The 144,179-nt window shown below is 39.5% G+C and overlaps 1 protein-coding gene and 1 long non-coding RNA gene across 3 annotated transcripts; one reads left to right on the top strand and one right to left on the bottom strand.

The window, feature by feature from the left end:
• Nucleotides 1-50,222: 50,222 nt before the first annotated feature.
• On the bottom strand, nt 50,223-58,087 carry LOC133276487 (uncharacterized). Of its 2 annotated transcripts, XR_009745888.1 has the most exons (5): nt 57,975-58,087; nt 56,812-56,978; nt 55,170-56,107; nt 51,102-51,391; nt 50,223-50,985 (listed from the first exon to the last, which is right to left on the bottom strand). It is a non-coding gene; the product is annotated as an uncharacterized LOC133276487 (long non-coding RNA). The 2 variants fall into 2 exon arrangements; XR_009745887.1 differs by lacking the exons at nt 56,812-56,978; nt 57,975-58,087 and having other exon boundaries at nt 55,170-56,140.
• A 5,078-nt stretch (nt 58,088-63,165) lies between these two features.
• LOC133276492 (guanine nucleotide-binding protein G(i) subunit alpha-1) lies at nt 63,166-97,030 on the top strand. Its single transcript, XM_061467342.1, has 9 exons — nt 63,166-63,378; nt 84,038-84,080; nt 84,161-84,302; nt 88,642-88,799; nt 90,503-90,631; nt 93,966-94,095; nt 95,313-95,466; nt 96,366-96,580; nt 96,683-97,030. Exons 1-8 carry the CDS (start codon nt 63,261-63,263, stop codon nt 96,554-96,556), a joined length of 1,065 nt encoding a protein of 354 aa, XP_061323326.1. The 5' UTR covers nt 63,166-63,260; the 3' UTR covers nt 96,557-96,580; nt 96,683-97,030.
• Nucleotides 97,031-144,179: the final 47,149 nt, after the last annotated feature.

The following is a 144,179-nucleotide window of genomic DNA, read 5'->3' as shown; positions in this document are numbered from 1 at the left end:
AAGTCTCTGTCTAACCTGGCCTTGAACACTGCCAGCGATGGAGCATTCACAACTTCCCTGGGCAGCCTATTCCAGCGCCTCACCACTCTCTCAATAAAGAATTTCTTCCAGTAGAACCTTCTAACATTTATATTTCTTCCAGTGAAAATATTCATGTTAATGTAGAGGTTTTCTTTTCCAATTGCCCATGAAGTCTTACACCTGGTCCTTCTAGGTGTGTTGTTAACTATGTTCTCTTTGTTCAGGTTAGCTTCCTAGGGCTTGGCAAAAAATGAGGCACTCAGCTTTAAACAAGGAAGAAATTATTTACAGACAAATTCTGCTTTACTGTCAAAGGTGAACAGAGAAACAATGATTCCGATGACCTGGAATACCTGCTGCGTGCAGTTTAGCAACAGAAGTACAAGCGAAACTTACCCTTTTGTTCATTCAAGTAATTCACTGCGCCTGCTTTATTCACCAGCAGTTTAAGAATGCAGAGTAGTTGTCACTTGTTTTTCCTCGGTGGACTCAGCTGATGAAACAAAAGCAACTAAAGCGATTGGTTGTATGCAATTTGGGCTGCATCGCCTTTCAACTACCGTGCTAATGTGTTTACAGAAAAAGAAGGCAGAGGGAAGAGATCTATTTTTAACACAGTTTCTGCTCTCTAAAAGCTTTTGATACAAGTCTAAGGAACGTGTCTGGGTCTGTTTCCGTTTTACGTTTCCTGCGACCTTGTGGAAGTCTGACAAGTGGCTCCTTTCCCTACAGGGACAGAAGTGCTCCTGCAGAAGGCAGGTACCCATTGCGCCCTTCCAGCTTCCTCAGCGGAGGAGCTGGACCCTATTAAAACACCTCCACCTACTGGGGAAAGGATGACTTAACTGGTGACGACGGAAAACTGGGGTCCCAGAATTAAAGCAATCGTCCTTGCCTGGGGATGTGCTGATTCAAAGCAATGATTTCCTTTCATCACATCCCAGCAGCATCTCATCTTCCCACACATGGCTCTGATCAGTCTGCTGCCTACTCACCTTGAACTTCGTGTCCCTTTTTTTCTCTCCCTTAGCTGTGGCACATTTTTCTCACCGTCACAGCTAAAAGCATTTATGCTGCTTTCCAGGGATTTAATCTCTCATCACCCAGAAGGCTCCCCATCCTCTTCAGAGCTAAACTGATCTCTGAAATACTCATGCTTTGATCACAGGTGGGTGTCTGAGGAGTTCCCCATTAGTTCTGCAGTCGTCTAAGTGTGTCTATACACTGGCCTTTGGGCTGTAAATCTCTCTGGGCAAGCATCTAGCATTTCTTTGTGAAATGTAGGTATAAAGCACCAGGTTGTTTCTCGATCACAAGCACATATCCGTTCTAGCATCACTGTCACTCATATCTCACAGTTTTCTCTGACTGGGGTGGCAAGTGAGTAGAGCTGCAGCTGCCTGTCTTGGATAACTTATCAACTAAAGCATGGATATTGAAGATCTTATTTACTCTGATGAATGAGGCCTTGTCCCCCTCTGTATCATTTAGAAAGTACAGCTGCCCCTGTTACTCATCATGTGTAATTACTTAGTGACTAAAATCAGAAAACAAACCCTACATTTTTGTGTATGTACATATATAAATAACTCTTCCACAGTCAAAAATTCTAAGCTTTTGTCCAGTTTATTGCTCTATAAAAATTTCTTGCCCTTGTTAGAAGATATAGTGAGCCCTTAATAAATAATCTTTATTTTTCTTTTTACTTCTAAGGAATGATTTCCAAACAGCAGTGACACTGTAGCAACATTTTCATCCCATATTAAGCCCACCAGCCAGGCACTAAAAAGGACTCCAAGACTTCATTTAGCCACTCCAGAAAATATTGAAGTTCAGAGGATTGCATAAATGAGTAAGAATTAATTACACAAGGAAGGGAAAAAAGTTTGGATCTCCAATGCAGGCTTCATACAACTGAAGAAAGCCCAAAGAAGATAAAGCAGCTCATGGAAAAACTGCTACCAAGAACATCTCCTCCTCATGCTCCAAAACCCCACTGCTGTCAAGGACACTGGATTGTTTATCTAATTCACGCTGCTTGCTTTCTTCAATGGCTATTGAAGCCAGGCAAGCATTTCTGAAGCCAAATATCTGATGAGACTGTCATGAGCAAGAATAACATCTGAGCTGTGTAAAGCTAAAGAATCAGTAAAGAATCTGCACCCTAAGGAAAGTTTGTTATTGCGGCTTGTGCACAGCTGGAAAACCTCATCCCTCTACTAGCTAAAACAATTTAATTAGCCCTAATTTGAGCTGCTCTGTTATTACACTGGCTCCTGACAAAACCATTTCACAGCATTTTCCCCTCAGTGTTTACTTTAGTGCATTACTGCTAGGAGGAGTATTTTCAGAGCATTTGGGGTCAGCTGCCTGTTCCTCCTCTCCAGCCGTTGAGGAATGCTGAGTAAGTTGTTCTTACCTGTTGAATTCATATTATTGCCTCCAGGTTCCAGCAGTTACTGTGTAAACTAACAGATCCCACTTAGGCAACTCAGGCTTCTATTTTACACAGGGCATTGGATCTAATGAGGCAGCAAAACACAGCTGCCAAAATGTAATTTTCATTTAAAAAAAGTATCTACCATCAGAAGCTTGAGGAAATTGGTGGGGCTGGGGAAGAACCACCAGGCTTTTCATCTCCAGGGCACTGGGGCTGCTTGTATCACTACACAGTTGCTCCCTTGTAACGTTGGTCCAACACTCACTGCAAGAGATGGTCAGACCAAAATCACTGCTAATGACAGCCTCAGCACACAGAATAAAGAATCTGCCTGTCTGCCAAAATGCTCAGCCCACGAGTTTAGAGTTCAAACTGATTAGGAAGGAGCTGAGAAGAGACTTGGATAAAATCACCCTGTGGATATAGAGGGGCTTTTAATTTCCAAATATTGGTCATTTAACTCCTTTTACTTAGCGTCTGGTTATTTTCATATTCAAAAGCTTGGAAATGCTCATTAATGTCAGTTTGAACTGCACTTTAGTAATATACACAATCAAGCCACAAGACTGCTTTGAGCTTCCCTATCCTTTCTTCCTGTCAAAGCTATAATACTGAATAAGAAACAGTTTAATATATTTTAAAGAAACCATAATTTCTCAGAAGCAACCCCCTTTAATGCTATATTTGCTTTTGAGTGAAGGGAAAATAACAGATGAAATCCACTCAAAAAATCATTATTTTGGTAAAAGCTATTTCAGCCTCTGAGGTTCACAAACCGCATTTGTAAGTTGAGCCACTCACAGCTCAGCCATATGGAAGCAGAACAGCTCTATGGGTCCTTCCTGTGGTTTTATTAAGACTTTTGTAGTCTTGAGCATACACAGAGACTGAATGTGAATTTAGATCACAGTCTTTATCCAGCTGTTTGCCCTGGGAGGCTGAAAGATGCATATGCCCCATTTTAGGAAATGTGCAATAGCTCAAACCCTAAATGGGTTTGAGGTATTGCTTTGGACTGTTCCTCTTCAAATCTTATTTAAATGATAACCAGTTCCAAATAACCAGGCAGAGGAAAAGGCAACAATCTCCTCCCTGCTCTCCCTGGATGTGCAGGAACTGTGACGCACTGTGCTGTGCTGCTTTATCTCTGATCACACCTTTTGTACCAATGGTCATTGTGAACATGTCCCTGAAAGCCTTTACCTTTACCCTCACAAATCCTTTCTGGACCTGTGGCTCAAACTTCTCTTTGCTGCATGGAGTACCACAAGAAAAGCAGAGGAGAGTCTCTTTCCTGACACAGATGCTCCTTCATTCTCTCCTGTGCTTCCCAGTGGGAAGTCCATTTGCAGTCCAAATTCTCCCTTCCTTAGAGACACTCCACTACCTTTAATCTTTACCAAATGATCACCCCCACACCATGCAAGATGTTCTTGCTGGTTTTGTGTTGGCAGTGGGGAGACAACCAAAGAGTAGCCAACCAGGCACACAGTTGGAAATCCATAGTCAAATGATGCTTGATTCCCTAGGAAATCTCTCAGCAATTCTATGAACCAGCAAGATGAGTTTATTGTAATCTAGTACTTGAAACCATGTGGCTGAGATGCTTCTGAAACCATCTAAGGGTAAATTTAGCATCTCCCATGGAATAATGTTCAAAATACACTGCACCTATTGATATTCTTAACAAAGCCATAACAAGGCAGCGAATGGCCTGCTTTGTTCAGGTTAGTTGTCTGTAAAGTGCTTTGGTATTTTGATAGGAAATGCAATGCACTGGACCTAAAAGAGTAGGTGTGATCTGATTTAGCAGAGCACATAAATCACTTTTGACAGTATAAGTTCACACCACAATAATACTATAGAAAAAGGGACTTTTGCTTTTAAAAGTTGAGATTAAAGATGAGGTGAGCGATTAATAAAGGTTATAGCTCCAAATGGCCTGAAATCACTGTCAAGCGCTCAATATATAGCCACCCACGGCAATTTATTTATGGGGCAGCTGGCGTTGCCTAAATTTGGGCCTTGGATGTCGGCTTAACTGCATGCTTAAGTCTTTCCTAGCATCCAGCTACTGACATTTTCAACTGCGTTCTTCCAATACAGGAATGGACAGACTTCTTCCTCATGTATATTTACTATAAAGGTCAGAGTAAATAGGCACAGCATGATGTCTTTCAATAGCCTTTTTGCAAAGATAAGGGAACATGGCATAGATCATCTCTTTCTCCCTGTAACCTTGGCAAGAAGGTAGTCAAGAAACATTATTCGAACATTACCAACTCCCAGAGTCTGGAAACTAGAATTAAGGCTGGACACAGTCCTGAGCCTTCAATCCTTGAATGCATCCAGTATCCAAGGACTCTACTTTCCTGGATGCTTACATTCTTCATTGATCTAGACCCCATATTTTCATTAAACTGCTAGTTAAAGTTTTCTTCTTATTGACGAATGTTAGCAGATATTGGTCGACAAGAGCATTGTGTTGATTTGTGACAACTTTTTTTCAATATCTAGTGCATGTGTTAAAAAAACTGAGATTAATGTTGTTTTTTCTGCAGAGCAGGAGAAAAGGAGTAAGAATTATTAAAACCATTTATTTCCAAAGGTCTGCAATGGAAACTAAAACTGGTCAGTGCCATATTTCAGAAACCTTGATGGGTTATATTCTTCTAAAGTTCCATTCTGAAACATAATTGCTGACAAACATTATTACTTTCCTGCATTGTGTAAGATGGCTATTTCTGCTATTCTACTCAGTCTGGCAGTCTTTCGCTGATTGGGACCTGCAACCTGTTGGTTTGGGGATTGAATTTATTATGATGCTGCTTCTTTGTTGTTAGGGCATATTGTCAATACTGAAGCTCACAAAGGCACCAGTGATCACCCATGTTTTGACAGCTTGTCTATAATTCTGGTGTTATGATCAAAAGGGTTGTAGTAGGACTTATAACTTGCGTCAGGTGAACAGAGAGATTGACCTTATTGAGAGTAAGGTGAAAAAAAATTCAGTTAACTTTTATTGCTAGGAAGTAAGCTGAAGACAATAGATTGTTTGGCAAAAGCACTCTAAAAAGGGTAAAGTGAATAGATCTTCTGAAATGCACAGTCAACAGATTATTACTGAGAGAAATAGTTGGTCATTAGATATTGCCATTTCCCACCTGATCACTTTCAAAGCAAAGTGAAAATTAAATCTTCAGAGATTTATCAAATATTTCATCTTAACTGTTCTGTCTGTCTTCCACCACCACTATCACATCCCACAGGTCTTTCAGGAATACACACAGAAAAGCTTTATTAAAAAATGATCCATGGTTTGTTCTTGTATATTAATATTTAAGACAATTTCAGCTGGCACTGAAGGGCTACTAGGCCCAGTGTATAGATCACCAGCAGTTAGAAAAATCTCACAGAAACTAGAGGATTCATAGGAGCAAGGTGTAGGAATATGTGAAAATCTTTTATATGTACATGATTTTGCACTATATTTGCATCCACATCTGCCATATAAGCCTTTGCGTACCTCAGGGTGGAAAACTTTGATTTTTACAAAAGATGAACTTTGAGCCAGTTTGGAGCAAGCACTCTTCCATGGTGGGCATCATGGGAAGATTTGAGTTTAGGCTAATCAAGGCACCAGAATGCCTAACTTGACCCCTTACAAGCACTTATTTGCTTTCATTGCCTTCATAGAGCATGGCTTTTCAAAACACATTTAATTAAGATGTCTAAGTAGCCTGAGTAGACAGTAAAACACATTATGCCCCAACACAATTCCTTGGAATATTAAAGCAATTTAATTGCAGTTCACCCAACCCTTGTAAAAATTGGCTAAAAATAATCTTGCTTTCACTAGTAAGGGAATCATGGAGGTTTTTTGTGTCTGGCTGAGGGTTTTTTTTTGTGGTTCATAGTGTGTGAAACTTAAGGTCTCATTCTATGTCAGTAAAGTGCTTGCAAGGCATAATAATTAATCAAACAGAAATCACATAAAGGGAAATTAAATAACACACAAACAGAACTGATATCTCAGGGCAGCACTATTAAGGGACTGTTTTTCACATGAGAGAAAAGCCATATGAAAGGAAAACGCCTGAGGCCACATAAAAGGAAAATTGCTTGATCCAGCTGGACCAGGCAAGGTAATTTCAGTGGAGACGGGAATGCACTGATGGCAATGTCCAAGACACCAAGAAAACCTTATTTGGAAAGTTGTGTAATGTTTGGGTCAGATTAACTTGAGGCAAAAAAAAATCATTAATATTGGGAAAAGTGAAGCAAAACACTGCTAAGGAGATCAGAATCTGTCTTGCAAAAGCAGGCTTAAGGGCAATTCCTTATTAATCTTAGAGGAAAAAATAAAGGCCTGAGTGCAGCACGATTTTGCTCTGTAAATACTCTAGGAACAAATAGAAAAGGGAAGAAGAAGGATTTAAGCTATAAAACAAAGCCAACCCTCTTGGAAAATCAGTGCAGATGGGGTCTGGTACTCCACATTGTGTCCTCCAGCTGAAAAAAGTAATCAGACCAAATATTTCTGACAGCAGCATTGCCTAATCATGCTGCATTCAGGAGAAAGCCAGGCAGGCACATTGCCAGGGCCACTTCAGTGTTCCTGGGAAGGGAACCAAACTGCATGCAGACAGCACACCCAACAGATTGCTCTCTGCACCCATTTTCTTCCAGAAAGCCTGCTTTCTGCAAAATGTTACAAGCCTTAATGTTTGTAAGCAGGCTTATTGCTTTAAAATATGATACATAAATTGAGTGGTTTATTGCTTCAGAAGAACATTGGAAGTTTTGTCAGCAATTTACAGTGGAGGAGATAGAAGAGGAAATCCACCGATCAGTGGCAAACTTCTTTTTTTAAGATGATAGGCTGAAATCAGTAATCTCAATTTATGCTGAAAATTTATGGGGGTCTGACAGACTCAATAAAAGCTTACTAAGCCAACAACTACTATCATGCACGGCTCCCTGCAATACGTGGATTAGCTCTCGTTGGCTTTGGAATACTCCACTGTGTGTAGAAACCTGCTGCTTTTGTAGAACTAAAATTATATGAGCTATCAGACCTTCCTCCATAATTATACTTCAGATTATTGTACTGAAAGAGAAATCATAGAGAGGCAGCTAGCTAAGCATTCAGAATAGTACTTTTATATACAATTATAACTACGAGTTGTCATCCAGTACAAAACATATAGTATCTCTGTGACATGTAAGGCAAGGCAAAGAGTATAAAAATACTTTGCAAAGTTGCACAAGAAAAAATTTCCAGACTTCTGGTAGAAGTATACCCTATTTGTTATTTTTCACACTAAAGCATCTCCAAGTCTGTCAGTAGAGGTGTTTGTGAATCCCAAAAGTTACATGAAGCTGAGCATAAGCCATCATTCACTCAAATATCAGATCTGCAAATCCTACAATAGTAATCTATTGTCATTGCTTAAAAAATGTGATTTGTCCAACAGAAATTCAAAGGAAATTGAAGAAAAAAATCTCTTCTTATTCTGATGGCCATTCGCAGACCATGGTCTCCAGTGTAGATGATTGGCTCAAGAAAAACTGGTCTGTTTGCTGCAGAAGCCCTTTCTTTCCATTTGTGTCTCCAGAGCAAAAGGGCTGCGTTAGTGCGAGGCCAGCACAACCCCATCATCTGTGCAGGAGTGGGAGCTGCAAGTTCCCACTTCTTCTTCCCTTTCCCCCCGCTCCACAACCATGGTGTGAAAGGACCAAATCTGTGTACACCACATTGCACTGGAACAGAGCAATACCTAGTTTAATATGTGTAGTTAACAGAAATAGCTTCTTTAATGAAATGCAATTTCCTTGATTCTTTGTGTGAACCAGAACACAGATGAATTGGATTAGGTGCTGTCCATTAGCCCGTTACATCTGATATGTCATTTTACATGGCCAAGGGATTCCCTGTAGCAAAGCCTTGATAATCCCAGCCATCCATGTGCCAAATTCTATGCTGTGTGATGCTGGGTTGCCCTATGACAGTTGGGACATTGTCAGGCCGTGCATCCTTTGTCCTCCTGCTGGCACTCTGGAAGTATCGATGGGTTTTAGTTTCGTGAGGGTTATTCCACTTAGTCTTTTGAAGACAGAACACTGTTTTCTCTTGAAGGAAGCACAAAAACATATTGCTGAATGGCTCTTAACCCTGACTAGAGCAGCAGAAAGAAAGCCAAAGGGTTTCATTGCTGTGCTTACCACAGGCAAGCTGATGGGCAGTCCCTCTGAGCCCTTACCCTCTTGTATCTCCACAAGTTTAGGTCACTTAAATTCTCTCCTTTCTCATGCACCTCCTGAGACTGAAATGAGTTTACTGTCCTGATGTTTTCTGTCCTTGATGTTTATTTTAGTCTCTCTGATTTGCATCCACAGATTGTGTAATCTCTTTGAATTTTGTGTACTTTTAAGTAACTTCATCATGAACTTAGGGTGCTGAAGACTGACCTCTGAAAACCACAGAAGTATATTCAGAAATAGGATCACATTTCATAAGCTTAGGAGAGGCACTTTGCTTGTGAGTCTTTAAAAGGAACATACCACCAGCAAAAGTAAAGTATGACTCTGAATGTTCTGGAACAGGAATGTGTTAGAAATCATACTGCAGAAAGGAAACCGTTTACGTGAAAGCACAATCTTTGATCCTGCTTATGCAGGAGGTTTCTGGAAAATGGAAATGCAGGAAACCTTGCAGTTGAAAAAATATGTGAGATCGATGCCATATTTCAGATGAAGAGGGAATCGATAATTTAATCATTCTTTCATCCTTGGCTGAATTTCCTCTCTACCTATAATAACACTAATGCTGATCTACTATACGAGGCAGTAGAACAGACTTTAGCAGTAGGAGGACTATGCAATCAAGTCCCAGGAGTGATGCGTGTCTCAGTTCTGGTTCTTTAACCTGTCAATACTACATATGATCAAAACCAGATCCACCTTACTCCAGAGTCTTCAAGATACGAGTTTCCTACACTTGCTGGAATAAATGCAATTTTATCATCTGTATCCATTGCTGAATCTCTCCGTATCATTATAGCTGCAGAAAGAAAACTTTTAGATGTAGATCTTTTGGTCTAAAGGAAATGTAAAACCAGAAACTATGATACATTCCTCCCCTCTGAATTATTTGTGAACATAAATTACTTAAAATATAAGCCTTGTGAAGACTTTGATAACTCTCATTTCCCTTGTCTTTTTGCATCTAGTGAAACTAGGGGCAGTTGGCCAGAGGGCTTGTCACTGCTCAGGGACAGGCTGGGTATCAGTCTGCGGATGGTGAGCAATTGCACTATGCATCACTTGGAGTTCTTGGATTTTATTCCTCTCTCTTTTTTCTTTCAGTAAAACTACAATTATTATTATTTATTATTATTGTTGTTGCTGTTATTATTACTTTACTTTGATTATTAAACTGTTCTTATCTCAACCCTGAGATTTACCTTTTTCAGATTCTCTTCCCCATCCCACTAGAAGGGAGCGGGGTGAGCAAGCTGCTGCATGGTACTTCACTGCCAGCTGGGGTTAGACCACAGTGGTGGTCTGCAATCAAAAAACATCAGAACCATTTATTTAGAGGAAAAGTGATGTTTAGGCCCTCTGCTGCATAGGTCTAAAACATATCTATAAAAAGTATTTTTTTCTATTTCAATCGTTGTTATAATCTATTGGGGAAATATGGATCTCCACCAAAAGACTTCTACTATAACTTCAGTCTGTTAAAGTCACCAAAACATACACCTGCGACAGGGGCAGTTGTTCCTGTGCTTGACTATTAAGCAACAGAAAGAAGACTTTGCAATATGGCCTTTTTTTTTTATGGAGGAGAAGGCTAGTCCCTTTGTGTGATGTATGGTCACAGAAATTGGTAAAGTATTGTAAATCTGTGGAAGCATCACTCAAGAATGATTTCTAGTCTTTTTTTTTTTTTTTTTTCCTGTAGTAAGTGTTAGAATCACCAGAGATTCAAAGGCACTCATCAGCCATCTCTAACATCACTTAATTTACATGAAAATCTGGCTGTTCACACAGGTATATTGGGATAAGAGTGATTAATGCTAGTAAGCTGGGCAGGTAATTTAATTAGCTGGTAAGAATTCTGTCTTGGAATGCCTCATTAATTTGTTTTGAGCAGCTATCTCCGAAGTGTATCTGTTAACACTACAAAAGGGTATATTCAAATGTGACACACATGCAGACAGTTACACCTAGAAAACTGCTTTCAGTAACTCGACTGGAGCTGGAAAAATGCTTTTATTTAAGTCCTTGAGAGTCCTGTGTGTTTAGCATCTTCAAGATGCAACAATTCAGCAGACAGCAAGAGACGAGCAGTATGTGAGGGGTTACCACTGAGCAGGAGTGTAGGATGGAGCCTTGGATGTGCTACAAGAGACACACAAAGAGCTCCTGCCTCTAAAATCATTCCTGAAAAGAAATTCAGCACAGGGATGCCAGAAAGACCCTACTGCAGACAGCAAGTGTGCTGACAGGTAGAGAGAAAAGGACACATTTTTCTTCATAGTTTGAGACTCCCAGAAGAGGTCAGCAAAGGGCCAGAGGACCCTTTCCTCAGACCTCATCTATTCCCTGCATCAAAAGAAAACTACTTCTCTGTGCCGTAGCTTCATCACATAGACAGGTATTGAGGTGACAGGGTCACCCAGCTGACAGCTCACTCTTACTCTGTTTTCTTCCCTGCCTTCTGTGTAACTGTAACAGCCAGAAACTATTATGCTGTTTCATCCCTTGGAGGAACAAAAGGCGTCACAAAAAAGTGAGGAAAAAGCTCTATATGCTGCTTTAAGTGAGCTAAGCTTCTTCTGAAAGGAAAATAAACACATTCTGATCTGACAAACCATCTTTAACAGATCAAGGGATGTATAGATTTAGGCTGTGTCAAAGTTGTTAGGCAGATCGCTGCTGCAGTGTAAAGCAGTGCTCCCTCCAGCCTACACATTAGTTTCCCTTTCTGGGGGAGCTATGTGATTGGAGAAGGGTGACATCTGCATTGGGTATGACTGGATATGTCTGTGTGCCAGAAGGCTCATGTAGGTATCACGGTCAAGCTGTCATTTCAAGGAGTAATTCAGACAGCTTCAGAAAGGTGTCATGAGATACTGCAGCCCCACTTGAGCAGCTAGCGGGGTCCTGAGGCTGTCCTGCTCGCTCCCTCAGCATCACCAGGGACAGCTTGGCCTGGGCACATGGTTGGGTGGTTGTACTCTCTCCTGCACAGCAGGAACCTGCTCCACAAGAGATGTGGATAGGCTGGAGAGGGTCCAGAGAAGGGCAACAGAGATGATCGAAGAACTGGGAAGCCTGCCATGTGAAGAAAGGATGAGAGAATTGGGTTTGTTCAGCCCAGAGAAAAGAAGCTCAGGGGAGACCTTACCACACCACGTTCCAGTATTAAAAGGGTGGCTGCAAAGAAGATGGAGAATCTTTTTTACAAGGAGTTACATGAAAAAGACAAGGGGTGATGAGTACAAGTTGCTTGGGAAGATTCCAGCTGAACACAAAAGAAAAAGTTTTCACAATGAGAACAATCAGTCACTGGAATAATCTCCCCAGGGAAGTGATGGATTCCCCAGCACAGGGCACTTTTAAGATTCGGCTAGACAGTGTACTGGGCCATCTAGTCTAGGTCCTGCTTTTCCAAGCAAGATTGGACCTTACTTGGATGGTCCTTAGGTCCCTTCCAACCTGGTATTCTATGATTCTGTGATTCTCTTAAGCTCTTCCATGAGCCACAGACAAGTTCAGGAGGCAGCTAAGCTCCACCTAATCCTGTGAAGAGTCTGCTCTGCCATATCAGGGAATGTCTACTGGGACAAAAGAAAGCAATTATAATGGCCTGGCATTAAAAATCTGATCTAACGGTGGGTTTCCATTAATTAAGGAACTAAATCAGCAGAAACAGAGCTAGGTTTGATCATCTCAGCCTGAGGGTTTCAATTATGTGATTACTGTGATTCCTACAAATGTATCATTACATATGACTTATCTCTTCTGTAGCTGGCAGGTGTTCTCCCACTAGGCTACCCTTCAGACCCAATGTCCAGAATTGGGAAAAATTCTATTAACTGAAGAAATTTGCCTCTGGCACCAAGCTTCACATATTCAATAGGCACCAGCAGAACACTGGTTCTGGAAATCAAGACACCTTCCACTTTATAGAGGGTCAGTTAGAAACACTTCTGGATGATTAAGGAAATGCTTTACTCTGTCCTGACCTGGACCTTTGACAGATACTCCAGTAGAGGACTTCCCAGTCATAGACCCTCCAGAGAGCACCCATCAGCACTACCATTACACACAGCCAGGCAGACAGCCCAGACTGCCCAGACTCACAGCAGTAGCAGTATCGAAGATGAAACTGAAATACTCTCTCTATTCTCCTGTTACAGCAACTGGTGTTGCAGTAGTAAAAGATGGTACTCATAGGAATAGTTGGAAAACCCAATTCAGACCAGCCTTGCTCTCAAGTGGAAACACAGCACAGATGCCTGATGTCATGGCAAGGAGGATGGATGAGGTGCTAGCACTGATACTGGGCACTGGGAATAAGGGTAGGTACTTCTTTCTGAGAAGTATAAAACGGGATGCCCGAAATGACAGCAACCATGGACAAATATGGCTCCAGCAAGTATACATTTCATGGCAGAGCTCCCCTCTCGATTGCCTCGGGCTGCTACATATGCTGCTAAACAGGATAATTTGGCTGTCTCACCTTTACAGGAGCACATATAATAGAGTTATTGCAAAGGCAGGTGTGCCATATAATAACTATTTTATCTGACAGGTTAATGCAGTCAAAACCATCAGCTCCTCCACCACACACCTATTCAGGAAGCAATGGATCCCACTGATGTTTATCTTTACTAATGCAGCCACAGTACAAGTAACATAAACTAATTCACAACACTGAAGCTAGATACACCTTTGTGACTTCTCCATCTCCTTAGGTTTTGAGCAAAAGTTATTGGTGCTGTGAAAAATGTTGATTTAAAGTCATGCTGACAATTTCTCACTATGTCCTGTCTCAGGAAGCCAAGCCTCCAAGGAAGCTCCAAGGGTCTGTGCTATGGCCCTTTATGACATACATATTTTTATCTATAAGACAAGAGTCATAGTCTAATCTAAGTCTGTGGAATCAAAAATACTCAGAAAAAAAATAAAGCATTGAAAAGATAATATTTAATGAGTCAAGAAAGTGTCTGTGACCTTCTGGAATAATTTATGAAGTCCAACACACAGGTTAAGCTCTCTGAGAAGGTCCAACTACTGGAAAAATACTGAGGTCCTTAGAACTGGCTTCTCTTTTAACTCCTTTCCATCACAATGGCTTCATCAGCTTCAGATGCCCAGCACTGCCAGGCTTAGCTCTGCCCTAGGCAGGTGAATAGCTCTGCTCACAAAATGGGTTATTACTATTTGAAGCCAGTTTTCTTTTCCTCTCCCTCCAAGCAATGATAGGCAGAAAATAAAATCTTGTGGAGTAAAGTTAACGATGCTGGAATTCAGGTAAACAGAGAAGCACTATATCTTGCATGCAAGGAGAAAATGTACTTTCCTTTTAAAACAAATTGGAATAAAACTAACTAGAAAGCAGGAAGCATGTTACAATTCAGTCCCAAATAAGCCCGTATCTATGACTGGGATCTGCAATAGTGGCTGCTGCAGCGTGGTCCATGTGTCAGGACCTGGGATATGACTGGTGCTCAAAGGCCGGACTGGGAGGTGTCCTCCCACAGACGATGCAGGCAGAGAGCTGCCATGGCAGGCACCATCACCCTGATGTCCCCACTGCTCCATTCATAGTGCAGTGATCAGCTGGGAAAGGACAGAGTGAGGCCAAGCTGGTGTTGGCAGGGTCAGGCTCTGGGCAGGGACCCAGAGCCAGGCTATGACTGACCCTCTGGTAGGCTGCAGTGCCATGTCAGGCTCTCTGTGCTCCAGCACTGGAGTTTTTGGGGCCCTGATGGGTGTTTTGCCATCTCTCTTTTCCATTCCTCAGCACTTTTTCCCTATGGGAGAAAAGGGAAAAACAGGGAAGGAATTATGCCTTCTGAGTTCTTTTAAACCTCTTGAAATTATTTAAGTTTAGTGACTTGCTGCACATAAAATTGTATTCATACATGCACTTCAGTCCTAAGTGCTTGTGATAGGTGGCTTTTAAACTGCAACAAAAGCAGTCATGTACTTAAACCAGGGAACAATAAAAAACCAGCAGAAAACTACTATAGATTACTTAGAAAAGGGATATGGGTGCAGAGGGTAGGGGTCTATACACCCAAGCAGTCAGGCACCTGCCCATTGATAAATAAACCCATAGTCTGCTCAGTTAAGCAAACAATGTGTGCCACAATTTTCATTCTGGCAAGAAATCTCTAAAATCATCTATGAACAGGAGACCTGGAACTGAGACTGAAACAGTGCAGATACTCAAGGGAAGGAGAGATGGGTCTCAACGCCTGGAGTGAGACAACTCATCTGTAGCATTAACCACAAAGGAGGCTGTGGCCAGCAGGGCTTTTGAACAGAGATCTGTATATCTCAGGACCAGGTTACGACACGCTTCTTCAGTACTCTGCAACTGGTACTGCATGCTTCAGATAACTGCAATAAATGTTTGTTGAGTGTTTCCTCCCAATACCCTGACTTTCCTCACCAGTTCTCAAGAAGGGGTCTGAATTCTCCTGTGCTGCATTTTACACCTCGGTAAAGTGATACACCCTGGTAAAACTGAGGGGGGGATCACAGTCTGGTGACACTTTCAGAGTCAATTTTGCTGTAAACAGTGTCTTGAGGGCTAACAGGATTTAAGTCGTATTCATAAATTGCACAATGTGAAAGGGTTCCTCAGCAGCTCAAGGACAACTCTCAGCCCTGACTCTTCTCATCATACCTGCAACTACATCTGTACACCTTCATGGCTCTCAACAGGTTTCCAGAAGCACACAACTGTCACCAATCCAGGTGATAAAAACTGATAGCAGGTCTGCTATCAGTGCATCTCGGAGAAAACAGGCAAGGATAGTTCATCTTAGCCATGATGGTTCTGTAGTAGATATGAAAATCAAAAAGCACTGAAAAATAACTTCCATCTGGGATCTTCAAAGGATCCTAAGGCGGTTAGGTGCTTGTATCTCATTTCAATTCAACAGCAGGTTCAAGCTACTTTGAAGATCCTAGCCTTAATCATGGAGGTACTGCTGTGAAAACTCTGAGAGTTCAGTGATGTTAGTAAAGGATCCATTTTATCACAGCCTTTTTTCAGTGCAATGACAGTGATTAATAATAATGAGCTAATAATTAAACTTGTATTTATAGAAAACACAAAGACAAAACTGATGACAAGGGAAATGGTGCTACGAACTGACCCTTCTCACTTCAAAGAACGTTAAGGGTGCAGCAGACATTGCACTCGTTCCAGGTTAAATATCTAATTACAGATTTCTGTTCATCCTGAAAGCTGTAATGAGAAGATGGCACATCTAAGAAGTGAGAATGCTGAGCAGCTACCCTTCATGAGGGTTTCTATAGGAAAGAGTTTAATTCCTAGGAATGGAGGACGTGCCATCTCTGCTTTTCCTGGGAGTCTTTCAGGGCTTGCTCTTTACTGGAGGACAGAGAATCATTTTGTAAAAGACTCCAGCAAGACATAGAGAGACTACATAGTGTGAGCAACTTCTACCTATCGCTTCTGCAAGATGAGGTAGATCCTCCCACCACCCTGTAATATACAAGGCCATGTAGTGATAGGACAAGGGGGAATGGCTTTAAACTGGAAGAAGGCAGATTTAAATTAGATATTAGGAAGTAGTTCTTCACTGTGAGGGTGGTGAGACACTGTAAAATGTTGTTCAGAGCAGATGCGGCTGCCTCATCCTTGGTAGTGTTCAAGGCCAGGTTGGAAGGGGCTTGGAGCAACCTGGTCTAGTGGAAGGTGTCCCTGCCTGTGACAGGGGCATTGGAACTGGATGAGCTTTAGGGTCCCTTCCCACACAAACCATTCCATGATTCTATAATCCCCACATACCCATACCTATTGTAAGGGAAAACATCTTGGGAGAATGGAGCAAGTGCCACAGTGCTGGTCAGTGCTCTGGGCAGGAGGCCTGAAGAGGACACGCAGCTCAGCTTCACATAAGGAAAGAAACAGAACCAATACTGACAGATTTCTTCACTGACAGGGTAACTATTGTGGGAAGGAATTCAAACTCCAGCATTAGGGAAAGCTGCTGCATGCAGCTCTGGATCAAGGGTGACATGATGCTCCTGTCCTTCCACAGGGCAGGGTACAGTTAGGAATTTGTGTATGTCTCCTGTCTTTCTCTGGAGTCAGAGGTGAGAAAGGCTGGGTTTGTTTGAGCCCCCTGAGGCCTTTTAGAGCCACATGTACTTCTCCTTTTCCACCACATGCCATCAGCAGCAGGAAGGTCAGCTCTGGGGTGACTGAAGGGCTGTGCCAGCTCAGATGGTGCACCCAAACCTACCACATTGCTTTTCTTTCTGACACCGCCTGGCTGAGCCTTCCTGGCATGCAGCTGCAGACTTTCAGCACAATGATGGTGCTGGCCAGGACTGTCCTCTCCAGCTCCTCCCCTCCCATTGCAGGCACGGCCCCATGTACCAGAGAGGGCACAGTTGTCCATCAACATTCAAAGCTATGACAAAGAAGGAGTAAATGACTCATGGCATGTCCTGAAAAGGCATCGTGACATAGACATGTGATGGATGTCTATGCGTGGCTGAGATGTTCCTTGCTGAGTGACAACAATCTCCTGTTGATCAGACAGTGCCAGGCAGATACAGAGATTTTTCTTGTATATGATGGTGCAGGATAAGTAACATGAGGATCTTTCCCAGTGGCAGATGCTCTGGAGCAGTGTCAGAGAAGGAAGCAGAGCCATGTCAGCCTGCGAAGCAGCAGCAGTTATTATATAAGTAGCTCACAGAAATAAACAGATTCATGCAGACACAGAGGGACTTACTGATGGCCAGACCTGTGCTAACAGCTACTAAGAGAAATGAGATATGGGGAAAAAGAAGTGAAGTAATCCATAGCATGAGGCATTACTGGTAATCAGGAATCATTAAGAGTTAGGGGGAGCTAAGTTTTGCAGCAGCAGATAGCCTCTGCTGAAGTACCCCCTCTCTGTCCAGCAATGGTGTCACCCATGGAAGCTGGATAAGGTCTCTGCTAGTTCTACTTTCCCATCATTCAGCTGGAGAATGCATAGGAATAAACCCAGTGACATCCTTGAAATTCCTCTTTCTGGCCTTGTGTCTTTGCATGTCTGTTGATCAAAATACAAGTGCAGAGTGTAGATGTTCCACAGATTCATTCTGTGTGCGTTGACATAAACTGCTGCCAAACGTCGGGATGTCTGAAGCAGTAGTGTGTTTCTATCTGAATTCATGAATCATGCTGGGATTGCTGGGCAGCCTACTCCATCTAGAGAGTAAAAAAACCACAGATCTGATAAGCTTTGTATTACTTCCATAAAACTTGAGCCAGGCCCTGGGGGTGTTTTCTTATGTTAGTGTACTTAAGATTAATAAACCCAGATGTGGTATACAGTACAGAGATTTGGGGGGCAAATCCTATGTTTGCAGGAAAAGAGAAATGAAATAAATATTTTGTGAAATAAATATTTTATTAAAGAAATAAAGTATATAAATTCGTAATTTATACCTCACAGGACTAATGTATCTTAACATTAATGCTGGAATGACTCTGAGGCCTCCAACATTTCATTTCCCTTGCCGTTGAGCAACATGATTAATTTAAATAGACAAAGAAGCAAGTGGTAAATCACAATTCCTTTGAAGCTTAGAGTTATGTCTGCTGAATCAGTATGAAGTTGGTCCTGAATTTCAATTAACTCTTTGAGAAACCACTGCTTCATGGAGACCTTCTGTAGTTACCGATGTGAATGACTGGAATTCCAGAGGTGATGAAGACCTTTTAGTTAATTGATTTTGAGTCTCCAGCTAGACAGGCCATGCAAAAAGAAAAAAAGGAGAACACAGCCCTGGAAGTGTTGAAAAGTAGCATATTCTTCAAGGCTTTCTGGTGTTATTTTTAAAAAGAAAGCAATGAATAAGAATGTTTGTTCTCAGAGCTCTTTTGAGGAACAGCTTCTGTAGTTGAAACAAATGTGTTAGTAGCTAAAAGCAAAATCAATGACCTCAGTAGCATCCTCTAGATGTAATCCTAAAACACTGTTGACCTGTGGCTTTTTATTTGCAGATTCTCAATTATATGAAGACAATCTCTTCCTTATTCTGCCATCAGTATAATGAAACAAAGCCATTTGCAACCTCTTTTCTATAGTGGATTTGGATTGTTGTTTGTTGTTTTTCTTTTTTATCATTTGGGAGACAATCTATGGTTATGAATGATAGTGCTGAAGGAGCACCAGAACATATTTTACAGCGTGGCAAAAGCACTTATGTCGTTTTATGAAATCAAGCATGGACAACAGCTATGTTCATGTTCTCTGTAGGGTATCCAAGTTTTACTGTTTCTGTATACCCTGGCAGTGTGCTCAAGCATTTACTAATATACTATAGCATACACTGTTAATATTTTTATGGCACCTTCTCCCTCTTTTTTATTTCCATGTCTTCCTAAAGTAAACGGTGAAAGAATTTCAGCAGAGCTTGAAGTACAAATCTTCACAAGTTATCCTTCGAATAGCTGGGATAAAGTTACTTGGGATGCAGATAACTTGGACTTTCAAAAATTGGTTACTACATTCTCAAATCTGGCATATATACAGCAAATCTTGTGTATGTATGTGAGAGAGGGACTGTCACAAATCAGTAATTTCAAGCAAGAAGCATCCTTGGGAATATTATTCACCAAGTCAGAATAGACTGATTACTCCTCCTGTGCTTTGATGTACTGTTTTACATGGGGTTGCTGAAATCACCAAATAAATTAGTACTGTGTGTTGGCAGAACTACTTATTTGGACTCTACCAATAATCACCTGTAGAGCCCTTAGAATTTCCTTATTCTGAGCCTTACCATGCTTCTTTATACAGCTAGCATAGTATCTTCCCTTCTCAAAAGACTAACAACTGCTAACACGGATGGCTGTGAGGACTTGATCAGGTAGCCCACATGCAGACCCCATAAGGTATCCTATCCGCAGGACACATACATCTTGAGTATTCTCATACCCAAGGCTGTCCCCTGTGGTATTAGACATATACATTTGAGCAACTGAACAGAGTCCTTGATGTCAGCTTCAGGATAAGCTGAATTGCTTTCCATATTCCACTGGATAGACCAGATTGCTACTGCCCTGCTCACATGTGGGCAGCTTCAAGTATCTGTTCAGTGCCACATGTCCAAATCTAGAGCTGGATTCCTCTTGCACCTTCACTTGCTTTTGTGTGCACCACCTCCCTGGCTAGTTCTAGACTTTTTTCCTCTTGCTGACTACTCTCCTTCTAGCCTTTTGTATTTTGCAGAAGAGAACCTGTTATATTGAAACTGGAACATAAGAACTTACAAATTCTGTTTTGACCAAGCAGTCCCTTTATGAAAAAGTGTCATCAGACTTTCTCCAACAGTTTTAGTGGAAAGCATAAAACACTGTTACAATCCCTTGCCTTGTCAGCCAGTCAATAGTAACTTGCTTATTAAAGATAGAAGCTGAAACTATTAACAATGTGGCATAAAAATAAAATTTGGGGTATTTTTTGAGACAACGCTACGGTTTGATTTATTTTCTAATTCATTTTAATAAACTCGTTATCTTAGTCCTCATTGAAGTGACTAAAATTTTTATCAGAACAGTTTCTCAAGATCAGTGATAAATAATGTTATTAGATTCAATATTCCAGCCTCGTGTGCTTTTCACACAGAAATTCAGAAAAGCCGGTAAGACACGGCTATTTAATAACACTGTGCTAAAGCCATAAACACTATATTTGTAAAGTTGACATGTAATTAAAAAAGGACGAAAAGCTATCTTTTAACAAAAGAAGATTCCAACCAGACTCAATAAGTGCTTAGTTTGGGCTTTTTGTACCAGAAAACTGTGAAAAAATAATAACCTAAAAAAAAAGAATTTGTTGTTTTGATGAAATGTGAAAATGATTGATAATTATTTCTTTGAATCATAGACTTATAGAATGGTTTGGGTTGGAAAGGACCTTAAGATCATCCAGTTCCAACCCCCCTGCCATGGGCAGGTACTCCTCACCTATGTGTCCTTTCTTTCTCCCCCACATCTATCTCCATCTCTCAGGGGGCAGTGAAGATGGTCAATAGAGGAGAGAAGAATACGAGAAAGAAGAATACCCCAAACCACTTCCAAAAGGTAATGTTTCCAAACCTAAAATTTGTAAATTACTTAGCAGAAATTAAGTGTCTTCTAAGCCTACAAATGCAAATTATTTATGTGTGAGTTTCTACTTCAATATTCTGTGTTCCAGCTTATACTTGCTTGGTTATCAGTTAATTACTGGACCATTAAGTACCTCTTACCATGTCCAGATTCATTCTTTTATTGCATAATCTATTAAATAACTTGAGAAAGTACAGATGATGCAAATTAATTTTATTATCATAACACTACCAATTCAGTAAGAAAAGAGCATGAGGAAATATGAAGCGTAACTTCCAGTTCCTTACCAGTCTTCCTGCCCCATTTCCCTCCTGGGTTCACAAAGCACAGCCTGATGTCCCCATCTGTTTCTAACTAAGTATTTCAGGATCTGACTTTTATGGAAGCTTTTTGCTACAAGGCTAGAAACTGCCTTAAAGCTGTGACTCAAACCAGACTTGTGCTGCTCTCCCAAAAATTCCAGGAAGGAAAATTCCACCACTATCAACATATTAAATGTGTTAGCAAGGACTGGTCCACTGACCTTGGTAAGACCTATGAGCATCTATCTGGCCATGTAGTCATGACAATTTTTTACAACACGTGAATCCAAGCACTGCAAAAGGCAGAATTAAAGGCAGGAGGTGAACACTCCTCATTCCTTCTCCAAAACAAGTTGCTACCACAGTGCCCACAGACCCAGCAGACTTTAGCAAGGCTCAGACAGAAGCGCACAAAGACATCAGTTCTTGGTAGTTCTGTCACAATCAGAGCAATGGAAAATTCATCAAGGAGAAGGATGGAAACAGTAATCCATAAGCTATGTAATGTTCCTCAAGTCTTACAAACCTCATTAATATATTTCAGATAATATGGAGTGGTTTGAATTTATATATGATTTGATTTCTTGTGATTTGCCTTGGAATTATAAATTTTCAGCTTTCTTTGAAAGTCTTTTCCTCAATACTAGCTGTATGCCTATAGTTATTATTTGCCTTATTTGTTTAATTGAGTATAACTACAATGCAGTTTCAGACTGTTTATCAGGGCAGTTGGAAGCTGCACAGCCTTCCAGTGTGTATAGATCCTTCCCAGATTTCGTTTTACCATTTTCATAGGCAAAGGCCACTTTGCTGCCTATTTGGCTGGGCGTCTCCATAAAAACCTCCCTCAACCTGCTGGCAATGTTCTTCCTAATGCACCCCAGGATACCATTGGCCTTCTTGGCCACAAGGGCACATTGCTGGCTCAGGGACAACTTGTTGTCCACCAGGACCCCGGGTCATTCTCTGCAGGTCAGTCCCCAGCCTGTCCTGGTTCATGGGGTTGTTGCTTTCCAGGGGCAGGACCTTGCACTTGCCTTTGAACTTCATTAGTTTCCTCTCTGCCCATCTCTTATCCTTCTATCCTGTCTAGATCCTTCTGAATGTCAGCACAGCACTCTGGGGTACCAGCCACTCCTCCCAGTTCTGTATGATGAGCAGACTTGCTGAAGAAGCACCCTGTCCCTGTCCCAAATCAATGACAAATGAGTTGAACAAGAATGGACCCAGGACTGACTGCTGGGGAGCACCACTAGTTACAGACATACACTTAGACTCTGTGCCACTGATCACAACCCACTGAGCTCTGCCATTCAGCCAGTTCTCAATCCACCTTAGTCTTAATTCTTTGCCTCTGAAAATAGATGCAGACCTGTGCTATTTTCCTACTAAAACCCCCAAACAAGCAAACAAAAAACCCAGAAGAAAAAACCTCTGAAAAATAGAAAACCTTGAAAATTGAAAGCAATTTTATTGACATAATTTTCACTCATTTTGACTAGCTCTAGTTACAAGACAGTATAGTTCATAGCAGGACCTGACTGAAGTTCACATTTAGCTATTCATTTATTTCAATGCTATTTAAGTAGATTACCTGACCTAGATAAACTATATGGGTTCATTGCATAACATAGGTATGATGAAAGAACAGGTTTATGAGAATACTTTTCATTAATAAAACAAATGATTAAAAGGGACAGAGCTGAGAAATATAATGTTCCAAAGAGCATAGAAAAAGAAAAAATAGGAAAAAAGACCTATTCAAGTAGATGGCAACAGGTCACATATTAAAACTTCAAAGAGCTGGCCACAAGGGAAATTAAGAGAAACCTTTCAGAGAGCATATGATTAAGATGTGGATAGAAGCACTGCAGTCAGCAGTGGAAGCTGTGCTCCTGCTTCTCATTTGACTTATATTAGCCTCATTCCAACAGCAGTAGGTCATCATCAGACAAAAATGGAACTTTGACTGCAGTGGACTCCTCTTAATCTGAGAAGTTAAGGGGACTTGGATACAAAGTGTAAGCTCCCATTTGTATTGCACAGTGCCTTAGAGCCAACATAACTCTTAGAATGTGAATTTCAACTGCTACTGTTGGTTTCCCTGTTTTCCTGCTCAAGGGGGAAGGTTTCCATCCATTGTGATCGCTGCAGGTTCTGCCCCTAGGTACCTCCTCCAGCCTCCCATGAATGATTGCAGGGTAGGGGAATACAGAATTTATATAGTCAATAGCAAAGAAGAGCTGGAGAAAACCCGTGGAAGAGAATAAATGGCTTCCCACAGAAAAATCCTCAGAAAGCTCAAGGCAACAGAAGGAAAAGTCTACACTTCTGCCCTTGCAGGATGACATTTATCCGAGGAAGGACAAATCCAGTGGCAGCACTGGTCATTTTGCTCAGTCTCTCTTTAACATTTAAAAGCTTTTCATTGTATGGTTTTTGATACCCTTGCATCAGATCCAGTCAATCTTGAGGGCCAATCATGCCTTGGCTTCAGGTTCATGGTTCCCTGAAGAACATCACCTTGGCCCACCAAAACCAAAAACCCAATGAACTTGAAATGAAAAATCTCCAAATATTTATATTTACCCTCATATTCAAATATTAAACTTTTTCAAGTCCTTTGAACTCCCGAATACACCAATCAAGGGAGGCACCTAATAATAAACTCCATAAATAAAAAAACAATAATAAATTTCTCTAAAGTAATGGAGAAGGCAGTTTTATTTGCTGCTTCGAGTTGGCTATGATTCTGTCAAATTTCGGGCATCTGTTTATTTTATTTTCTTCTCCTTTATCCTCCTTCCTTCCAATCTCCCTGGCTGCAGCCAAGTCACTGGTGCTAATTTCAGCATCTCCCTGTACTGATGTTGGCATTAATTTTTTCAGCAGGTTTTTTTTTAATGGCGTTCATCAGAAACGTGCAATCTTTGAATCATAGCCCACTTAACATTAGAGCGATAACTTGTCTGAGTAAAGCTCTGCAAGGCAGAGCCTCTTACTTTTGCATTAGCGAGCACTTCAGTTTCATTTCGACAGAGATGGGCAGTGGGAAAGCAGGCCTCATTCACCTTTTAGCTGACTGCATTTTTAACTTCCATATGCATTAGACAGGGAAAGGTTTGCTTCAAAACACTTCTAAGAATAGAGAGAGTGAACTGCTGAAGTCAATTACATCAGGTTATTCAACATGTTGTAAGGGACTGACAGTGACTCATTTTTAAGCACAGTACTCTCACATTCTTTGGCTATCACACTGCTGACCAAAGCAGTACCTTTTCCAAAGGAATGTAGCAACAAATACAGCAGGTGATTATAGACAACCCTTCGACCTATGATAGGTACATTTTTCTCCCTTCTACTTTCTTAGAAGGCTTAGGAATTCATAGACTGTGGGACAAATTTTCCTCCCAATATACTGATATAAATCAGAGGAACTCCATTTTAACCCATCGATTTTCTGTGAGTCTGCATAAGTGGAACATCACAAGGTCTGCACCTTTTTCATCCTTTCTATTTTGCAGCTCAGAATTTTCAACAAAAATTAGTAAGGAGCAGCTAATATTACTTTATTATATTGTATTTAACATACACTATTCCACAAATTTCTTTCCATAAATCCTTCAGCACACTTCAGCAGGAATTTAAATAAATACAAATACATAAAAAGCAAGTTCTATAGACTAACTGAGAAAGAAATATTTTAAGCTCAGAAGACATACAGTGCTATCTACTGGCAACAACAGGAAGTCTTAATACACAGTAGCCCATAGCCACACATAGCTTAAAATACAGGAACTTTTTCTATTTGTTGCTCCTTTTTAATAGAGAATAGCAGCAGGGCACAATCAGTGCCCCATCAGTGTTTCTGATGCCACCCCACAACAGTCAGTGTCTGCAGCGTGGAAGTAGGTTCTGCATTTTAATTATTTTTGACAATTCTTCTGTGAAAAGTGATTGCAGAATTTTGAAGGCTGAAATATTTTCATCAAACATAAAAAAACCCTAAAAAGTTAATATAGATTTAACAAGTTTCATTAGAAACAAATAATCTTGAGACAAACTAACCCAAAAGGTCTAAAACAACTCTATTGTACATTTTCCAAAACTTGTTAAAACAACATGTAAACCTGTAAAATCAACTCAGTCAAATTTTGTAAAACCATAACTCAACAAAATATTTTCCAGTATTTCCAAATTTTCATATTTTGCAATGGCTTCTGATGACAAGTTTTGAGAACACTTAGCAGACTGACTTGTAAAAGGATATTTTAAGTTGCTTTCAGGACCCAAAAATGGCTAAAGAAACATTTCATTTCCTAATTCAGCCAGAAGTCTAAGGAACAATGTTTATTTCCAGCTGTCTAGCAACTGGTATGTTGTTTTGTTATTCTCTGCTTTATCAGAGGGGATGCTTGCCAGCAGGAACAGCAGAAAAGACCCTGAGTTTGTATTCCAACCTATTCATCTTGCTGCTGTAATGAGAAGCAATATTATCTGATGCCCATGGCTGCAGACATCAGCTGAAGGTGTTGTGGAGTTAATCTCCGCAGTGTTTCTTAAAGAAGCTCTCAGGATCTAAAAACTCCTGGTGCTTGATGAGTAGTTTTGTCAGTTCTCAAAATTCATTTTGTTACATGGTTTATGCAAGATTAATCCTTGATGTTGTAACCCGCAGAAAACAATCCTTATGCTAAGAGCTAGGTTAAATGAATTTAGACATCTTTTTATACATGGTTCTGAAAGGAAGCTGTGTCTGTAGGGAGCTAATTAAGGGAGGGTCACCAGGCGGTAACTCTTATTTCCCTTTATAGCCAACAGAAAGAAATTTATGCTCTCCAGACGGAAGGCAGAGGAAGAAATTTGTTTGGCTTATTTCAAGTAACTGCTCTGGGCTGAGATGGAACACAGCCAGGAGTGTCCATTTCTTAGCATTGGTCAGAGAGGGACCAGGCCAGCTTTGCTTAAAGATGAGGTTTGCCTAAAGGAAACATGCTGAGGACCTCAAGGCTAAGATAAGTGATCATTCATGGTTCAGACCTCAGATGCTGAGCAGAGACATCCCCTTATGGGTGGGATGCCCATCCAGATAGTACTGGAGCCCTACAGCCAGGTAATACAAAAAGCTGAGTGCAGCTAGAGACACAAGAGAGATGCTGTTTAGTCGACAAGCCTGATTCAGTGATTCTCTCTTCAGAATTTGAACATGGAAAAGTACAAGCCAAGCTTGAGCTCACTGGGTATCATTTATGCAATGTACCGTTCGTGTAATGGAACTGCATATTATCAAAGGAATGATGCAGTTTATCAAGTTTGTAGGCTGGAAATGCCATAAATGAAATACCACAGCTTAAAAGAAGTACAAAGATATGTTTTTAAGCTACTTTTCCTCTTTTTTATCCTTGCAGGAGCCATTTGCAAATTAAATTATCAAGATTTCAAAGAACAAAATGCAGTAATAACACAGAAAAATAGGTGCAAAGCAAATCAAATGGATGTAAGAATTTCTTAAATCTGAATCCTTGTTTTACAAATCAACAGAGGATTAGACGTTGACTACTCAATGCGACAAAAATGGCAGAAGAAACAGGATGTGTTCGTAACCATAACACAAATGATCATAGATTAATTTTGTGAGCGCATAGTACAGAGAAATCAAAGCACCACTATTAACATTAGAGTCCTGTAGAGATGTATACTTCAGATGTCTATAAATTAGCTGTATATTCTAAATTAGTTCCTGATTATTAGTCTTTAGTCAGTGGAGGGGGATAGGCACCTTCAAAGATGAGCAGCATTATTCGATACCTTTTGTTAACACTTTCTGGAACTGCTTGTCTCCTGCCCTTGGCAGCCTTTCCTGAACTACTGGCAATTTTCTCTGCCCCGCCACTTCCTTTCCCCTCTCCCAGCTTATGTTTTTGAGCCATATGAGAGACTGCCAGGGTCTGTCAAAAAGAGAGGCTAATTTTAACCTGAATACCTTCTGTAAACCAGATCACTGGAGCCAGTCTGTGACAGAATTACAGAAGGGAAAGCACAGAGGTAGGAAGGAGTGACCAGTTTCAGGATAACAAATCAGACCTGAATGCTCAACCAATATTCCAGAAAAGTGGAAGTTTCTGGTGACTACAGGGGATTTAACTGAAATTTTCAATGATTCCCTATTTCAAGATTTTTAGAACAAGCATACTGTTTTATTCATGTCCATTTACGATGCCTGTCTTCCACTATGGGGTTCCTGGTTGAGAAACTCCAGTCATACTTGGCATATGTTAGGCTGATGGCTTGGAGAGCTATCTGGAGGGGTTTGCTTATCACACTGAAGTGCTCAGCAGCGCATACAGAACAGTGAAAATAAACAACAACATCCAATCTTTGGCAAATCAGTTTCAGTGCATGTACAGTGGATTTATTCAGTGTCAGCCTACATTCGTATCTTTATTTTACAAAGTTCTCAACAGCTAATCCCAAATGCACCTCTAACCCTTCAAGTAACACAACATTTTTCAGGGTTTTGAAGGCAAGGATCACACATACCTTAAAGATCTCACAAACTTATCTGTCTTAAATTTAACAGTTCTGGGCTTTGGGGTTTCATTTGGGGTTTATGGAGTCCTAAATTTAATCTGGAGTGGTTTTGTTTTGGATTGGTTTTGGTTTTGTTGTTGGGTTTATTTCACAGAAAATACTCCTATAAACATCCACCTTGTTATCTCGATTGTAGTTAAAAGGATTTAAGATCAGTAGTCTCTACATACGCAAACAAGCTGACGGGTAGGATTTTGCCTGGTCTACAATATGCCATTGCAATTCCATGCTTCTGAGTCAGCTGTGACATTCTGCACCTGATCCCGAGGCAGAACTTCATACAGGCTGTCAATGTTTGCACTGCTGAACAAATATTCTAAGATACTTGAAATCCCCAAATCTCATCTGTGCATTCCAATGCAGTGTATACACAGTAATTATGTCAACACTGCTGTATCTGGAACAAACAGCAAGGAGAGAGCCTTCATTCAGCAGGGTAGCAATATGGGTCCACAAGCATCAAAATTATCCAGAGATGCAATATGGTGTTGAGGGCTACAGGGCAGTGCCAGGATGCCATGAAGCCTGAGGACATTTTCAGGCTTTTTAGTGCCACAGTGGTGTGTAGAGCTGAATTGCCTGGTCAATCTGCCCATTTTCTTGACAGCAACCCAGATCTGAGATAATGGCAGATAGCAGAAAGAAAGAAATGAGGGGGCAAGGGCAAAGTTGGGGTCCAAATAAATCTCGTCAACTCTCAATTCAAATACTCAGACTACTCTGGGGAAGCTGCTTTCATGTTCTGGTGCAGCTGCCTTGTATTTTATTTGGAAGTAGACTCCTCTTGCAAATCACACAGAGCAATGCTCTATTCTGGCATCTGTTTGACAAGTTCTGAGACAGTTTACCAGCAATAGCTGGTGAGGGCTGTGTGCAGCTGAGGACAGAAGGCAAAAAGAGACACTTCTGCCATTTTTTGAGGGCACTTTGAGAGTCCTTTTCCTTTAAGGATTCAGACAATGTGAAACAGAAATATATGTTGTCTAGCCCCAGGGCTGGACAGATAGCTACAGAGTGCCAGGCAAGAGTGATTCACTGGCCCCTTTCCTCCCTTGCTTTGAATGAGGGGTCCCCAGTTTCTGTCTTCCTTTTATTCTGCAGTCCCATGTTCAAGCATACCCATGTTTATATGCCTCTCCAAGTAAACATTTACAGCTGTCACTAAAGCACAACAGGAAAGAAAAATATGCTGCTTCCAAATATGACTATTGCTGAACTAAACACACAAAAGAGGGTAAGTCTGATACTTTATGGCTCAGACTCAAAGTAATTCTCATAAATACAAAGAGTGTTAAAAGCTTACTGGATGTTTCCTGTCTTAGCATGATTCTCTGTTGAGACAACTCTTCCACAGCACCCATTTTTGGCATGAAAAACTTATTTATGCTGATTTGTGCCCTTATTTTAAGCAGAGTTCTTCTTTAAGAGCTTTTCATCAATGAAAATAATGCCTCCTTAACACTTTTAACTTCTAAATACCCGTGTAATCTATAAAACCACTGCTTAGTGCATGGGCTCAATTTGGCAAAAAGAAAAAGAAAACTTACTTTTACTCATGTATTGTACTACAGGGAAAGGAGTATTTTGAGTGATCAAGGTCCTTCAGTGTGGGACATCCATGAAACTCTCTTGAGATGAGTGGTTTTCCAAGACATGCACATGAGTTTAACATAATTGTTATATACATATTATATGTTTACTTATAAATAGTTCACTATTTATAGTAAGATTTGCACTCTGCAATTAAGGAGGAATTCAGTTGAACTTTCAGACTTCCCTTTTTTGTGAAGGTTTTCTTGACCCATGCTGCAACTCATTCCTATAGCCAGAGGGGCCTGGGATTTCTTCTGGGTTTTTGTTGGTTTGTTATTGGTTTGGGGTTTTTTTCCTCCCCTTTTTTTTTTCCCCAGCAACCTCATTTAAAAGAAAAAAACACACAAAACCCCAAAAACAAAAACCCCAAACCCAAAAGATGCTAAAAGATTGCAAAGTGTTTCAGAAATCCCCAGCTTCTGCTCTGGTGACTTTTTTTCCTCCATGACTCAACATACCTACAAAACCTTCTTATTCTTGTTTGGCTGTGGGATTTCAAAGCTATGGGGATTGAATGAGTAAGGAAAGTAATGCCACATAAGCTAATAGTTCTGCATTTATATACAAGAATTTAGACAAATGTTAGTAAATACACATTTCTTCTAAGCTAGCATTTCTATTAAATTGTCTGTTAGTTTATTAGGAGCAGGGTGAGCTTAAAAGCATGGAGTTGTGGAAAGTTTTTAAATATATAACATGCATAGTGATCCTGGCTTACTTCATCACCTATATGGCCATCATCTAGGTCAGACAGAGCTCAGAGGCCTTGTAACAAGCGTAGCTGCAGGGGTCGGCTCATTTCTCTCTGATATAGACAAGCAGGAGACGGTGTGAGGGCTTAAAGACATGTACCTGATACAGGTGCCTACTTGAATAGTGGCGGATGAGATTTGGGATTTCTCTCTTCTGGAAGGTTGGGTTTAGTGTACAATAACAAAGACTGACACGATTATAGCTAAATCTTGGGAGTTGTGCTTTCTCATTCAAAAAGAACTCCTAGATCCCAAATATTTTCTTGTCTATTTATAGTGATCCTATGCTGCCTCTAGTAATTGTAGAGAGAATCAGGAACTGCAAAAGTGATGTTTGCAAAAGCATGGTGCAGAAGATGAATGAACAGGACATATAATGTCTAATATGTCCAACTTTGTCACAGACTGAGACTTACAGTGCCCAAATCAACTCTTGGTCTTCTGAATGCTTTTGCTAATGCAGCATAATCCAGTCTTTCTTACTATTCTCTGCTGCTCAGCATTTTAAGTTGGCTTTTCATAGAGCTTGCATATTAAGAATTCATAGGCAATTCTACTCATGAAAAATCATTCGTTTTAAAGCACAGAGGACAAAGGCAACTTCCTCCAAGGTTCCTGGCTGTTAGAAAGATGGCCATTAAATCAATCCTGCTGTAAAACTGCTTTTTAAATTAAAACCAATTCTTTAAAACTACCGTTCTCACTAGAATTGTGTTTGATGGCTGAGGGCTAAAATAAGAAAAAAGAAGGATAATCAGAGCTTAGGAAGGACTGAAGTACAGAGTGATGACATTTGGAAGATATAAAGGGTGCTCAGTGATAGAAACTAATAAGCAGGCCTAAGCATCTCTTTTACCTTCCTATTTTATTGCAAGTGCAGACACCCATATGAATTAGACATCACCATGCCATAAAGCTGAGAGAGCTGAGATATGGGAAGTCTAAGCATGATCTGTGTCCGAGTGAGCTGCCCAGCTGGAGGGTGCAGACACCAGGGTAGCTCTTGGAGAATGGAGGGTGGCGAGGAGCAGGATGTGATACACGGGTACAATGGATCTATGAGGGAAGCTATAATTTACCACCAACTAGCTCTGCAGTCCCTCGCCTAAAATAAGAGGACATTATTATTGCTGAGCTTTGGGGGTATGGTAGCTCTTTAAAGTTAAATTTTACTCACATTGCTAAATGTTGAATTGCCACTGGGGTCCTGCTAGCAGGTAATGAGGAGAAAATTGCTCCTGAAGCAAGCACAGTCCTTTCTGCCCTGAAGAGAAGGTGATTTTTTCCATCTTGCGTGTATAGGCTTCTTTACAACCAGGCAGGTTGTTTTTCTCACTGATCCTTTCTCTCCCCACACAAGAACTTCTCATCTCCTCCATCCAGACAGGTTTGAGATAGGCACAGTTGGTTACTGCTCTGCTGAAGATCACGGAGCACTAATTTTGTTTCATTTCAGATCAACAGATGATCTATGCGTGAGAGAAAGTGGCCAGCACTGAATTTTGTTCCCCATCACTGTGTTCTTTTTGTGCGCTTGCAAAGCGGGCAAGTAAGATGCGCGTCTTGGATTATTTATAGATGTCATATAACAGAGACATTGATAAACTTTTCACCTCTTTCTTGGTAGACAGCACCATTCTATACTTTTACACAACTCAGGCAGTTTCCTAATGATGAATATAATTATTAATTAATTGTGAAATATGTGTGTAGGTTTACATAGGCAGAGGTTTACTATGGAAAAATTAGGGACTTTATTCACCCGTTATTGCTAACTGGATCAACATGTGTTTTTGCATGAAGCAATGAGGCTATAGATGCAACACCCTTTTTTTGTTTGCACCTTATATCTGTCATATCCCCAATATAACAATATGAAATCAGTATTTTACAGAAGCATGTGCATTTTGTTCTCTGCTAAGACACCCTTGTTGGTTTGCTAACTTTTTGCCATATTGTTTCCTAAACTGACAACCTACAAAGATAAATGTTCATTTCATAACTTGGAATTAATATCAAATATTCTGTGTAAATACTGAACAACAGGAGAAAGAAAAAAAAAAAAAGCTGTTTGCATATTTCAGAACAGAACATAGAAGAAAATTATAATAATAATGCAAAAGAAGAAGTATAATTTTTCATTCAAGGCTGTATAATCAATTGGCATTTTGTAGCTAAGATTTCATTCCATTTGTGTAGACAATGAATGTTTGTGAAGTTTTCACTAGACTTAACAATGTGGCCATTTTAACAGCAGAGGTAATTACAGAAAAGAGTTGAAATACTGAGAAGAAATACTGTTGTAAAAAATCCCACTCACTACCGTAGTTAACGGGAAGTCAAGACACTATTAAATGGCACTGCAGAGGTGTTGTGAAATCATAGAATTAATTTGTAGCAAATTATTCCCACTGGAAACCATATTTTAAGACAGAAAATGTGAAATGTTAAGTGAGGAGGAGTTCAGGATTTCTTTGAGAACTACTTTGCATTGCATGCAACCTGAGGTTCAAGATGAATTAAAGATGTGACCTGCAAGAGAAATACTTAATTTCTCTTTTGAGCAGAGTTAACCAGGGCAGATAATTTTTCCTAGATACTTGAAGGAACAGATATTTCAGCAATAGAAAGGTCATTTCTTATGAGAAGGTAATTTCTTATGAAAAGTCCTTTTTCTCTGCTTTGTGAGCTCAAAATTGAGACAGCGCTCTACAAACAAACCACTAGAAAAGTCTATAGGTATACAGAGATATACAGACTTTTCCAGTCTAGGGATAGCTGAAATAAATACTATCTCTGTCTATAAGATTCACAAGTAAAAAAGAATTATTAAGACACACTATTGATGCAAGATGAATGTGGTGAACTAAGATCAAAGGATTTCTATGATTCTATTTCTATGTAACTGTTTTTCCAAGCTTCAGTGTTTAGAATCACAGAATCATAGAATTGTTAGGGTTGGAAAGGACCTTAAGATCATCTAGTTCCAACCCCCCTGCCATGGGCAGGGACACCTTACGCTAAATCATATCACCCAAGGCCTCGTCCAACCTGGCCTTGAACACTGCCAGGGTTGGAGCATTCACAACCTCCCTGGGAAACCCATTACAGTGCCTCACCACCTTAACATGAAAGAATTTCCTTCTTATATCCAACCTAAACTTCCCCTGTTTAAGTTTGAACCCGTTACCCCTCGTCCTGTCACTACAGTCTCTAATGAAGAGTCCCTCTCCAGCATCCCTATAGGCCCCCTTCAGATACTGGAAGGCTGCTATGAGGTCTCCACACAGCCTTCTCTTCTCCAGGATGCACAGCCCCAACTTTCTCAGCCTGTCTTCATATGGGAGGTGCTCCAGTTCCCTGATCATCCTCGTGGCCTCCTCTGGACATGTTCCAACAGTTTCATGTCCTTTTTATGTTGAGGACACCAGAACTGCACACAATACTCCAGGTGAGGTCTCACGAGAGCAGAGTAGAGGGGCAGGATCACCTCCTTTGACCTGCTGGTCATGCTCCTTTTGATGCAGCCCAGGATATGGTTGGCTTTCTGGGCTGCAAGCACACACTGAAGCCAGCTCATGTTCATTTTCTCATCAACCAACACCCCCAAGTCCTTCTCCACAGGGCAGCTCTGAATCTCTTCTCTGCCCAACCTGTAGCTGTGCCTGGGATTGCTCCCACCCAGCTGTAGGACCTTGCACTTGGCATGGTTAAACCTCATGAGGTTGGCATCAGCCCACCTCACAAGCGTGTCAAGGTCCCTCTGGATGGCATTCCTTCCCTCCAGGGTATCAACTGAACCACACAGCTTGGTGTCATCGGCAAACTTGCTGAGGGCGCACTCAATCCCACTGTCCTTGTCAGCGACGAAGATGTTAAACAAGACCGGTCCCAACACTGATCCCTGAGGGACACCACTTGTTACTGGTCTCCAGACAGACATTGAGCCATTGACCACAACTCTTTGTGTGCGGCCATCCAGCCAGTTCTTTATCCACCGAGTGGTCCATCCATCAAATTGATGTCTCTCCAATTTAGAGATAAGGATGTTGTGTGGGACAGTGTCGAACGCTTTGCACAAGTCCAGGTAGATGACATCAACTGCTCTACCCCTGTCCATCAGTTCTGTAGCCCCATCATAGAAGGCCACCAAATTGGTCAGGCAGGATTTCCCCTTAGTGAAGCCATGCTGGCTGTCACCAAGCACCTTGTTGTTTTTCATGTGCCTTAGCATGCCTTCCAGGAGAATCTGCTCCAAGATTTTGCCAGGCACAGAGGTGAGACTGACTGGTCTGTAATTCCCTGGGTCATCCATTTTCCCCTTCTTGAAAATGGGGGTTATATTTCCCTTTTTCCAGTCATCGGGAACTTCACCTGACTGCCATGATTTCTCAAATATGATGGCCAGCGGCTTCGCAACTTCATTCACCAGCTCCTTCAGGACTTGTGGATGGATCTCATCAGGACCCATGGACTTGTGCACGTTCAGATTCTTAAGATGGTCTCGAACCAGATCCTCTCCTATAGTGGGCCCAAGGTCTTCATTCTCACGGTCCCTGCATCTGCCTTCCCAGACTTGGGTGGTTTGGTCAGAGCCTTTGCCAGTGAAGACCAAGCCAAAGAAGTCATTCAGAACCTCAGCCTCCTCCGAATCCTGTGTAGCCAGTTCTTGCAACAGCTTCCAGAGAGGGTCCTCATTCTCCCTAGTCTGTTTTTTATTTGCTATGTACTTGTAGAATCCCTTCCTGTTATCTTTAATACCTCTAGCTAAGTTTAATTCTAACTGAGCCTTAGCTTTCCTAACCTGGTCCCTAGCTTCTCGGACAACATCCCTGTACTCTTCCCATGCCACCTGTCCTTGCTTCCACTTATTATAAGCCTCTTTTTTCAATTGAATTTTCCTCAGCAGCTCCTTATCCATCCAAGGACGTCTCCTGGCCCTCCTGCTGCACTTCCTTCTGGTTGGGATGCAACACTCCTGAGCTTGCAGCAGTTGATCCTTGAATATCAACCAACAGTCTTGGGCCCCCCTTCCCTCTAGGGCTGTATCCCATGGAACCTTCTGAAGCAGGTTCCTGAAAAGGCCAAAGTCTGCTCTTTTGAAGTCCAGGGCAGTGAGCTTGCTGAAGGTTCTTCTCACTGTCCTGAGGATCTCAAATTCGAGCATCTCATGATCGCTGCATCCAAGGCTGCCCTGGAGCGTCACATTTCCAACGAGCCCTTCCCTGTTGGTGAGCACAAGGTCAAGCATGGCACCTCTCCTTGTCGGCTCCTCTATTACTTGCAGAAGGAAGTTGTCTTCCACACAATCAAGGAACCTCCTGGATTGCTTGTGCCAGGCCGTACCGTCCTTCCAACAGATATCAGGGTGGTTGAAATCACCCATGAGAACAAGAGCCTGAGAGAGTGAGGCTTTTCCTATCTGTCTATGGAGTGCTTCATCCGCAGGTTTGATCAAATTTGGATAATGCAAAATTATCTGAAGTCTGAAATTATAATAATTGTATATTTACAAGAAACTTCTACTGAAGTTATATTCCAAATATAAGCATCTAATTTCAGCAATGAAATAGACTGCTTGTATGGTTAACAGGTAGTCAGGAGTGACAACATGGCTCCAGGCATGGGGGCCCAGGTAGTGTTTCCTTGGTCTTGTGTGAAGGAGCAGATGGTTCTTCAAATCAATACCTAGTAGTGTAACTAGCATCATTCACAGGGATTTGGCTTTTAAAAACAAAGGATCCTTTCTGAGGATTGAGGACTGCTAGGGAGAGATGGGATCCATATGACAACATAGGGCAAGAGACTGTTTGACAATGGGCTGGCCAACCTGGTGAGGTGAGCTTTAAACTTGAAACTGTGGGGGACGGAAATAACAGCCTATGGTTAAGGGAGGTAGCTGTGAACAGGGTGGAAAGCAAAGGGCAAAGGGTGGTTAGGAAAAAGAGACAATAAAGAATCAATAAAATGGATAAAGACGAGGTTAAATGAGAGGCTTCCTGAGGTCTCTTCCCACCTGAATTATCCTATGATCCTACAGTTTGTTGAAAACTTGGTGGACAGATGGATCATTAAAGTCAGCTCAGAAACGTCTCGGTTCACTCAGCCAAACCAAATACCATCTGTTTACTGAAGAGGTGAAGCTGATGGAAATAAGGGTCATGGTTTCAGGTTTCTGTACCATGACAATCTGATTCAAATGCACAGTAAAACTCACTGCTCTACTAGTGTATGATTTGACATACATATGAGGAAGAAACCATTGTTTGACAGTTTACAGGTGTGATGAAAGAATTCATTTGAAGAAATTTATAAAAATATTGAAGATATTTGAAGAAGTAACCTCCTTATTGGGAATTTCTACAGATCCACATTAATCTCACCAAAGTTAAAAAGTCAATGAAATAAACAAGTATTTTTGTATGAGTTCTGCTGTTAATAAAGTCAAGTCGAACTTTGACTGTATTTATAAATGCAATTCTTTAATTTTGGAGAGAAAAGAGAGATAAGAAAGGTTGAACAATAAATCCTCTTTAGGATTATTTGTCATCATGAGTTAAAATAGTTCTCTGAGGATATTTTTGTTGTTTTACTTCAAAATGTATTCAGGAAGTTGATAAAATTTGGTGTAGCCTGTCAATTCACATCCAGAAGAAAACTATGTTTTCTTGCCCTGTGAATTTTATCTTAGCCTTTAGGAGGATGCTTTGCCACTATAGACGGATTTTTATAGGAGGTGACAATCAGTCACTTGCTTTCATTTGGAAACCTAGGCAGTCTGCCTGTAAAGGAACACACACAACAGTGCCATGCTGTGAATGAATAACCAGTCAAACAAAAATGAGGATAGAATATTTGTGTGTAGTTCCATCCTCACTTAACACACCACCCCCATCACTTCTGAGTCTGCCTTTGTTAAGGGTGCCCTTAGCTCCTCCACAGCTGATTTAGTGCAACCCTGCTCTGGTTGAGGCTGTCGCAACCTCAGTATTGTGCTGTGGTCTTTGCACAGTACTCTCTGACTTCTCATCAGTTGCCAGTGACTGGGAAAACTTAGAAACAGGACATTTTTTTGAGAAGAAGTGTCTATAATTGCCTTATAGACAAGTGTCCTGAGTGGCTTTCCTCTCTAGATGGGCCTTTTTTCATAGCCAGCACCAGTGTTCTTAGTAAGGTATAATTTTGCCAGTAATACTTAGCAAGCCCTCTCCAGTACGACATGAGCCATTATAATAAGAGAAAAGATCACTGGAGTTCTGGCATATATTTCAGAGGTTTAAATGAAATGTCTGGCAAACTATTCAGGAAATGGATTCCTTCCATGCAACCCCCCTCAAGGAGAAAACATCAAAACAGAATTACACAGACTAAAACAATACACCTTTTTTTTTTTCTTGGTTTCATTCTCTGGCTTATGGACAAAACACAGCTGCTTCTGAGATGTTAAACAAAAGACAGCTTTGTTATAACTAAATATAACCCAGATGGGATTGTCTCCATGCACAAAATCCTGCAGTGAGTTTGCAAGGCCTGCTTAATACTGCTGCTGTTCCAGAAGGGTTTATCACTGTATGGGGGCTGTAGAGCAGCCCCCTATCTCCATCAAAATTATGTGCAACACAACAATGTACCAATGCACCTACAGCCTTGTTCCTACAGTCCAAGGAGTCTAAAAAGCTGCGGGTGGTAGGAGAGATTCTTCTTGGCTGTGTTACAGCTGGAAGTCCTCTATCTACTCTGAAAATCAGACCAGAGTGAAACTTTGGAAGATGCCTTGTAATTAAAACATTCAACAGGGCTAAAAGACAAATTATTTTGATCATTAGCAAAATAACACAGATCCTGAATGTTAAGAAACTTTCCAAACCAGGCAATACTTGAAATAAATAGAGTTGGCTGTTTCACCCCGACAAACTCTATTTACACTGGAAAATTACTGTATGCCTTCTAGAAAAAACTGCCTGGACAACATACAGCTCACAGGACAGTAGAGACACCAGCTTGGGAAGGAAACGCATACAGACCATAAACAGAGCCCACCACTAGGTGGCAAAATGGTGTTTTCAATGAAGTAACACGGGGCTCCGCGTTCACAGACGCTGTTTTTAGAAGCCCCACTTGCCAAAACAGAGATGATTTGAAATAAATAGTGCACTGTAATGTTAAAGCGTGTTTCCATTTGCTGAAAAACCACCGTCGGACTGTAGCCTTGCTTCACACTATTACAGATAGGATTTCTCCTGCTGCATAGCCCGTCTTCAGCAGAAGTCAGTGGTCAATATGTGCTCATTTGCATGCCCAGTTTCCAGTTTTATTTCCATCTGACATGACAAGTTTGATGAGACAGCAAATCACAGCCATAGGCTTGCAGACTAAAAAACCTTATATTTTGTTTTGTCTTGCACAGTATAAAACAGGAACCATTCTGACCTCAGTAACATAATGCAAGTATGAATCAGGTGAGATGGACAGAAGTCAGATTACGTACATAGGCAGAGCCCAGGAGACATTTTAAAGATGCTTTGAAGCAAAATATAAAAAGATGTTGGTACTACCAGATAGATAACACAGATTTCCTCTTCAAACAGGGGTGGGATGCTTTGAGCTGCTGAAGCATACAGCACTCCACAGAAACAGGCCCGCAACATGCAAACAGCGCACGCTGTACACTGCAGGAAAGGGATAAAAGAACTGCAGTTAATACCTAATCTGAAACTCAAATGAAAAAAGGCATTGTGGGACATCTTTGAATACTGTTAAGCCCACAGCACTTACCACTGCTTATTACTCTTCCCTCTTGGCTTTTAGTTGCTGTGACAATGGAATAACCTCTCTGCAGCCTGTTGTCCAGACAACACTAATGCGTTCCCCACCTAGTCCTTTACAGTGTGCCCTATCCGCATTTACCTGTTTTCTTCTTTTCAGCCTGTATTGGTCTTTATCTGAATTTGCCCTTATAAACCTGCCTTAGCTGCAGAGCACCTCACTTTCTAAAGAAATGCCAGGATTTAATAGCCCTATAGACTGACTAAAACTGTCAGAACAGAGCCCAAGCACAGCTTTCTTTGCCTCTGAGCCTTTTTTCATTCCCCAATAAGCTGACACCCTGCCTAAGTGATTTCCTTTTTGCTGTGCCCTGTCAAATGAACACTGTGTGCTCAAACAAGAAAATAAAATTAAGAGTATGCTTTAAGTATGCTGTGGTCCCAATGAGCATCTCACAAGAAACACCCTTAACTCTACAGAAGCAGCCTTCCCAGTGGCTTCCTATTGCACTGTGCCCATACACCCAGGGTCACATCCCACAGGCAATTCATGAAGTTGTGAAATCACGTTGCTAATGGATAGACAAGTGTAAATGCTGAAAATCAGGAATATGAAATCATGGTGAACTGGCTGGTTCAAATTCATTATTTAAAGGTTATAATTTGCAAATGCTCACCAAGATATCATAATTATATTGTTGGCTGACATATGTGCCTTTGGTTTATAGTATGAATCTCTTGTAATGAGCTTTCTAATTAATATTTGATCCCATAAGTATAGCCTTCAGGGGGAAATTAACTTTCTATTTACAGTAGAATACAGTTGCTGTTTTGGAGTGGGGCCCATATACTGGACTAAGGCTGTATGTTTTGTTATTGACCAGCAGGTATGATACACTGTCCCCATTTTAATCTGAGGTAAAGCCTTATTCACAGACCCTTTTGAACAAAACATTAATGAATCCAAAGGTAACACTCAACAATTTATTTCTGGTTTGGTGCTCGTTTGTTTCTTTTTCTTATACTTCTGAATTTGGTTCCAAATCTTAAATACACATTTATACAGAAGAGAAGCAAGACCCATATTTGGTCTTCTTGTGAGGAAAAATAAGAGGACAGAATACAGAGGAGTGACATTCAGTTTTTGATTTGATAAATACACATCATTTCCACAGAAATACAAGCAATGTTATGGAGTCCATAGTTCAAATTCAGTATAAATCCAAAATTATTTGCAAGAAGACCAAGAGAGTCTACATCATTGTGGCATGGTAGGTAATTTATTTGCAGTCTATCTGTCACACTTGCCAGTATATTTCTGAAACAAACTGTAAAACAACCCAAACATTGATAAACCTTAACTAGCCCCCATGAGGCTGTGTCCCAGGAACAGAGGAACTGATGTTATTTATGGAGTACACACATTACAGAAAATCAAGAGAATGAGGGTGCAATAGACTGCACTGACAGATGCAGAGCTAAATCAGTCAATATTATTGCACATAACTAGGATTAAAAGTCACATTTGTAGTCCAGTACGAAGCCCTCTTAACTAGGACATGCTAAAGGAGAGTCTATTCTCCCTTGAATGGGCATACTGAATAAAAGATTATTTTTTTAAATGCTTAGAATATAAAAATGTGAATTAAACAAAATATTGACCTTCCTTATGACTTATCCTGACATTTTTTCTATTTCTTCTAATGCCAGTCAGGCTGTATCTTTATAAAGGCTGGAGACTGAAGATGTGGGGTTTACTCTTACTTATCAGCTGACCTCTTGGCGCCAGAACATGAATATTGCACTGAAGTCATAACAGGAAACAGTGGCTGTTTGAGCACATCACTGTCTGATATAATGCATCATGCTTATCACTAGGTGATTTCTGTAGGAGCTGTCTGAGGTTTAGCCCTCTGTCAGAGCAGGTCTGCAGAACCCAGGGATGGTTTAACTGCCAGTGGCTACTGGAGCATCAGAAGTGACAAGATTCCAACTCCTGCTAAAACTGCAGCTGCCAGGCTCAGATTAGCCGTAAGCAGCTTCAGCAAACCAATTAGTGCAGAGCTGGTCAGGGAGAGTAAGAATGAATCCTGAAGTCAAAAATCCAGTAAGCAGCTGAGCTGAGACCCAGGAATAACTAGTCCCAGCCACCTAAAAGCTTCCCCTTAGGCTGTATAGCACTTGTGTATGCCATAATGTGTCACATTTCAGCACAATAGTGGACAACTTCTAACAGCACATCAGCTAGTACAGACCTTCCATGCTGTCTGAAAGCGATTCTTACTCTGAATTATCGCAACAAATCATTTTAATGGATATATGCGTTTTTAACTAAATGCATATAGCTAATGTAATGCTGCATGTGAAGACAAAACATTGTTCCTTAGTGCTTTATTAAACAGTTGAATGCTTTCAAAAATTGAAATGTCAGACCTTGTGATATTACACCATTTCACAGTTATTCTGGAGTAAGCATTCCAACAGGAGTTAGTATTTGTTCCCTTAAGTCAGATTTACGCAGCAAGGTCACACACAGAACCTTTTCTCATCATGTCAGTTTACTGTAAACGCAACACACCCTACAGGCCACACCTTGTCCGCATAGCTTTTGTGAAGGTTTTTGGGCTGCAGCCTATACAACGCAATGCTTGGATTCCTCATGCCTGTAACTGAAGGGGACCATTATCAAAAGAATAAATGTTAACTCCGATAGCTGGGAGGAAAACCAGCAGAAGCATTTGATCTATTCACACACTTCCGTACTAATTAGGACTGCTCTGAGCAAATGAGTTTTTTTATAGAACTTCCAAACATATAGAACATACCAAATGTTTATAGAGAAAGTCGATGACCTGTAAGTATAATGCATGAGAAAGGAAAGTCTAGCAGTCTTGAACTTTCCATTGTACTGTTGGTAGTGTTCCAGATTAGATGCGTCTCTCACCTTTCATACAAACACATAAATCTGATAGAAGCTTTAAGACATCCACAGCTGATACATCAGGCAGCTTGAATTTATTTCTATAGTTTGCTTGTGGAGTTGATATTCCCTAAAATCACAGGCCTATGTGCTCACATGCATCCATACAAAACCCCTAAGTCTGATCCCTGGCCACCCTGCAGCTGCAGTCTGTACATTGCCACAATTATGGTGCAGGCCTGATGAGTTCACAGAGCCTTATCTGGGGAGTCTCAGGATTAAATCACACCTTCTGCTCTGAGCCCTGGCAGCTGATACCATTCTTACAGCTGAAAACACGGGACTGAGTGCATATTGCATTGAGTACGTATATGATTGAGTATGCAGCTGTATGAATAGTTTTCATGCTATTTCATATGAGCAGTGAGATTTTCTATCCCTTTCAAGAGCTCCTTTTCCTCCCTGTGGGGCCACAAGCTTGAATGATGCAGCCACAATGAAATAAGATTATGTTCTTAGTTTAAAAACTGTATCTAGATGTGTTTGATGTAAGCACTTAGTTCACAGAAGAGACACAACATTTTCTAGATTGTAAAGCTGAAACATTTCTTTGGGCACACTGTCAAGATCATCTATTTGAACTAGTGTCAGCCACTGTTAGAAGCTACACAATATGCCATTTGTTTCCATTTGATAGTTTACTGTGTACTATAAATAAGAATGCACAAAAGAAGAAAAGATGCAATTGTGTTTCATCTTGGACAGTTAAATGGAGAGAATTATTTGTGCTTTCAGATTTCTCTTTACACTTTTTATATTATGGAATTATTTTTCTCAAAGCTTCCCATCAAAATACATAGCTTTATAACCACAGTTGGCATAAATCAGTATTGATGTACTTGGACCAGTGGAATTCTGTTTATTTGTACAGTTGATAATTTGCTCACAGAGTTACTGTGCCTAGACATTGGTATCCATAACTCAACAGCATTAAAATACTTTAGAACACTATCAGTGCCCAAAAATAAAACTACAAAATACTGTGACATTAGTTAATTTTGGGGATTGGGGTGTCAGTGAAAACACAAGAATTTCAACACACGAGGTAATGTCTCCACTTGGGGTATAGAATGGCATTTTGTAACAAAGCTTCTTTACACTACAAACTCATTTACAATACTTTACTACAATGATAAGCAGATCTATAGGTTTACTACTTCTATTGTTTTACCTGTTAGCTTCTATGCAGTCTCATAGTTCAGCTCCCCTCAATGAAGTACTTTACTTTTTCAATCAGTTTCCCTGTCACTCACATTTGGTGGGATTCCTGTCTCCACACGCTAATCATCTGAAAAGTGGTGTAATCTAGGCTAGTCATATAGGTGGCTTTTGTAATCAGTATAGAGGGGCCCATAAATCAGTGACTCATCTAATCCCTTAGTGGTTGAATACAATAGGAGACAAATTATCTTTCAGAAGTTTTGCTTTCCCATTGCTTATATGGAGGTAACACCGACTAGATAAATTGCTTAGATTAGATATCTAATATCTAGATGGCTGGGAGCACAGTTTGGAAGCTGATCTACCTTGAAGTACTGTTAACCTGTGGCCAGCCCCGTGCTGCATTCTCTGGACACCTACTATACCAAGAACAGGTCAAGTAACAGGGCATGTGCTGCTGCAACATCTGGCGGCAACCCAGGAGTAGAGGTCTGAGAGCAGGAAGTGTAGGCTGAGATCAACGGGTGGCAGTCAGAGAATGGTGGTAGTCAGAAGAATCAGAGAACAGCCAGAAAACTACTGCACATCAGGGTTCACTGAACTCTGCACATCAAGCTTTTATTATCCTATGAGAATGTGAGGAGTTCATATATTTCTCTACATACATTGTACAATGCATGTTCACATCTGCTATGCGATAACATGTCATAAAAGAAACTTTGAGTAATGTTGGTCCTCTTGATACTATATGCATTAAAATGAAGATGTATTAGCAGTAATAGTCCAGGTTTCTCAGTTATGATCTCTCATATTCCTTTCTTCACAACCCAGCACACCCACTTGCTCTCTTCCACCAATTATGACAGCAATTAAAGTGAATAGCTCATGAGTTTCTCTGGCAAATAGTATTTGTTGGATCTAGTCATGTCAACATACTCCTGCCCTCAGCAGTCACTATTTTCTTTGTAACGGGTTATTGTATCTACAATAGGAGGAGAAAAAATTAATGTATGTCAATTTCCAACTGCTGCAGTTCACTGCCAGGCACATTTGATTAGGAGGATACTAGGTGACAACAGGGAGAAGAATGAGCTGAACCCAATTTTCTAATGATAGCTCTGTCAGCTGTATTTGCAAATTATTGAAAGATTTGTATCTCTTTACAGAAGAATAATGAGGAACTTAAATGAACTTAGAGAACTCAGGCTATATGCTAATATAAAGGACATTTTGTTGCAAATAACACCAAAAATTAACAGTTATCATGCCAGTTAGTTACCATTTGGATGAATAACTGAAACAGAAGAGGTTGAATTTGAGGCTCTAGTAAAAAAATCTCAACAACCCTTCAGCCTTTCCATCCTCCTCTTCCTCCCCGTCCCTACCAAAAAGACCCTCCCCTTTTTTTTCCATGATGTGACACATGGTCAGTGACAGAATCAGAACCAGGTTGTGAATCTGAGCAAAGGCAGCATAAACCCACACAAGTTAATGATTAAAAACCATCTGATTACAAAGGGAAAAGTCACTAAAGGAAAAGTATTTATGATTTGGCTCTGCAATGAAAGATGTGAAGCCACACCTGGTACACAGAAAGACTACAGGAAGGTAACAACTGCAGTCAGTTTTCCTTTCCCACCATTAAAATACTTCTGTTGATCAACAGTAAATAATATACCATGGGCCAGAGCTACACATGGAACAGAGACACAGTAACGAAAAACAGATTATACTTTTGTTATATTTGGTTCTAATTGACAGGAGAACAATGACAGGCATTTCTCCAGTATTTCATAACTTGCTGAGAAGCAGAACTAATGAGTTTTTCTGGAATCAATAACAGCAGTCAACAGCACTGAGTCCTTTTGGGCATGGTTTTCACACTAACCATGGTAACAGTGTTAAGTGTTTCCATTAATGTAACTCTATGTCACTTACCATACTATGAATTATTTAATGACTTTTCTCAGACATATAATTGCTTTTTAAAATCAGCAGGTGATTTGTAAGATTGTTTGATTCTATTCCTCAGAGCTGGCTTGTCATACCAGCCCAGCTTTGTACTGATGTTAAGAGCACAGGAAGAAATGAACTGGCTAAATGGAGAGGGTAAGTGCTCACACAATGCCCAGACTGGAAACCTAGAGGGATTTCTTAGTAATCTGGTGCTCACAGAGTGCCATAATATAAATGCCCAGTTCAAAGCCAGAGAAACAGCAGCAGGGTTTAGTAACAGGTCCTATGATTGTCTGTTAGCTTCTCATTTTGACTAGTACATAATTTCGTGATGTATTTCTTTATCAATTCCATGGCTTTATCAGCTTTTAGTGACAGTATTTGATTTCTACATAAGTTTCAAAGTTTCAATATAAAATCAGAAGTGTTTTGTCAGACTTGGTTGTCATCCCTCATTCTTTCTTTTCACCTGTACCTGTTTATTTATTGAATTTATTCCACCTACCCTCCAGCTATTAGCTATATATTGTCTCCATAGCAATCCCTCTCTTCAGCACAGAAGCAAAAGAAGAGGCTTGGTAATTGTGGCTTTACATGCAAGGTGTCATTTGAATGCTTTCAGGAGTGCAAACAGCAGGAGATATGGCAATTCTGACACTCTTGGATAGCATCACTGTGTGCATTATTTTTTCTATATTCATGTTTCATCAACCGTTTGCAAATTTTCATTTAACTTTACTTACTTTAACATAGGCTTTGCTCACATTTTATAATCATTAACAATATGAACTTATTACTGGCTGCTTTCCTCATACAATTTTACATTTACACTGAAGATCTTAAGAGGCCTTTACAAATCATGCTTCCCATTATGTAGGGGGAAATCACTTTGTTAAAATCCCAAGATTACAGGTGATTAGGATACTTTCTCCCACAAGCCATTGCCATGTCTTTTCTATCAGTTTGGCTCCTTTTACAACAGACCAGTATTGTTAATATCAAGAAATTTCACTTTTCAGAGCCAACAACAGTTAGTATATACATAGAATCACAGAATCATAGAACAATTAGGGTTGGAAAGGACCTTAAGATCATCTAGTTCCAAATCCCCTGCCATGGGCAGGGACACCTCACACTAGACCATGTCACCCAAGGCTCTGTCCAACCTGGCCTTGAACACTGCCAGGGATGGAGCATTTACAGCTTCCCTGGGCAACCCATTCCAGTGTCTCACCACCCTCACAGTAAAGAATTTCCTCCTTATATCCAATCTAAACTTCCCCTGTTTAAGCTTTAACCCATTTTCCGCTGTCCTATCACTACAGTCCCTGATGAAGAGTCCCTCTCCAGCATCCCTGTAGGCCCCCTTCAGATACTGGAAGGCTGCTATGAGGTCTTTTTTATTTTGCATTATTATCTACAGAATTAATTAAGTGTGGATGATTCTGGGTAGGCAGACATAAAATTGATAGGAAAAGTGGTTATATAAATGTAACTACCCTTAAACTAATAAATGCAACTATTTTTTTTTCTTTTTTCCTTTTAATATGGAAAAAAGCAAGCTATGTCCCGCAAAAGGTCAGTGAAGTATAATGTTTTCCTAGTAAAAAAAGACACCCAGGAAATTTAGGTGGAGGTTTATGACTCAAAGTGAATTTCAGGCAGCATTGTGATACCTAGAATCATAGAATCACATTATGGTCTGGGTTGAAAAGGACCTTAAGATCATCCAGTTCCAACCCCACTGCCATGGTCAGGGACATCTCACACTAGACCATGTCACCCAAGGCTCTGTCCAACCTGGCCTTGAACACTGCCAGGGATGGAGCATTCACAGCTTCCTTGGGCAACCCATTCCAGTGCCTCACCACCCTTACAGTAAAGAACTTCCTCCTGATATCTAACCTGAACTTAATCCTGTTTAAGTTTAAACCCATTACCCCTTGTCCTACCGCTACAGTCCCTGATGAAGAGCCCCTCACTGGCATCCTTTTGAAAAACACAGCAAAGGGTATCGTGTTATTAAATACTATATTTCTCAAGGCTAAACACTGTATTTCTCAAAGGAGGTTCATTCACCCAAACTAAATGAAAAGGTTTAAATATTTGTAAGCTTGCACTTCTGCTTTCCCTTGAGGTGAATAATGCCCACTATCAGATACCCTGTGCAGCAAGGGCATTATTTGAAGTTCACTGCAATTCTTTAAATATTTGTTATAAATTCAGTGGGATCAAGATAAGGGTCTAAATAAGATATCTACATACTTTATGTTGGAAAGTACTAGAGTTTGGAGGAAACCTTATTTTTCTCTAAATATCTTTCAGTTTATTCTCATGCAAGTTCCACCCAATTTTATGAGATTTTGGCATAGTATAGTTGGAAAGGTCTTTATTAATCAATAAGTATACTAAATAAGATTAAAGATTAATCTGTCAGGCTTTTGACTATGTGTTGCCAGCCAGGGCTTGAGTGTTCTGTCGCTTCTTTATATGTTTTGGCAATGAACTGATTCAATACTACTTTCACAATGAACACATTTCCTACTATCATGGACCTGTCATTCCACAATTCTCACTGATATACAGAGATGATGTACTGGTTCAAGTACTAACGTTCCACAAAAGATGTAGGTCTACTTATTTATGTTCTTTAATAGTAAGGAAGGCTGCATGAAAGAGTTAAAGCTTAAATCCCTGCATATTTATTGTGTTGGGAGATGCAAGTATTTTGGGATAATTCCCTACCTAGTTAGCCTTTAGAAAAAAAGCTCTGTCAAAACACAGATTCAGATTCAGTCATTTGAATACTTGATCCATAGATTGACAGCATGCATTATGGCAAAAAGAAATAGTAACCAGAACTAGCTAGCCTCGAAGCAGAAAAGACCACATGACATGTAATAGAGGCCTCTTTTTTATGATTTATCATAAAAATCCTGCTTCTTGATAAAATTCACCACTGTAATTCAGTTTATACATATTAAAAGCAGGAACCTAAGGGTAGATATCAAAATATTATTTTCAACACAACTTATAATTCACTTCACTACTATAAAGCATTTTAGTGGATAGAAGAAGGCTTTAGGAGGGAAAAAATATCAAGAGTCAGTAATGAAATATTGTCTTTAGCAACACAAAATCAAGATACCGATATCTGCAACACCAGTTTCTGTAAACAACCCATTATTAGACTCACTTACAAAAAAGTTTCTTCGTTGATGTATTTTTATGTGATTGTCCATTACAGCATTTTGGAATACATACTGGGGAGCATTAGGGCCAGCTACTCTCAAAGAAGGGATAACACAAAAAGATAATTAATTTGAAATTATATTATAATTCCTTTGTTGTAATTAATATTCTTGGTCTCATCCAGGAAGTAAAAGAGAGAATGTAAGGGGAGACCATGATTTATTGCTTAATATCAGTAGATTTCTCCTCAAGCTACAGTGAAAAAATTATTGGGGAGATAGCAAAGAAGCTTGTGCTTTAGCTCCCTGCAGCTAACTGATATTAGGCTTTATATATATATATATTTATATATATAACACATATATTTATATGTATTATATACAATATATATATATATAAAGCTTTTAGGTGCAATTTTTTTTCTAAATAGAAAGATACATAGATCTATAAAGCCTTTGGCTTTCACAGTATAAATTAAGTACACTGAAATGCCACAATTCCCTTGGAGAGGGTCTTTTTATGAGAGCATGTAGTGACAGGACAAGGGGGAATGGCTTTAAATTGAAAGAGGGTAGATTTAGATTAGACATTAGCAAGAAATCCTTTACTATGAGGGTGGTGAGGCCCTCGAACAGGTTTGCCCAGAGAAGTTGTGGCTGCCCCATCCCTGGCAGTGTTCAAGGCCAGCCTGAATGGGGCTTGAAGCAACATGGTCTAGTGGAAGGTGTCCCTGCCCACGGCAGGGGGCTGGAACTGGACGAGCTTTAGGGTCCCTTCAACCCAAACCATGCCATGATTCTATGATTCTATGAATTCCATTTAGTTTAAGACCTTACTCCCACTGGGAGAAGAGAAAATTCACACTACTTCAATGCGGTGTTTACTGATGCAAGTGTATTTTTTTGCAGAAAAGCAGAGGTGGCAGGACACTAGTAGTAGTAAGCTATATTATTTGGATTTGTGAATTCTGGAATTCAGTTGTGTAACTAAATTAGTCTATAGCTATTTTAGAGGTATAGATATTTTAGAGGCATAGCTATTTTAGAGGCACAGTAAACTATTTCTAAATAAAAACACATGCATTTCATATGGATATAGCATATACGATCACTAATCTGTAGATTTATAAACCATTTACAATATATCACAGATGGTTTTGCAAATAGGCGTGTCAAAGCTTGAAGACCTCCCAGATTCCTTATTTCAGCCTTTTCCAGTCTTTCCATTAGCATTTAGTTTTTGGACTACAAATAAATATTTATAAATTTAAATATTATCAATTACAAATTGATCAGCATACTGAAAATTGAGGCTTTTTTGTCTGTTTTTTTGTGTTGTTTTTTTTCTCCTTTTGGTTTCAAATCTGTTAAATGTGATTCACATTTTGCACAATGCTGAACATTTCTGTGTTGGCTGATCATGATCCATCTGCATTATGTAACTGTCAAAAGCCTGTCTTGGCCTTGGATCATGTTGAAAGCAACTATTGTACAGAGGGTCATTTGCCATTTTTATGTAATTGTCCAGAGAATGTCCTAGTTCACATTTAAATGACTCCGTGATACAAAATTTCTCCCAGCATTCAGTCAGGGTTTTGTCTTGCTCTGAATAGATCCTATTAAAAAACGGAAATGTATGAATAGAGAGATACCCCACTGCCTGCTTCAACCCACTAAAAGCTATAACATGCTTGTGAATAAACAATATATATACATATATTAAGAGGAAGTCAAAATGAAAAGGTTTGGTCTGAAAAATAACATTTAGGTTCAGACAGGTTAGGCTGGTGGGGACAAGTCAATAGTGCAACACCTGTTCCTGAGAATACTGCCATCATACCTTTATTGTTCCTCATCCCTGAAATCTAGGTTGTTTGCTCTTCTATTACAGCCTTAAATGGGGCATAGCAAGCTACGAATGTTCATTATTTCTTGTACTGTAGACAGGACAGAGGGTGTCCAGGTCATACAGACACTTTCAAACTGAGCTGGGGAGCTGTTTCTGCATTTTAGGTGATGCACTGCAGTACACCTGGCCTTATAGTCCTCCTTGAAGCATGGCCTTATAGTCCTCCTTGAAGCATAAAATGTTCCTCCTAGCTCCAAAATTGCCAGCCCCCAACCACTGCACAGTGCGGGCATTCCCAATGTAAAATCAGCTCACTATTAGTGCTGGTCACAGTGTCCTTTGTTTCTGTAATCTCCACGGTCAAGTTACACATTCACATCACATGTTAACCCATGATGCTGTAACTGGAAAGCACTATTTGTTCTCTTCCCAGCTCTCGCTGCCATATTTATCAATTACACATACTATCTTGTTTAGATATCAGACGAGAGACTGAAGAGTCAAACTACTCTGCACAATAATAAAACTACACCAGTGATTTTTTGATCTTCTCTTTTCTGTCAGTCACCAAGATCTGAAACCTTTGTGAGTCAAAATTCAGCACCCAGATCCAGTAAAAGGCTTGGTAAACCTGGTGGACAGACCTGGACTGCATACTTTTGTGCCCACAATTCTTGTTTTCAATGGCTTTTAGGTATTTTTTAATTGGTAACATAAATCAGGCTTTGAACTGTTAACTGTAAAGTCTAGCAGCCATTAGGATAGCAAGGAACTAAAAAGGAGTTCAAAGGAACATGAAAGATGCCAAGTATCTCCATCAGGTTTCATAATGAACTAAAAGGTTACTTTTATTCAAATTATGTAATTCTGTGTCAAAGTTACCCATGTCAAGTCACACAGCTTTAGTTTAACGAAGGGACAATCACACCGTTTAGAGAATCAGCTTTGGTTGTTGATCTTCCGCAAGATCACATTGAGGCAATCTGTAATCTCTAATTAGAAGAGATTTGCTATAATTCATTCCTAAATTATTTTATCATTGGTATACTAACATTAATGAAATGTAAAAAAGGATTGTCAAGTTTGATTCTCCATCTATCACTGACCTTTTAATTATGTACTTGTCATTGGAGATAGTCAGCTGTCTCCTCAGTGCTTTGCCTGGCATAAGGTGACTGCTCTGAATCCATGCCTTCATCTTGGTAAAAGACAGATATGCAGCACCTTCTGAAGAGACTGTCCAAGCTGCTGCAAGATGCAGTGCAGCCAGGTTCTTCTGTTGCCGCTCATGTTCCTGCTCCTTTTTATTAGAGAAATCTCCCTGGGCATTTTTATGATGAGTTATACATTGACTGTGGATTTTCAACTTCTCTTTATTGGTGCATCTACACTAGCTCTGTAAGTAGCATTTCAATATTGGTCTCATTAAAACTTCAAGAAGAGATAAAATTGCCTTTTCATACACTTATTCTTTGTTTAGCTATATAAACATCTTTTTTTCTTTTTCCCCCTAAGGGCCCAGCATTACGATGATTCTAGGTTACTCTGTATAACTATCTAGCCTCACCATTACTTAATGTTTTGTTGGCCTGTGAGTCATGTGCAAGATTTATCAGATATGATAGGATAATTAATTCAATGTGATCAAGCACATTGTTGAACAGAACAGAAGTGAGCCCTATTTTCTGCAGAACCCTTCCACAAATCACATCCATTGGTGGAAAATCTGGACATAATATTTACATAAATGTCACAAATGACATATACATATCTATATAAAGATACAGAATTTTATATATATTTTTAAAATCTGCCAGCTCACTTCTCTTAAATCCCCCTAAGGTCTGAATCATGGATAAAGCATATTGCCACATTTTCAATCTGAACCTCATGGAATACTTAATTAAAAATCTTACAGGTTTACATAAAAAAAAAAAAAAATTCATTTTTGGAAAATAAAATTCAGTAAAATATTGATTTTAATTTATTTTATTCTTACCTTGAAATTCATAAGGAAGTTAATTGTGTATCTGTTTTCTGTTATTCTGATGCAGCATGACCAGGCTACAACAGGGTATATCTTGGCAGCAGTATTACAGTGTTATTATCACAAAACTTTTTAAAAAATATTTTTTAAATATCATCTTACTGTTACTGTTTAATAGATAATGCAGTAACACCAGATCTGTTTTTGTAGGAAGAAACTCACTGTAGAAACCTCCTGTTTATACATGAATTAAATATACATCTAAATATCTCCGGAAATTAAAAAGCACAATATAGCCCAGACTTACAACAACTTTGCCTAGCAAAACCAAGGGCTGTCATGCGACTTACTCCTACTTTGCTATAACGCATAAAGGAAGCGTAGATCAATGTGAGAGAGGTCTTACTTAAGATGAAAGAAACCTACCAGATGGGTCAGTTTAGAACTTGGGAGAATGTTGTAAGGTTTTGGGGGGATTTCTTGCTTGTGTTTTGGTTGGGTATTTTTGGTTGTTGTTTCATTTTTGTAAAAAAGCAGTCTTGTTTTGCTCACTATCAATTAGGTTTCTGTCTAACAGTTCAGCCTAAGAGGCTAACTGCCCACTGCTTGCAGGTCTGCCCTGAAACCAGAGCCTCAGGCTGCAGCCCAGCCTAGTTGCCTCCCTGGATAACTGCTGTGACCCTCAGGAAGTGGAAATCCGTGAAATGCAGCTCTTCATTGGCACAGTAATTCTTACCCATCTGCAAAGTAGCTGATAACTCTACTGGCAAGTTTCAGTGCACCCTGAAGCCTCTGAGCTTCCTAGTAGTAATCAGAATGGTGAGCAGGTACCTGACCACATTCCACCTTCATTGGCATGCCCACGGGGAGTGCAGCTCTTTAGCCACACCATAAACCACACTATCATAGAATCATAGAATTGTTAGGGTTGGAAAGGACCTTAAGATCATCTAGTTCCAACCCCCTGACATGGGCAGGGACACCTCACACTAAACCATGTCACCCAAGGCCTCGTCCAACCTGGTCATGAACACTGCCAGGAATGGAGCATTCACAACCTCCCTGGGCAACCTATTCCAGTGCCTCACCACCCTCACAGGAAAGAAGTTCCTCCTTATATCCAATCTAAACTTCCCCTGTTTAAGTTTTAACCCGTTACCCCTTGTCCTGTCACTACAGTCCCTAGTGAAGAGTCCATCCCCAGCATCCCTATAGGCCCCCTTCAGATACTGGAAGGCTGCTATGAGGCCTCCACACAGCCTTCTCTTCTCCAGGATGAACAGCCCCAACTTTCTCAGCCTGTCTTCATATGGGAGGTGCTCCAGTCCCCTGATCATCCTCGTGGCCCTCTTCTGGACTTGTTCCAACAGTTCCATGTCCTTTTTATGTTGAGGACACCAGAACTGCACACAATACTCCAGGTGAGGTCTCACGAGAGCAGAGTAGAAGGGCAGGATCACCTCCTTCGACCTGCTGGTCACGCTCCTTTTGATGCAGCCCAGGATACGGTTGGCTTTCTGGGCTGCGAGCACACACTGAAGCCAGCTCATGTTCATTTTCTCATCAACCAACACCCCCAAGTCCTTCTTCGCAGGGATGCTCTGAATCTCTTCTCTGCCCAACCTGTAGCTGTGCCTGGGATTGCTCCCACCCAGGTGTCAGACCTTGCACTTGCCATGGTTAAACCTCATGAGGTTGGCATCAGCCCACCTCACAAGCGTGTCAAGGTCCCTCTGGATGGCATTCCTTCCCTCCAGTGTATCAACCGAACCACACAGCTTGGTGTCATCGGCAAACTTGCTGAGGGCGCACTCAATCTCGCTGTCCACGTCACCCACAAACATGTGGAACAAGACCAGTCCCAACTCCGATCCCTGAGGGACACCACTCATTACTGGTCTCCAGCCAGACATTGAGCCATTGACCACAACTCTTTGTGTGCGGCCATCCAGCCAGTTCTTTATCCACCGAGTGGTCCATCCATCAAATTGATGTCACTCCAGTTTAGAGACAAGGATGTCGTGTCACAATGTTGAACATTTTACACAAGTCCAGGTAGATGACATCCACTGCTCTACCCCTGTCCATCAGTTCTGTAGCCCCATCATAGAAGGCCACCAAATTGGTCAGGCAGGACTTCCCCTTAGTGAAGCCGTGCTGGTTGTCACCAAGCACCTTGTTTTTCACGTGCCTTAGCATGTCTTCCAGGAGAATCTGCTCCAAGATTTTGCCAGGCACAGAGGTGAGACTGACTGGTCTGTAATTCCCCAGGTCATCCATTTTCCCCTTCTTGAAAATGGGGGTTATATTTCCCTTTTTCTTCAAGGCTTTCTGTCTTGCAGATAATGACACATTCTGTGTGTGTGCACCATACCCTCTTGTACCTCTATCTGTGATCAGCTCCTGACAACTGCAACTGTACTGCATTGCTGTGCTCCAGCTAGAGCAAGGTGCTTGGCTGGACATCACAGCTTGCCTCTGGTATCTCTGACCCTAGCTGGAGTACTTTGCTTTCTCTGGAGTGTCCTACATCTTTTTCTGATGATAATTCTTGTTTGCAACTTGGTCCTGCTAATTTAGGGCATAGCTGGATCTCTGCCTCCCCTGTATGTAACTGCATTTTCAGCTTTTTTAACCAGCGAAGTACCTTGTGGACCACTTAGTACTGCTGAGGCAGGTCAGGAGGCCCTGACCTTGGAGTGAGTTTCTGTTAAAGGTCTAATCATTAAGGCAATGGTCCTTCCTTACAGAGCATTAGCATTCTGCAGTAACAGACTGTACTCAGCCTTTCCTGTTTAAATTCCTGATAGCTTTTTCTCATCTAAACACATTTCCTGTTTTTGTTCCCTTAGACAGCTTTATCCATACATAGTTTCCTTAATCTCAGTTCCTCAAAATTTGGCAGCAAAGGTTCACAACTCAGTTTTATAGTTCTGCCTCAGTTAAGGAAACGCCTGCATCTTCCAAATGCCTCTCATGAGAAAAGCTGAAAACAGCATCTACTTTCTTGGGAATAAAGCCTAGGTATACTAGCCAAAACTCAACATGACGGAATAAACTGCGTAGAGTACTTTGCCAGATTATTCAAGCAGGTGATCTTGTGACAGCAAGGAAGAATTATTTTGGCATATTGGAGAGAAGAACAAATTATACTGTTCAGCAAGGCTTTTATTTCTAGATCTTTTACCCCCTTCTTCAACACTGTGTAATCCAAAGTTACAACTGAGTCTTGCAGATAGTGATGACAGCATTCTTCTTTCCTTACAATGGATCTAGGATTTGGCATTAATAATGTTGACAGTATTTATCTAATACATATTATTTCTATTGCTAACTAGAACATTTTAAAGACAAAATAGTACTAAAAATATTTTTGTGTTGTTTTACAAATAGATTTTATGCCTATTTTAACACTGCATTTTTTAGAAAAAAAAATATTTTATTCTGTTACACAATTGATTCTACAAACTTTATTCAGAGAAAAATAATGTCAGAATCCTCCTCAGGTACATGTGATTTCTTTTTTTATGTGTGAGACTTAAACAGATCAAGAGCATATGCCAGGGCAAAATTTCTTAGCTTTCAAAGGGAAGATTATATTCAAAGTATAATTTATAATACCAGGCACCATTAGACATAGTGTATTATTCATCTAAACACCATAATGTTATTCAATTCACAATGAAAACTGAAAATTAATAACTTGCCACCATTGATTTTCTGTAGTTTGCACCGATACTGAGGAAAGTGAACCAGTCTACTTGAAAAAAAAAACATCAGCCCATTACTACTACAAGCTTTAAGGATACTGAACATGTAGACAAACAACAGAATGATTAACACCACCCAAGCAACTTGGACTAATTTAAGTAAAAGTGAAGCAAATGCCAAGGCAAACAAAAGCGCATTGGAATATAACCAGATATGTGCTGGGTTCACTTGTTCCTATTTGGAAGGTGAAGAATTATAAACTGCTGTTTCCTGAAGTAAAACTATCTGTTTTTCTCTGAGTAATTATTCATTTCATATAAACCAACAAAATACAACCCATGTTGCCGCTGCATTCAGCGAATATCCTGCATATTTATCCACATCTCTGTGATGCCAGGAAGTGTTCTGCTTTTTCTAGTCGATTGAAGGGGAAAGTAGTGAGAAAATTAGTCAATAGACACACAAAATTTGGAAACAGAAATTAACTTAGATGTTACTATTTCAAGGCTTAAACTACGAGTATTTTTACCTTCCTCCCAAGTAATTTAGTATCAGGCTTTAGACAAAAAGGTTATAATGACTTTTCTAACTTACCCAATAAAATCAAAGTTTTTGCACCCCAGTGTGTCACCATGATCTGTCTAACTTTGTAAGAATTTTGACAGATGCTGAGCACGCTGGCTGTAGATCAGGAATGCACTTAAACACATGTATAACTTGAAGCACTTCAGCAGTTCCAAAAGAGAAATTCTGGCTGTACTGAGGTACAGTAAGGGCAAAGTAATAGCAATTGTAGCATTTCCAGTGACTTTGGTCTATCCAGAATTTGAACCATGAACTATGTGGCTTCTAATAAGCTGCTTAAATCTAAGGTTTGTTGGTCTATTTAGGTCAGCTGGTGTAGATAAGAAAAAAACCCACAATCTTCAGGGCACACAAGCCCTTCCTCAGAAGCAACAGAATTTGAAGCTAAGGACAAGCTAAGAGTAAAAGCAAGCACAGATGTTTAGTGTACCTCTGGACTGAATCTGGACCTTGTGTAGCTGAGAATGAACAGGAACACTGAAGATTCAGCATACATGTAAACATAAAATCATGGCAAAGGCCTTCCTTCAAACCTGCTTCATGTTGCTGCTCCATAGCAATCACTGACAGGATTTAGGCAGCTTTATACAGGCAGCTTCAAGACTTTGTTTCTTCTCTGTCTTTTGTAATCAAGAAAATCCTACAGAGTCATAGCAATAAGAGTCCCAAGGTCTGGTATTAAGACTTTTTGCCATCATGCCTGGTGAAGAGAAGGAAAAACCCACTTTGATATGTATTTCAAAGTTATTTTACTTGGTATTTATTGATGAGTACTCACAGTTATTCAACATTCTAAAAGGGAAAGACTACTGCCATGACCATAAACTGTTTGCAAGAATAAAAGGATCATGTATTAAAAAAATATTTTTCATTTACATGTAAATATCATGTACTTTTCATTTGCAAGAAAAAAACCTGTTTATTGGATAACATGGTCATAATCTGATCCATAAAACCAATAGACTTTGACAGCAATTTATTTTAAATTTGCAATTACTGAAAAAATCTCCAACTCTCCATAAGCAATCAGTCCTATTCTTTGTTGATAAGCTTTGTCAGCAAAATGGTTACTGTATTTGTAGTATATTTATAACTAGGAATGAAAAACCACTTGTATTAATACATTATAGAATCTATCACAGTAAGTAATGTTCATATGTGATTTTTAAACGCAGTAAAAGAAAACAGACTATTTGAGGTACCTATTCATAAAAGTTGCCTTTCAGAGTATGTGTGAGACATCTAAAAGTTGTAGTATTTCATTACAGTTACTTTGTGTTCATGTGAGAGGAAATGGTACATTCCCGCAGTAATTTTCATGAATGTCTCAATATAACATCATTGGTAGCTGTTTAAATCACTGTACTTCTACAGATCTTGAATAAAGATGTCTAGCTTAAATGCATTTTTAAAAAGACACCAACTTATGATGACCAAGCATCATAAGATTAAACATTATACTGATGGGCATTTTTGCATATACACTGATGTTTACTTCCTATAATTTGAAATTGAAACAGTCACTACATAAAGATTTAATAAAGCTTTACACAAGTAGAATGATACCTCAATTTGTAAGTTTTGCTGATTTAACAGCTGCACATGAATATATATATTTATGTATATCTAATTATTACTCATATGCAATAACACCTACAAACACACTTAGTGGTTTACAGTGCTGTTTTGTACTTACTGTGAAATAATTTCAACTTCTCCATACTTACAAAGGAACAAAGAACAATATAACTGCACAGACAACATACCAAAGAGGTGCGTATTTCATAATATTACATTTGCCTGTTTTTTCGTGGTTTATTTTATGTATAATTCATTTCTGCTATAGGTATTCTAATTCATTTGCAGCTCAGGGTTAGAACAGACAGTAGATTATGTATTTTCTTTGCTGTAACTATTGAGAATTAAATTTAACAAGATAATTTTCAAAAACATGCAGACCTCACAAAAAGAAATCTGCCTTCAAGAACATTTGCTCTATCATATTTTAGGAGATGACTTATCTACAGTGTTTAGAACACTGAAATCATCAACAGACTCATACAACTTGTTAGAAACCTGATCTTTTGGAAAGGTTAATACAGTATGAATTAAATGTCAAATTCCCCTCTGCCCCCTTGCTGAGCCTTCTCCTAGCAAAATACACGCAGTCCACTTTCAAGGACCTCTGAATTACACTGTATGGGTACACAAAGCTGATTCTCCTCCCATATTAGTGTAATTAGCACTGCCTTCATTAACATTAACAGAATCCTCACTGTGTATTTCAGGGCAGCACTGGGCACTAGGTCATGCATGGCACTCACTGGCTTATACGGCATGTGTCTCCCTCCCAACAGCCCCATCCTCGCACAATATACACCTCAGAATCCCCCAAAGCACTGACAATAGTTACTTAAATCCATGTTAACAAGCACTATAGGTGCTGGTGTGGTGAATTTCTATTTGCTTTGATGTCTACTTACTGGTTTTTTCATTTGTTTAAATTTCAGATAGTGTAACAGAGATTCCTGCGGTTGGTAATAATCTACATATGGTGCCCATGGGACCACAACACAGATGGGAAGCCCCTAGTCTATCTGGAAAAGAAATGGGGGTTGCTAGAACTGTAAAAAAGTCAAGAAGCTGGCTAAAGGCGGAACAGCAATATATAAATAATTTAAAAAGTGAAGCAGTGGTATGGAAGAAGGTACCTTGCATTGAATCCTGGGAGCATTTTGTTTTCTTAGCACAATAAATGAATTAGATAAAATTTTACCTTAGTTTAGGCATTGAGCTATAATTATGTATATAGTTATGTGCTTTATTCAGAAAGTACTTTACCTTGGTCTATTTACTTTTCCAAAGATACATAGAAATTAAAATTCCTGCCCACTTTCCTTTCTTTCATAACGATTACACTCAATTTCTCATACATGATTTTGCATACTGTGTCTCGTTAAAAATGAGAGCAAAAAAGTGGCTGAATCAGATAATTTAAATTAATATCTGAAAACCAGCAAAATAGAAGGCTGGAGGGTGGCTATTATGCCCACAAACCACTATATGTTCCACATCAAACATGAGAATTCTATCTATTAAGCACATGCAGTAATAACTAAACATAACCTAAGAGAAAATTGAGCCCAAGAGCAGGTGATGGGGAGCCAAAAGGAGGTCATACCAAACAACATCTATTTTTTGTTAAAACAAGCAAACAAAATCTCTTAAAACAATCCTCTCTCAGGACTGAAGAGGCAAAAAACTCGCACAGCTTCTGAGCAATCTCCCAACTTGTTGGATAAGTGAAAATTATACAGTTCTAACTATAGGGATGAAATACGCAATTTCATATAACCACACTGCTGTGAAGCAAGTCTAATCAATGGGTTAGAGCAAACACATTTCTGACATTTTGGAATAAAACTAATAGATGGTGTACTGCCCAAATGCAGATTATATTTAACTACAGCTTCTTTTCTATGTAGTAGAATATTTTAATTTGTAAGAAAATACATTAAGGCATCATGTAAAGATCTTTACTAGCTCCGGATAGAGATTCAGGTCTCCCCTGCTCTACAACTAAACATCATATAAGAGAGTACCTGTAAAGCACAGCACAGACAATGTTTCTTCTGAGTATTAAAAGTTCAGACAATGTTTCTTCTGAGTATTAAAAGCTTCCTGGCTACACTAGTTAGTGCAATCATTCTTCAACCATATCGGGCACTGTTTTCCATGTTCCTGAGAGCTTCCATTGTTATGAAGTGACTCTAGAATACAATAATTTATCCCCTGGGCTGTTATTCTAGAAGTAGAACGAAACAACTCACATCACTGAATATGGTTGAAAATACCTTTTATTATTTCAAAGAAGACAGAATAAGGAAAGAATATTGGAAAAGCCCATGTAACCTGAAATAACTATTTCTTCTACACCTTTAAAATTAAGATATCAACAGAAATTGGCTGCAAATTTCAACACAAGGAACGTGCATGTCAGAAAAAATATATGCAAGCAGATCTTCAGGAGTAACCCTGGTTTTGGTAATGTCATCCATGTACAAACAGATACACCTTATCCATGTGTTTGTAATAGCAAAAAGGTAGCAGAAAAGTCCCTAATTAAGGAAAGAAAAAAAAAAAAAGGACTAAAACCAGAATGAAATCTGTATTTCAGACTAGCTAAATGTGTCAAAAAGCAGACAGTAGACAGATAAAAGGAGCTCCAGCCTACTTCACCCTTTACACTTCAGGCATAGTGACAGTGTTAAAAGGGTAAGAGGGCAGAGATAGAACCGTAGCAGACACTCCTAGTCAGAGGTATGAAAACGTGTGTGCCAGGCGCGTGATTAAGTGAAACAAAATCCATGCAAAGTTGGGGTATCCTAGTGTCTTCATCTTCATAACATCTACATCTCTCATTATCACATTTCTGTCGACTACAATCTCTGCTTACTGCTTTCTTATCCCTTAATCGGCACCCTTTCACTTGCCAATATTCAAATGTTATTTTTATCCTTTATTTCCAAGCCAGAAAACTATCCCTAAGCTTATTTATTTTCCTCTTGCTTAACTCCATTCAGCAGCAGTCAAAATTACTACCTCTCACATTGTCACAGAAGATGCCAGGAGCCCTAAAACAAGACTAAGCTCCCATATGTGAGCTAAACTGTTTTTTAAAAACTCTTATCCTATGGTACCAGTCTGCACAAGAGAACAGAAAGTGGAGCATGTACATGAACCACCCAGGTAGGCAAACGGCTGGTGGCAGAGAAGTAAGTCTCAGATGCCCAGCCATTCTCCAAAGCAGCAGCACAATGAAGATGGCCAAATAAAATCACAGAATCACAGAATGGTTTGGAATGCAACGGAGCTTAAAGCTCATCCAGTTCCAACCCCTGCCATGGGAGGCAGGGATACCTTCCACTAGACCAGGTTACCGCAAGCCCCGTCCAACCTGGCCTTGAACACTGCCAGGGATGGGGCAGCCACAGCTTCTCTGTACCAGTGCCTCACCACCCTCACACTAAAGATGTCTCAGAGGTCTGATTAAGTTCTAAAAGTTAATGTTGTTCAGGGTTTCTTTAAGAAAGAATTTTATACCATACTTTGCTAGAGTACATGATTACCAACCAGAAAATGTTAAAAAACTGTTGAAGTCAGTTTAATTGAGCGTTATCTACTTCATTTTACATCATTTCTTATGGTTTATTCACCATTAGCAAAGATCCCTGTGAAGAAGAAAATCCAACACATCCAATAAAAAAATGAATTTGATACACTTTTCCATCAAGTATTATACAAGAAAACTTTTTATTTACCAACTGTAGCAATATCTGAGTCTGACCTAAAGTCTTTGTACTCTAATGCTAAATCATCTCCTGTACTATAAAATTCTGCTTTTTTTTGAGCACATTCTGGGGGCAGAAACCCTTGATACCCTACAGAATCAAAACATCCGAAGGACTCACTGGGGAAGATTAACCTCAGTTTAACAGGTCTGCCTTGTGTAGACTGTTGTGTCTTTGAGATGTTTTGACTGAGACTTTGCTGAGATTCATGGCATTTTATCTCACTTTATCTCATGTACAGGCTGTTTTATCTATGATATTCTGTGAAATGTACTTTGTTTCAAGCTGGCTGCGCTCACAAGTCGAGCCAGGGGTCATGCAGTAGCTCAGCTGACCTGGCCTTGGGCAGGAGGTTGGACTGGATGATCTCAGGTACAAGGCAACAAGATCTTTCTTTTCTACTCCAAACACCTCAGTATATGCATGCTGGGGAAAGAGCTGGGAGCGCTGCATGTTCTTAGGGGCTTGATACTAAAGAACACTACAGTGAAGCAACAAAACAAGCCCTGGATCTGATGTGGACGTGCAGGACTACACTCGAGCTCTGTGCAAGTAAAGAGGCACATGAAAAGGAAGTTAATGGAATAGTTCTGGGCCGGGGTTGGGATCGTTTCCCTTGGCTCTCTTTCCATGGGGGAACACGCAGTTGACCGGCGAGCATCAACAGCAGCAAACCCTGCGCTGCCCTAGCCCCGTCCCGCTCCTAAGGGGACGATTCCCTTACAAGGCACCCAACGCCGGTGGGGGCCGGACTCTCAGCCCCTCTCGCAGGGTAGAAGGGCCCCACGCCGAGACCACACAGCAGGGACTACGGCCGAGCAGAACGCTTTCTCAGCCACCTCCCGCTCCCCGCCACGCCTCAGGCGGCCTCACCCCCTGGAACCGCCCCTGCGGGCGGTGGTACAGCCCTGCCCGGCGCTCCCCCGCCCCACCGGCCAATGGAACCGCCCACCCACAAACGTTTAAATTCGAGCCCTCAGTGGTTTTCCCCGCCGCCGGCAGGTGAGCTGGGCTTTCGGTGGCACCGCCTGATGGGAGGAAAGCTGTCTTCCCCACCCGGGGCCCGTTTTAAACACCGTTCCCGTTTTGTTCCCGTTGCTCTCACCCCGTCTCCACCCCCCCCTCTTTCCCCCCCCCCCCCCCCCCACAACGGCCCGCCGATGCCGTGCGCACGCGCGGTCCGCGCCGCCCCGCCCTTCCCGCTGTGCGCGCTCTCGCCCCCGCCCGCCCCGCCTCAACCCCGCTCCGCGCCGCCGTGTGGGCGGTGCGCGCCGCCGATCGCCTCCGTCGGGGCGGGGGCGGTGCCGCGGGAGCTGCAGCCTCCTCTCGGCCCGCGGCGGCCCCGGTCTGTGCGTCGGTTCCGCTGTTGCTCCCGCTCCGCTTATCCCGGGGCGGGTTTCAGGCTAAGCCTCCCGCTCCCCTGCGCTCGCTTGTGAGTGCGGTAAACTCGGTGTCTGGTGTTTCCGCCGCCGTTGCGTTTCAGGTGAGGGAGGGAGGGAAGCAGAAAGAGCTCGTAGGCACTCACTCCCCACCTCCTCCCTTCAGCGCCTCTCCGGCGGTTCCGCGCGCGAAGCCCCACCGCTTCGTCGTTTCTCTTTTCCCAGCTAAATAAAGCCAGCCCTCTCGCCAGCATGGGCTGCACGTTGAGCGCCGAGGACAAGGCGGCGGTGGAGAGGAGCAAGATGATCGACAGGAACCTGCGAGAGGATGGCGAGAAGGCGGCCAGGGAGGTCAAGCTGCTCCTCTTAGGTAAGGGCTGGCGGGAGCCGATGGTCCCATGAAGTAACCCCATAGCCCTGAGGTGAGGTGTTCCCTCCTCCGTGCGCCGCCCTGCCTGAGGTGACGCCGGGCAGGTGCCCGCCGAACTGGGGCGCCGTTGAGGCGGCACAGCGGGGGGCTGCAGGGCGGCTGGGCGGGCGGTGGGATGGTCGCCCCTGGTAACGCCTCAGTGGGCTTTGTGCTCGTGGCCCCTCAGAGGTTCGTTCCCGGGGTAAGGAGGGGGACACAGCGGCCGTAGACGAAGATGGGCGCCTCGGCTTCTTCCCGGGTTAGAGACAGGGCCCGCTGGGGAAACGGGGCGGTGTCGTTTGCCCCGGGGCCCTTGTTGAAAGCGGGCCCTGGCTTCCATCTGAAGGGGATAACATCTGAAACTTGTGACGTGGGTTCTGCGTGCCTCGGCTCAGAGGAAGGAGATAACTAGGAGGATGTTCGCTGTTAATGTTTCTTGTAGACCTGAACGTCTAAACTGTTGCTGCAAGAATAAAGTGCGGAAAGAATCAAAGGAGCACACAGCAAAGCACCGTTTAACTTCTGGTGGTGTTTTATTTTTGTGGAAGTTGTTTGGGGAGTATAACCTAGATGGGGTTCCAGATCTGTGACCCACAAATTACATGACCTACATAATATGCTGTCATGTATTGCCGAGTTTTGCTAACAAGTACTTGAAGCTGACTCTCTTGTATATTTTAAGGGATATGCTTGGTTTTAAAGATAAGTAAAATTAGATGATTTTAAAAATGCCTATACAAGAGAAAAGAGGTTTAATTATAAATACGTTTGTGCAGAACTAAAAATACTGTACAACTTTCAGACAGCTGAATGCTGAAAGATTTGTATTGTATTGATGATGTAGGGAATTTTGCAGTATATCCCATATAGCTAAACCAGACTGGATCCTCTTAATCCTGAGTTAAGGAGCTTTTGAGTTGCAGCTTTCCTCGTGCAGCCCTTCCTCTCCCAGAGCTACAGTTTCAGTCAAACCTCGACGGTAATTATGCTAGATTACTCATCTGGTGTGCTTTGTTCACTGCAGACGTTGTAATAGACCTCTTAAATAACTTCTTTCTGTTGTGAAATTCTAAAATAGCTCCAAAAAGGAACAGGAAAGTGAAGCTTTTTCATGTATAGATGAAGAGATGAAACAAACTACTATGGGAAAAAGGAATGTTTTAAAATGTGTTTATGGATTGTAAAATTTGCTTGTGAGGGGAACGATTAGAGCTTTTTTTAATTGGTTTGTTTTCCAGAAAGTGATAGGCTTCTGGTTGATGCTGTGCCTAGTCCTTTATGCCTCTGGAATCCTCAGATTGCTGGATGGAAAGATTATCCTGTGTGGGTTCAATAATAGTACTGCAGAAGATGTTATTGACTTTTTCAAAGGTGTCAGAGTAATGCTTTATATGTCTTTTGACAAGGCATTTAAAATGATTTTTCAGTCTGTTTTTTGCTGTGGAAGTTCTAGTACATGTAGTTTGGTAGTCATCTTCGTATCTCTTAATCATGTTCTGGGGATATGGATAAAGTTGCCATCTGTAGAAAGATACTTTAAATTTTAGAATTAATTTTGTCACCATTTTCAGCTGTTTAATGCTGTTACATCTAAAGCCCTGTGTTATGAGCTTCTATTTTTAAGTTTTATAAATTGTTTATAATGCAGAACAGCTTTTGAGAAACGTATGTTTTTCTGCTGGAATTTCATAAAATCTTAGTATATGGAACAAATGCTCAGATATATGTGTTTTCTCATAGTGATCTAAGCAGTAGTTCAGTTGGTTTAGTATTTCCCTTTCCCCCAGTAAAAGGAGGTTTGAAAACTAGCAGGCTAACTTCTTTAGGATGAGTGTTTGAATCATCATTTAAACAAAAATTACCTACATGTTTACTGATCTTCGAGGTTTTGTATATACACCTATGGATGTATTTGTGTATTTCGCATGTCTTGGAGTGAAAGTTTTTCAGTTACTTTTCCTTGTAACTGTGTCAGATGTCTTAAATGTTATGTGAATGCCTTATCTTATGGCAAAACTATTTAAAGTTACTTCCACTAGAGTCACTGTCTTCTCACTGTTCACTTTCCCAATTGCTTGTTCAGCCCATATGTCATAGTTTATCATTTACTTGGTTGTACTCTTACATCTATGTATGGGCTTGTTCTGTCAAAAAGATACTGAAATGAAAGGAAAAGTGCAAACTGTGGGCTGCTGCCAGGAAAATACAGTGTGTGAGAGACATCTAAAATACCTTACTATGTAGATAAAGAGCATATCGCTGTGTACCTATTAACCCAATAGGATGGATTTATTCCAGCTTCCATAAAAATTATATCTTTATGTAGTAATTAGAGAATCCTGCTGAAGCTTGAGCTAGAATGCTCAATTAAGGGAATATGTTTTTATAAAATCAGCCTATTTCTAGCCTTAAAATGTAATTTCTTGCATTATATGTTTTCCTGAAGGTTTTTCTAAAACAGGAAATTGCACTGATTTAATTAAGAGATAGATGTGACATTACTGTACCTACACTACGACTTTGTGAGCAATATCACTGATCCATGTTAGATATATATTTTGTTGTTCTCCTCCTAGAAAGAAGCAGACATATTTAAGCTGAGCAAAGTAGTATTGGCCTGGAATATCTAACTTTCAACGTATTTGTGAATTGGTGTATCATTTTGCACAAATTTGCAGGCCATAGAATAAAAATACTGGATTCTGAACGAGATCCATGTACAGCAGTATTTTAAACTTGTAATCCTACGCACTTCAATGTGCTATCCCAGTAGCAGGAGAAACCTTTACTGGAAAATTTCTGAGCACCGTCCTCATTGTTAGAAGTAGACTGAATTTGAGCATGTAGTTTGTAAGGCAAATTCAAAATGTTTGTTTATACATAGAAATTGTTTTTTTAAAATCATTAAATAGATAGGCTTCTGTCATTCAAAATTATATCACTGTGTGACAAAGAAATACTTAAATGTCATGGGAACTCAAAAAACACATACAGCATTAAAAATGTAACATACAAAAGTACTTTTCCTTAGCGCTTTAACGTTTTTGTCAAGTTGACAGTTCTTAAACTTCTGTTTCCTGGTTGAAGTATTATTTTGTTTTATAGTGGTTTTGCCATTGCAGTTTCTTATAGGTATACTCGTATACTTAGTGTGATTTTTAGAAAAGCAGTGTTATTTTGGCTGGCTTCCAAGTAGAGAAAGAGTAGACCTAAGTTGTTTTTCTCTTCCGTGGTTCCTCATCTTAATTTTAGTGTAGAACAAATAAGAATTCCAGTGATGCTTGCAGAAGGAATGTAATTCTATTCATGTTGGGAGATGGTGGTTCTGTGCGACTGATCTGTGTGCTGCATTAATATACATGTGACCCAGATCAGGTGTGGATTTACAAGTACGTTTCTATTAAATTAGCTAAAGCACATAAGATGGAATTTATGCCAATTGCAGGAAAACAGGCAGTACCTCATTTAGTAGAAAGCCCTCTGGTATGAGGTTAGCTCATCAGGCTTTCTGAATACATTCAAACTGGCAGCATGAGTTTATAGGCTTAGCACTTTGTCTTGTGGATTATCACATTCTTCACCTAATACCAAGAACCTGAACACTGAATTTCCTGTATCTTGAATCGAAAAGGCAATAGATGTGTCTTAAATGTTCTAAAGTGGATCCTGGGATCCAGCAGGTCACAGACTGTATATTTGTCAGCCGTTAGTTATCTGTCTTCTTTCTGAATAATCATGTTTGTAGATTGAAGTTCAATGGATACCTTTGTACTTAGGAGCAACAGAGCCATTTTTCACTTCCTGAGTAGATCCTTGTGATTCATACTGAAACGTCTTGTTGATCTTAAAGATACCTGTTTTTTAACTTAAGACATAGTACTGCTCTTTGTCTTTTTCATTGCAGTTCTTTCTATTCCTTAAGTCTGTAACTAAAACAGTTCTATTCCGCTGTTCCTCTAAATCTTCACGTTGCAGGAGTCTTTTTCTGGCTGCTTTTCTTTTGTTACAGACCTGCATCTTTGTCTGCTCAATCAACTGACTCCCACTGGATATTCATCTTTTCAACAGTGTGATCCTTGCAGTCCTTGGCAGTACCCGTCTTGCTCCAGACCTGACCACACATTAGATACGCTGTTTGTACCATTTCTCGTCTTACCTTTCCTCCAGAGTATTCTCTTCATACTTGCAGACAAAAAAAAAAAGACTTTCGAAGTCTAAACTTATCAAAGCTCTCAAAAAAAAGCCTTATTTTCACAAACAAACATTGCACATTTTCAGAGCTGTTGACCTCATCTTTAGACCTGCCTAGTCTAAAACATTTCTGGCAGAATTTCCTCTCACCTTCACAGGCAACTATCTACAGATGTTTACCAAGTTCACCTCTTCTTTAAAAGCTGTTTTGTGGTACCTAAAAGAAGTGTCTAATAGTTTTGTCTGTTGGTTTTGTTTTGTTTCAGTTTTTTTTTTTTTCCCTTGTTTGTCTGTTGCTTAGATTTAGCAGGAATTCTGCACTAGGAGCTCTCTTGCATTTTAATATGGTACAATTGGTCTCTGACAATCAGGATGTTATTTATGTGGACTTTTATGTCTGACTTTGTAGTTAAGGCAATGAAATCCTCAAGTCTTTGTACTAAGTATAACAATAATTTCAAAGTCAAAATCGTTAGATTCCCATAGTGTAATAATCCCCCTTGCTTTTGTGAAAGGAAACTTATGGATGTACAGAAAACACAGCGATTCAGCTATGGCTGTTTGTATAATTGCAGTTTAGGTTCTTTATGCTTGTCTTTTTCCATTTCAATGTTGGTATAATTTACAACATCATAATAGTGGTTTGTAATGTGTGCATAGATTTTTTTCACTACAATATAAATTATCTTTAGTGATTTCAGGTCATCTGTTGCATTATTTTAAATCTTAATTTTGGAAGAATTTTTCATAAAAACATCGTTTATGATTGTATAATGTTTTTAATTCTTAAACATCCTTAGGGAAAAATTCACTGAAGTGATCGTTGTTTTAGAAAGGGTTAAGGAAAAACTGTATGTTTTGTACTATGTTGTGATATCAGTAGTGGTGATTGCTTTTTTTGTCTCTTGATTAAAAGGTGTAGTTACAGATGTATAAAAATTACCTTTTGCATCAGGCATTAAGGTTTTTTAAAATACATTTTAAGAGTTAGAAAACATTTTAAGTTCTAAAAAAAATATTTTCCTTCAAGTTGTCGTTTAAAAACCATGTAGTATTTCCATTGGCCCCGATATAAGAGACCAAAAATGTTCTGGTAAGATACTTTTGGTAAGCCATTCGCTCCCAGTATCAGTGGTGCTCAAGACTACATGTAGGTTCTATAATACACTGACTCAATTAGTTTCTTCCTACTTTTTTTCTGGTGGTACAATTTGTTGTCATCATTGTTCTGATAAGTCAGTTTACTTCAGTCCTATAGATTCCGCAATGACTGCGTATTTAAGCTAACCTACTTTTGAGAAATTACTTTTAGCTCATATCAGAAGCAGTTCCTTGTGTGTCTCTTTTGGCACAACTTGAACTTGGGCTTTGTGCTAGAAAGAGTTACGACTCTGCTGGTATCATACCACATCACCAAAGTGAATTGTTCTTTTGCTGCCACATTTTAGTTGTTTTGGCCCTCTGGGAATAGTCAGCACATGCTACAGCCTCGCTAAATATTTTGAAACCAAGCCATGATCCAACTTCAGAGGGCATGAAATTCTGAAGTCAGTTTTGCTACTGAGCTTGGTGTGCATCTACAGTGTTTCCTGTAATATGCTATCCTGGCAAATGTCAAAATAGAAAACTGGAAGTAGAAAAGAGGTATTTAAGGTGTTCTGTGTGAAGTTTTTCTGCCGTGGAAATGCTGAAATAAAGATCTAAAATGATTTGATGATTAGCTGGTAAAAGATTATTTTTTCTTCTCCCCAGATGTGTATATATAGGACAACTTGTATTGATGAAAAGCTTGCTATTTTAAGGTTGAATCTTAGTCATTGTCCAGCTCTACCTGAGGTCAGCTATTCTATTTATTGCCTTTGTCTGTGCAGTGTCCTGCTGTTACCTCCGGCTTTGTGTAAATTACTGTTTTGTTATTCTGTAAGTGGAAAAGTTAGTTGGCTTCACCTGAGAGATCCTGTATCCAAAAAGTTTTTAAGTTGGTAATATACAGAGCAGTTGAAAGAATCAGAACTTTGAACTTTTGAGAGCTAGAAGTTTTGAGTGGAAAATTTTCAGGAAAATGCAGGTTTTGAAATGGCTCAACTTAGTGATGTTTCTGAGTGGGAGAATAATTAAGATATTGAAATGTTAGATGATTAAGACAAAAATAATCTCTTGTTGCTGAGACAATTTGGAATGTAAGAAAAGTTTTTAACTCATTTCTTCTTACACTAAAATTTTGCTCTTCTTGCCCATTAAGTAGGAACAGACAAGGCAAAATTAGTTTTTTAACAAAAATTCAGAGTGGAAAATGAAGGAATGATTATGATGTTATAGTCTAATTATCCATGATTGTGACTGCTCATAACCCTTTGACATTATAGCTGTAAGAAGTGTTAGAGTTGGGGATTTGGAAGGTGCTTCCCATCATCCTGGCTTTGCCACTGGAATTTGTAAAGCTGTGGAGCCAGCTTCAAAATCTCTGGAATTGTCTAGAGATTGTGTATGAAACAGGAGGTAAAGTATCATTTATCTCTTCATGGTATCCCAGCAAAATGGCCTAAAAATCACCTAATTTCACAGATACCCATATTCATTATTCTGTGATTTGGGAGTATGTTACCTGTTCAGGTCAGCTTTTGACTTTCTGTTTCACTTTGGTTTAAATGATGGCTAGCCCCTTTCTTGAAAAGACATATTTTTGCGTAACTGTTAAAATTTTCTTTTGATAGAATTCTTTCAGGATCTCAGCTGATGGGGGTAGCTGGCATAGAACATTTAAGAATCAATTTGCTAAAATAAATTGCTTTCCTCTTCTGGCTTTCATAATTGAAGCTCTGAATAAGACTTATTTCCTGTATGTTTCAGTATGAACTTAATCAAGTAGCAATGCTGAACATAGCTCTATATATGGGAGCTATGTCTTTGTATTTAGAGATGCATGTAAACGGTAGTATTACGTGTAACTATGTAAATATTGAAATTAAAAATGCTTTCCATAAAGCTACTTATTTAAAGGAATCAACACCATATATAACTGGTGCTTCAGTATATAAATTCTTACCTCATTACTTTTCCATGCATGCTTTTTAGAAATGGAGTACTGCCTTTGAAGTGTGTAATATACTTAGCAAAGGTACCTGATTAAATCTTTAGTGAAATATAACAGTATCTAGGCAACCAGAGTGGACAGGAAGTCTTTTACAATCATTGCTCTAAGCAGATTGCTTTTAAAGAAGAAATCGATGTACTGTAATGAAAATTTCTGTTGAAGCTGTGAAGTACGTTTGTAATTCTATGATCATCTAGAATGTAATATGTTCTATTTCTTGGAATTAAAGTACTGTGGGAATCAAATGGCTACCTGTATCCCATCTTTCTTTGCGAAGTTGGGAAAATAATTTCCTGCATGCAGTATGTGTTGGGTTTTTTTGCATGGATGAAGCTGTTGTAGTTGTTTGGCTTATAATACAAATTGTTACCCATCACAATTGTGGGAGTTCTGAGTCTCTGGGCTTTTTTTAATAGTTTCCAGTAAAACTCAAAAGGGTCTTGCCTCCTTTCTAAATCCACATTGGAATGCTGGAAATAAGCAGTACATGTCTAATGAGCAGCTAAGCCATTCTAGAAGCCTTGTGTTGTTGGCTGAATGGTTTTGCCCTCTTTCTGGCACTTCTAAATGCCTAATTCAGTTTTCTGCTGGTTGAATAGTTAAATTGGCTGTCCTGTTTGGAGTAATTTGCTGCTAGAGTAGTAATTTTAACTGGTATGTCATAAAAGTTTGTTAAGGACCTGAATGAAAGCATGAGGAGGAGCAGAAATACGTTTGCCTTATGCAAATGGAATACTGGAAGTGAATAGCAATGGCTGCAGATTATGAGTCTTTGTTTCTGCATTTCAGTGTCACAGTTTACTGCTGAATTAGATTACTCTTAATGTGAAATTGTTTACTTGCAAGGTCCAGTTGGTAGACATGTCAAACTCTGTTCAAAACCCATTTATTTAAAAATATGATTGCTTGAATAGAAGATAGTGCCAATCTTTCTCAAGGAGTGTGTTGATTAGGGCATCAGCAAATGGAGGTAGGAATTCGGTTTTGTTCCAAGACCCAGGGAGTCTCAGACCTGTGTTTCCTTATGCTAGTGTAATTTACAGGTTGTAAGACTAGGAAGAATCCTTTTTTACCTAGTCCTTTTGTGAATGAGAGGTGATAGTGGACAAGAAGCATAACTGCCAGCCTGGTGTCCAGACAGAGGAGAATGGAGATACTAGGCTCCAGTTGAAACAGTAAAGTTGTACTAATACTGCAAACAGAACACAGTATGAATGTAGTATTGGAATGCAATTTTTAGAAATTGCTATGACTGGAGAGAAATGTCTTGCAATAACAAAATTGGGAGTAAACAAGAGTATAGATTTTATTTAATGAAGTGCTATTTTGAATGCTTTATGTTTTCTGAATCTACCAATGATGTACTGTAGAAATGTGAACTGAAGATAAGCTGCTAAGTCTCATTAGTGTTGCATGTATTCTTGATGGATTAAATATTTCTTGAAATGCTTCGAAAGTGGATTTCAGCTGTGTGCAGATTCAGTTACTGATCCTTAATAAATCTGGTAAACTCTGTGCAAAACCATTATGTGCTTTCTAAAGCTCTTAAAGACATTGGCAGGGATTCCTTCCAATACGCTTTACTGCCTTGGTGTTTGCTAGCAAAAGCTGTTGTTTAATTCCTAGATGAGAGCCTACTTAGGTTATTTTCTCTGCCTGCCGTCTTGGAACATAGGACCTTTTAGGGTTAGATTGAATTGGGGTTTGACAACAAACTTGTCTGAGGCCAAGCAAACAGGTGTTTATGTAGGTTTCTCTCTTATTACTTGCTTTTGGGCTTTTTTTAGTGAAACTGCCTGGTTGGATGTGTTGAAGTTTTTATATATGTCAAAGCTTTCTCGGTTTGAGAACAATTAAATATAAAGTCTGTTTAAACAACAGCAACAAAGAAAAGGCAGATTTCTGTTTTAGTGCTGTTAACTATAAATAATACTCTACTTGTGGGTAGCCTTGTGTGGAAAATGTATCTAACAAAATGATATGATTGAGTATATACGTATCTGAACCAGGAAAGCAGATTCATGAGTTAAGAGTTCTGAAAATGTTTGCTTTTGAAAGGATCAGTTTTGTTAGCTAGGTTTTTATTTCACGTATTAGTCTATGTCACTTTGTAAGTCCTTACAATTTTTTGGTGGAGGTGGAGACTTCTGTAGTGAATTTAAGTTAAAACCAGTATGCTTATTCTCCTTATTTTTGTGGATTTTAGTCCTCAAGCTACAAGATGAAATACACTGAGTTAGTTGTGGGTGAAGACTGAGAATTTGTGAACCAAAGCTTATTGCCTTACTTTTGCAGTAATGGGCTCACCTTTAGTATAACTGCATTTGCCTTCATTTAAACGTTGATGGTACCCATTCGTCTTATTTGTGAATAATGCCTTGGTGTTACATGGCAAGTAGAGCTTTGAATAAAATTATTTGGGATCTACACGAGATCTTTTTCCTGCTTTGACAGGATGTGTGCACTTTACTGTCTGATTTTACCAACTTTTTGGACAGTTACATAGTAATATGAGGTAGCAGGGGCAGTCAGATCTGTCATAATAGTAGATGATACAACAGTACTGTTGTTCTGAATTACAAGTGGAGCCTGAGATGAAAATATGGTGTGAATTCTCCGTTCTTTTGTTGCATCTCCCCACCTGCATGAAGTATGCCTCTTGAGCATTGTTTGAGTTTTTAGTGAAGTATCTTTGTGATTGTCTGCTTAGTAATAGAAGTTCTTTCTGGCTTCTCAGTCCCTGAACCTGCCATCTTTGCACATCATATTTATAGCTCAGTGAACAGTAAAAGCTCATGAAGGCTAACAACACTGTCAAGAAAAATGTCAGGGCACTGTAAATTTCTTGAGGTTTACTGGATGTGTATTTAGAGATCTGGATGAGGCATGCTGTACCCTGTTGGCAGAAATTGACAGTAACTTGTCTTGGTAAACTTTGCAAGAGCAAAGGAGATGCTTCTTACTGTTGGAGCGCTTGGCATTTATGTTGTGTAGTGTGGTCACATAAAATATCCACTCAAACTCATGTATGAAAGAAGATAACCACTCTTTTTTTAAGTAGCAAATTTAAATCTTATTTTAATTTTGAAGAAAACATCAGTTAGTTGCTTTTAATGACACTGACAAGTTTCTGGACTTGGAATTTTGAGGAGATTCACATATCTTTTAGAGTATGGTAGTGTGGAGGCTGGTCTTTGAGACATTTAAGTAATCAGCTGCTAATCTTACAAGCTGCTGTCAGCATTGACATGTTTGGTAAATCTAGAGCCACAAATATTTTAGCTACTGGTGGTATAGCATATAGTTACCAGGCAGCCAGCATGACTACTATGTGGTTTTCATTTCTAAATACACATCCATTCCCTTAATTTATGGCATAAGAAATAAATTTATATCCAAAGTTTCAAGTCTCGGCTTGTCATGGTCTTGCTGGGTTTGGCACTTTGCATAAATGAAACTATGTCTGCATCTTAATTTAAGGAAATGCTTCAGGTTTTAAAGTACAGTGGCACTGTCCCATTGTAAGGGAATGATACTGGTTTTTTTGAGAGGTCTTCTTTTTCAACAGATAAATGTTTTTAAAGTAGATTGAATTCCAAGGTACCAAATTTCATTCTGAATGTTTCACAGTTTCTGGGGGATTGTACTTTTGCTCTTCATAGTGAGATACTGAGTCCATAGCATGGTTATGGTGTAAGTGGTTCACGTAATGATAAAAAGGTCCTACTACATAGCAGTAGTTGTACAAACAGTAATTTCAAACAATTGCAGAATATATAGAGAAGAACAGTTTTGATGAGTTGTAATTTGTATTCAAAAGCTGCAGGCAGTGAAGTGTTTTGCACATAAAATTGCACATGGCAAAATTAGGTGTCTGCTTATCACATGCATCAAATTCTAAGCAAAAAGATTTAAAAAAAAAAGTTTATGACTTTTGTCATAAAAAGATACTAGGCACTAATAGGATATTTAAAATAGCTGGAAACTTAATTCATACTTAAAAAGAAGTGAATAAAAGTTACCTTAAACCTAAGTTACCTTAAGTTCTGCAAAGTAGAGCATGTGCTCTGCTTGTTTCACCATAAACTTTGTTTTTAGAATTCATTGAATTCAGAGCTTATACTGAATATAAACCGACACTTTGTTTCAGTACTAAACTAATTAATACAGTTGTTATCCCTTGCTTATGTGTTTAATATAGTAATGACTTGGATATCTAAAAAACTCAAAGCAGTTTGTTGGATGTGTAGACCTGAACAAATACACAGGACACTAACATTAGTTAATAAGCAATTGCTCCTGTGAGGTAATGTTTAATGTTAACAATTTTATTTAATGATTTATATATAATTATTTTGTTATGTGCTATTGATTTCAAACATGTACTAAGAGCAATACTGAAGACCTAGGAAATAAATAACTTTTTGTAATTAATTCTTGATTTGATAGGGAACTTTCAAAAGGGACAGCAGCTTACAAGTTTAAATGGTGCTTCTCCTGGAGAACTAAGTCAGTGTGCAGCAACTGAAATCTTGAGAATTAGCCCAGATCTTTTATCTGTGTCATTGTCATAATTTTAGAATCTGTCACTCCTATGGTTTCAACCAGTGATGTAATCTGGGATTCACACTTTGTTACTGCATGAGATATTTTCTTCCACCTTAGTGTTCAGACAGCTTTCTTTTTAACTCATTCAAAGTTTCCAGGTCTATTCTAATTCCAGTAGTTATGGACTAATGTCCAAGACTAATGACACCTTCTAAGAATTGAGTACTGTCAACCTTTGGTTAACTGTATGAAAACGGTTGGGAGGGGGAAAAGGAACATGAACTTTGTCAGTGGCAGCAGCTGCCCTAGAATTAGAATACAGGATGATGGTTGACAAGTACTGTAACTTCTGGGTGGCTTCAAAAAGGGAGAGTGGGAACACAAGACAAAAACTAATTTGCAGGGTAGAGCAGTGTAGGTGCTGGTGTCAGGGAATGTTTTGTTTAGTGGCCAGCCTGTCTAGTGGATGTGTAGCAACAAGTTTTCAATGTGGGTTTCTTGTACTAGTATTGATGTATTTTGAGTATAGTAACAACGATTAGCAGCTTGAATTCTGATTTGTCTCATGTCTGCTAATGTGTCATGAGGTGTTAAATTTAAGAGATTATACTTCCAAACTGTATGCTTGCCATGTGCTTTTGTAAAAGATTACTGGCCCCATGGCAGAAACAGTAAAAATCATGGGATATTTAGCTTGTGCTGTGACCAGCAGCAGCTGAAGGAACAGGCACCATTCATCCCTTGCCTTCAACTGGGAAATACTAACATCTGACAGAAGACTGGATAGGACTGTTGTGAGGAAAGGCCTTTACAGTAGATGAAGCCAACAATTTACAAATCTGTGTTTTAAGTTTTGCATGTGTCTTTGTATGTTAATTTGGTGTAAGTCTCCTATTTAACAGTCTGAAAAGCTGACAAACATCCATTGAAAGTTTTATATTAGTTACTCTTGTCCACACTTGAACTCTCTGCTGACAGCATACAAGACTACTCTTAGTGGGTTCTGTCCTTTGTCTGAGTTGGTCATTCAAAGTCAGAGCCTGTTCGAGGGGTTTGTTTTTGTTGGTTTTGTTTGTGGTGGTTGTTTTTTTTTTCTTCCCAGAAATTTAGTCTACAATTTTTTTGTTGTGTTTCATGGAGTGTATTTGTGCTATTGGGAATTGCAGTACTTGACAGTTGGTTTCACCTAAAGGGGGAATCCTGTGAACTTGGAAGTGTGCATTGCATTTTATGTTGGTATTTGATTAGCTTCTTCAGCAAGTAGGTAGTAAATCCTTCACAAGTTAGAAATATTGCTATTAGGATCTCAGCGTTTACAAACACCAGCTTCTGTGCTTGGGTGCGGAAAACATTTGTTCTAGAAATTTGTAGTTCTGGAATGCTTGCTATGTAGGCAGTGTGTGGGATAAAAATCATGAGATGCTATGAGGAGGTTAAAGTAACTTTTTTGCTGACCTGTTTAATTAAATTGCAAAATACTTATTCTTTGTAAACACAGACCTCTCTATTTGGAAAGTAGAAGGATATAGACTCTGTCCAAAATGATGTTTGTTACAATTTCACAGTAGTGAGTCATAGGATCATAGAATCGTTTAGGTTGGAACAGACCCTTAAGATGGAGTCCAACTGAGTCTATCTTTTTAGTACTTTTTAGTAAGATCTTGTGTAACTGGCTAAATAGCAGCTTTGAAAATCAAATACTGCTTTACCTGTTTCTTAAAATTTATTGGAGCTTTGCTAGCTCAACTCAGTTCCTTCAGAGTACTATATGTGAAATTGATCTGTTAAATGGTCTTTTGGTTATTTGAACATGAAGATGCTTAGATTTTTCTATTTCCAAAGGTGAAAGTTGGCTTTGAAATTAAAAGTTATAATACAGATGTAGTCCTACTATTTAGCTGAGCTTCAAATCAACTGTGCCATGGATGGTGCAGCAGGGTTAGTCATAGGCCTGGGTTTATATGCTAGGTATAAAAGCACCAGTACTAGCTGTGGAACTATTGACAGGTGAGGGCAGATCTTGATTACTAAACTTTGAGGCAGAAGACCTTCAGATTATAGTAGAATTTTTGGGGAAAACACGGTTCTGCTGCTTGCTGTGTTAAATTGTCTGAAGTTGCACATGCTTTGCTTCCACACTTCACCAGTCTGCCTAATGAAGCATAAGAATCTACCTGCTTTCTGGCAAGGAGATGTAATAAGAGTGTGAGACTTAGCCGAAGTTACGTTACTACTGAACTGTGTGAATAAAAGTTTTAAATTGGATTTTCATAGGATGCGTTGCTTCTTTTTTTTTTTTCCTTTGAGGAGTGTGAAAAGGGCACAAAATGTGCAAGAAATGAAAACACCCATCACTTATTAAAACTTTCTTTTGTCAGTGATCCCCAGACAGTTAGCTTAGCCTGTCGTTTAAAACTAAGCAAACAAAAAATAACCACCATTCTTTAAAATTCAGATCTGACACACTGCTATTTTTCTAGTCTGAGCAGAACTGTAGTCTTTTTATTAATATTTATGCTAGACATAAATAGTAACTGAGCCAATAAGACTGTTCAAATGACTGGCAGTAGTGAAGCTGAAATAAAGTATCACACTTGAGTAGTAGGCAATAAATAGCATCCTTTACTAGATGATTGAGGAATATATAATCAAGTCTGTCTAAATTTGGGTGGGGTTTGGTTGTGACAGTACAGATAGCTCTGGCATTTTATATGCAGCTGTCACATGAAATCTTGATACTGGTGTTCCTGTTTAAAACTTTCTAAAACAGAATTAGTTCTCATTTTGCTCCATGGACAACTTACTCATGCTGAGATAAAGGAGGAAGTTTTACAAGTGCATCCATCAGATAACCTGGCTGTGTTCTGCATTTAGGAGTGCAAAAAGGGTGAATCTCCTTTTAGAATGGGACAGTAAGGTGTAATTTTCTTACTAAAGCAAAGATTGTTGGGCAAGCTGCAGGCTTTTTATCATGCAGTTGAAGAAAAAAACCAACCTGAGCATGCTGTTTCTATTTTCCATTAAATAAAATAGGGGAGTGCACCTTCCAGGAACTCACTGTTGATGTTAGGTACTCCGTAAAAATTACTTAGGTTTTTTTCTTACTTATTATGTGTTTGTGGTTATATTACTGAAATGGCTTTCGTGAGAGTTCTAGGTATTTGTTACATGTGAATTCTAATGACATAGAGAAACACACCTGACTCCAGAAAAACAGCAGAAAGATTATTACAAATAATTAAATTTTGATACTGTGACTAGCCCTGATGCTGACATGCTTGGTTAGCCAAATACGGCAAATTTTTAGCAGAAAGAGCACTTCATGAGGTTATATGAATCAAATGATGTAATATTTCTTAAAGATTTCTGTCAAATGCAGGGGTATATACTTTCTGCAAATTGTTTGAATAAAAATATTAACCCAAAGCAAATTACAGTAATTTCATTAATAAAGCTAATCTTTAAACTTTTGCCACCTGTTTATGCTTAAGTCCATAATTACGTTTTTACAGATTATGTCTTAGCTGGGTTTACAGATGCTTCTGGTGTCACAATAACAAATGACTTTTGTACTGATGTCTTTGTTTTCTATTTATAATAATATATTGATACTGAGCTCTGATGGCAGCTCAGAGTCTGAGAACTATTGCTACTTTTTGAAGAAACTTGCAGGTTTATAAAAAGTCTTTTACTTGGACATTAGCTAAAGATGGCATAAAGCAATCTTTGTTGACAGGCCTGCTTTATTTCTTAGCTAGTTAACTCTGCAGCATGCTAGCTCCTGTTGCTGCTGACACTCATTCTGCTGTGTGTTGGAGTAAGGAAAGTAGTCATCATTAGAAGTGTCATCACATCACAGTAGCAGTATTGGGGAGGAGGTGAGACAACTATTGGCAGCTGGTTTCGAATTTGCTTGAGCCTGTCATGAAGATACATGTTTGGTTTGAAGACTATCCCAAAGACATTGCTTTACAATAGACAAATTATAGAAATAATCTGCTATACTGGTATGAAATAGTATTTTAAGTTGGAAGGAACCTTTAGAGGGAATCTAGCTCGACCCTTGGCTCAAAGCCAGGCTAACATCAGAATAGATAAGGTTGCTCAGAGCCTTGTGCAATTAAATCTTGAAGATCTCCAAGGCTGTATTTCTGCTTCCTCTGTGTGCAGTTGGTTCTAGTGCTTAGCCTCTTCCATGCAGATAGGTCCCCTCTTATATCTTTGTGAAACTGCTTGTGCTGCAGCTTCTTGATCGCCTTGCTTCTTTTTGTTGTGTACCTCTGAGATTTTGCTTCTGTCTTCAGCTGTTTTAAGTGGGTTTTATGGGGAGGACAGCAATTGGACACATACCCCACCTCACCAGCACACAGCCCCACCCCACGCACCAGTAGTCTTTCCAGGATTACATAGCCCAGTTCTGTGTAGTTTTTCTATGTATGCCTTGTGCACCAGCTCCCTAATCAACTAAGACATCTTCTACTGGTTTTTGTATAGTTTTATCAATTCCTCATTTACTGGATGCTTGAGGAGGGGGAAACAGTACCCGGAACTCGGATACAGCATCATGAATGCTAACTGCTGGGGAATAGCAGCTTCTTTTGACTTGCTGACTGCAGCATTGCAGTTGGCCAGGGTTTATTCAGACTAAACAACCCAACAACCCATAGAGCTACTTGGTTACTCTCCTTTCCCTAAGGATAAGGAGAAAACAGAAGGAAGCAAAAAGACCTATGAATCAAGATAATGACTGTTCAGCCTGGAGAAGAGAAGGCTGTGTGGAGACCTCGTAGCAGCCTTCCAGTATCTGAAGGGGGCCTATAGGGATGCTGGGGAGGGACTCTTCATTAGGGACTGTAGTGATAGGACAAGGGGTAACGGGTTCAAACTTAAATGGGGGAAGTTTAGATTGGATATAAGGAGGAACTTCTTTCCTGTTGGGGTGGTGAGGCACTGGAATAGGTTGCCCAGGGAGGTTGTGAATGCTCCATCTCTGGCAGTGTTCAAGGCCAGGTTGGATAGAGCCTTGGGTGACATGGTCTAGTGTGAGGTGTCCCTGCCCATGTCAGGGGGTTGGAACTAGATGATCTTAAGGTCCTTTCCAACCCTAACTATTCTATGATTCTATAATAGGAAAAGCAAAAGCTCACACAGGCAAGCAAAGAGAAGAATTAATTCCTTCCTTCTTGATGGGAGGCACGTGTTTGGCCACCTCCTGAAAAGCAGGGCCTTGACATGTATGCAATGCATCACAGAATCATTTAAGTTAGAAAAGACCTTTAAGATCATAAAGTCCAGTTGTTAGCCCAGGACTGCCAAGTCCACTGCTAAACCATGTCTGGGAGCATGACATTTACATGCCTTTAAATACATCCAGGGATGGTGACTTAATTGCTTCCCTGAGAAGCATGTTCAAGTGCTTGCAGTGAAGAAATTTTTCCTAATGTTCAATCTAAACCTTCCATGGCACAACTTGAGGCCATTTCCTCTTGTCCTGTCACTTGTTACTTGGGAGAAGAGACACCCACCTCACTACAGCCTCCTTTCAGGTAGTTGTAGAGAGTGATAAGGTCTTCCCTCAGCCTCCTTTTCTCCAGTTCCCTCAGCCACTCCCCATAAGACTTGGGTGCTCTAGTGCTTTAGACTCTTCATAATCACCCTTCCAAAAGTTATACCAAATATCAAAACCAGAAATGTCCCCTTTCCTCCTTTCCATGAACTTTTACTGCGGACCATGGCATGATATGGTATGGAATTTCACTTCGGTCAGCTTGGGTCAGTTGTCTTATCCTCTTGTCAACCTGCAGCCTTCTCACTAGGGGTGGGGACAGGGTGGAAAAGAGATAAAGCCTTGATAATGTGCATGCACTTTTCAGCAGTAGTAACAGCGCTAGTATCTTGCTAACACTGGTTTAGCCGCAGATCCAAAGTACTGAACCATATGGGTTGCTGTGAAGAAAGTTAACTTCGTCCTAGTGCACCAGCCCTGTATGTGGTTGACCTTCATTGCCACAAGGGCTAACTACTCACTGTTCAGGTTGTTGATCCCCACAGCTGTTTTCTGCAAAGTTGTTTCCTAACTTAACCCCAAGTGTGTATTGTTGCATGGGTTATTCTGTGCCACTTGCACAACAAACTCACATTTGTTTCTGTTCACTGTCATCAGATTTCTGTCAGTTCAGGCCTCTAGGTTCTTGAGGACTCTCTCGATAGCACCTTTATTCTCCAACATTGGAGACCAGTGTTGGAGACCACTTCCTGGCCTCTCAGGCTGATGTCACCTTCAGACCTGATGTGGGTGCATGCCATCCTGGCTTTCAGAACATTGATGAAGATTGGGCAGAGCATTCAACACTGTCCCGCATGACATCCTCATCTCTAAATTGGAGAGACATCAATTTGATATATGGACCACTGAGTTGTGGTCAATGGCTCAATGTCCAGCTGGAGACCAGTAACGAGTGGTGTCCCTCAGGGATCGGTGTTGGGACCGGTCTTGTTCAACATCTTTGTTGGTGACATGGACAGTGGGATTGAGTGCGCCCTCAGCAAGTTTGCCGATGACACCAAGCTGTGTGGTTCGGTTGATACGCTGGAGGGAAGGAATGCAATCCAGAGGGACCTTGACACGCTTGTGAGGTGGGCTGATGTGAACCTCATGAGGTTTAACCATGCCAAGTGCAAGGTCTGACACCTGGGTGGGAGCAATCTCAGGCACAGCTACAGGTTGGGCAGAGAAGAGATTCAGAGCTGCACTGTGGAGAAGCACTTGGGGGTGTTGGTTGATGAGAAACTTAACATGAGCTGGCTTCAGTGTGCACTCACAGCCCAGAAAGCCAACCGTATCCTGGGCTGCATCAAAAGGAGCGTGACCAGCAGGTCGAAGGAGGTGATCCTGCCCCTCTACTCTGCTCTCGTGAGACCTCACTTGGAGTATTGTGTGCAGTTCTGGTGTCCTCAAGATAAAAAGGACATGGAACTGTTGGAACAAGTCCAGAGGAGGCCACGAGGATGATCAGGGGACTGGAGCACCTCTTGTATAAAGATAGGCTGAGAAAGTTGGGGCTGTTCATCCTGGAGAAGAGAAAGAGAAGGCTGCGTTGGAGACCTCGTAGCAGCCTTCCAGTATCTGAAGGGGCCTCTAAGAGTGCTGGGGAGGGACTTTTCATTAGGGACTGTAGTGATAGGACAAGGGGTAGCAGGTTCAAACTTAAATGGGGGAAGTTTAGATTGGATATAAGGAGGAAGTTCTTTACTGTATGGGTGGTGAGGCACTGGAATGGGTTGCCCAGGGAGGTTGTGAATGCTCCATTCCTGGCTGTGTTCAAGGCCAGGTTGGACCGAGCCTTGGGTGACATGGTTTAGTGTGAGGTGTCCCTGCCCATGGCAGGGGGGTTGGAACTAGATGATCTTAAGGTCCTTTCCAACCCTAACTATTCTGTCTTAAGCTCTAATATCCCAGTGTAGTCTCCTGAAGGTTGCCTCATTTGAGTTGCTTCCAGGTAAGTTTTAAACTGTTGACCACAAGCCTTTAAATCTGGCAGATTTTCAGACACCCTGAAGTTGATATTTATCAAATTTGGTGCTAGAATGCTGTGGGAGGTGGCATTGAAAGCCTTATTAGAGTCAAAGTAAATCACATCCACTGGTGTCCTCCATCCCCCAAACCAGCTGTTTCCTCACAAAAAGTTACCAAGTTAGGTGCAATTTGCACTTCATAAAGCCATCCTGGCAATTCTCAATCGTGTACCTGGAAATTGCTTCCAAGAGTATTTGCTGAATACTTAGTCTGAGGATTGGGGTGAGGCTGACTCTCTCGTAATGCTTCAGATTCCCCTTCTTGCCCCGTTTTTGAAGATGAATAAATATGGCCTTTATCAGCGGGTTCCTGTGGTCACAGTGGCCTCTGAATAAGAGATTTTTATTTGATTTTATTGCGATTGGTGATACTTTTACATTGGAAACACCATAGACTTCTCACTTCTGCAAAACCATGTTGAGAACGAGGAAATGTAGGAGGGAGGATACAGCACAAGTCACACACAAACTGGGAGTGTGCTGTTTAAAGGGATTAGATCATACCTCTTAAGAGTTGAAAGGTTCTTTCAGAGAAAGAAGCAGAGGTAAGTCTAGGTAAAGTAAACTAAGGTGGTTGAGGCAGCAAAAATGGCAGTTTTGTCATATGTGCTCTTATACATGCTAATTTTTTTTGTAAGCTTCATATTTTAACGTAGTTTGCCTTTTTTATCACTTTTCTAAAGCATTGAAGATGGTATTAGCACATTTGGCAAACCCCTTGCAATCTGTTCCAACAAAAAGGAGCTGGTTTATTCTTGCAAGGACCAAAAGATTGTCACAAGGACTAGAACCGTGGAGAGTTTGAAGCTGCTCATTTGCAATACTGAAGACCATTAATGCAATTTGAAGTACTTATAAAGGAGGTTTTTTGGTGAGGTGTTGATTTAAAAGGTTCTTTGAGGAATTGAGCTTTAAACTCCTTTGAAGTTGAACAGTTGATATCTGTTTGCATTAGAAACACCTGGCAGACTGTGTAAAGAATATGTTCATGTCTGTAAAAAGGCAAGCAAAAACTTTTTAGAACTGAATGATTTGTTCTTAGAGTGTCTTAATTTTGACTTGACACATTTTGATATTAAAAATTCATTTTTAGCAAATGTACTTTTAATTATTGACGTTTTTTATATTGGTTATGTATTTTAAGTATAGAGACTAAATGTATTTTCAAAGATCACTAAAAGTCTAGTCAATTTTCACACATTTACTTTTCAGGAGCTGGTGAATCAGGAAAAAGCACAATTGTCAAACAAATGAAGTAAGTATGGTGAAATACTATTCTAGAGAAATATTTTGTTTATTTGAATAGAGAATTTATGTTTTTTTCTCCCTTCATAGGATTATCCATGAAGCTGGTTATTCAGAAGAAGAATGTAAACAGTACAAAGCTGTTGTCTACAGTAACACCATTCAGTCCATTATTGCTATCATTAGAGCAATGGGGAGGTTGAAGATAGACTTTGGTGATCCAGGCAGGGCTGTAAGTATTGAAGTACGCACACAGATACACAGCTGAAATATCCATTCATTTTCAATTTTTGTCTCTTAGTGTTTCCCAAAAAAAATCTCAAGATATCCAAAAATCTTTATAGGCTAAAAAGTTTCATTGAAAACTAAATGTCATTGGCCTTTACATGTCAAGGTGACCTACACAGCAGTCAACACTGGGCTCATTCACAACAGCTGTTTGTTTAGATACAATTCTCCAAATTCTACCTAAATTTGGAGAACTGAGTCTTAGGGAGGTTTTGAAAAACATTAAACTATGCGCTTAGGTCTCTTTACTTGTATGGACTTGTGGCCTATTATGTTCTGTAAGTATTTCAGTTAGACATCTTCATGTTGCTTTAAAACAGCTTAAATAGGTAGGTATCTACCTGCTGTCTGCATTTCTCTATTAGGTGATAGGCACAGCAATGCCTGAAACATTTTCAGCCTCTGAGCTTAATCCTGTTTCATACTAATCTCCGGTGTGGAGGACTGTATTTTACACGGGCATAACTCTGCTGCTGGTATCCCAGTTTTTTATATCATGTTAAGGATTGATGCTTTCCCCCAAGGAATAGACCTTTTCTAAGCTTTTCTGCTCCTTCTCCATCTTATTTCATCTAATGTTCCACGCACAAGCCTCTGAGTCTGTTTGCCATTCCAGCTATTAAGGCAGTCTGTATAATTGATTCTTTTAAGGCTTACTCTTTCTCCAGTCCTAACCCTATAATTTTACTTGTGGTGACCCTGATTACGTCCATGTCTGGTGGGGAGGTTAGATGCTCTGAATCTCTTTAAAATGCTGAGCTTAAGTGGTTTTGCATATCCTCTGGTTGCAGGAATACACTCTGTGCCACAGTGCTGAAATTCATCATCAAAGCTATTAGTCTGAATTGCACTGAAACTTAGTTCAGGATGTGTATTTTCATTTTCTCTGCATAGAAATTAATGTTGGAATATGGAATGCTCACTTTCTGAAGTGGGAACTAGCCTAGCACTATAATACTAGTGTATATCTTCAGTGACTTTGTGAAATGCATTATGTATGGTTGTTAAAAGAAGACAAACATTCGTAAGTTTACGTAAAGTGGGTCATAAAATTGTATATGAAGTCTAAATTTAATCTAATTCTACGTGACACCTCTTCAGTTGTAAACACTAATAGAAGCTTTGTTTTCATTGGCTATCCGTCTGTACATTATTCTCGTGTTTGCTGGTGTCGTTCCTTAAGACTAAAGTTTTCTAGGGCAGCAGCAGTATCTTATTGCATGTTACGTCAGTATTTGTGCAATGAAGTCCTCTCGGGAGTCTGGCAGTTAATGTTGGAAAGAGGCAGATGGTAGACTTACGTTGCTAAATACATAGAAAGAGAAAACGGTGTTAGCAGATAAAATGACGAACAAGAAGATTTTGAGGGCTATTTTATGCATGATATCAATTTGAAGTCATCTTGAGTTTCTCAACTTCAGAGAGCTATGTAAATGATGAGGCAAACTTGTCAGGGCTAATCTTAAAATAGCTGTCCATCCGTTTGCACTTAGGCAGGGCTTGGTGGTCCAAATTCTTTTTTCAGAGCAACACTGCTGTGGAGCATCAATTGTAGTGTCAGAAATGGAAAAAGGAATTCAGAGCATGAGTTACACATCAGTCTTGCTTAAAAAAAAAAAGTATGTATACTCCTTGATTATTATAATGTAGCTGTTTAAATGTTATTTTGTTACAATTTTATCCTTTTTATTTTGAGGAAAAAGAAACGAACCAGAAAAACAAACTCAGAATTGCAATTCCTGATGAAAACCATTACATTCAGACTTCTTTCCGTACATTTCTGAGGGTTTTATTCTAAATGGGCTGAGTTTGTTTGGAAAGTCATACACTCTTAATTCTGTCATAAGACTGAAGGTAAAGCAGTGAGTTTAACGTTTTCTTTTTTAAAGCTCTTGAATCAAGAGAGCACAGATTACACCAGCAGCTTCAGTAATGGTCCATCTCAAGATTGGTACATTTTCTTTTGTCCTACAGGATGTTTCAGTACTGAAGTAGAAACTCTGTTTTGAGAGACAATTAGTGAATGTACTTGAAAGGAATAAAGACTATTTTCTGAATGTGAAATTTGCTGTAATGAGCTAGAGATGGTTAAATTAGTTTCTTTATGTAATCTTATTTATGAAATCTGGTATAAAAATGATGATATGCAGGGAGAAAGCTACCCCATTCCAGTATAATTAAAAGAAAGTATCTAGCATTCATTAATAATGAAAATAGGACTTGGATCAGTGCATATGAACTTGTGTCTTGTAGTACTGTTCATACTTAGGGGTAATAGAGACCACTTTGTATGTTAATATTTGGGCTGAAATTGGTTTTCTTGATCCACCACCACCCTTCACCTCCCTCACCTCGTCCCATTTGAGAGCTGTTTGAAACAGAGTAAATTTGGAGTGTTTGAAAAGTCAGACCATGTTAGGTATAAAATGGTGTAATCATTCATGACAAAATTGACTTAGAAAACTAAGCTGTTTCCATCATGTATCTTAATATATTGGCTCTTCTTCAAGATCTGCTGCCTTCTGTGAGTTTTAGGTCCTTGGTATTTGCATCCACAAACAGTACTCAGAAGCAGAATTGTCATTCAGGTTTCTTTTGTGCAGGCATATTGCTCACGTGACATTCTGTGAGATCTGACTATCCAGCCCTTTGATCTTTACTGCTCTGGGCTTTTTTTATATAATTATTAGTGCAACCCATTGAATTTTCAGTTGTCCACAATTTGTCCTGTGCATGTACAGTAACTAGTATTCTGTTAATTTGTTTGACAAATGCTTGGTTTTAGATTTGTAACTACTCTAGCTTTCAAAAGACTTTCAGCTATATCATAGAATGATATATATCAGATATCTGATATATGTATATGTATATCATATGTATAACTACATATGTATATGTATATATAAAAATCTCTTCAAGTTTGCCTTGAGTTGACTGACTGTATGTAAGCTTTTTGTTTTCAGGCTGTGAATATCAGTGTTACTGAATCCATTTGTAAACAATTTCGCTCTCCTGATCTTTGATTATTTAAGTTTACAGCAGATGGTATCTTTAGAACAATCACTACTTCCTGTGCTTAGCCTGAAATATTTGGTTTGGTTTTCCCCACCAGACTATTGTTTGAACAGCAAAGGTGACAGAACTGGATTTTTCTACAAATTTGCCTCTGTATTTTTCACTTACTGTTTATGAGAATAACCTGACATGTTGCTTTCTAAAATCCTCCTCTTTACTGAAATACTTTCAGTTCCTGGCTGATGTGCCCAAGTCTCTTTTCTCCTTACCGCTTTCCAGTGTCATGTGTTCTCGTAATCATTGGACAAACAGTATGTGCTGTGGGAGTAGTTACAAGCCACAGATACGCTGATTTTTCTGGCTGACATACCTTGACATTAGGTCATGTAGAACTAATAACCAAGGTCAGGTAGCTATCCACAATAGAGTGCTAATGTGTATGGCTCACTTTCCCCTACCATGTGCTATCTTCTTTTTTCCAGTGCCTTACAGAGCTAACATTTTAAAGTTTCCTTCCTCACTCAGAATTGGATGAAGGTAGCCAACCGGTCAAATTCTGTTAAAGGAAACTGATTAATTGACATCCTGTACTCCATTAGCCTCACTCTCAAAGGCAGCCCTTATATGTAGTCTTCAAATCCAGCATTTGCTCTTTCAAAAATCTTAACGTTTCCTTGGTATTGCATTACTGAGAAAACTGCATCTTTGTAGAACAATTACAGTAATGGATATTTGTAACTGATTTATCTAGAAAGGTTTTAAAAAGTAATTTTCTGTTTCCTGATGCAAGATTTGTTAAAAAAAATGGTCATTTGTTACTTTTAGACAAAGTCGGTTTTTGAAACTTAAGTGAATAATGTGTTTTCTTCAGTCAATCAGTATACATCTGCATTACTGAATGTTCTAGTGTGCATTGTAACCGTTCTGTTCAGTTTGTGATATTTGGTAAGCAAATAAGGTTACTTTAGACTTAAGCACAAAATGTTACTACTTCTGTTTATAAAAGCTTAATTCCAGTTATAAACAGATCAGAAGCTTTATCAGCTAATGAGAAATTAAATTTATTGTCTTTCTGTTGAAAAATGTGGGAATTAATACCCTATGTAGAGCACTAAACCCAATTGTTTTCCTTCAAGTTTTTTTTGTTTGGTTACATTCACATTTACCAGGTTAAGAGAATAATTAATGTGCTGAATGTATTTCTTAAGTGATAATACTTGTTATATTTCTCAGTGTTTGTGTCTCCACTTTCTGTTTACATCCTAAAGGATGATGCTCGTCAACTCTTTGTGTTAGCTGGAGCAGCAGAAGAAGGATTTATGACTTCAGAGCTTGCTGGAGTCATCAAGAGACTGTGGAAAGATAGTGGAGTTCAAGCTTGCTTTAACAGGTCTAGAGAATACCAGCTTAATGACTCTGCTGCTTAGTAAGTACTGTGTGACAGACAAAATTCTCCTCATCTTGTAAGTAGTAGCTAAAGGAAGTGTCATCTTTTGAGGAGTTCTGCTCCCATATAAATAGAAAGCTTAGAAGTATCTGCAGAAGTATACTGTCTGCTTAGGTCAAAATGTTCCAAGTAAGCTTCAAGATTGGAAAGGAAGAGATGCGGTATAATTATCAATGAGTCATGACCTGATCAGTTTCATCTTCTTGAGGAAGACAGAAATAACTTTCAGAGCATTTTTATTACAAAAACATGACTCAAATACTTGTTTGGTATCTGAACATGTCCAGGAAACTAGATTGCATGATGTGATTCTGTATTAGTGAGGATACTACTGTCATGTTCATAGTAGTTTCTTCTGTGGTTCAACATTGCTGCATTTTCTTTATTAATTAACAGTCTGTTAGAAGCGTGTTGAGCAGAAGCAACAATCAGGATATCTTCTATGCTAGGGTACTTCACTGAAAAAGTAAAATATTAAGGAATCAGTGGTGTGAGAAATAGGATGTGATGGCAGCAAGTAATGGTAAGTCAGTGAAGGAAAAGAGTCCAGTGGAAGAGTGGTAACAGGGTAAATAACAGTGTAGCAGTGATACTGGTCTCATAGGGCAATTTTTCAAAGCCTTAGCATTCTAAATTAATTTGTAGTGTTTGAAATTGATTTTCACTTTCCTTAAAGTAAGGTTCTTTAGAATAATGTAAACAACCAATGTGTAGGTAACTGAGAAGACTATAACATAATAAACACGCTGGATGAATAGGAATGTTATCAAATTGTATTGAAATAATACTGATACTTTCAGCATGATTGTTACTTGTTTGCTGAAGTGCTTCTAAGGGTACAGAGGGTAGATGTCAACAAGCTGAGCTCATGATGACAGATCTCTTAGGAGATACCACTTGCACAAACTTTCTTTAATATGTATCACTTTTGTCTTAGTAACCTCCTTGGTTCTGTTTTGTTGTTTTAGATAACTCTGCCTCCAATTTCATAAGACTGTTCTTCCAGCCATACAATTGTATTCTTAAAATTGCAAACTTCTGGTTACAGTCTGAGAACATCATAATGCCTTCCCTGATTTACTATGGAAAAAGCACAATAAGATTTGTATGGCTTTTAGAAATGTTGGGCTGCTTTGCAGGAATTTTGGTAATGAAATTAAAATGAAATAAAAAGTGTGCAATTATAAATTATTCATAGAAAGTTAAAGTATTAAGCATTTTCTTAAACACATTAATTCTGGCTAAAATACAGAGTTACTATTTTCATACCTATTATCAAGTCCAGGGTAATTTTGAGCTTTGGTTACTCAAAATAACTTGTAGATCAGTATGTTGCAAAAATGAAGGTGTTCTTCCAGTGAGTGCAAATAACATTGGTGCAAGTGGAACTGTGTTAGGATTTCAAAAGGAACCATTTTAGGATTTCAAAAGAAGAATTCTTTGTAGTGGAGTCAGTTGGATATGTTTTCTTCTGGAATGAAATATCTTTTTTGTCTCTAAAGCTAATTTCAAAAAACCTTGGAAAATTCAGGGCAAGTATGTGTCGTGTTTTTTGCCTTATCTCAGAGAAAGCTATTTTATAAAGTAAGTCAAGCACAATATAATGAATGGACCTAGATCTTCTTTGTAATTATGTTGCTATTTTATGAATGACTGAAAGCAGTATTTATTTTTACCTTCAGTTACTTGAATGACTTGGACAGGATAGCACAAACCAGCTACATTCCAACCCAACAGGATGTTCTCAGGACTAGAGTGAAAACTACAGGAATAGTGGAAACTCACTTTACATTCAAAGATCTTCATTTTAAGTATGTAAATCATGCTGCATGTTCATCTGTCTGTTATGGTTTTCTGTAAAGTACAATGATGTTGTTAGACAAATTTATTAAATTACAACTTGGACACCCCCCATCCTTTTTTTCCCTATGAAAAAATTCTACATGCTTGGCTGAATTTTCTGAAGGGATGTGCAGAATTATTGGAACTCTTGTAATAACTCAGAAATAACTATGCAGATATTAAATAATGAATGCTTTGGGTGTATTGGAAGCTTTTTGTAAAGATATTTTATATGTAAATAAATCTCAAAATGCTCAATTTTCTGCCATGTTAAATAGTTGTTCATTTATCAGATTGGTCCCTTTAAATTCAGTTGGAGAGTTGGAGGCTTATGAATATTTGCTGGTGTTGTATGAAAGAGCAAACACATTTTCCTGGAGAACTTAATTAAAATGTGTTGTACTTTAGTACCTTATTTAGTAATTCAGTATGACTTATGTCTCCTGTTTTGTGGGATCGACAAAATAATGTTAAAAATCTGAACATTTTATGCCCAAAGACATTCATGATAAAAGCATAGGATAGTTTAAATGCAATAATACCCTACCTCTTCCTGATCAGGAAGTATGGAAGAAAATTCAGTAAAACTCACATTGCGTCTGCGTTTAAATTGTGCAGAGACTGTTGTCATGTCTAGTCAGTATATTTGTTTGGTATCTTAATGGAAAGTATTTTTTTTATGTAAATGCATAGCGAGTACTGTAACGTGGATGCTTCAGGGTCATCTGGACTGTAGAAATATATTTTGCTTCCTTGTTTTAGGGTTTAAGTATACAAAATTCATATTAATCCTTAAAATAATAGCTGTTAAATGGGAATGAACCTCTTGCAAACCTGAGAGTAGTTCTTGGCCAACCCTCAAGGGAGGTCTTCAGTATTCTGAGGAGCTATCAATTTTCTCACTAACTTAACTAACATTTCTTGTTCAGACCCTATTGTAGATGAGTTTAAATTCTTTTACACTCAGTGATTGTATGCAGGTGGCTACTTCCAGCCCGTACTGATTTTTTTTTTTTGGCTCTTAAAAAGATCATATCATTAGAGTCCTATAAAGTCTATTACAAGGACCACATGATTACACTTCTATAAAATGTGTAAACTAAAGACAGGTCTTTGGAAGTATTTGGCTCTCATGTAAAACACCTGAACAGTAGGTGCTTAAATTTTAGGTGCTTTAGGAGATAGTGATAACGTAGAGTTATTGGAAGGGCTTGACGTATATTCTTGCATAACATTGAAAAGAACTTTTAAGATGAACTAAAGGCATAAAAGGCTTGATTATACCAATATGAGGGCACATAAGCGACTAGCTGTGCAATATTGTGTACTTGAGTTGTTTTTCATTATCTTTTCTTTCCTGTTTTGCTGTGTGCATTTAGATTCTTTGACGTTGAGCCTCATTTCTACCTTCTCTGTGAAGCACTTAGCCCAGCTTTGATTATTGATTCAATCTCAAATGCAAATTGCAAGTCATCTTCATTATGTTTTATATAGACTATTTCAGAAGTTGAGTCTGATTATTTACTTCTTTTGCCTTCAAAGAACACCTTATTTTGTAGAAATGTTCTTCTGATAACCTAATGAATTCAGGTCTTAATACAAAATTATAAAACATTAGGGTTAGAATTGCTCGAAGTAACAACTAAGATTTAAGGTATTATTAAGGTATACGAGTACAAAATGCCTTCCTATGGATACAGCCATCACTAATATTTGAGAACTAATTAGGAGTAGGTGGCTGACTTGCGTGTATATAGGCTGATATCCAGACAGAGATTTCCCTTCAAAGATGTCTCTGAAGGTAAGGGACACTTCTGAGGAATCCTTTTTTCATTTCTGAATTCTAACAGGAGTCATCTTCAAAGTGTTTTTAAGGTGGCATTATTCCATTGTAGAACATTAATTGGACAATGATATTGTCACTTGCACAATAGCATACACAAGTAGAAGACCTCGTTTGAGGTTATGATGTTTCTGATAATTTTTTATAGGAAGGCAAAGGGTCTTTACTGTGTTTTTTTTGAAATAAGTGTTGCACCTCAGAACACTTGAAGATTTCTAAAAATAACAACTGTAATTGAACCTCTTCAAGTGCAATTTACCTAGTCATGTTGAACACTGACTTAACATTGGGAGTTGTTTTTTTTTTATCTGCCTGCCCCCACACAGTCTTACAGTCCAGGGTAAACAGGAAAGGGGGGTAACAAAAATACAGGTCAGATTTAACAACTGTGTGATCTGTGATGCTTTCCAGATATATATAATATTTTTGTAAACACCCTGATTCAAAAAAATATATGTCAAAGTCTTTCGCTAGGATGAGGATTGGAACAAACAACTTGTATGATCTTAAGAAAAGAATTGAAAGCAACCATAAGAAATATCTGGTGTGCTTTTGGCCTGTATCCCATTTTGTATGGGTACTGGAACGATGTTTGTTGCTTAAATAGGTTTAAAGAAGCATAACTCAGCGGTTGTGGCAACACTTGCTTTTGAAAATACATGGTGCTAATGAAAAGACCTTGCATAAGGCTTTCAGTTTGCTCAATTACAGATAAACCATTCAGAAAGGTTTTCTTTCCTGCTAAGCTAAGAATTTAAAAGAAACAAGTTTCACACACAGAGCTCAGTTTCCCCACCCCCTTAACTGCATTTTAGAGGGAAAATAATTATTCTTATTATGTGATGCTTGTTTTGTCTTTTAAGAGAACTTTGAAAATATGTGTCTCTTAAAAAAGTCCTATATAAAATGGACGATTGAAAAAATTAAAATTAGATTTCATATATTTACATTCAGAATACTAGAATAACAATGTTAATTGTATCGAGCTTCCTTAGTATTGCACTATTTCCAACTGTCGGACACCATGCTGCTTGTAAAGAATCTTACACTGTTGGTCAGTACCTTTTAACTCAATATTTTAAAGTTTTTAACTCATTCGGGCTAAAGGCTGAATAACACTTTCATCTAGTTTATGTTTAGTAAAGCTAACTGCGTTTTTACTTTTTATAGATTACAATCAATTATTAAATACAATATCGTAAATAAGTAGTTTTGTTTAGCTTTCATCTCACCCTTTCTCATATTTTATAAAATGTTGTACAGGAATGCTTTTTAAGGCTTTATATAGATTTTTTTTTTCATACTGAGACATTAAATGGTGATAAACGTTGCAAGTGTTTTAATGCCTTTTTAGAAATTGTGATCACGTGTACAGCTGATAATTTCAGATTTTATTGGTTAACATTCAGAAAGTTAGAAATTCTAAAGTCCATTCTCTGCTTTGCACTTCTGTTTTGCAGAATGTTTGATGTTGGAGGCCAGAGATCAGAGCGGAAGAAGTGGATTCATTGTTTTGAGGGTGTTACAGCAATTATTTTTTGTGTGGCATTAAGTGATTACGACTTGGTCTTGGCTGAAGACGAGGAAATGGCAAGTACTGTAATGTTGAAGAATGTTCTTGGATAAACCTTAGTTCTTTCAAACTAAATAAGTTTTTGAAAGGAAAGCTAGAAATCTTCTAGAGTTTTACTGCTGTGTAAGATGTATGGGGTTTGTGTGAAAGGTCTCAGAGAAATGGTGATAAAATTCATGCTTTCAGGTTTCAAAGTCCTTCTTCATATTCTCAGAAGGAATACTGAGACAATATTCTTTCCAGTCACACTCTTTCTTGTTTTAAAGGATGCATAAATTCAGGAGGATAGGTTATCAGTAGTATATGTTTTAGTCTCTTTATGGATGTTGGAAGTATCTAATAAGAAATTGCTCAACTTCTGTGTTTGTACTTTGTGTTTTGTTTTCCTTTGCTCAGTCTTCAAAACCTGAAGGTTTTGTTTCTTTCTAAATGTGTTTCTCTGATTTATTTCCTTAGTTGCAGAAATTTTTCTTTACCTTCTCCCTTTTAACTCCCTCTGTTCCTTTACCCTCTTTCAAGGTGTGACTCCTCCATATCAGTATGCACAGAGTGGTCTAAAGTGATGCTTAATCGTAGTGTGTGAATCATTGACAGATTTCTGTGCTCATCCTCAAGTTCTGAAACTTCTTACAGAATATATTTTGGGGAGGAAAGAGGAAGGAAAAAACCCTTCAAGTCAAATGTAGTCAAAGAAAGTCATAGCTAGGACCTTGCTACTTAATAACTGGATCTTGGCCAAAGAACTTACACGTTGGTCTGTTTTTGTGCAGTTAAAAAATTATGCTAAGAGATAAAAAACATGCTCACTTGATTCTCTAGTCCTGTAGAACCATTTTTTTTCTTTTTTTTTCTTATGCTGGAATCTCTGCTAGGTGCAGAATTTAATTTTCAGTATCCAGAACATCTAATCGGTGCAGGACAATTCAGGTAACTCAGCAACTCTTGTAGAATATCTATACTGGAAAATGTCAAAACACACCAAAAATTCCTAAGATATTGAACAGCTTAAACCTGGAAAAGAGAAGAAAGAAAGAAGATTGACTAAACCCTGCCTGTGGAAGTGTTCTTTGTAGTGATCTTGGCTTCTTGGTGTTTCCCTGTGGTAAAATGTGATTCTGTAGGCTAGAAACGTAGTTCTGTAACTTACTTGGCTCATTTGTATCTATTCAGTAATGTGTATCCTGATCTTACTACTGAAGTCTGAAATACAGCGAGGTGTTTTTTCCAATTACAGAATCGGATGCACGAAAGCATGAAATTGTTTGACAGTATCTGCAACAATAAGTGGTTCACAGACACTTCTATTATTCTCTTCCTGAACAAGAAAGATCTTTTTGAAGAAAAAATCAAAAGGAGTCCTCTCACTATTTGCTACCCTGAATATGCAGGTATTAGAGGGGGGGTGCAGGAGTCAAGTAATTTTGGCTAAAATGCCTCTGTTTTGATGCACAAATCAGGGGGAGCTTGATAACTCTAAACTTTAGGTATCAAAAATACTTTAATTAAGAAGGGGGAGGTTGTTTTTATGATCACAAATAAAATGGTGCTAAGTCAGAGGCATATTTTCAACTGAGTGAAATAATGCTGGTCCACTGAAAGCACTTACATGAAACTGCTGCAACTCTTCAGCTTAATTTATTTAGTCCATTCTTTTTTCTGATGTCCTCCTATTTATGTACTTGGATGTAATTTTTTTTTTGCTAGCAGGAATCCCTTAGGATACATGAGAGTGTATTTCAACAGGGAGTGTACATGTATGTTAGAAGGAGGTAGCTTGTTCAGGAAATACATAGCAAAAGAAAAGAGGATTATTTCATGCAACAAGTCTTAGGTTTTTTATGTATCATTTCCTTGTAACTTCAGACTATTCCATGGTACTGAAAATAGCAGATTGGAGGTAAAAATTAGGGGGAATGCATATGCATTTTTGCAAAAAAACCCAAAGCTTTTAAAAACATAAAAATCAAATAGCAAGTAACTTGAATGAAGGAAACAAAATATCCTAATCTAGGGAGCAGTGATGGGTCATTAATGATTTGTTTGTCTTCTGCTGAAGTAAATGGAAAGGCTCTTTCTGCAGCTGGAATTGTCTCCTTAGTTTTTATTCTTAAAAATGTTTCCGAAAGGTTTCCTTCATAATTTATTTGTGGTATCTTAAAGCAATGGCTGTGGAACTATTCCCTTTCAGGTTTAGGTTAACTATTTCCAAAGAACCATTTCCTTCAAAGATACACTGTGCATCTTGTTCTTTCTCAGTTTGCTTACTGAGCAATTTTTATCCTTCTAGGGTCAAACACTTACGAAGAAGCAGCTGCTTACATTCAGTGTCAGTTTGAAGATCTTAACAAGAGAAAAGACACGAAGGAAATCTACACTCACTTCACATGTGCCACAGACACAAAAAATGTGCAGTTTGTTTTCGATGCTGTAACCGATGTCATTATTAAAAATAACCTTAAAGACTGTGGCCTCTTCTGAGAGCAGACAGAAGATTGCTAAATGGTAAATTACATTTCTGGAAGCAGGACTTAAGCATTTGGAATATGCCCATGCTGTTGTAATACCTGCATAGATATACTTAATTCTCTTTCATTTTATTTCTAGGTTTGGAGAACGACTTCGCACAATTCTAATCTGATTCTTTTCAAGGCGAAAGAAATGAAAAATGCATTGTGCTGAATGATAGATCAGTACTGTACTTGCCTGTTTTAACAGCTTTATTTATGTTTGTCTTGTAAATTTAAGTAATTAGTTAACACTGAGATGTCAGTTGATTGTATGTATACTTATAATTGTAGTAATGTATTTGTATAAACATTGAATGGAATATTTTAGTAACTTGATGTCCTCTAAACTTTCCATGTTTTATGAAGATACTCTTAGGGGAGACAGACCTTTTTGCCTTTGGATTATTTAAACATCTTGTAAAATTAAATTTTCTTTTCATCTTAAGGGTGCATGCTGCCTTATTCTTTACTTTTGTTGGTAATACTGTATATGGCGTTAGCTTTTTTGATATTTAAACAGCCTCATACACCTGCTCAGACTTAAAGAAACATAACCAATAAAACTTATGTTTGCCTTAAGTTTCAGGGGGAAAAAAATCTTTTTATAAATTTAAGATAAATGCAAGGATTATTTTTTAAATTTAAATGAAATCCATAGTTTATGAAATCTGGACATTTTCAGTCTTTGCAGTACAAATATGGCAACACTGAAATTGAATTTTAAGGTTCCACTGTCATTGAAGCTGTTGGAAATGCAAAAAGAAAGTTGTTAAAACCATTCATATCAATAAAGTTTGAAACTGTGGTCTTTACTCAGTGACATGAATGGCAAAATTACTTTTTTACATAGTTAACAAAGGCTGGACTTCAGAGTAATGCTTTTTTTATGCTTAGCTTAAAAGTCACATCATGTTCTCCTTAAACATTTTGCTATTTTCTGGTAATAAACTAGTTTGATAATTTAATAACCATAGAAATATCAGATTCTCCTACAAGACATGGCACAGTGGCATCACAGATTAAAGCTATATCCTGTTCCGTATAGAAAGAATCATCAGTATTTTGAATAGGGTGTTTTATTGACTTGCAAGTGCTGTTTAATTTCTTTAATTATAATTAAAGTCTCACAGTTTCTTTAATAAGCTAAAATGTATGATTTTCTTCTGATTTTGCTTTCATTATGTGTTCTGCTATCTTAGGTACATATCATCCATTGCCTTATGGGTAGTGCCAAAACTGATTTTTTTTATACAAGTTTTAAAATGAATAAGCTCCTGTTTGTAAATAAGTTCATGGATGGTTGTCTTAAATGTATGTCATCTAGACAGTACAAATGTACCAAACTTGGAAATATGGTTTTCTATAATTGTTAAAATATTTCAGGCAGCTACAGTACACCATAGGCTCTTTGAGAAGTAAATTAAGTCTTTCAACTTCTTGCTATTTTTCTATATTTAACATTTATGTTCTTAATGTTCAGCCAAACTATTTAAGTCATTGTTCTGTTATTTAATTTTTGATTGTGTGTTTCATTTAGGCCTCAGCTTGAGTAAAACTTATCTGCACTTCTCATTCTTTAATGCTTTCTTTGTTAGGTACAGAATTGCTAAATATGTTTCAAATGAAAGATTAGAAAGGAGATAACTTATTACTGGAGTTTGTTAAATATATTCATGCATTATGAGCTCTTTCACCAGTTATGGTAAACAATCTGTATATCCTGAGCTGCTTTTAGTTGTGCTTTACGATTCTGGATACATAACTGATTTTAAATCTCATTGAACTACTTTGTGGAAATTGTATTTACACCTACGTTCAAGTTGGTTTTTGTACTAAATGTAAAACTAGAATTGGGATTAATCAAATAAATCTAAATTTTGTGCCTTGCTTGAAAGAAATGTTTTTCATTAAATATGCTGGTGGAAATCTTTTTTCATCCATCCTGTGGAGGTAACTAGGTAGGAAAAAAGAGAAGATAAGTCCAGAGTAAATTCAAAAACTATGCAGGAAACAGTGAAAATGAGCATAAATTTTTGATTAATTCCTAAATATTTTCCCTTGAGCATTGTTCCTCACACCTTCAACTGGAGAATATTTTAAATTTCATACATGGTGTTTTCTGAAGTATTTACCTCTTAACACAGAACAAAATTGTGAAATACTTTAGCTTGCTAGTCCAGGCAAATAAATAAGCTTGTGTTTTTTGACTTGAGCAGACAGTAGATATGTTTCTTTATAGATGCAGAGATTGGGGTTATTGAGCAGTTCTATTTTGGTAATAATTTGCTTGGACTAAGGCATAATTTAGATTATTTTTTAAAGTGCAGTCAATGGGCTGAGCTCCAAATGGGATAGTATAATGCTATACCATTCTTGGTCTCATTCCCTTCTGGATTTTAGGAAGTGAAAGAGTTGAGCCTGCAGTGTGGAAATAGAGGCCTGTAGTAGAACTGTGTTTCTGTAGTGCAGTGCCTCACTTCTGAAAGTAATTTCAGAGCAGCTGTTACAAAAGAAAGATGTATATATGCAAGAATGTACTGAGCTGAATGTGCTGTTTGACTTTGTTTTTAATTGCAATGGAACAAGAGTGTAAGACCAAATGCGTTGGCAGCTTCACAGAATTAGCTGTTACCAGCTACCCTTCTTTATTCTCCCTCCTTTTCTGTCTGTCCACTGATAGAGAAGTTTGGGAAGTGGTGTTGTCATTGAGCTTTCTCACTCTCAGGTTATATTGTTGTATAGGCATCCAAGGAATGGGTGCTTTGAATCCTGTGGAATATGCTGATCTTTAATTAGTTTTGCAAATAAAGAGCATACAGATGTGTCTATATAATGTTATTATAGTAATGTAAGAATATGCAGGCTTATAATAAATAAGTGTACTTAAAACTTCATGTGTTTATATTGACAAGCATGAAGAAAAATCTAGGAAACCAGGAACTTGAGCAGGTAAAGCTTTTCAGTTACGTAGCTTATAGTTCAAGCGATTCAGTCGTATCAGAAGTCCTTACAGTATGACACAGAGAACATCTCAAATACCTCTTGCAAATAAGTGTCCTCGTTTCTACAAAATACTTTGGCACCGTACAGTACAAATGGCTGAGAGGGAAACGCATTTCAAATAGGTATCAGAATACTTGCAGGAGGATTTGGGCACTTGTTAAAGTAGTGGTTATCTCAACTAAACCAAATTAATAATTTATCAGTTTGCACAAAAACTCAACGGTGTAATAATTTACCTCAGGAACCCAGATGTCTTAGTGTGACAAAAATATGCTGAGGTATAGTCACAAATTCTTAACTCCTCTTCCAATAAATAGTGTGATAACCCCCCCATGCAATCTCTTCTAAAAACCCTGTGAAACTAAGGCATCTTGAGAATTGTATAGTTTTGATTGAAAATGCTTGTCCAGTATTTGGAGATGCATTTGTCCTGTTGGTCATGACTTTTTTTTCTTAGTTTAAAACAATGATGCAGCTATTCCTGTTTTGATTATGTAAATTAGAAGCTTAAAATACTTTGTTCTAGTAATAAAAGTTAGACAATTTTTCAATGAGAACAATATTAACCTTCACTTGGTGTCAATTGCTAAAACTTACATTTTCTTAATAAGAATTATTGGTGTATTTATTAAATAAAAATCAGAAGTCATCAGTTCCATAATTTAGACTGTAAAGCTGGACACCAAGAAACAGAAAAAGCATATCCAAATTACAGTCAGTGGCTTATTGTAGCAGTGTTACTTGAACACATGTCCAGGATGTGTTGTTTTTTTTTCCTGTGTATTACACTTTAAGATACCTGTAAGTCAGCAAGGATAGTTCATCACATCTAGTTTTTGTTGATGATCTTTTTGCTATTTTTAATTGTTAACAAAAAATACAGGTTTAATCCTTCATACTTCCGGAAATGTTATTGTAGAAAAGGTAATTTATTAGGTGCTGCACATGGAGATGAGTGCATGTGATCAAATTCTGAAGTTGCTTATAGATTCTGCCAGTATCTTTCATAGCCAAGTTACGTTGGCTTGGCTTACAAGTTGTTAGTTTGCCTTGGTTTTCTGCTTGTAAATTAATTCCTTATACAGTTCTTGGTCTTTGTCCTTCTATGTAAGGGATGGAAAGAAGTCATAAACTGTATCACCTACTGAGGCAAAAAGAACATTTTCAAGACATTTGTAGTCACTCAGGCATACGAGACTGATGTTCTGGGAAGGCTTTAAAGAAAATACTCTGAACTTCACAGCTGTGTCCAACATTTGAAGAAGCAGCTTTAGGAGAGTCACATGACATAGAGTTGTGTTTTGGCAGATTCTTGTATGTTTCTGTGTTTTGGAGCTCTGACTGTGAGGAGATACAGTGAGGTACGTGCAGTTGCTTAGCCCTTTACCCCTTTCTTTCCCAGGTGAGGCTGTTAGGTGTCAGTGTATTATAGGCCCAGGCAGCCTGAACTTACAAATGCTTAAGGCAAAGGGTTGTGAGCTATTCAGCAAAAAGAAACATGCAAAATGCCTCCAGCTTCCAGAGAGAGTGAGACTCCCCAGAGAGATGGAGAGGGAGAGAGGTGGCTGCTTTTCTGATGTCTGTTAATTTTGTGTTTGAATGCTCTGAGGGCTTAATACAGTTTTACAAGGAGAGATTATGTATTTGGATGCTTCTGGGAGAAAGTTGTTGGTATATTGTTCACTTAACCTCGAAACCTCTTGTCCTTTCCAGATTCTCAGCCTTTGAAGATCTGTATTCCTCTAGTTGCTGTGCCTGAAAGACTAAAATGCTGATGCAGCTGCAGAGTAATAGTTTCCTTGTCTTGAATGAGCTTTCTCTTCAAAACTAGAATTTTTAGTATTGTAGTGTCTCAAAGATGATCTAAAATTTAAATCCTGAGGCTGTTAAATAAGTTTTATAGTGCTTTAAATATTAAAAGAGCAGAAATATGGACAAGCTATTTCATTTCACTTAATTTTTTTTTCTCCCTGGTAGATCTGTGAAAGGAAAATTAATAGAGCAGACTGCTCTTTGTGAGCCTTCCTGAGACAGCACTGCAGGGGCTGTGTGCAGTGCTGTAAGAGAGGCAGAATGAAGCATTTCTATATTCTGTGGAATTGCACCAAAGAACTGATAGCACTTCCTGATAGCTCTAGTGTTTTAATGTGGTACATTAACAGTTGACATCCTTGACAGAGAGAAAAGAAATATTAAAATCGTATCAATGATACAGAGCCCTAAACTACCAGAGTACAAGTGTCAAGGTCCTTTGAGGCCAACCTGTGGTGACTGCTGTAGAAGGGCTCTTTAGATAAACTGACTTTCATTGACAGCTTTAAAAGGAGTTAGCTGTTTCGTCACTTTCAAAAGGATTTCAGAAAGCAGTGAGCAGTTCTCTTAGAAATGGGGTAATTTTCCTCACTTTAATGTTCAGCATTTTAAGTTAAAACAGTTTGTGAAGTGATCACCTATCAGCTGGCATGTGGTAATGGGTATGTTTTCTTAGCCTTTGACAAGTGTAGTGTAGTTCAGTTCATTTAAAACACAATGAAACTTGTACATTTAGAAGTAAGGATCACGGGGCCAATGAGGAAATAAAATTGCATGTTAGGTAGCCCAGGCTTGTATTCTCTTGATAACACACACATAATCATGGTATGCCAGTATTTCAGGAACTTGTTTATGAAGCAGATCTAAGCCAGGTTTTGGAGGTAACACTTCTCATTGTCATACTATGGACAGAACTGAGGGGTTGGTGACCACCCATGTTTTCCATAGTCCAGTTGAAAGGCTATTTAGCTGGCACCTGGGACATAAAGGTTCAAACTTGATCTGCTTTTTTAAATAGATGTGGCCTGCGCAAATCTGAGGGAAGTGCCCTGACGAATCAGTTAGTAAACACTCTGAAATGGTTATTTCTACCTCGGCTTGTTACACTGACTTCATTTTACATAATGCTCATTTCTGCAAGGGCTAGAATCTTTCTATCACAGTTTCCGATCCTAATAATTCATTCTTTTGCGTGTTTGTATTTTGTATGAAGTTCAGTAGAAGATCTACAAGAAATCTGGAGAGCGACTTTTTGACAAGGACATGTAGTGACAGACAAGGGGGAATGGCTTTAAACTGATGGAGATTTCAATTAGCTATTAGGAAAAAAATCTTCACTGTGAAGATGGTGAGACACTGGCACATGTTGCCTAGAGAAGTCGTGGCTGCCCCATCCCTAGCAGTGTTCAAGGCCAGGTTGGAGGGGGCTTGAAGCTACCTGGTCTAGCAGAAGGTGTCCCTGCACATGGGCAGGGGGAACTAGATGATCTTTAAGATTCCTTCCAACCCAAACCATGCTATAATCTCAGTTAAACCTTCACTTAGGTCCTTGCTCTGAACCAAAGCAGGTGCTGAACTCATTTGCCTGTATCCTGAGGGAGTACCCCTACTGTGTTCTGTGAGACTATAGCTGTGTCCCTCCTCTTTACCTTTGAATGGTAACAAATTCATCTTTTCAGATCTCTTTTCCAGATACCATCTTATTTACAACAGTTACAATGTCCAATTCAATTTGAAATTAACTTGTCAATTATTTTCTGAGCTGCCAGCAAACAGGAAAAGCTTGCAGCTCACTTAAGCCTGATCTAGCCAGCTTTTAGCTGTTTGAGCTGGATGGATGCGGCCTGGTGAGACTTTTAGGTACAATGCGTGGGATTTCTTAGTCTGTCCATTCATTCTTGCAGTTCTTTTCACCATCAGTTTCCATTTCTCCTTGTGAATCTTGATTTGCAAAGCTATTTATAAGTGAAAAGGGTTTAAAAGTGGAAAACTTTTTTTTTGTATTGTTTTCCTTTTGGTAGGATGAATGGGGAAGGAATACAAAATGAGTGTTTTACTAAAAAATATCAGTTTGAATAATCTCAACAAGCTTCAAAATTTTTCATTCTCAAAGCTTAACTGTTACTTGGGAGATTTGCAGATTAGTAAACAATACAGTTTTAAAATAAAAATGCAGATTGAAAGGCAGAAAAATATATTATCATAGGCTGAAATACCAAGCCCTCTTTTTGTCTGCATGCTGCCTGTGGTCAAACTAGAATAAGTAATTGATGACTTCCATTAAGTCGTGATGTTATTAGACAATGGAAAGACAGGCATATAATATTGTATTCATTCTGGAAGAATTCGGGTAGCATACTGAGGAAATGCCTTCAATGAAACAGGACTGTCGGGGTTTAACTGGACAGCAGAACACTTTACATTTCTGAGTGAATGCATGCAGCTTTCTTGTGAGGTGTTGGTCCCTTTTCTGATCTGATTTTGACCAAAGACTGCTACTAAAGCATTTCTAAGCCTCATTGCCAACCAGAATTCTGCTCTAGAGCCGTTAGTTTTTGATTCAGAAAGAGATTCTTAAGTCAGTTGTTGTCTTTGCCTTAATTCTCCTCAGAGGACTTTCATGTTCCTAGGTAGGCAATGGCCCAAGAGGTACAAGCTGCACTTTTAATGCATATCTTTCTTATAAGATGTATTCTGGAAGGCAAAATAGTGGAGTTAAAGTATCTATACAAGCTTCTATGCTTTAAACACAGCAAACTGAAGTTTATAGCATTCCATTATACCAAAATAAGGTACTTTGTTAGCCGTTGTATCAGCACAGCACTTCACTTGTATTCGAAGTAGGCGCCCAATGGTGCTGCATTCTGCCTCTGCGCTTGATTCTGTTAGAGATCGCAAAAGAAGTATGGTGAGAAGCTACCATCACTTACCTTCCTATATCTTTAAAATCTGTTGTTTTTATTGCTGTCAAACAACACAGAGGGCATGCCATGGAGCATGATAATCATGAAGCAGTGTAATCAAAATATATTTTGAGTCAGAAAGATGAATTGGCTTCTAATGTCTAAGACTGTAGATAATGGAGGAGTAAGAGCCAAATGACAGAACTTAATACTTTTGTGGGGTATGTGAATAGTTTTGCTCAATGATCTTGGCTTTAGATCTCAGCTGGCTGCTACTCGTTGGAGGCTCTTCAGCTCAAGAGGCAGGTGGTTAGTTTTGTGGGAGTTTGGAATGCTTTGAAAAAATTTCATACTCTCTTCGTTGCAAAATGTCCCATCATAACTGCCTCTTCAAGAGCTGTCTTTTGCAGTATATGGAAAATGCCTCAACCATCCTTCTACAGTTCTGTTTTCATTGCCCTGTTGTGAGCTTAAATATTACATTGATTGAATTTAGAGGGTTTGGGGTTTTAATTATTATTCTCTATTGTTGCTTTCTTTTTCTGTTTTCTGTAGCACTACAGCTGTGCTGAAGATACTGAGAATGAAACAACACAGGTACTACAGTCTTGCTGGTACAATGATCATTGTGGACCACAATGATTAAATGTCTCTGACAGTTTAGAAATGTTGTGCATGTTTTCTTTTTCTGTTCTGAGACTCCACGTGAAGGTTTGAGTGTGTTTTTCAAATTATTTTTTAGTGTATGCTGCCTGAAATCTGCATGTAGGCTAACTTGGGCCATTAGCTCATGAAACAGACTTTGATAAAAGTTGAGTAGTTTAATGAAGCTGTGAGCCCCTGTGCCTTTCTACTTACTTACAGGGTTTTTTTTCCCTCTAGTTATTTATCTATGGCTGCAATAAATGCACTTTCCAAGTAATGTGTTGATTTAAGAGGAATTTTATTAGCAGAGGGAGGTAGCAGGAAAGGCAGTGATCCTGGGGAAGAGGAAGCAGCTGGGGTTGCCGGTGGCTGCAGGATTTGTTAGAGCTCAAAAATAAGACTTTTAACGTCTCTGTTGTGAATGCTATTTTTAATGTTCTGGAGAGGAAGCAGATGGAAAGAGACTCAGATATGCACAACATGGAAAGATAAAGAATAAGCCCGTTTAAAGCAATACCTAATCTTTATGGGTGGATCTCTCTTCTGTAACGGTCTCCATATGGACATACATGCAGCCTCTGGCTGTTTTCCATACGGCCTCTGAACTCTGCGCTTTGTGTATGATCAAAGGAAGTTTTGACATGTGTTTCTGAGCACTTGCTGTGTTGTAGCTTTAAGTGCTTTGTTTACAACTATCAACTATATCATGTGTCTTTATTGGGGTTGGTACTTCTTAAAGTGCAGGTCTCAGTCACTGTTACCCTGCTTATGAAAAAAAGAGGGCTCCCGATGCTGCTGTTTTAATGGTGGTAGTCACAGCTGGTCTGTCTGATCCAAGGCAGTGGAGTGCCAAGTATGAAACCGTGCTGAATTAGAGATGAAGCAGTGATGGTACAAGAGGATTTGGAGGACTCTAAACCAGACTTCCTAAATATTTCCCATTTACAGTGAGCAAACTCCTTCTGAACTGAAAGTTGCCTCATTTCTTAGACAAATTGCCCACTGTAACCAAGAATGCAAAATCCTTTTGGATTTGTTTCCATAGATGACTATTTGAAGTGAACTAGCTGGAATAACATTTCATGGAAATAAGACATGAGTAGGGTTCAGTTCCCCACAGTTAACTGAGATAAGATACATAAGAAGTTGTTCCACAAAGTGAATTGCAGCTGAAGGAGTCTGCAGCATGTGCAGATGACATCATGATTTACCAGTTGGATAGGATTGTACTGCAGTAAATAAGATTGAGAGATTAGCCTGGTCTTGAGAGGGATACGAATCCTCTTTAGAAAAAAATCTGCAACCATCAGAACACGTTGCCACACTTCATCCATGAGAAAACACCATCAGAGGTAGGGAGTTTCTCTCAAGGCACTAACAAAACCCACTGGTTCTAGAGTGCAACAGTAAAATGTACCAGGCAGTGCTGCTCATTGCTGCCAACACAGATGGGAGTTTTGTGTTCAGCATTGTCTGTCTCATACAACTGAATTCTGCTCCCGCTAAGGTTAGAGGATGATCAGCTAGCAATGCAGGCTTACCTGAGATGGCCACAAAGCCCCATGCAGGCTAGCAAGTGAGGTGAACGATCACCTCCTAACATGGCAGTACTTTCACATCAGTGGTCTGATGCACAGTGGTTTAGTGGTGTCCAGTGGGCATTTAAGATGGCCTCTGTTTGATCAATGAATTGGACCCAAATGTTTTCAGAAACAGTAGCATCATACAATACTTAGCAGCAAGACTTACTGTATTACTACTGTGTTTTAATGAGTCTAAATGCTCCCACTTTAAATATACTTTTATTCTGAATTCAGTTGCTTTTTACTTATATGTGAGTATATAAACAATATGATGTACAGTACAGGCTAGGATGGTTCTTGTACCTGTAAAACACTCTGCACATTGTAATGTGCTGTCTTGTGTTTAAGATATTTTCTGTAAGAATAAACTGGAAGTTCTTTTTCACTGATGGAAATTACATGGGATATTACTCTTACTGAAAACAAAGGCCAAAAGTGACTTCAGTAGAATCTCTCAAAACCCATTTCCTGGCATACCTAATTCATTACACTAAATTTCTTGCTCTTAAGTTGAATGTGAAGTCTGTGCAGAGCAAGTGAATATGAGATAATCATATTCAGCTTTACTCTTCAGGATGTCTCTCAAACTGCGCCATTATCCCTCAGCCATTTCTGAGATCTGGTTCTCTGGGCTGCAGTGATGTAAAACAGACAATTTATTTACTATGTAATTATCCATCTGGCCTGGAAAAGCACTGAGCTTCTCTTTAAAGCCATAGGTTAAAAAGTAGTCTTTTCCACAGTTTTCCACAGAGACACAGTAAACCACTACTTTAAAAATTAGGTGTACAACCTTTTTCTTGGAAAATGTATATTTATGTCCTTTCAGAAAGCATGTTTAGCTGAACCTTATCTTAGTCTGTTTTATCGTGTTTTCTCTGCCATAAAAAAGAGCTGACTTCAGAGTGGGATTAACTTCTTGGAAACATATTCCATAGCTTCTCTTCACATTTTGCCAGCTGCTAAATCCAGTTGTAAGGTTGTAAATGTTATGTACTATCACTGTTTACAATATGATCTGTCAGCAGTCCTGTTAAAGTAAAACTGAGCCTCTTTTCAAGGATTCATAAAAACTGATACTAAAACCAGTTTGTAGCTGAAACTGAAATTGCCAGGCCTGTTCCAGCCTGGTGTGCTTTTTATATCCATTAGAGAAAAACAGAACGCTGAAAATACACCTTTAGTATAGAAAGAAGCTGAAGAAAGTCGTGTTTTTGCTAACTTTAATAGGCATTATCAGGGGTACATGTAAGTCTTTCTTCCAAGTGTTGCAGTCTGTCTTGTGACCATACTGTTCTGTCTTGCTGTGCTCTACAGTGGATTGCCTGGGCTGTGCTATGGTTCACCTGCAGCACAAACTTGCTGCTTCTTCAATGTGTGTCTAGTGTTGCCTATGCTTATGGATCGCTTGTCTCATGCTCACCTTGTTTATACCTGTCAGCAAGCAGTGGAGGCCAAGTGGGGCAGATCTGTTCAAGTACAATGCCTATCACTAAGGATGCAGTGCCCAAACTCTGAGTTACTGCTGCAAGGCCAAGTGCCCTTAGCAGCTGAAACTTGGTAAGTGCACTCTCGGTTCAGATATTGCAGAACTTGGCCACAGTGGGAGCCAGTAAGGATGACTAGGAAATTTGCTTTGGAAGCCCATTCCTGATGAAAGTTAAATCTAATGTGGACACACCTTATACTATTCACTCTATGTAAGAGTCTATGCATGGATGCTCAGCCACTACTTTCCGTGTAGTTTGGCCCATAATGGTTGTGTACCCAAGGTTAATCATACTGGTGGTGTTATCAGGGATCTCTCAGCTGAAAAGGAGCACACATCCCTGTGTGCAGCTTATGGCTGTGTTAACTAATAACTCTCATTTACTGTCATTTTACAGGCCCTGTGAGCCATCATGGAAGACAAGTGGTTTCTGTGAGTCTCTGCAGCAAATTGTCTTTTATACCTCAGCCCTCTTCCACTGAGGATGCATTTCTTATCCTCCAAGAAAACCTCATCCTCCACGGTACCAGTATATTAGTCCGCACTCTTTGTCACCATTCAGCTGTACCAGGAGACCAAGAGGCTCATGCACTTGCCCTGAGAGGGTCCTAACTCCTCAGTGTTGACACACGGAATGTTTTCTGTCCTCTCACTAAGGAGGAGGATGCCACTGGGACAGCCGTTCTGCCAACAGGGCAAAGTGCTTAGTGCAGGGAACAGAGAGCTGTGAGCTGCAGTGAATTGTTCACAGGACAGGGGTTAACAGGCTCAGCCTTGTTCCAGGCTGCCTTTCTCCAAACCTGCCTACTTCCCTTCTAGCACAACTAGGCATTGCGCTCACCTGTATTGTTTCTGTTTCCCTGCCTAAAGCAGTGCTCTTTTCTCCACAGCAGAAGCATGCTATATGCACAAAATACCCTATACCATACAATGGCACTTAGAAGGACCCTTGTATAGTACAAGGCATAAGCAGTATGTTGCTTTATATTCAGACCATTTAATCCTCGTAAAGGTCATCCCTGTTCTACAGTACCAGGAAAATCTTTGTGAAAAACTCTGTGCATGAAGGCTCCTCTTTAGCCTCCACCAAATCTTTACAGGCTTCTGGGCTTTCCTCCTTACTGCTGCCAGCCTTTTATCTGTGGAGATAAAGTGTTCTTCCATAATATCTCTCCTGTCTAGCAGCCTGTATCAACCCTTCTATGTGGGCTGCCTTCTTGGCAATAAGCTCACTGTTTGGGAGAGGAGTAGGAGCAAAAAAGATTCCCAACAAAACATTGAAGCAAATAATCTTTTAAGGTTTATTTTTACAGTTTTGGTAAGGATCCAGCCAGCCTGTGTGTGTGGGGAGGACACTGTGAAGAGATTGCCAGCAGCTTTGATGGCAGCCTAGTCAGCCTCTGCCAGGGCCCCTGCTGCTCTGCTGAGGCCAGACAAGTGTCCTGCCATGGGGTCTTCTGGGGTGGGAGACATAGATTAGAAAACACAGCCAAGGAGCTGCTCTCTTCTTGCTACCCCATGACCATCTTTCAAATGCAGCCAATGAGACAACCTGGTTTTCTGTTGTTCCTTCTTTTATATGCAATATTTTGGTATTCAGCCTGCTGCTGGATGACCCACACTGAATCTCATGTGCCAGCCTGGTGTGGCTAAATTCTCAGATGTGTTTGTGGTGAGGAAATGCTTTAGTCTGAAGACACACACTGTTGCCCATATCTGCACCTATCTTAGTGGAACCTCAACACCAGAGTTTTTAGCAAGAATCTTCAGTTTGATGATCATACCAAAAAAAGATTTCTTGGAGAAGAGCTTTTACTGAGTTGAGTTACTAAGTACTTCTAAACATCCTTCAGTGTGGAGAGGGTGTGGATGGCAGTGCTCTGTGTTCACTCTGGATGATCTCTCTGTTTTGGTAGTGACTCAGAGATGAGAACCTGGAATGAGCTTTCCTGCAACTGTGGGAAACAGTAGTTGAGATGGTCTGAGTCTGCTGGAGGAAGGATTTGATGCTAATGGTCCATCCCTGGTTTTAGTTTATTGCCTGCTCTGGAAGGATTGGATTGATTCCTTTGTGCTGTTGCAAGTAGTGCTCCATCATTAACCGCAATAGCTACATCATCCTTTGGGGAGACATCTTCTGCTAGGCATTGCCCTTAGTCTTGCTGCTTCTCAGCCAGATCTGGGACTGAGGCTATGTGATTTGCTGCTCTTTCTGGTGGTAAAATACCTGGGGTGGGCACTGCAGGAAAATCTGATGTTCCCTCTACTAAGGAGCTCAACATTTGAGATCTGTACTATGGACAGGCTGTCCTGAAAAAAGATATGAAGCCTTAGGAGCTTGGAGTAGTCTTCTGTGGGAGAAGGTGGAGTGTGGAGGGCAGGAAGATTGGAATGGGATAGTAATTGGTACTTCTTCTGTACCAGATGATATATATTTTGTGATGTCTATCTCCTAGGTGCTAACAGCTACTTGCTTTCAAACCATCCCATGTGTCCCCAGGGTGCACCTACTTTTGGCACTTCCTCATGTCCCAAGCAAGCACAGCCAAAGCAAAGTACTGCAGCAGTGCTTCATCTGCATTTTACCTTTCCATAAATGATCTGGGGGTACACTGTTTATGACTGAAGCAGAAGGATGGGTGATGAAGACATATTTAAGGCCTTCTGTGGCCTTAGTGCCCTCAAGGGTGTTAAGTCCATGCAGTCATAGAATATGGAATAATGAAAGCTACCATGGAGATGTAGATTCTGGTACTCTGCAATGCCAAAACGGCAAACCTGAGGATCTGCAATTTCTGTCCTTGTCTTGATTCAAGAAATATTGCTTTAGAACTGTCTGGGGTGAATTAAAATCCTGTGAAGTAGCACAGGATTCCTGTCAGGAATTTTATAGTGTATAATATGACAGAACAGGTGCTGTTGGCATGGGAAGAGAAGGTAAAAGGAGGTCTGCTGCTGAAGGCTTCTGAAGTCAAATCATCTGGAGCAGGTTTGTATCTCTGTCACAGGACTCGATTGCATGGTCTGAATTTTGTAATGTTTTCAGAACTGTAGATGTGAATTATTCTGCTTGGAAACATAAGCTGTGACCTCCACTTGTTCTCTTACTTATTTTTCTTGTAATTAAAATGTTAATAAAAAGCAAACATAAGATGATTGTGGTGTTCTTTCCAGTCTTTGGTGCTTGATTTCATTATATAAATCCACCACTGTAGTCTGTTTAACTTTGTTCTTCAGTAACAAAACCCGCTTGGATCAATGAGATTTAGCAATTGTACTGTTTGCTTATAGATCTGCTCACTGGTAGAAACGTTCAAGGATGTTGCTAAAAATAAGCATTGTCTTCCTGTGAGCACAGGCTGTAAAATGCATCTTTAAGGGGAGTAAGCAAAGTAGCAGGGAATCAGCTTAGTCTTCTTTCAGTTGACTAACGCTTGGTAATGATGTCACCTTTCTAAAAGAAGGGTTAGTTCTTGAGAACAAAAGTAGTAATTGTCTTTGTTCCAGAACCCTATGCTTGAATGAAATGATCTCTGGTTAGCTGTCTAGCTGAGCCAATGTGCAGTTCAGAGTAGGAACACAGGGTTATTTGAGCTTGCTTCTGGGGCACCTATTGTTGTCTTGGGGAAAAAAACATATATATTCATATATGCTTTTTCCTAAAGTGAAAAAGCCAGTGATAATACTCATGTATTTAATATTTTGTTACTTATGCCACTACAGTTAATAAAATTGTGTTCTTGCAGATCCTTATTCCTTTCTTTTCTCCAGTTAATGAAATCACTTGATAATGTGAATGACAGCACTTAATTCGGGCTGCCAGAATTCTTATTTGTTGCTTAAAAATGGCTAAAACAAACAACAAAAACAATTACTCTATTGTCCCAATAAAGGAAGTGCAGGGTCTGTTCATCTGAGTACTCTCCTGTTTTGTAGAAAACAATGATAATGGTTTTAGCAGATGGAAGCTTTCTTGTGGAGTGCTCTGACTCAAGCTAAAGACAACACTGTGTTGAAAGCAATGTGAAGCCATTTAATCCATTGGGAGAGGAATAAATCTCTTTTTTTTTTTTTTTTTTCATCTCAGGAGTAATAAAAACCTCCAAACCCTTGTAATATGTTGCAGGACTTTCAGTAGAGAGGGATTCTTGCTAAACAACCTCAAAATTGTGTTGCTAATTACGACTGAGATCTGTGAGGTGTTACATGGTTTTGAAGATGAGTATATGAAATCACAGAGTTTTGAGAACTTTTCATCTTTTATTTCCTGAGAAAATAGAGATAGTCTAGCAGAGGGGGAAAGACAACCAGTAGACGGCTCTTGTATCTGCTGATGCGTTTCGATCTGGCTGAGTTCATGCACAGACAGTTCCATTCACAGCTCAAGCAAGGTGCTGCAAGCTATAAAGAAAAGAGCTGAATAACATACAGGTTTTGTGTGCATTAACTGGGTTTGCTGCGTATGTACTTGACAGCCTCTTTAGGCTGCAGTGTGTAACGGTAAGGGGGGTGAGGATAAAATGAGGAAATGGCCTCCCAAGACTTTGACATGTATCTGGAATTAAAAGTACAACAAATAATGTTCATATCATTGAATTATTCTTAATGGCCAAGTTCAATGGCTTTCAATCTAAAAACCCAGGCATACAGGGATACATTTGTTCTTCAACTTTAAAGCTTGGTGTTAAGCCTACTAAATGTTATTCAGAAGACTTGAATTGACTTTTGTATGCTTTGGATGTAACACTTTATAAGCAGAGTAATTCAGAGGTCATGAATCCCTTTTAGGAAAATAAATACAGAAGTCACTTATGAAACTTTCACATATGTGACCAGGGACTTTAATATTTCTCATGATTTGATTTCTTTCAGGAAATAGAAATAGACACTGAACAGACAAAGCCATTACAAGAATCATTTCCCTGGTGTCTAAGCTTTATCATCAACAGATTTGGAAATACAAGTGACCTTTGAAAAACATGAACTAATATCAGAACATGCAATTTTAAAGACATATCTCAATGTTATAGGAAAGGTGAAAACTGTGTCAGTAGCAAAGAAAGAGACACATTTTCCATTTAAAGCATAACATTTTAGGAAGGTAAATTGTCTATTAGCAGTGGAGACAGATTTTGTGTCCACACTGATGGTATATTCTTGCTGGCTTATTTCATTCTGTCCATACAAAGTGAGTGTAATCAGGTTTTTTCAGCAGAGTTTATGGCTGCTTTTCATCTTTGGGATAGTATAAAGCAGGTAGGGTATGTTTATGAATCTGGACCTTTACTTTAACAAAGTAAAAGTAAATACTCTAGGCAAATATTTACCATGCCTGGCAATCAGCAATAAGAGACATAAGCCAACTTCTAGAGATAACATCTTTTCTTTGTGCAACTGATCATTTGTTTTTTCAAATCTAGATTTGCAGCTGCTTATATCTGTGGGTTGGGGGGGAACACAAAAATCAAATGCTATTTGGTGCATTCTAGATCAGACATTTCCCTAAAATGGGCATACTTACCAGTTTTGATGTTTCAGGCTTTTGTGACTGCCCCCCTTCTACTTTCTCCAGTCAATGTTCTATTTCACAACAACAAATGTGTGGCAGAAGCAAAATAGCACAACTGCACCAATGAATGCAACAAAGGAAACTGACCTCTTTTTTCTTCATGGCAGACTTGCTTTCTGCTCTGAGTACTCCATGAATCTGTAGAACATCTGTTTTAAAACTTCTTAGAAGTAACAGTGTGGAATATGGAGCTGCTTGCTTTACTGGAGGTTAGAGAAATGGCACTGAAGATAAGCGAGTTACAAGCAACAAAGGTTGTTCTGCAAATCTAACCATGCTGTTCCTACTCATGTCCTTGGGACAACACGGGCTCTTGTGATAAACTAAGCTATCTCTGTAATGTGGGAGATGGAAACAGTTTTTGCCCTCATCCTTTGTGTTGTGGAAAGGAGAGTCTGGTGGACCATGGAGTGGAATCCAGCCTTCTCTGACTTTTTAGGCTTTTTACTATGTTGAGTCTCCAACAAACACGCCTGCTGTTAGTGGACAACAGACTGCCCTTAGCCCTGCTGGTTAGCCCTACCTGGCCAAATCAGAGGTTTAGAAAGCTGAGGGAGGATGCTGCCTGGAGCATAGTAGGCTGCTTTGAAAGCACCCCAGGGCCATGGGTCTGCACTTCCCCTTCCTTTGGGCTCCTCCAAGCTGGATTTAATATTTAATTTTCTCCTGCCACTCTGTCAGCAGTTCTCACAGATGGTTATCCACAGATAATCCTGTTATTGTTATGATTTGTTATGAATTACAGAAGCTTAGCATGGCTACTTTAGCTGAATAACAGCATGGACAGTAGTAGTTACCAGAAGCAAGTACTGAGAAGTTTCCTGGTGTTGCACACCTGCTTGGCATTGTAATACCTGTTACAGGCTGCGCATAGAAAGTTTGGAGGGGGAAATTTGGAGTTTAGGAAGGCTTAAATGAAGTTATACCACAGTGCTAAAGCACAAGTAGCAGGTAGTGAAGTGCAGGGAGTCATTATATTTTAATTTGGCTTAAACCAATCTGATCTCAGAAACACTATTTAAATGGGGTCACGATGCTGACAGCTTGCTTCCTTGGGAGGTATATACAACTGTGCAGAATTGATGGTGTATATTGTATCAAGGGATTGAAGTTACAAATTTAAACTTTATGCTCATCATTCTGGGTCTTTCAAAAGCATGGAGAGCCAAGTTGCTCAGCCAGATAATTTGGTTTGATTACATTAAATAATTGTACATCTATTGGGTCCTGTAAACTGAGAATTTAGCTAAAAAATCTGTTATCACGTTGAGTCTTGCAGTTATCATGTTGAGTCCATGTGTTGTCATTTAAAGTAACACGTAGTGAAGAAAAGGCAGTGGAGAGGGTATTGTCACTAAGACATGAATAAATGGCTGAAAATGATGCAATCCATAGAGGGCTTAATGGCTTTTAGTTTCTTGCCTGTTAGAAATCTTTCTTGACATATGATTTTCTTGGATTTGCTGTATCTACCAGAGCTGTCTCTGGAGCAGTTTAAACATTACACACTGAAGTGTGTTTTACAAGATCATTTGTAGTGTCACCTTACTGCCCTGCTTCAGGAGGAGGAACACTAGACCTCTGCATGGCTTTGTCAAATGATGCTGCAAAATATGCATGACTGCTGATAGCTGAAAATCTACTTCTGCATTCCAGTCTTTGTCTCAGGTGAAAAATGCAGCCCACTCTAAAAGCACAGAGGAATTAACACGTTAAAGCATATAGAGAGATTATGATTTACTGAATTAGTCAGAAACAGAACTACTGGGTGCAAAATAACAATGAGTCAGAATAGAAGCTGCCCTTTCACACATCCACATGTAGTCAGTGGAGCAGCTTAACTAACACGTTACCGCTGTCAGCTAAGCTGTGCGATTAACTATCTGTGTGCTCCCAGTCAAGAGTAAATGTAAAGTCAACTGTCAGGGTGTTTTCAATTAATATGCTTTACTTTCAAATGGCATTGGAATACCACAGTCATCTTACCTGGCTCTGCAAGCAAGTGGTGACACATTAGCACCCTGTTATTAAAGTGTTTGCTCCTGTAGCAGGTGCTACAAGTTCCTTAGAAACCTACCTGAAATTTCTCACTTTCATCTGACAATTTATAAATAAAAGATATGAGCTGGATCTGTGAACATCCACTCAGGGACCTCTGTGTATTGGCAAAGCATATTTTAAAATGTCTTTGACGTTTTCCTCCTTTTCCTCCAAATTTCTAAATGTTAATGTACAAAAAGTTTCAGTTAGCTTTAAATGTCTTTAGGGAGCCCTCTCTCTCATAGGGTTTTTATAATTAGGAATGCAATTTTATATCGTTCTTGAAGCATTTTGAAAGCTTCCCTATGAATTATTTCTGGCTTTCTGGTATTCTATGGAGCATCATATTTTGCAACTGGAATATTTTTAGCATGATTTTAGTACATCTGATTGTCAAAAATCATAGAAAGCATCTCCTGAAACAGATGGGAAAAGCAATAAACACCTGAAAAGGGGGCTGGAAATAAAATGGATAAGTTATGAGCGATATTCTATGTTGGACCCTTCTATTAGCTCCTTTGATCTCAGATTCCTTCTGCACAGAAAACTTGAAGCCTTTTTTCCCTTTTCCTTTCTGGGAGGAGGTGGGGACTGAAGAGGGGAGGGAACACCCTTTGGGACTTACCAGGAATTCATCTTCAGCAGTGGAAAACAGAAATAAAAATCTCTTTTGACTTGGTTGTTTCATAATTTAACATTATTATAAGTTTCTTCCAACCTTCTCTAAAATATTAATTATTCTTGCTGCAGTCCTGGCAGTGTGAGTCTCTGTATGACTATCGTTTTTTTTTCCCCTACTTACAGCTGCTTTCTGATGTGTTTAATGACAGTAATTTCCTGAAATAGACTCACTGAATTTGTTTAGGAGACAAAAATAGCATTCTAGATTCTTTTTCTATGCTTCCACAACACAAATCCAGGGGTGAATCTCATTCCTTGAAGAAAGCATCCACCTTCCCTCCCCAACCAACCATGGGCTCTTGCTTGTACATCAGGTTGTCATCACACTTTGCTTTCCCTCAAAAGGATGGATTTCTGCCTGCTGTTTGTGTCTGCTTCCTCATTATCTGTGTTGCAAGGACACGATGTGCATGTTGCAGTGCTGCCTGGGCCCCACGGAGCTTGGCTGTGCATGGTCCTGGCACTGGTGCATGCTGCTGTTTGAGCCATGGCAACATCCTGGAGCAAACCTCTGGGCTGTGGTACTGAGCTCTACCCATCCGATGGGCATCACTTGGAAGCTCAGGGGAGTTTGTGCTTCATTCTTCCCAAAAGATGCATTAGGATTAAAATTCCAGCCCTGTAATTTCTGTCTCATGGATTTCTTTTTTTTCCCTCCCACTGAAGTAAATGAAAACAGGATCAGCTCTGACAGCAATAATTATTTTCCAGCGATGGAAATGGGCACAGTGGGAAAGTACTCTTGCAACAAAGATTGTAATGCATGAAGAAACCAGTGGTTTTGGTTGCTGAGGGACTGCTTTAGTCCATAGACCCCCCAAAGGCTGGGGCTATCCATCATGCACTGTCACTGCAGACAGCTGGTGCACAGCAGGCGCCGACTTTGTTGCTGTAGGCTTTTGTGTTGCTTTAACATTCTTATAATTAAATATGAAGCAGCAGTTAAGTATAATACAAACTCGACAGGATGTTTTCTCAGTAAATCAACGCAATTCCATTGGCTTAATTTATAACAGTTAGCCCACTGGTGTGCTGGGATCCTTCCTAGTCATGCTGACCAATTTTGTTTCACTGCTCTTTTACACCAGCATGTGTGTAATCTCTTGATTCTTGCTTTGTGCTGAGGCTATAGAATTTATTGAAGGTTATGGTGCATCTTGTTGTATGTTTTCAAGGCAGTGTTCTTCATGGTGTTTCTTGGTGTTATGATAATCTAAATAATAAAAATAATAATAATAAAAGTTCCAAAGTAAATGGCAAGTCGGAGAGGCATGTTGTGGTGATTGAAGCCTGGGGTTTGTCAGGCTTCCAGGAAGGGGATTTGAGCTCTGCCGGGGAGCTGTGAGTTAGGGAGTCTCCTGCTGAGATCTCTCAGTCCTTCAGATGAGCTGTAACCTGATTTGCTCCATACCAAGGTAAAGATTTATCAGTGTTTGCCTTAAATGTTCCCACCAGTTTGATCAGGTTTTGCTGAAGTTTGACCTAGAAGTACCTTGTGCTGCTTCTCTGTTTCAGAAGTGGTTTCATTTTAGTGAAAAGTACATAAATGCATATCCAAGAAATAGCTATGAAACAAAATGGTCCAATACTTACTAAAGTGGGTGGTTCGATGATTCCTGCCAGCATAACCACAGAAATTAGTGTCATAAATAAAACCATAGTGTCACTGGAACTGCGCTTTGCGCAAGTCTGATGTTTGACTGACTAGTGTTTTCCAAAGAAAGCTGTTAAAAACATCTCCAGGTCCTTTTAACATATACACATATATCATAGTTTAACCAAATGTAGGATAAAATATGTTCTAGGGATTTTCAAGTTTAATTTAGTTGGATGGTTGGATTTTTTTCTCATCTTTGGTGGGGAGAGTTGTAGTGAGAAGCATTTGGTTTGGTCTGTTCTACATTTCTTGGTTAGCTACGCTAGCTTTATAATTTTATATCATGAAGTGTAAGACTGTTGTCTATCTTTATACTCAGACCATATTTTATCACCCATACCATGGTGTTATTCTTGCTGTGGCAAAGCATACAGATTTGGGCAATACAGCAAGCATCTCTCACTAAGACTCTCTCCTCAGCATCTCTCACCCCATATTGCATTACTCAGCCACTGTGAGGAGAAGACCAAAGTTATGTTCAAGAATTTGTGTCACTGAGCCAGTTTCACATTTGCTATAAACCTGATGACAGTAGGAATTAACTGAAAAGCAGTGTTTTCTGTACTCCCCTAACTTGGGTCACATAGTTGCACAGAGCCCATTGCACATGGTTTTAACTTTGTTCACAAGACAGGCACGTGATGGAGCCAGTATTTCAGTTGGGTAGAGCAGTGAGGATGCTGGGTAGTTTATATTCGAGCTGTGTCCATGGCTGGGATCAGTGTCCTAGCTTTCTAATTGCTGAATGCCTTGGTCAGGACCAGACACCCTTCTTCTTTCTGGCACCAGAGCATCTTTCTGCTCCTTGGCCTGGAAATGGCTCTGGAGGCAGAGCATCCCCTGACTGCAGTAGCCAAGCTCCTGCTCACTGCCTGCTTGGACTGTAAGGAAGAGAAACCAGGGCAGGATTATTCTGCCAATGTATTAGGTTGGATATTGTATGACTGACATCAGCATGTTTCAGTGTAAGTTCTGAGTACTCTGTGTTTATGCTGGAGTAGTTTATAAGGCTAAACAGGTGGGAATAAAGTTGAAGATCCATGAGTGTGTCCAACCAGGACATGGTAATGATAGCTAAATACTAGAGAAAAGTCTAAAACCAGTCTCTCACCCAGTGGTAGGAGTTGGACTTTTGAACTTGATTTTAGTGGATCAGAGGGTCCCCTCTTTGTTCTAATTCCATCTGTATCTGCACCTTTTCATGAAGATAAACAGAGACATTGAAACTCTTAAATGCTTTTTAGGTATTTTTGTTGGATGAGAACTTTCAACCAGTCAGAAGGTGAGTCTGAAATCCCTCTGACACCATCCAGTGCATCCCCCCTTGGTAACAGGATGATGAAAGTTAAGTAGCTGCTACCTTGAACCTCCACTCCAGTTTCTGCTGGGGGCAGGACACTTACTTAGCACTTTGTTTTCACTATTTCTTGTTTCTTAAGACTTTGTTTTCTTTCTGATAACCCTGAGGTACTGGGTGCTTTCACTTTGTATTGAAATGAGTAGAAGAATGGAATTTGAATCACAGCCTGGTTTCAATTTGAAAGGAATTGTAATGAGACTATAAAAAGGACTGCAGTGTATGTAATCCACATGAGGCATTTTGCTAGAAGTGAGACATCGTTACTAAAACCTGCTTATGTCATTTTTATTTTTCTGAATACATTATAAAAGGGATAACATTACCATGACACAGTGTCTGGTGCCTTTGTATTACTTTACTGAGCAATTACTTTATCCTGCTATTCAGGCCCCCGGATTATACACTTTCCCATATTATTCTTAATATGATTCAGAAAACACTGTATTAACACTATAGAAATGTAAATGATTCATCCTGCCATAGCTCCTGATTGAGCAAGGGGGCTGGTGAATGTAGCCATGGCTGGTTTTGACATGTTGAACCTTTCAGTTTCCGTAAGTCTTTGGTTAGCTGCTTTGTGCAAATTTGTGCTTTTTCTCATATGATTTATTGCATTTGAACAATAATCCTGTAAATTTAAAGTATACATTTGTTTTTCAGTATGTAGTAAAAAAAGACAGACATGGCTAAGCTTAGGTCTGAAACAAATTAGAAACTAATTTATCATAACAGCCTTTAGAAGAAAGAGTTGTTGGAGAAGTGTTGGAATGCTCATAAAAAGAGGAGGTAGTTTTTAAATTACAGCAGCCTCCCTGCAAGCTGCAGACTTGTTTTTATTCCAGAAGACATTCTGCGATTGTAAAGGTATATAATTTCAGAGGATGTCACAGTTGGCATGGCAATTGCATTAATATTGCATGGGCATAAAGTGTGCAATAACATTGTGTCAGTTCTTCCTGCCCTCAGGCTACCACAGATTACTAATCTTTTTCCTTTAAAATGGTGTTAATTTTTCCTATGAACATTCCTATTACAAATATCATCTGAAGTATCTTTTAAATTGTTCACTCTTAACTTGCATAGTTACCACTCTATTTACTGTAGGAAGGGACTTCTATAAGCTTGAAAGATTTAGTTGCATTGATCAACAAGCACTGGGAGGAAGGAGTAGTGGACATGGTAAAAGCTGCAGCTTAAAATTAGGACTTTTATCTGCCACATTTATATCTCCTCCCCTCATATTTTGGTTGTTTTTCTGTCTCAGGTTGGAACTTGCCCCTTTTTGAGTCAATTAAATTTTGACTATTAGTAATTGGGCAAACCTCCATGTTGTCTTTAAGGATACATGAAAACAGCCACAGGGTAACAAAAATAATAAGAGCCAGAAAACCACAGAAATTCCCAGTGGTTCAGACTGTGTTGCTATTGCCCATGTTTTGCTAGCTGTAGTGCCAGAGCTGAGGAAAGCTGAAGTCTGTGGGATAGCAAAGACCATGGAGATGCCTTGCTCCCCTCTATTTTCTGTTGACTTCAGTGGGCTTCACTAAGACTCATCAGGATGGAAGAGGTGTTATCGCTTCTGCTTCCTGTTTATATCAGCTCTCCTCAAAAGTGGAAAATGCCATGTTAACTCAAATATCTTATCCCAAAAGCATGCGTCTCTCTCCTGTACACCCTTACTGCCTGCCCAGGGTGAATCTGATCTGGTAAAGTTCTGATAAAACCCATTTTAAACAGCAGCTGCTGCATCATTCAGCCTCCTACTTGTCAAGTATGAATTGTCTGAGTCAGTAACCTTCTGCTCCTCTGCCTGTACTCGCTGTCTTTGATTTGGATGTTCATTTTAGGACTTCAAAGCCCTAAATAAAGTCTAAGCATATGTTCTATAAGTGGCTCAGGAAAATTCATTTATCTCCTCTTTCCTTGTGGTTACTAATCTGGCACCTCCAATGCCTGTAGCAGTGTCAGAAGAGCAAAGAGGAGAGGTTATCTTTTAAGATACGTGTACACTTTATAAAGGGGCAGTTCATTGTCTGCAGTCAGTCATGGAAAAAAACACGACTAAATTTCATGCCCCTGTCATGGCCAACCTGATACACCCAGCATCTCAGAGGGGTTTCTTAGATGTATCTCTTCAATATGCAAAAACATAAGGCTGTTTTTCAGCATGTAGCATGCATGCTGTGTCCACCTAGAATAATATGTTGCGTAAACTTGTTTTCCTCTTTTCCTTACACCCTGGTTGTTTCCACAGAGCTTTAACCCATTGGTAGGGAAGTGAGTGTGCCTGGTTTGCCATAGCCTTTCCAGGTCTGCACCCTTGAAATTATCTCCTCATCCCTCTGCACAACCTGGACTTTGCTGTCCTTCAGGCTCTGTTTGTCCTCAGCTCAATGAGAAGCTAGCTGTCTGCTCCTGCTAGGTTTATAGCGCATTACATTAGTACCTTTTGGTACAGGCAGATCTTGCCTGAAGTATGGCACAGACAACTATCTGTTGGATAGAGTGATAAATACTTCAGTTGGAGCTACAGGTGCAATGCTTTAGATAATGAATAATGGGAGATTGTAATCAATTAACTTCTTAGAGCCTTATAATTAACACTCTTAGGGAAAGGCATTTTCCTTCAAACTGTTTGGAGCATTAAATCCAAAGCACAGCATTAAAGACCTAGGAGGGCCCATCAGTAAAGCTGTCACATGCATTAAGCTGAGAGCAGAAAGCCTTTGCACAGCAAGCACCGTAGTATTTAGGAACATGCACTAGCTGTGCTCCAGATCACTCACTCAAGATTAAAATTCAACTTTGCAGCCTTTTTTCTCAGCACCTGAAGTATTTGAGCTACTTTTATTTTCTCTTCTCTTTCTACTTAGAGTCGTAAAAATCAGGTTTATTTTTTAGTGCTAGCTTTTGTTTTACAGTTAATAGGAAGGTGGAGCAGGGCCAATAATGCATTTGATTGAGAAGATCTGTGCTGCTGGGGTTCTTGTAAGGAAATGAAAACCACAAACTGCAATAAATATGCTTATTATAGAAGCATTAAAGATTCTGTTGTAAAATAGTATTCTTCCTGATATTTTTTCCCTGAGTCAGTTAAGTCTTGTATTTCTAGAATCAAGAAAGATAGTAAGTTTAGCCAAGGGGTTTTAATTTGAGATACTATAAAACAAAAGGAACACATGGTCTAACACACAGGTCAACTTCACTGATTTTGGGGGTATTGCCACAAATATGCACAGCTCTTCCCTTATTCTTTGTAAGGACTATGGGGATCTTAAGATCTCTGTAGAACCAGAAAAAATAAACCCCCTTTAACTAAGTCTTTTAGGGAATTCTGGCATTCTTGGAAGTGGAAAACATTAGAAATCAGGTATGATCTAGGTGTCCCTAGAAAAGACACCATTCTGCAATGCAGAATTATGCCTTGCTGACATCTTTCATAGGGAATGACTGCCCCAAACTGAAGTTAGAAGAGGCATTGCTATAGCTCTGGCATGGACCAACAGATCTTTCATCAAACACATCCAAAATATATTGAGAGCTTCAATGCAAATTCTGCTCCTGAGAACATTTCCTGGAAGGCTTAAGGGCAACCACAGCCCTCTACTTCATCATTAATTCCTCTTGATATTTCTTGCTGCTGAATGATGGACACAAACTGCAGCATAGACTGTAGCCTGAAGGCTGTTGAAAATCCAGCCCTGTCATCCTAACAGTCCTTTCTTGCACAGCATAGGCAGAGATTGCATAAATCTCTGTTTAAAAATATGATAGTGCTGCTGTTTTCAAAGAGTGGCTCATTTCCATTTGATGTAGTTCAGGTACTGCTGTGTTCATGTTTAATGTTAAAAAAGAAACGTATCTTTTGAAGACACTGTCAGATATTTCTCACTCTGAGAGGGCAATAGCCTTCAAGGTTAACTAACCTTATCTGTACTCTTGGTGGGTTTTATTCCTGACACCACCCCTGTAGGTACTGCAAGTGTGCATAAACAGTAAGTTTTTTATCGATATTAAGCAGAGACAACCCCATAGGCTGAAAAAACAAGCCAGTTTTGGTACTGATGTTACAAGTCTCTGTAAGTTAAATGGGCAGCTCACAGAAATACCTGTCCCTTCTCACTCTTGCCATCAATGTGTCCGAGGTCCAATTTGACTTCCCTGTAACCAATAGCAAATACCCTACTTGCTGTGAAGATATTTAAACCCTTGGCTGTAATTACTTTACCTAATCTGGTAAATAGTCAATCTGTCCTAATCTAAACTCTTCCAGATCTTTCTGTGCATTCCCTACTTGACACTTTATCTTCTACAATAGCTCTGCTTCACAATACTTCCCTTTGGTTAGCAAACAGCTAACACTGCTTTGATTCACCCCCATGAAGCTAGCGTTTCCAACACAGGGGTTAGTGGCCTGTGGTGCATTAGTCTATGAAGGCCTGAAGTAGCAGGGTCATGGAAACACCACTCTGGGTGATATGTAAAATGTAAATAAATCCAGAAATATATTAAAATGTCTTTGCTTTTCTTTCTGTGTAGTTGAAGTACAGATAGAAAAGGATCTTTTCCTCTTTCTTTCTGTATAAATGTAAACTAACAAAAAATTTGTAACAAATTCTTAGCCTTTGACAAAATGCCTACTGTGTATTGATGAATAAATTGATTTTATTTCTCCATAGGGAGCCATAGGCTTGACATTAACTGCTGGGGCAGCTCTGCAGCAGAAGGTAATGCTGTGTGGTAGTATACATATGTGGAATGAGATATTTTATTCCTTCAACCTAATATTTTATTGTTTACTGTCTTGAATAATGGTTCTTACACCATGACCATGGATCAAGGCTGTCTGCAAAGTTATAAGAGGACTGCCTATGGTCCTCAGCCTGCACTGCACTGTGGCAGAGGAGACCTGATGAATTTCTGTCTGGCACCTCAGTGCAGAGACAGAGTATCTCACCCTTTATACATCCTCCTGACATGTAATGGGATTTGCATTGGGCCTTGCTCCTGGAATGGGGACCCAGATGGGAAGGAAGGATGTTGGAAAGCCAGAGGCACGGACTGTCCGGCAGTCCAGACACATGGGACCAGATCCAGGGGTTGCCTTATTAAGTCCCTTCATCTGTCTGTTCTGTGAATTGCTATCATTCTTCCCATGGAGAAAAGACACATTGTCAAACTTGGCAGAGCATGAAAACCTTACTCATACATGCTTGCTTTGGCCCTGATATCCAGCACGTGGAAAGGGTCAAAGTCCTTAAGTAATGGTCGAGTGAGCTGATAGAAAGCAAAGATGCGTGTTCTCCTTTGTCCTGCACAGGGAGCCTGCAATAGAGTTTGCAAGTAAAACTGTGCAAAATCCCTTCCACAAAGTGTTTTCCAAGGTAACGGTTGGGATATCTGTTTTTCGAAGGGGTGCCTGTGATGCCGGTTCCTTGAAGACATGGGTTAGCAGTGTTTTGAGGAAAGATACTGTGCTAGAAGTGAACAGAGGAAGCAATGTTCTGCTTTGCACTCCAGCCAGCAATAATCTCTTTCCCTGCTGAATACTGCATTTTTCTTTTATAAAAACATTAATCTGTAGGGTATTGGGACATGGTCAGATCCTGCCAAGAACAAATTGTTAAGTAGTTGCTGTGCTTATTGCTTCTTAAAGCTGTAACTGTTGGTTTTCATTTTGCAAAATAAGTATCATGGGGCAAAAATGTATTGGCTGTGACATTATTACTATTTCCCAGAAAAATTAATTCTAAACTGAGAGACTTGGAAACAAACAACTCTTAGAAGACTGTTTGTTTAGCAGCTGTCGTTTATATGTGAAACAAAGGAAAACTGGTTAAATTTGTCTGATATGCCCTTACATTTCCAAACAGAACCCACTTTGAAGTCTCTCTTTTCAGCTGCCTTTAGGTCATGCTACAAGGCATGAATTTCAGACTGGCAAGGAACTGAACATACTTTCACTGGAGCTCATCCTCTGAGGTGTCAGACTGTAACTGCATCATCCAGAGGCAGCACAGCAGCAATTCCTCTACTTGAACTGTGCCCTGTTTGGGGCCTCCAACTACATTTTGTACTTCACATTCCCACATCTGTGACCTTGTGGCCATCCAACCTTCCTAAATTACATGAGAGAAAGAAAGTAGGTATGTGCACAAGCTGATCTTATTGAAACTGATGTTACAAGCTGATCTTACTTGTTTCGGGAAATGCCTAAAACCCCATGCCATGTATCTGTTAAGGCATTTCCAGAAGGTGCTTTTATTTGTTCCGTGGGTAGACATGAAACCCATCAGAGGTACAAACACACTTACTCAAAACAATTGTCCAGTTTTCACAATAAAGGTCTGTTGTAGGTTTCAATAAAAATTACAGCAACAATGAACATGCTGAGATAATGAAACATGCAATAATTTTACAAAGGAGAGATCTGGAAATGCACAGTTTGCACTAGTGTGAGGTTTAGTATAAGCTGATACAACTCCTACTGAGGTCAGTAAGGGTTATGGTCTTCTATAAGCAAGATCACTTTATCCTTGAACTTTACTGACAGCTTTATGGTTTGTCACAACCTATATCAGCTTATCAGACAGCTTATTCCCCTTCTACCTGTGTAGTTAGTTATGAAAGCTGATGCCAGTCACTGTAATGGAAGCTGTGTCAGACTGCTTGTATTCCCAAGTTACTCACAATTTGGGAATGTATATGTCTGCCTTCTTATAATGACAAATACTGCTATTGTGCTGGTGATAAATTCTGCAGTTATTTCAATGTATTTTGGCTGTAATTTATAAGTGTTTCTAAGGCTGAGACAGCAGAAGGGATCACAGGGAATGTAATTCTTAGGGCACCTGTCTACAAGACAAGGAAGATGGTTGTAACCTGGCTTACAAGACTGGAATAGTTTGCTCCCTTTCATGTTTGGCTATATGAACTTTGCAGTAATTCTAGTATATTAAGGAAATGCTGGGTTTAATGACAAATGAGTTAATAAATCCTTTCCTCAGGCTTTTAGTCGTCTTCCACAAGAGAGAGATCTTTAATGTCGTTGGCCACTCTCACATAGGAGGTTACCTCCACAAATCTTTTTGTACTGTCACCTCTTGGCTGGTTATTAAATTGGTGCTGTCTACAAATTTATTTGGTCGTAAATTATATGGTAATTATTGAGAAGTTCCTTTCACCCTATGTGCTGTCTTCAGAGGGTTTTTGGGGAGTACAATGGAAATAGATAATGTATTTTTCATGGTAAAACGCTTGTAAGTGGAATATAGACGAAATTACTGTGTTCAGTATCTGAATTTTGCTTCTAGTATAAATTCAAAACAAGTTAAGATTCTGGGACTAGATGCTATCCAATCCATTTTTGTAAATCAGACTTAAAAACCCTGTTATATTTCTGTTCAAAAATAACCTGATGAGAAATTTTATATATAATCCACTTAAATACTTAAGCACTTCACCAGTCCTCTTTTTTTTTATCCTGAATTTGGAGATGAATTCAATCCTAAGCGCCCTCAAAATATGTGTGCCTCCAGAAAAGACTGTCAATCCCCAGCATGTACAATGAGCTAGCAGCGCTGCCCTCAAGCCATTGACTGCAGCAAGCAGGAAAGATATTTCTGGTTCTTTTTCCCTTAAAATACTGTAAATGCCACTCAGCAGAGAGCACACTGAGTTCCTGTAGCTTGACTCACAAGGTCTTTTACAAGCTGAAGGCGGTGTGGGGCATTCGCAGAAGCACTGACATGATGCTAAGATGGAGCTCACCTGCCGCACTTCAGAGCAGATGTCACACTGCAGGATCTGCTGCTTTTAAACTCCACTTGTGTTTCTTGCATAAGGAAGGTAACCCCTCCCAGCAAACATCCATCCTCTAATAATTAACTCCAGTCATCCAGGTTTCCTTGTTTTTATGGTTTTATGTTGTATTTTCAGGGTTGCTAAGCAGGGATCATTTACATGATGGCATCAAGGACAGAATTAGGAGCACTTAAGTAACTTGCCAGCAGCAAACGAGTATCACAAGCACAGCGAAACATAAACCAGATTGCTGTATATTGATTTTAAAGTAAGGTACTTGAAATGAGTAGAAGCTAAAGGGAGGAAATACAATGCACCGCAGATCAGCAATTAGTCACTCACTGAAGTAATTTTTGTTCTCACTAAATTCTGGAACCTATTTAATCATGTGAGTATCAGCACATCTGCTATCAATCATTCCTTAATGATGGCAAAGGTATTAGGGTATTGTTTGTTATTGTGTTCCCCTTCCCCACACATTTTCATATTCTATTTTTCCCAAATGCATCACTTACTTCTGTCCCGTTGATTTCAGGATGTTAAAACCTGACTCTTTATTTAGGATTTCTGCCAGCATTACATGTGATTTTTACACAAAAGGCATGGCTGCAGGGTCTGGCCTTCTATCACTGTGTTAGCTGGATACATTTTCACATTCGTCATAATTATTGTCTAAATTTCTGTTTTCATGCATGTCCAAAGCCCTGACAGTTGGCCGACACATGTCATGGAGCCAAAGCCAACAAACTGAATTGGGAAGATGCTGGCAAATAAAACTGAAGGTGCCATTGCTAGATTTCTGCCCTTTCCTCCCTCTTTTCTTCCTCCCATGCTGCTAAAGAATACAAGCATGTGAATTGAAAGGAATAAATGACACAGTAGCTAGATCATCACACTGCTCATGCTACATATGGCGAGGCACTTGGTGTATGTACCAGGAACTGACTCCTGCATTTAGTGCACTTATTTTGCTGAAGTGACTGTCTTCACAGGCAGCTCCTTCTTCCTCTGGATGGGAAGTGTCACCAGCTGAAACCTCTGACTGGGATAAACACTTCCTGACCCTGCAGGAACCGGGCCTAGTGTTAATGCTTCATGACAACCTCCGATCCCACAGTTGAAACAGGATGAACTCGCAAAGCTTTGGGCTGGTTCTTATTTGCTTCTGTACGGATTCTTATATGGGAAATACATGGGACCTTCCTTTCTGTAATGTAGCTGACTGGTTTTGAAGTCCCATGAGGCCCATAGTTGTTATTCTTCCCAGTAAACAGTAGCTCTCAATGCCAACAGATTTCCGAGTTTTTATCGTGGCAGTGCATACAAACCAAATTCTGAGTCAAAAGAAACAATTCAATGAGTTTAATGTCTGCAGTTGGAAGCTGGAGTAGGATTCAACTATTTTTGCATGTATACATTTCACTATTTAAATATACAAAAAATAAATCAGAGAATTGTCTATGTTCCCCTGCAAAATTGCTAGCCTCCACTGTGCAAGCAAGGTGTAAAATGTGTAAATACAGCTGAATTCAGTCCTAAGTGCCTCAGTTCCTAATGATTTTGTATTCTCTGCTGAAGTTGCATTACCAGTTGGCTCTGCCAAACTGAGCCAGCCAAATAGGTCAAATTCTGGATGAAACCCTTAACTTAATAAGATAGATACTACTGCTTAGAAAAATGTATTAATTCTCCAAAAGGTTCAGAATCTGACCAAAATGCCAGAATTGTTTTGGAACTTAATTTCTTTAACCTTGTATTTCCTACCAACATATTTTTCTACCTTTTTCAAGTTCGAGTTTTCCTGGTGGAGTTACTGAGCTGTTAGACATTTCTTACAGGAATGATCAGGAAAGCTCAATCTGAATGTGTTGTTTTTATTTAGAGTCACAGCTCTTATGTCCTTTCTCATGCCTTCAGAATCTCCAAACCACCTGCAGGAACTGTTAGATGAAATCCTCAGTCTTTGGTATGCAAACAAACAGTGTTAGCATCCTTCAACTCATTGCAATGCACTTGTTTTCTCTGAGGTCTACATCCTCAGAGAATACTGCAAAATGCCACTGCACAGCCCTAAAATCATGTCTGACATGTCTTATTCTGATCCTTCTTCTTTAATCTGTAAACCTCTTATTATAGTGTCTTATTTAACCAAGAAAGTGGTAATTCCTCTTTGGATAGCATTACTTGAGAGCAGTACTGAAACTACTTAATAGGAATACCAGGTCATCTGAGCTATAAGCCTAACATCTTCTATCACATTGTTTTTCACTGCTCTAGTCCTTTCCTGATGAGCTGGTGATAAAGTAAGTTTGGCACAGGTTTACAAGACTCCATTATTCTTTTTCCATGGGAGAAAAAAAGAGAATATTCTCTGGTTCCAAAAGATGCTCTTGTCTCAGAAGTTTTATCTTGACTAAGATTATCTGACTGGGCAAACATTCACCACTGGTGTTGCACACTGGTTTCAACAGATGTATTTTTAATTGTATTACTTAAAAGTACTTTTTAAAGGTCTTTTTTCCATACCTCTACTTTGTTCCATCCAACTTCTGTGGAGAGAAAGGTGGCAATACCTGTAAATGCATCTTCCTTTCTGCCACAGGATATTGCTTTTTCTCAGCTTTCATATAAGACTTACATAACTTCTAATAGCTCCTATTAAGCATAAAAAAAAAAGGTAAGAGGGGGAAATGTAGCAAGCATCACTTTTAATGCTTGCAATTTGCATCCTCTTTTTATATATCTCAGTTACTCTGGAGAAACTTGGCGAAACCCATTAATCCCAAGGCCTTTTGACTGAAGAATATCCTGAACTTCATTGTTTCCAGGGATTGAATTCTACACCACACAACAAATGTACAACCCAACAATGAGCTTTTCCAGCTCATTCAGGGTGTCCTGCTTTGGCTGTGATTAGCAGAACAGCTTCCAAATCCGTGTCATTCATTCATCTCTGATGTTTCATCCCGTCCTATTCACCTCTTAATATGCTTTGCTGCACTGAACTTTACCTCCTTCTTCTATGTCCCTCCTTTTAAACCAGCTGTGATTTCCCAAGCTGATTGAACTCTTGCTGGGAGATAGCTGTGTATTGTTTTCTTGATCAGCAAGGTCTCTCACAGACCAGCTTGTTTTACCAGGAAAAAACACTCTAAATATTCACAGCAGATTTAGCTCAAGCCACATGTTGGGCTTAAGCATGAAAGGCATTATGAAAAGTGAGATGTTTTGTCTGTCTCTTTCCCCCTCGACTGTAAATGATTCCACCTACCCCCATTGAATGAAAGTATGGCTTCAGAGCTTGTGGTAGCTATGAGTATTTCCATCTGTACAAATGCAGCCATAAAATTCCTCATGTGCAAAGTCCAGTGTATCTGTCCTCTCACAGCCTGAGTGGTTTTTGTCAGCAGGCATCCTCTTGTGCAGGACTAAAGCAGCAGAGCATTTCTCTGTATCTGAAGCAGTATTTTTCTGTGACTATTTTTAGAGACCTGAGGGTGGACTTTTTTTCTTTTTCCAAATGAAGTTTAAGACTGCCTCACTGAGTTTTGACTCTTTGTTTTATTCCTCATGTCTTTTCAGTTATCATTACTTCAGGATGATTCATGTTGCTTTCCAAATGCATATGCTAGGACACCTATCGTGGAGAGCTTAGCAACTGCATCACACTGAAAAGCCCATGCTGGCTGAGGCATGGCTGATGCTTAACCTTTACTCCTCTCTGTCAGGAAAAAGGTCATTGCTATGAGCTCATGACTAAACAATGTTCTGCAACATCTGATTATCCTGCTTTGTACCTCTGCCTTCCTCCTCCCACCATCTTCTCTTTTTCCTTGTTTCTTTTACCTTGTTACCTGTTGTCATTCAAAGAAGATTCCGCAGTTTTGACAGTCATACAGAACCCTTACTCTTGGCCACTAGTTCTTAATTTTAATTATGTATCTAGAAGTCATGGGCCACACTTTACACTGTCACATCTGACACTACTCCAATATATTTCACTGATTTTTCATTGAGTAAACTGAATAGACTGTCTTAAAAACTGGGGACTTAAATCCCAAGCCTTATCTGCAAGTCACTTTGACATAGACTTGACCTTGACTCAATTCTAATGGACTTTAGTCATATCCTTTGTTCATAGCAGTTAATTTCTTGGTTTGCTTCTTAAACCTGCAGGCTAAAATAGCTTCAGATTGAATATGTTTCATTTCTACAGACTGAATGACAGATGATTTCCAGAAAATTCAAAAAATGTAACAGGAAAGAAAGGAAGAATTTAGCTTTTTAAAACTAGGTCTGCCACCAGTATATACGTGTCAGTCTGCTCAAGAATAAAGGTAAATAATAACGCAGAAAGGAAAGCTACTTGTCAGATTTTAAGCACAAGCAAAATCATAGGCTGACAAACTGCAAAAAGCTTCAAACCTATTTTTAGAAAAAAGGTCTTTTTGAAAACAAATTTCTACTAGTTTATTCAGCTAAAGAATAAGGGCTGTGTGATGGGCCAAATGGGAAAGATAGTCATGATTAAATGGGTAGTACTGGAGACAGAGGCCCTGCGTTTCCTTTGATGTGCGTGGGAATTATGAGTAATAAGTGCTTCACTTAAAGCTTCACATACTGTGTGCTTAGAAACTGAATGTACAGTATATATTCTTCAAGCAATTATATTCTGACACTTTCCAGAGCAAAGCCTGGTGGTGTTTTGGCCAGCATACTCTTTAAGGCATCAAGATGGTGGTCCTGGAGCCTCAGGCACTCACTGCTCTTCAGCTGCCCGCAGTGGCTGGATGGCAGCTCCAGAGCTCCCAGCTCTTTATCTGCCTTCAGCATCTACCTTAGGCTAGTTTATGAGCTTGCTAGATCAGTATGATTAGGTTTATTCTCTTTGCCCACTAGCAACTTAGCGGAGTATTAAAAACATAACAGCAAATCAAGCCTACATTGAGTCAAGTTCAAATTGTGCTTGTTGCAGGGAAGGCTCTACGAGTTTAGAAGGAACAGACTCAGTGCTTCAATTTTTTTGAGAATCCCTACCACAAAAATAAAAGGCTTGCTTCCAAACTCTTTCCTTTCCTAATCTGCAGGTATATAGATTCAAGGCTCCATCTGCAAGCCCAAAGGTCAGTGCTGAGCCCGGAAGATTTGTTTCTCTAAACCAGTCCCTCAGATAGAGCAGGCATAAATTCCCCACATGAAAGATCTTTCACCTTACTGACATCACAAATGGAAGGGTTATATAAAACTTGGAAGATGTTAGCTGGGTAAGAACCAATATCAGCATCATACAGAGATTTATGTGCAAAAAAACATTATTTCATTTATGAAAGAAGGGGGAGGGGTCTTCAACTTACAGTGAACACAAGAAGTAAATATAAAATTAGGCACTAGGTGTTAGATAATGTATGTGTTTATGAAGAAATATATACAAAGAAGTATAATTTCATTATTTCCTGAACAGACCACAATGAATGAGAGCAACTGAAATTTAAGCAGTAAAACCAGCAATGACACATTAAGAACATTTTGTAGCCTTGTCTTCTGTTTCAAAAGGGAATTGCTCAAATTGTTTATAATGAAACTAGAAATCACAGACCTGCTGCTCCTGCTCTTAATTAGAGCTTGGAAGTTGGGCAATGTTCCGAGATAAATTTGTCTGAGGAAGGTGAATCCTTGTAATTACCAGATGAAATTTCACTGACATTATGCAAAATCTGCTGGTTTGCATAAGGTAGCACATGTGATGGTTCGACATGAGCGTTGTCCTTACATCTCAGTAGAGTTAACTCAGCTCTTTTAGTTAACAAAAGTGTCAAAAAGGTAATATTGGCTGGATTAAGATCATGAGAGTTTTACAAGCAAAAACCTGTTCTTTTTCCTCCTTTTTAAGTTTACTGATACTGAGCTCACTTTGTAGAAAATAAAGTCCAAATTTAAATGAAATCTGAGGATGTCTTCTCATTAGTGCTTGGTGGGAGAGGTATTATGTTTTGGGTGTTTTTGCTTCTAAATGATGCAGACAGGACATGTGGGCTCCACATCCCAGCCCAGGTATCCTGATGGCTGGGCTTCCCACTGTGCCTGAATTAATTTCTGTCTCTCTGCTCGCCTGTCTCCCTCTTTCTTCCTTTCCACTCTCACTTGTTTTGTCTACCCCTAATCACATGTTTCTGCAAACTATTTTTCTATGCACATTGAGTCACAAGATTATCTGGTTTAAGGTCACAAGACTGCAAGTTCTGCTTTTTTACCCCTACTTTTAATTGGCCAGCTAGAATTCTCCCTGTTAAGTTTAATTCTGCTGAATAAAATAGAAGTGTTCAGTATCTGAGTTCAGACCTCAAATCTCAGTTGAAGCTGGCTCTGAAATATAGCACTGAAAACCAATTGCTCCAGTAAGACCCTAGAAACGAATCTCCAATACTTGCAACCCCACACTCATCAATCACTGTAGGGTAGAGACACAGCTCTTTTCTTCTCCTTTTCCTGCTCTGAACCACTCATTTGAGCGGATTTGTTGGTTGGATTAGGTGAGCAGGATGGAGTTGAAGGCTAGCCCTTTCAGTCTCATCTTAATCAACCTGATGGCTTCATTGGTACTTCTCATTTAGATTAAAGATGCAGAACTGTGGCCAGTAAGTCTTGTGTGCTAAATTTAATATATTCTGCAATGAGAAAATGGGCCATCGTCATAAAACCTCCGTTGGTGTGGGTAATATTTGCTAAAGTTATTAACACATGCAACAGTCTTGTAAGGATAGGTTAGCCAAGACAACTGAAAACAGCAGCAGTTTTAGCACTCAGGGTCTGTCTATATCACACAGTGGTTTCTGAAAGCATCCCCAGGCTTCTTGTGCTTCAGCTGGCTCTGGTGCTAGACATCAGCTTTGTGAGTCCTCAGCCCTGCTGCAAGGCTGGACTCAATAGTTCCAGCGCACTTCTACATTAACGTAACCAAACTGCTTCTGTGGCTGCACAGACCCCCCCAGTCTCCTGGGAATATCCCAGGCTCCCCAGACAGAACAAACATGCCCTTATTTAAAACGCTAGTGCAATTCAAAAGCTTGATCTGATGGGTTTAGTCATGATTTTTCCTACTTTTTGAAAGAACAATACCTCTTCTTTCTTCTCTAAGCCCATTTGTGCAGCGCTGTTTCTGTCCATGGGTCTAAGCTGCTCCATGCCACCCCTGGGTGAGGTCTGTAAAAATGCTTGAAAGTAAATGTGATCTTTGCAAGACAGTGCCTCCACCCAGGTCTGAAATTATTTATCTTTCAAATGTTTTAATTCTGCCTACTGATTTTTAGCACTACTCCTGCTGAAGTGTGTTGTGAACAAACTACCTGCAGGCTATAGTAAGTTTCATTGTGAAATAGTTATTCATTCCACTGTGCTAAAGAGATCATTCAGGATTTCCATTGACAAATCTCATTCCATTTAACTTGTCAGTGTAAATCATGACACATCTTTTGATGCAGTAGCTAATTACATACATAATATAGAAATTAGAGGGATTATTAAAGAAACACCAACACACAAACAGCCCTTGCAAGCCCATGTAGTGCTACGTGAGAGCCTGCATGAGTGATGGACTGGGTCATTAACGTGCATCGCTTAGAAAGCAGCTATTGATTAGATTTCAGTGATGACTGTTACTGAAGTACTCTGACATAAACTCAAGATTCCTTGCAAAGCCTTTGATAACGGCCTCTGTTCAGAGTTCAGGACCACACATGGTTTGGTTGTTTTTCTTTAAACTGAAATTGCTGAGATTAATAAAAACCAGTATTGTGTCCTTGATAAAATTTATTACCTGGTCTTTCCTTTACTTTGTTCTCTTATCTCATACATTTGAGTTCCACACTTCCAATAGTTGAAAGAATAGCCTGCAGTGTGAACAGCTATGTTTATATTCATTATAGAATTAGTAACCTGATATATCACCTAGATAAACTTGTGTAGCAGAAAAAACACTCCCACTTTATTAAAGACCCAGCAAAGTACTTGCTGAATCCTGCGTAGACCCTGGGTGAGATATTATCCCGAGATGTTTGTGTACTACCCTGATGCTCCAAGAGCTCATTCAGAGCAAACATGACATTCAGGAAGCAAAGGGAGAGCAGCGTATTCTTGCCAAGCCTCAAATATTTGCTCTGAGACAGCCCTCATCAGCTGCTAGTACAGGCAGCAAAGAGGCCAGGCACTGAAAAGCTGCCATTTGGGCTTGGCAATCAGATGATGGGACCATCATGCATTTTTCAGACATGGCCACAAGTATTTGTTTTCTTGCTAGGGCAGTACCTTGAGGGTAAATTTGCTCAGACTTCTTAAAAATCTCTTTTCTGGACTTGTGTGGTTAGATGACTTTCAAGGAAATTACATAAGGAAAAGTGGTTTGAAGTGTCCCATGGCTGAGCAAGCACAGTAAATCTGGTTGAGTAAGGATGACCATCCTTAGACATACAGGTCTCTGTGACCCCTGCTTTAGAAAGGAGCTGCTGAACACAAAGCTCCCAGAAATGGAGATGGAAATCTCTCTTTTGCCAGAGCATCCATCCTCCAGAGCACCCCAGAAAAGGCCATGACAGGCCCCCTCACTCATGGCATGTATGTCAAATGTTGGGATCAGTGCTCAATAACAGCGTCACTGCTCTGAGCTAAGCAAGTTCTGCGTGCACGTCAGAATCCTCTTTTCTGTACCCACACATCCATTTGTGGGTGGTGTTTTCATTAACATCTGCACAGCAAGGATAAACACAGGTTCCATGGAAATTTGCTGGTCCTGACAAAATTATCCGTCACAGAAGATAAGCAGCAGCACATTTGGGTTAGTTCCATTCACCACTTCCTTTTCTTTTGAGTGTAAAAAGTGTGACTGGAAAGGAAAGCCTACAGAATACTGACCTTGCAGCCATAACAACACATTTTGATCAAAAAGTGGAACATTTTGATTAGAAAATGCTACGTGGTACTCTGAAAGGCAGCCCATGACCATGCTTTGTATAAGGGACGAAGCCCTCCCCACTATGCTTCCAGCTCCTGGCATCCTGCTCTTCTGCACCAGGAGAGGTCTGACCCTGCTGGCACCATAAATGCTGGTGATCCAAACTGCCATTCCCACAAAGCACCACGTCAGCATTTCTGAATTACAAGAGTAAAGTCTGTTATTTCATTTTAAGCTTTGTGGAAAGCAGTCACTTTTTAAATAGAAAGAGCTTGGTTTATTTAAAGAGCAGATTTTATACTGATTTTGGTAGGTAGATTCTTGATAGACAGCAGCCTTAGTTACTCATGGATACTGAACAGCCAGTGAAGATTTGTAGGAGTGAAGACGCTGATGCTGCAATTAAGATCATGATCCAGTGAGGGTAATGACAAAGCACATATCAATACTCCTCTGCTATCTTATCTTCAGAGATTTCTTTGCAGCTGTTGTAGTGGGTGTGTGCTGGTGAACAGCACAGTATCATGGCTCTTTGCGAACGGAGCTTGATTTTGGCAGAGAAGTTATTCTGTAAAGCATGATTTGAATGTGAAACACTTGCATAATAACCGCATATCACTTTATTATTGTGCAACATTAGTTTTTTCTTGGTCTGGGATATAGTTATCTGTTTAGGCACAACCTGGTAGTTAAACATAAAATATCAGGTACTGAATCCTCTTTGGACCTACAGCTTTGCGAAGCCTCAGTCATGAAGCTGCATTTCGGAGTAGACTGGCTGAGAGATGGTGGGCTCTTTAAGTGGGGAAAGTGAAGTTTCTGGCTATTTTGTTGCTAAAAGACTCTCAAGGTGGAATTCTACAGCTAAAAGCAGATTAAAAAAGTCAAATCGTTTTCTTTTGCTGTGCAAAAGATTTACTGACTGATTCAGCCCTCCCCTTACTCCCATGACATATGAAGTAAATTGGAGGAGGCAATAAACCCATTAACTAATGCAAGATACAGAAGATGGTCCCTTCAAGTAGATGGTGGTTTACTATCTTAAAAAGAGCCATGGTGCAATGCTTCTGCCCTTGAGTACTCTTTTCCTTCTTTGATGTTTCATCTATTTATAAAGTGCTCTGAGACTGCAAGGATGAAGCACCCCATATAAAGTACAAGGCCTTCATCTATCTGTATTAAAATAAGCCAACACAATTTATGTTTTGAAAAGTGAGGGAAAGAATTCAGCAAAGAAATCAGATTGTTATGTTTTGTAGTAAGATCTGAGAAGAACTTCTGATAAAGCTGACACATTTTTCCATTGCAACATAAATCATACTCATAGCCTCAAAAAGCTTCATCTGGTTTTCTACTTGGAGCAAAAGAATCTGAAAACTCAGAGTCTAAATCTTAACAATAAGAAAATCTCTGAAAGTTGAAATGGATGCAGAGTTCTGGGTTCTAGGCTGTAATTACAGTCTAATTCAGGCAAACTGCAATTATACATAAATAACAAGTTGAAGTAGCACTGCCCTGTGGAGATGAAGTACCAAAACCAATCTCTGTGTTAAGGGAAACCTGCTATGCCAAGGTTTCAGCCAATATAATATGCTGAAACAAGCGTAAAAGATGTTTGGTCTTCACAGCAGGCCTTGTTTTATTAAGCATGTTGAAAGTGATACACTTACAAATGTCTGAAGTAATGGTTCTTTTAGTTGGTATTATGGATTTTTAATTTTAAGGAGCAAATCAAAAGCACGGAAAATATCTCCAGAATTGGTCTTATAGCACATGATTTTTTTGAGGCTTTTTTTTTTTATTTTTAGGTAAGACCAACTCGATATATGGTTCCCAGATCCTCTTTGGCTGAGGAAAGCTGTGGAGGTTATGAATCCTACAAGAGCTGACAGGAGTTCTGCTTTGGCTGAGCTTCTGATCAGGGTCTTAACTCCTGCTGTGTGTCACAGAGTTTGGGAAGCCAGATGCTCTCTGCTGGGTGCAGCAAGTCCTCAGACAGGGTATCTTGCTGAAGATCATCCCACACTGGACTGTGCAACATGGGGCACCTGCCTGCACCTCACCCTTTCCAGTTCATGGTACTCACTGTCAGCAGGCAGGACAATCTGGGCAGTCCAGCTGCAAAGGACTTCAAACACCTGAGCTAAACAGTCCTAATTCAGCAAAGCTGCCAAGTGCATGCTTAATTGCCATGCTGAATTGCAAGCGAGTTCCGCTGTCGTGTTCATTTGCACACCCAGGTCAATGAGACTGTCAGGCTGCCTGTCGTGTTGGGTTAGAAAGAGAAGATTAAAAATGAGACCCTTTTTTCTTGTCTCCTGTAGCTGGGAGCTTTTTCAGTTCTTTCATACTTGGCAGTTTGAGACTGTCTGCTACTAACAAATCCAGTTAGCTGATTGTCTGCTGAAAAGCCTCAAAAGGGGAAAAAAACACCCTAATAAATACTAACAATTTAAAAAAGAACCCAACCAACCAAACAGAAAAGTTATGTTGTCATTCTTTTTCTTTAAATTTTTGAGGCTTGATTAGCCATTAGACATAAAGCTGAACCAAACATTACATCAAGCAGCAGAAAATAGCTAATCATTGGCATGGTGCTCATTAATTCTTGCCTAACTCTGTGCTCTGTGTGAACACAGCAATTATTTCATTTATGGCAGGTATCTGATATGGTGTGTGTCCCGTTATTGTGACCCTGTGAATCTTCTGAGCATTAAAAAAGAAAGGCTATAGAAATATGCTGCCTGAAATGTCAAACACAAAAGAGAAGGAAAAAGTAAAATATAGGAAAAATTGACACATTTTTACTTAAAGATGTCAGGGAATCAGATAATGTAGGTTCAATTTCTGATCCCAAGCTCAGCTTTTTTTATGTGACCTTGGACAAACCATTTAACTTTTCTCTCTCCATCTTCTTTTCTGTAAAACTGACAGTCATTTGCTGAAAGGAAGGGAATATACCCCATGGGATATAGCCCTAGAGGAGAGGGGGGCCCAAGACTGTTTTTTGATATTCAAAGATCACCTACAACAAGCTCAGGAGTGTTTCATCCCAAGTAGAAGGAAGTGCAGCAGGAGGGCCAGGAGACCTCCTTGGATGGATAAGGAGCTCCTGAGGAAACTTCAAGGGAAAAAAACAGGCTTATGAAAGGTGAAAGCAAGGACAGGCAGCCTGGGAAGAATACAGGGATGCTGTCTGGGAAGCCAGGGACCAGGTTAGGAAAGCTAAGGCCCAGTTAGAATTAAACTTGGCTACGGATGTGAAAGATAACAGGAAGGGATTCTATAGGTACATTGCAAACAGAAGACAGACTAGGGACAATGAGGACCCTCTCTGGAAGCTGTTGCAAGAACTGGATACACAGGATTTGGAGAAGGCTGAGGTTCTGAATGACTTCTTTGCCTCAGTCTTCACTGGCAAAGGCTCTGACCACACCACCCAAGTCTTGGAAGGCAGATGCAGGGACTGTGAGAATGAAGACCTTGGGCCCACTGTAGGAGAGGAACTGGTTCGAGACCATCTTAAAAATCTGAACGTGCACAAGTCTGTGGAACCTGATGAAATCCATCCACGGGTCCTGAAGGAGCTGGCGAATGAAGTTGCTAAGCCACTGGCCATCATATTTGAAAAATCATGGCAGTCAGGTGAAGTTCCTGATGACTGGAAAAAGGGAAATATAACCCCCATTTTCAAGAAGAGAAAAATGGATGACCCGGGGAATTACAGACCAGTCAGTCTCACCTCTGTGCCTGGCAAAATCTTGGAGCAGATTCTCCTGGAAGGCATGCTAAGGCACATGAAAATCAACAAGGTGCTTGGTGACAGCCAGCATGGCTTCACTAAGGGGAAATCCTGCCTGACCACTTTGGTGGCCTTCCATGATGGGGCTGTGGAACTGATGGACAGGGGTAGAGCAGTTGATGTCATCTACCTGGACTTGTGCAAAGCATTCGACACTGTCCCACACGACATCCTTGTCTCTAAATTGGAGAGACATCAATTTGATGGATGGACCACTCGGTGGATAAAGAACTGGCTGAATGGACGCACGCAAAGAGTTGTGGTCAATGGCTCAATGTCCAGCTGGAGACCAGTAACAAGTGGTTTGTGGGATTGGTGTTGGGACCGGTCTTGTTCAACATCTTTGTTGGTGACAAGGACAGTGGGATTGAGTGCGCCCTCAGCAAGTTTGCCGATGGCACCAAGCTGTGTGGTTCGGTTGATAGGCTGGAGGGAAGGAATGCCATCCAGAGGGACCTTGACACGCTTGTGAGGTGGGCTGATGCCAACCTCATGAGGTTTAACCATGCCAAGTGCAAGGTCCTACACCTGGGTCAGAGGAATCCCAGGCACAGCTACAGGTTGGGCAGAGAAGAGATTCAGAGCAGCCCTGTGGAGAAGGACTTGGGGGTGTTGGTTGATGAGAAAATGGACATGAGCTGGCTTAGATGTGTGCTCACAGCTCAGAAAGCCAAGCGTATCCTGGGCTGCATCAAAAGGAGTGTGACCAGCAGGTTGAAGGAGGTGATCCTGCCCCTCTGCTCTGCTCTCGTGAGACCCCACTTGGAGTATTGTGTTCATTTCTGGTGTCGTCATCATAAAAAGGACATGGAACTGTTGGAACAAGTCCAGAGGAGGGCCACGAGGATGATCAGGGGACTGGAGCACCTCCCGTATGAAATCAGGCTGAGAAAGTTGGGGCTATAAGGATGCTGAGGAGGGACTCTTCATTAGGGACTGTAGTGATAGGACAAGGGGTAACAGGTTCAAACTTAAACAGGGCAAGTTTCGATTGGATGGAAGGAAGAAGTTATTTACTGTAAGGGTGCTGAGGCACTGGAATGGGTTGCTCAGGGAAGCTGTGAATGCTGCATCCCTGGTGGTGTTCAAGGCCAGGTTGGACAGAGCCTTGGGCGAGATGGTTTAGTGTGAGGTGCCCCTGTGCAAGTCAAGGGGGGTTGGAACTAGCTGATCTTAAGGTCCTTTCCAACCCTAAATATTCTATGATTCTGAGATTCTACAAATGAGTCTGGTGTTGACCTTCCTTCGGCACAGAGATCGTCTCATGTGGACAATGGAAATATATAAATGCATTTCATTCAAGAATGTAATTTATAATATATGTTCTTCCTGAACTGCTCAATATACAGTGCTTAAATGTTCCCTCTTTTTATCATACGTCCATATCTGAATAAGATGTACTGAAAACTGCCTACACCTCGCCAACCCACGCACACAAATGTCAGCAGACATTTGACTTCTTGAACCATAAAAACTGTGCATTCTACTCATTTTTTCCTCCATTAAATTGCCTGTTTTTTTTTCCTAGAAGAATTACCTTTGGCAAAAGATTTGTTTATTGTAAATCTTCAGAAACTGTGGCAGAAGCCTGCATCGTAGCTTTCTGTTTATTGGATCTGAACAAAGTCTTACGTTTCAACAGCAGCTATAAAACAAATTGAGAAGATTAAGGAATATCTCTTGTCACCAAGCAGACTTTTGCTAGCCCTCCCTTGTGCTGACAGCACTTTTTATGTGGCCTAGTTTTTATATCCTAACTGCATGCAAGTAAAAAAATTGCCCTAGTTGGTATCAAAAAGCCGTAGTGGATGCGTTAGTTTGGAAATCAGTTATTTAGTTTCATGCTGAACTGAAATCACATGTTGTTCTGTGAAGAGCTGTTTCTGTTCCACTGTTTACATACTGTGAATAAATGTTTAAACCACTCCTTCCTGTGAGCGAAGGAAAAGCTTGGCCACTCTTTACAGAGAGCAGGCAGGATCTGGTCCCTCATGTGGGCTCTGTGGGCTCCTGAAGAGCTGAGCACTGACCTGGCTCTGTCCCGATGTGGCTGGGGAGGGAGGCTTTGTGCCTTCAGTCATGAATGCTGTACAGACATGGTGGGTCCTCCTCTGCAGACACATGGGTTAGCTGGGGTCTGTGGTGGGAAGTGGACATTTTCACTTGTAAAATAAAGACATGGCTTCTGCAGGAGGTTATTCTCTGTTGCTCCATATTGTGAGAGTTGTAACCTTCTTCCTTCAAGTGTATTTAAGGAATACTGAGAATCTGATCTCCAAATCAAAAACACTGCCTCTGAGCAGTAATGGTTTTACGATGAAACGAAACAAGAGCATTTTGAGCTCTTTAAACATGGCTATCTGGAACATCTGTGTTAAAAATAGCATAGGATTATATCACTAAGATTGTCTAATATTGCACTCACATAAAGAAGTTTAATTAAACTTTTTGGGGCCTTTACCTTGTTTCTATCAATTCCAAATTTTCCTTATTTAAGTTGGCATCTTCAGTTGTGTCCTCAGTACTCCTCATGAGTCATATGTAAAGTATCTGGACAGCATATGTTCTCTGAATGAACAGATTTAAAACACAGTTATTCATAGTTGTACGAGCAAAAGCCCCTTCTCAAACATCAATGTGTAAAAAATCAGTCATCTGAGTACTCACAGGAAAGGAACTGCAATGGTATGAAGTGAAGAAACTACACTTTATCTCACCTTTCAGAAGCTCATTCATTCTATCTTCAACTTCTTATTTGTGAAACTTAAGCCTGTCTAAATACCTACTAAATCATAGAAAACACAGTTCCCTGTTTTTCACAACACTGATAAAAGACAAACAAATATTTCTATGTGCTCATCACAATAAATTTTTATTTTTTTAACCTGATTTGATAGCCCCTTTAATTCTTAAAGTCTGGCCTTTCAATATATCCCTCTAGTTTTCAGCATTATGCACTGATGTGACTCAGGGATAAGACTGAAATGAAGGCTTTCATCTTAGGAGAATGAAGCAGGTATAGGTTCTTTTCTTTCCTGATGGAGCTTTTGTCTTCATTTCACATTTAAGGGTCAAGCCCTGAGGAATACTTAAGCTAATATGCATTATGAATTGCACACCACATGCTGACCTATTTTAAAATACATTCTATTTATTTTTTAGACAAATCCCTTGATTTTTTTCATGTAAAGTTTGCATCCAGGCTAAGGATACAGCAGCACTCAGTGATTCAGGCTTATGAGTTATTGTGCCAGGTTCTGCCTTGCTAAATTCACACACACCACATCATCTCCTTGACCTCGTTCACCTCTCAAGAAGCCAGTGCCTGAAGCAGAAGAGATTTAGTTTTAAAGAAGTTGCTTTTGCTTCATACGTTTAATCTATTGAATAAATAGGTCCTTTTGAAAAAGGGCTTGTGTCCCTGCAGCTATTGTTTGGTACATAGATAGTACCAGAAAGCATTGTACTGGACTGGAACAACAAGCAGGCAGCCTTTTACAAGAGCATGAAAAGAAAACACATATGTTAGCTACAAATATTCATGTTCTTAACTTTTGGTTTCCTTGCTTATAAACTAAAGAAATGAGGTTTTAAAGCAGCAAATGTGCAGGAACGGCACAGACACAATGTTTTCCTGAAGGCTATGAGTCTAAATATAGACATGGCAGAGGTCTGTTGCTCACTGAAGTGCAGGAGGTCAGCTATGGGACTTGCAAATTCCTTGAAGGAATGCATTGAACCCATCTGGTCAGAGAGTGATTACATGAAAAAGGTGCTCAACAGTGTGGGTGTTTGGAAGGGAACCTGCACAAAGGGATAGGCAAGTGGGGAGCACTCAAATACAGATGTAACTGCCAAAGAAATTGCTTACTTCAAAATAGCTCTGATGACATACAGCTTAATTCTTCTGAGTCTCCTCATGCCAGGACACTCTTCTCTTAGAAATTACTGGGGCTGGGCAAAATGAAAAGGTAGGCTTTGTAGAAATCCCACTAGTCAACTCGGGGTTTCTCTAGGTGTGCTGTATCCTTGAACCCTACAACTATTCTAGTGCAAAATGCTGGCTATATATTCCAGCTTTTCCTGACTGGTCTAAGGCAGCTCCTCAGCACACCCTAATCTAGTGCAGACTAATTTACAGATCTGGGAAGAAGAATGAACTGCATGACCTCAAATCTAATTCAGTCTTTCCATGCACTGTTTTCAGAAAAACAGTGTGTGATTCATGGAATATTGCCTACATATTTTCTTTTGCAGCAACTCATTCTGCAGCCACTTACTGAAGCTGTTGCCACTTAATACA

This window comes from Pezoporus flaviventris, unplaced genomic scaffold (genome assembly GCF_033815535.1).
Source record: "Pezoporus flaviventris isolate CSIRO_AGI_PZ_B2104156 unplaced genomic scaffold, CSIRO_AGI_Pfla_v1 ptg000045l, whole genome shotgun sequence".
NCBI classification, from domain to species: domain Eukaryota; kingdom Metazoa; phylum Chordata; class Aves; order Psittaciformes; family Psittacidae; genus Pezoporus; species Pezoporus flaviventris.
Note: the sequence above shows the minus strand (reverse complement) of the source record. Positions and strands in the feature narration are given on the sequence as shown.

Coding starts and splice junctions, on each gene's coding strand:
- LOC133276492 (XM_061467342.1), top strand. CDS start 63,261: ATGGGCTGCACGTTGAGCGCCGAGGACAAGGCGGCGGTGGAGAGGAGC. Junction 84,303..88,641: donor TTGGTGATCCAGGCAGGGCT/GTAAGTATTGAA, acceptor TACATCCTAAAG/GATGATGCTCGTCAACTCTT. Junction 90,632..93,965: donor TTCAAAGATCTTCATTTTAA/GTATGTAAATCA, acceptor TCTGTTTTGCAG/AATGTTTGATGTTGGAGGCC.